The sequence below is a fragment of the Microcebus murinus genome, chromosome 28 (assembly GCF_040939455.1).
Source record: "Microcebus murinus isolate Inina chromosome 28, M.murinus_Inina_mat1.0, whole genome shotgun sequence".
Taxonomy (NCBI): domain Eukaryota; kingdom Metazoa; phylum Chordata; class Mammalia; order Primates; family Cheirogaleidae; genus Microcebus; species Microcebus murinus.
The window spans coordinates 4,772,860-4,916,448 of record NC_134131.1 but is presented as its reverse complement, the minus strand read 5'-3'; the positions used below and the strand labels follow the sequence as shown (position 1 = coordinate 4,916,448).

Here is a 143,589-nt window from a genome sequence, read left to right as displayed (position 1 = left end):
GCCACCTCGAGGGAGGCTAGATGTGAGCAGGGCCTCCCCAACACCGGAAGCAGGTTAAGCTTTTTTCCACATGCACAAGCCGTCTTTGGGGTGCTTGCTGTTTGGTGGAGACGTAACACATGCACAGCAAGGCATAAAATCCCGAGCACACAGCTCATGCATGTTTGCCTACGTGGACACCTCCCAGATTAGGCCACAGCCCAGCCCAGCGCCCTAGAAGGCTTTCTTGCACCCCCTCCTGGTCAATACCCCCTGCCCAAGGTAACCGTTTTGTGACTTTATCACCGTTGATTAGTTTCTGAACTTCATAGAAATGGAATCACACAGCGTGTAGTTTTCGATGTCTGGTTTTCTTCACCCGACATCGTGCCTCTAAGATTCATCCATGCCCTTGTGGGTAGCAGTTCAATTCCCCCCGCTGCTGGGTGGGGTTAAGCCACAATCTATGCCCCCATTCTGCTGTTGACGGACACTTGAGTTGCTCACAGACGCCATGGTGACAAGTTGTGCAAAGTACAGAAACTTCTGAAAATGACAGAGACAGACCCATAGGGGATGTGAACTGAAATCGACTCCCTGAAAGTGGCTATTTTTAAGCCAAAAGAATCGGAATGGTGTCCAATTGTCGAGTTTGCATTCTCTCCACCATCAGCAAGAACGGGGACTCTGGGGCGAAATGAGGCCACCGGTTGATGGAACATTTTTTTAAATGATATTTTTTTGCACATCTGAGCTGACGAGGAGTGTAAATTTTGGCACTGCCACAAGGGCAGTGAGCCAATGCGGCTTTCTAATAAGAAAAATGGTGCACAGAGCTGGCTTGGGGCTTCTTCGGGCAATAGACCGGTTGCTGTCAGACTGCAAACACACCAAACACTTGGAGGAGACACATTCGAGAGGTGGCACATCAAAAACAGGATGGGTTGCAGGGGGAAATAGCCAGATGGTGTGGAAAATCTGAGTGAACACCTTGCACCGGGCAGCTGAGCAGGGCCGGGAAGAGCCGGGGACCAGGTCTGAGTAGGCAGTGAGCTACCACCGGAGAAAACACCAGACTCATCCAGAAAGGTGCGCAATTAGTCACCCTCGGGGGTCGAGGGCTGCTCTAACTATTCTGACTAATTTCAGCTTGTTTATCTTAAGAGACATGGGAGCCCCCCTGCAGAGGTTCTCAATAATCTTGATGACTTAGAAGATGAAAAATGAGCCCAGGGTGAGAAAGTTAATAGCATTAGGGCTGCTTTTTTGCTTTAAGAGAAAACTCCACTGCCCTTAGAATGGGTGTTTTGGTCCAGGAAGAGAGGGATCACGTATTTTCACAGTAGTGTTGGGCATTGAGCTTTGGGCTGTGCCTGAATGTGCTTGGATGGATAAGACGAGGACAAAAATGACAGCTGTTTGTCCTCAGCTCCGTGGTATGTCGGCAAAAACTTCGGATTCTCTCCAGAGCCTTGTTCATCCCCGATGGGTTTCAGGTAGGGGCTGCTCCAGCAGCCTGAGTTCCAGAGGAGAGCAACTCTTCTCCAACCCTGATAGATGTGTATGTGAATGAGAAATCAACTCCTGTTGCTACAAGCCACTGAGATTCTGGGATTGTTTGTTACCGCAGCGTAACCTAGCCTGTCCTGAATGATTGGCTTTAAGCGACCCACCAGAACCTCTGAAAATGGGCCCTGAGCCTTTTTTTATGCCCCATTCTAGGCCAGGGTATGCACACCTCACTTCTGACCAAAGGCCAGCCTATACCGATTCGAAATACAGAGACAACTGGCACTCCGTGGGAGAAGCCTCGGGTCAGAGGTGCAGAAGAATAGTCAGGACCGAGCCATGTTGCGGCAAGGACAAAAAGCGCGCAAGGCAGACACCCACTGGGAGCGAGTGGCAAGTGGAGAGAGGGGGAGAGAAAAGGGAGGTCCCGCCCACCGCCACCAAATATCCCTGATTTTGACTTTCCTATTTTCCCTTCTAGAGCTGGTTGCACTTTGTTTCCTGTTTTTGGCTTCTGCGCAATCCCTGTAGACTAACACTAACCCCAAACACGTGCACCTTTCACCCGAGCTTGTCCCACGTCCCTCTGTACTTGCAACACGGGGACCTCAACAAGCACAGAATATTAGCAAGAGAGCAAGAAGTTAATAGCATCGCTAACGCTTGCCTAAGCGTGTGGCCAGTGTAGTAGCCCTACTATGTGCCCGGCACTGTTCTGCGCGCTCCGTGCGGATTAATGCATTTAATTCTCACAGCTACATTATGAGGTCCATACTTTTTTTGTTTTTTTTTTGAGACAGAGTCTCACTTTGTTGCCCAGGCTAGAGTGAGTGCCCTGGCGTCAGCCTAGCTCACAGCAACCTCAGACTCCTGGGCTCAAGCCATCCTCCTGCCTCAGCCTCCCGAGTAGCTGGGACTACAGGCATGCGCCACCATGCCCGGCTAATTTTTTCTATATATGTATTAGTTGGCCAATTCATTTCTTTCTATTTATAGTAGAGACAGGGTCTCGCTCTTGCTCAGGCTGGTCTTGAACTCCTGACCTCGAGCGATCCTCCCGCCTCGGCCTCCCAGAGTGCTGGGATTACAGGCGTGAGCCACCGCACCCGGCCGAGGTCTATACTTTTAAACATCCTGGCCTTAACAGAGAGGGAAACTGAGGTCAGAGGGCTGGAGTGCCTTTCCCACACCATGTCACTGCTAAGAGGTGACACCGTATTTCAAGAACAGATTGCCTGGCCTGAGAATCTATACTTCAAAGCACTACACCGTAATGGAGTCTAGAATGTCGTAGATGATGTGTCACTTAAGGAGTTTTTGGAATTCTGCTCATTGTGTATTTTAAATTAAAATTGTTATTTATTTTAGGTGTAATAATGATATTTTTAAATGAAGTACAGTTGACTCTTGAACAACACAGAGGTTAGGAGTACCAATGCCTGTGTTGTCAAAAATCTGAGTATGAATGGGTGCAGTGGCTCAAACCTGTCATCCTAGCACTTTTGGAGGCCAAGGCAGGAGGATCGTTTGAGCTCAGGAGTTCAAGACCAGCCTGAGCAAGAGCGAGACCCCGTCTCTACTAAAAAAATAGAAACTAGCTGGACAACTGAAAATACATAGAAAAAATTAGCCAGGCATGGTGGCGCATGCCTGTAGTCCCAGCTACTCAGGAGGCTGAGGCAGGAGGATCGCTTAAGCCCAGGAGTCTGAGGTTGCTGTGAGCGAGGCTGACGCCACGGCACTCACTCTAGCCTGGGCAACAGAGTGAGACACTGTCTCAAAAAAAAAAAAAAATCTGAGTATAACTTTTGACTCCCCCAAAACTTAACTACTAAGAGCCTACTGTTGACTGGAAGCCTTGCTGATACTATGAACAGTCAATTCACAGAATTTTGTACATTATGTGTATTATACACTGTATTCTTACAGCAAAGTAAGCCAGGGAAAAGAAAATGCTATTATAGAAATCATCAGGAAGAGAAAATGCATTTACTCTTCATTAAGTGGAAGTGGATCATCTTCATCCTCATCATCCTCACCTTGCGTAGGCCGAGAAAGAGGAGGCAGAGGAGGGGTTGGTCTAGCTGTCTTGGGGCGGCAGAGGCAGAAGAAAATCCATGTATGAGTGGACCTACAATACTTAAAACTGTGCTGTTTGGGGTCAACTATTACCTTTAAAAATGCCTAAGACAATATATATGGATAAATATCATAAATGGATAAATTCAGTATGGATAGGTTAAATACGGTTTATAGATAAATATTTTGAGATAAATATGGTGTCTAGATAAATATGATGATTTAATGAAGGGACATGGGTGAAGATTAGATCATGTCATTGGCCCTAGTTGATCATCGTTGAGTCTGGGTCATGGATCCATGGAAGGTTATGATATTATTCTTTCTGCTTTCTGATATTATTCGTATGCCTGAAATCTCCCATGTTAAAAAGTGACAGAGGCCGGGCGCGGTGGCTCACGCCTGTAATCCTAGCTCTCTGGGAGGCCGAGGCGGGAGGATTGCTCAAGGTCAGGAGTTCAAAACCAGCCTGAGCAAGAGCGAGACCCCGTCTCTACTATAAATAGAAAGAAACTAATTGGCCAACTAATATATATATAAAAAATTAGCCGGGCATGGTGGCGCATGCCTGTAGTCCCAGCTACTCGGGAGGCTGAGGCAGGAGGATTGCTTGAGCCCAGGAGTTTGAGGTTGCTGTGAGCGAGGCTGACGCCACAGCACTCACTCTAGCCTGGGCAGCAAAGCGAGACTCTGTCTTAAAAAAAAAAAAAAAAAGTGACAGAATTAAGATAAATAACAACAGAAGGCGTGGTGAGGCCAGAAATGGGTACAAAGTTGAAAAGGGACTTTTTATCTTCTCTGTGCTATTTTAATATTTTAGAGCAGGGTTTGGCAAACTAACCAGTGGGCCACCTCTGGCCGGCTGCCTGTTTTCTGCAGCCTACAAGTTGTGAATGTTTTTTACTAAGGGTTGAAAAAGTGCACATTCCATGAAATTCAAATTTTAGCATCAATAGATAAGCTTTGCTGGAAGCCGGCCGCACCCATTTGTTTATGTATTCTCTCTGGCTGCTTCCCCGCAAGGGCAGGGTTGAGTGACTGTAACAGGGACCATCCGGCCCACCAAGCCCGAAATATTTACTGTCTGGCCCTGTATGGAAAAAGTTTGCTGCCCCCTCTTTTATTTTTTGTTTATTTATTTAGTTTTTGAGACAGAGTCTCACTCTGTTGCCCGGGCTAGAGTGCCGTGGCATCAGCCTCGCTCACAGCAACCTCACACTCCTGGGCTCAAGCGATCCTCCTGCCTCAGCCTCCCGAGTAGCTGGGACTACAGGCATGTGCCACCATGCCCGGCTGATTTTTTCTATATGTATATATGTATATATATTTTTTTCTTTTTTTAGTTGTCCAGCTAACTTCTTTCTATTTTTTCAGTAGAGACGAGGTCTTGCTCTTGTTCAGGCTGGCCTAGAACTCTTGAGCTCAAACGATCCTCCCACCTGGGCCTCCCAGAGTGCTGGGATTACAGGCGTGAGCCACCGCGCCCGGCCTGACCCATCTTTTAGAAGGAAATGTATTCGTGCATGGCTTTCTTTTTAAAACCAATAAAAAGGAAAACTGTAGTGTTTGCTTTTTCAATCAGGAAAGCTACACGAGACTGTTGTAGACAGTGCAGAACATGTCAAAGAGGATAAAAAAGAGAGTGATTTTTATCCACGGGCTACCCACTTCTAGAACTTTCCATGCTATCCCTTATCGTCCAAATGTTGACAAATGCAACTTTCTCCAGCGTATGGTAAAAGTGAGGATTGCCTTTCGAGAGGCCGATTAGAGGAGAGGCGCAAGCAAACACCGGCCCCGACAGGCCACGGCACGGTGGGTTTGAGAGGGGCCTACTCAGGAACGACTGCGCAGTTCTGTGAGCTCAGCGGGCACGAGGTCAAGGTTGGAGTCTGCGGCTTAACATGGGGAAGCCCGGGAACTTCCTCTGGGGTTGGGCTGCTGTCGTTTATGGCATCGTAAATTCCAACTTATACCTTGGTCGTAAATTGGGGTGGGAAAGATCTTTCCAGATGATGGTGAAGTGCAGCCACCGGCCACTCTTGGTCTGAATCTCTTGCTAGACTGGTTTCCAGCCAGTGCATTCTAGGACGGCAGGACATGCTGGGCAGGACATGCAGTGTCCATTCTAATCATCCTAATGCACCCAGTGATTATTAAGATTGGTCAGTGTCTAGCTGGGCCAGTCGTTAAATGCTTTAAAAAATCACCCTGGCTGGGAATCCCCTTTCAATCATTGTTTGTTGGAAACCTCCAGTGTCAGAGAGATTCCACTCTAGGGCCAAATTTTCTGTAACTTTGCTTTAATTTTTTTTCTTATTTTAATTTTTTTTTAAGAGACAGGGTCTCACTCTGTCCCCCAGGCTGGGGAACAGTGGCAGAATCATAGTACCCTACATGCTAGTGAACTGTCTCAGCCTATCTTAGCCTCCTGAGTAGCTGAACCTATAGGCCCACACCCCCACACCCTGCTAATTTTTTTTAAAACAAATTTTTTTTTTTGTAGAGACAAGTACTCCCTATATTGCCCAGGCTGGTCTCGAACTCTTGGCCTCAAGCGGTCTCCTGCCTCAGCCTCCCAAAGGGCTGGGATTATAGGTGTGAGCAGCCATTTAACCAACACTTGATTCCTATATATTTGGGGTCTTTGAAATGTGCTTTGCATTGGATTTTGTTTAAAGTGCCAAAAGGATGTGAGCACTAAGAATGGAGAATAATCAGGGCCATGAAAATAGTAAAATCTACTATTGACCAAATTTCTACTGTTTATTGGCCCCTTGATGTATGTTATTTCTAATCATCACATGAAGAGTTAGGTCTGTTTCTTATTTTATTTTATTTTATATATATTTTTTGAGACAGAGTCTCGCTTTGTTACCCAGGCTAGAGTGAGTGCCGTGGCATCAGCCTCGCTCATAGCAACCTCAAACTCCTGGGCTCAAGCGATCCTCCTGCCTCAGCCTCCAGAGTAGCTGGGACTACAGGCATGCGCCACCATGCCCGGCTAATTTTTTCTATATATATTAGTTGGCCAATTAATTTCTTTCTATTTTTAGTAGAGACAGGGCCTCACTCTTGCTCAGGCTGGTTCTGAACTCCTGACCTCGAGCGATCCTCCCGCCTCGGCCTCCCAGAGTGCTGGGATGACAGGCGTGAGCCACCGCGCCCGGCCTAGGTCTGTTTCTTATTTTGTTCGTGAGGGCAGCCAAGCCTTGGAAAAGCAAAGTGACTTGCAAAAGGTCGCGTAGCTAATGAGTGGCGAATGTGACATCCAAACGCAGCACGCCATGTCCCTCTCACGTTTGGGAAGCCTGGGTCCGGGCCTAGCTGATGTGGCCGGCCTTTGTGGTTGTCACCCCTCAGCACCCATTCCAGTGGCCTTCCTTCTGCTCACAGCACCCTGAGTTCTCTCTGGAGAACCATCTTCACCCCAACTCTTGTCCCAAGTGGTTTGCGGGGGTCACATGACTCAAGCCTGGCCAATCAGTGCCTGGTATTTCCCTGGCCTCGGTGATTCATCCATTCATTCATTCATTCATTCATTCATTCATTCAGAAGTATGTATTGGGAAGAGTGGGGCCGCACAGACAGGCGGGGTGCTGCTCTGGGCAGGCTTACTCTGCAGTGGGGACAGACGGCAGGAAGCAAGTGACAGATACTCAGCGTAATGTCAATTGGCAATGAGCGTTCTAAAGAAAATAACTTGGGGGAAGGGAAGTCAGAGTCAGGGGGCAGGAGGTCAGAGCCGATGGGACGCAGTGACACTGTCCTGGGGCTCTTCGCATTTCCACTGGACTTGACCTTGGGCGTTCCTAGAGCCTGGGAAGGAAGCCAGCGTAGGGAGAGAGGGGAGGAGGGAGAGAGACACAAACAGGATCCTGACCATGTCATTGAGCTCCAGATCACGCCGCACTTGAAATTGGACTTGGTCCTAAGTTTTTGTATAAGAAAAGCCTATATAATACTTTTCTTTATTTCTTTCCTTCCTCCCTTTCTTTCTCTTTCTTTCCCTTCCTCCCCTCCCCTCCCCTCCCCTCCCCTCTCTTCCCTTCCCTCCCCTCCCCCTACCCTCCCTTCCTTCCCTCTCTCCCCTCCCCTCCCCTCCCCTCCCCTCTCTTCCCTTCCCTCCCCTCCCCCTACCCTCCCTTCCTTCCCACTCTCCCCTCCCCTCCCCTCCCCTCCCCTCTCTTCCCTTCCCTCCCCTCCCCCTACCCTCCCTTCCTTCCCTCTCTCCCCTCCCCTTCCCTCCCCTCCCCTCCCCTCCCCTCTCTTCCCTTCCCTTCCCTTTCTTCCCACTCTCCCCTCCCCTCCCCTCCCCTCCCCTCTCTCCCCTCCCCTCCCCTCCCCTCTCTTCCCTTCCCTCCCCTCCCCCTCCCCTCCCTTCCTCTTTCTTTCTTTCTTTCTTTCTTTCTTTCTTTCTTTCTTTCTTTCTTTCTTTCTCTTTCTCTCTTTCTTTCTTTCTTTTTGGTTAGGGGGAAAGAGTCTCACTCTGTTGCCCAGGCCAGAGTGCCGTGGCGTCAGCCTAGCTCACAGCAACCTCGAACTCCTGGGCTCAGGCGATCCTCCTGTCTCAGCCTCCCGAGTAGCTGGGACTACAGGCATGCACCACCATGCCCGGCTAATTTTTCTATTTTTAGTAGAGATGGGGTCCTGCTCTTGCTCAGGCTGGTCTTGAACTCCTGACCTCAAGTGATCCTCCCGCCTCGGCCTCCCAGAGTGCTAAGATCACAGGCATGAGCCACCCACCATGCCTGGCCTCATTTTTTTTTTTTTTTTTCTTTTCTTAAGATGGCCTGAGTCACATTTTGTGTTTCCTGCACCAGGAAGAATCCCGTCTTGTAGGGCTGAGTGTTTAGTCTAAGCACTGCCGGCACAAGTGCCCCCTTCACCGCTGGCAGCTATGCGTTCATTTTAGATGGTTAAGCAGAAGACTGAACAGGTGGATGATAGCTAGCCTGGTAGGCTGATTGACACGGAACAGATAAAAGTTAGTGCTTGCCCATGCCTGGAGAAGAGCGTTGGAAAGACAGGCACCCAACTCTGATCGCAATTAAGGAACGAGATTTTGCTTTCTAATTATCAGCTTCAGTAATGCTTGCATTTAAAAATAAACATAAATCACTTTTAATATTTTAATAAATGACAAAACTGGAAGGGTGTGCATACAGAGGCCTGTGGGGCGATCACAAACTGTGTCCCCAGCAATATCCTAACGACACACACAGAGGACTGCTACTCACAGCTGCCAAGAAAATGGCATCAAGGGGGAAGGCTTCCTTGCTCTCTTTCCTGCAGAACTTCCCCAATTTTTTTCATGTAAGAACAGCTGGAAGATGGTCATGTCTGTACGGGTTGCTGGGGTAAAAAAGCAACGTCACAGAAAATTGGGACTCTTTTCCTGGGCACTTAGCATCAGCTTTCCCCAGGGCCCAGCGATCGCCCTCTTTATAAGGATCCCACCCACCAAATCACAGCAGAGGCTCTTTCTGCTGAAAAGCCAGGACTCCTAAGTGTCATTCTGCCACTCCTTCGTGCCATGGGGATTGTATCCGTCTCAAAGTTTAGAAACTGGACAAGCATTATTGCTGGGTTTTATTTTGATTTTAAAGTGTCCAAGGAACTCACAATTACATTTTTTTTTTTTTTTTGAGACAGAGTCTCGCTTTCTTGCCTAGGCTAGAGTGAGTGCCATGGCGTCAGCCTAGCTCACAGCAACCTCCAACTCCTGGGCTCAAGCGATCCTCCTGCCTCAGCCTCCCGAGTAGCTGGGACTACAGGCATGCGCCACCATGCCCGGCTAATTTTTTTATATATATATATATTAGTTGGCCAATTAATTTCTTTCTATTTTTACAGTAGAGACGGGGGGTCTCGCTCAGGCTGGTTTTGAACTCCTGACCTTGAGCAATCCGCCCGCCTCGGCCTCCCAGAGTACTAGGATTACAGGCGTGAGCCACCGCGCCCGGCCTACACTTTTATTGTGGCATTTGCTTGTGCTTTTTATTTAGAAGTTTCAGTTTTATTTTTTTGAGACAGAGTCTCACTCTGTTTCCCGGGCTAGAGTGCTGTGGCGTCGTCAGCCTAGCTCACAGCAACCTCCAACTCCTGGGCTCAAGCGATCCTCCTGCCTCAGCCTCCCAAGTAGCTGGGACTACAGGCATGCGCCACCATGCCCGGGTAATTTTTTCTATATATTTTTAGTTGGCCAATTTTTCTATATATTTTTAGTTGGCCAATTAATTTCTATTTTTTTAGTAGAGACGGGGTCTCGCTCTTGCTGAGGCTGGTCTCGAACCCCTGACCTCGAGCAATCCTCCCTCCTCGGCCTCCCAGAGTGCTAGGATGACAGGCGTAGAAGTTTCAGTTTTAGAGGACAACTTAGGCAATCATTTTGGGATCTCCTTTTCCTTGGGTCATTCTGTTAGATCACAGATTGTTCGTGAGTCATAATCCTAAAGGAATGCAGTTTACTAGAATCACATCGAGTCCCACATAAACTCCGGCTCTGCTGTGGTTTAAAGCGAGGGACAAAGTTTTATGGTGATCTTGTCTGAAAACCCTTAAAGATTCTACGATAGAATCAGTTTCTGTCTCTGTTCCTTTCAACTTAGGAAGAAAAAAATAATTCCTTCTGTGCAGAAGCTTCCATTCGGACCCCAATAAATTGGATATTGAAACCTTTTAAAACTGTAGCTACTGAAATGTTTTTCTTGCAATTTGGCTTTATTTATTTATTTTTTAAAATTTAATTACTTTGCCCAAAGAAAACGAAAAGCAAATTACAACCCAGGGAAGGTTGAATAATCACAAATTCCAATTTTAAGGAATCTGAATTAATGAGATTTCTTGAAATTTTTGCAGCCAGGAAAAAGCCACCACCCTCCTCCCACGGGACCGTGATGCTTATAGCTTTACTTACAGGCGTAGAATATCATTCCCTAGAGAAGGAATTACGGTCAGGCTTTAATTTGGATCAAGAGACAAAATCAGAAAATCTCATGAGGGAAATGCCGTTCGTTATTTACAAATGCACATAATTAAAGGAAGAAGGTACATACAGAAGGAAAACCATAGTGTCTGCAGAGCAAGCGCTGACATCTAAGCAGAATTCCCTGGGATCTCGCCAGGCGTGTGGCCCAAACGCATATTTTAAAGTCTACAGCTTGGAAAATAATAGCTTGAGGGATCGACGTCCAACTATTATTTATGCTTTTCTCTGTGGATTGGGAAGAGAAGTGGTATTGAGGGATGAGCTTAATTTGCTGTAAAAGACTGCTGTGATGTTTGACCGCTTCAATAACGAGCACAGAGGACGTTGGCTGGGCGTTTTGGCCACCTGGCACCTGGAACACCTCTCTGATACTCGTGGGGTCTCACGTGTTATGGGTCTGAACGTGTTTAAGCCAGAAACTCACTTTATGGGCCTCTGTTAAACCTAGATGTATTCCTCAGGCTCTTCCAGAGAAACAGAGCCAGTAGGGTGTGTATGTTCAGAAAGAGAGGAGATCAGGAAACAGGCCACACTGCAGGTCAAGTCCAAAGCAGTCTGCTGGCACAACCCCCTCTTCCTGGAGGAAGCCATCTTTGTTCCAGTATGGCGGCCATCTTGCTACCACGAGGGGACGAGGGGGACGAGAAAGCCAGCTTGCTGAGGGTTACGGCAAGGGAAGAGGCAGGATCCCCGATGACACCACAGAAACCTAGATTGCACCACAGGAACATTCTAGAAACAGCCCAAACCCCTGGGTCCTTATTGAATGGTCTTTGTCATTTAAGCCACATTTGGTTGGGGGCTTTCTTTCTTGCAGCCAAAAATCACCTCAGTATTATGCCTTGGACTTGTTTCCAGGAAGTTTCCTTTATGGAATCTAGTTTTGTCTGTAAAGTTTTTCTTTAATTTTGATTTGTATTTTTTATTTCTGGAAGTTCTACTTGACTCTTTTTCTTTTTTTTTTTTCTCTTTTTTTAAAGTTTTTTTTTTCTTTTTCTTTTTTTTCTTTTTTACTACTTGACTCTTTTTCAAGCCTACTGGGTGGCTTTTGATAGTTTCCTGTTTCGTGTAGCTATCCCTGACCTTGTCTTTTAATTTCCGTAAACATATTAACCATGGTTAGTTTCTAATCTATGCCTGATAATTCCAGTATCTAAAGTCTTAGCAGAACTATTTCTGGTGCCTGCTGGGTTTTTTTGCTTATTCTTATTCATGCTTGTTCATGGTGACTCATTCCTTTTTTTTTAACATTTAAAAGAATTTTTTTTAGCGATTGGGTCTTGCTCTGTTGCCCAGGCTGGAGTACAGGGGTGTGATCACAGTTTACTGCAACCTCAAACTCCTGGGTTCAAGCAATCCTCCAGCCTCAGTCTCTCAAGTAGCTGGGACTGCAGACATGCACCACCAACACGGCTAACTTTTAAATTTTTATAGAGATTGGGTCTCACTTTCTTGCCCAGTCTAGTCTCGAACTCTTGGACTCAAGCAATCTTCTTGCCTCAGCCTCTCAAAGTGCTAGGTTTACAGGCATAAACCATTGTTCCCGGCCCTTATTTCCTTTCATCCCTGGTTTTCTCTGATAGTATGCTGCTCATTACACCTGAAAAATAATTTTTAGGCATAATTTGAGGCATAATTAGGGAAAAGGTAGCTTCCTCCAGAGGTGATTTATATCTGCATTTTCCAGGTGTCTGGGGGCCAGCTTAAACCACGTTCAAGGTCTGAGATTGCACCCAATGCTGACTCATGGCCACAAACCCACTATCCAGGGCCTAGTTTACTTCTTTTTTTTTTTAATTTGTTTTTCTTGAGATGGGGTCTCACTACATTGCCCAGTCTGGTCTTCAACTCCTGGGCTCAAACTCTGTTGCCTCAGCCTCCCAAGTAGCTGGAATTCCAGGTGCCTACTTTACTCTTGGTTCACTTTCTCCCTGGGTGTGTAGGGCGTTGAGGTCTCTGTTATTCTGGAGAGGGTCTTCAACTAGACTCTCCTTTTGATTTCTGCCGCCCTTACCCCACAAGGCCATCAAAACAAAAGTTCAAATTGCTGGAATCAGCCAATGCCCCTGGTTGAAAAGTGACTTCTGGGCTCTGCTTAGATCTTTGGGTTCCTGTTTTCATTTCCATTTTTGCCTGGTGCTACCTTACCATATAGTTCAATCTTCAGTGCTTTTAAGATATTCAGCCTGCCTAGCATGTTTAGTTGTTTCGAGAAGGAGGATTGGTCTAAACAGCCTGACTCATCATTAGGAGAAGCAGCAATTTTTCTTCGTTCCATCTCCAAGATCTCAGCTACTGCCTACACCGGGTCTCTGGGGTCCCCGAGCTGGCTGTTTACTCTCTGTGGGTCCCCAGCTACCTCCCTGTGTCTCCGGACACCCTCGTCCTATTCTCGATTTTGCTGCCCTTCTAATTTTTAGCCGCCAGCCTCATTTCTATTCGCCCTGACCAGGGGCACCTGCTAATCTGTGACTTCCACTGGGCCACCTGTGCTGACATGGGCATGACAGGGTTCCAGCCTGTCACCCAGCCCTTGACTCCATGGTTGAGCCTCAACCCACGACCTTGGGTATTTGCCAACGCTGTCCCCTCCTCTGCCTCTTCTCTTTGTCATCCTCCTGGCTGCCCTTCTGGTCTTGACTTTTCTGATCAACTCTCCTTCCTCCTCCACGGGCTACCCTGGCATCACCTGCCCGGTTCATGGCACCGTCTTGGGCCGCCCTTGATCAAATGTTTTAAGTAGATGGGTTTGAGTCTACTTAATTAGCTTTTTCCAATACGAGATCGCACTGTGGGGACCTCAAGAATCTTTTATAATAGTGAGCCACCGTTAGTTTTTAGTCACTCTTTGAAATGTAGAGGATGACCCAAAGTTTATGATTAAAAAAAAGGAATTGAAAATGGCAATAAAATCAGACCTACTCTTAAGACTTTTATTTGAGTTTTGAAAAACTATTTGGCCACCTGTAAGACATACATAGTTTGGGCTGGACGCGGTGGCTCACGCCTGTCATCCTAGCACGCTGGGAGGGCGAGGCAGGAGGATCACTCAAGGTCAGGAGTTTGAAACCAGCCTGAGCAAGAGTGAGACCCTGTCTCTTCTAAAAATAGAAAGAAATTAATTGGTCAACTAAAAATATATAGAAAAAATGAGCTGGGCGTGGTGGCGCATGCCTGTAGTCCCAGCTACTTTGAAGGCTGATGCAGGAGGATCGCTTGAGCCCAGGATTTTGAGGTTGCTGTGAGCTAGGCTGACACCACGGCACTCTAGCCCTGGCAAAAGAGTGAGACTCTGACTAAAAAAAGAAAGGAATTGAAAATCACAATAAAATCGGACCTACTCTTAAGACGCTTGAGTTTTGAGAAACTATTTGGCCACCTGTAAGAAATACGCAGTTTAATATAGCAGTAGAAGGCCCAGTCTTATAAATTCAGCGGACCCGGGTTTCATCCTATTTCTGCCCTTTATTAGCTACGTGAACTTGTACAACTCATGCTACTCATCTTAACCTTTATTTTCTCATTCGCAAAATGGTGCTAATACTACCTTCTTCACGAGGTTGTGACGGGGAGATTGAGATAAGATGCAATGCCTGCAAACCACAAGAACTCAATTAAAGACATTATCATTATTAATAGTAGTAATGTCTGCCTTCTCTCCAAATAGTTCATCAGCTGGGCTGGTTCACCAAATGGTTGCCAACTGTTCATGCTCCATCCTATCCCCAGATCTCTGCCATCTGAAGCTTGACTTCAAACGTATTTCTTTTTTTTTAAAAAAAGTATATGCATCAGACAAGAGGGGGGGGCTGGGGGCGGTGACCAGAATAGAGCCACTGTTCCAAACTGCGCGGGACACCTCGGCTGCTTTGTTGTTTGCTTGTTTGCTGAGCTAGTGCAGAAACAAATAGGGGGCAAAAGGAGAGAGGAAAGGAAGGAGGAGGGAGGGAGGGAGGGAGGCAGGAAGGAAGGAGGGAGGGAGGGAGGGAGGCAGGAAGGAAGGAAGGAGGGAGGGAAGGATGGAGGGAGGGAGGGTGGAGGCTGCTTGACCATCTGAGTCTCACGCGGTGACTAAACGAGAAGACAGCTTTCCGCAGGGCAGGGAAGAGGACAGAGAGGAGGGGCCCGTGGGGACTAATTGTCCCAGGAGCCAGGGGCTCCGATGGGAAGTCCCTTCAACCTCCCAATTCCGCCGAGGGCCAACCCGGCTCGTCAACTTTTTATGTTATTTTCTTTTTTTTAAATCACCGTGGAGGCCCTCTCGGTCTTTGTTCAGCTGTGATCGTTCTTAATTAGATAATTGAAATAATCATCCAATTAAGCTGGTTCCCACCGCCCCCTCCCCGCGAGCTCGCCGAACCCAGCTGGCCTGTCGTTTCCGCTGACTCGTTCTCTGCCTCACGCCGGGCCGAAACAGGTTCCAAGCTGTTTTCTTTCCTCTTTCAGTTTGCCGTTGCCGCTCCTAGGAGCTGCAGCTCCATTTCAGCTCTGGCTGATGTCAAAACAGACTCGGTAGGCAACCGAGAGCCAAACGTTGTGGCTGGCACGAGCACGGCAGTGAAGAGTTTCGGGCTAGAGTGAGTGCCGTGGCATCAGCCTCGCTCACAGCAACCTCAAACTCCTGGCCTCAAGCGATCCTCCTGCCTCAGCCTCCCGAGTAGCTGGGACCACAGGCATGCGCCACCATGCCCGGCTAATTTTTTCTCTATATTTTTAGTTGGCCAATTAATTTCTTTCTATTTTTAGTAGAGACGAGGTCTCGCTCTTGCTCAGGCTGGTTTTGAACTCCTGACCTTGAGCGATCCTCCTGCCTCGGCCTCCCAGAGTGCTAGGATGACAGGCGTGAGCCACCACACCCGGCCTTTCATTCTTAAGCAATGCCATGGACACCTGCAAACTCAGCTTCATGCTTTTATTTCAGAAGAGTCAGGCATTGGAAAAGAATGACAGCAACTCTGTGCAGAGTGGTTTTTTTTTAAATGCTTTTTAATCTTTTAAAAATTACATAAACCATAAATCACTTTTAAATGAGAAAAATGCCTATAAGTAAAAAGAAAAAAATAAATTTAAAAAATTGTTTTTTAATGGTATTTTTTTTTGGAGTATACTTTTAAAAAGTGGTAATCATACATTCTCAGGTAAAGCACCGATGTGCTTTCTATAGAGCACGCTTCTCATGCTAGCAAAAGCAAACTGTTTCTTCACACTTTGCTCTAGGGTTTTGCCATAGAAAAGGGATTTTGCAAATATTCATTTTTTTTTTTTTTTTTTGAGACAGAGTCTCACTCTGTTGTCCAGGCTAGAGTGAATGCCGTGGCGTCAGCCTAGCTCACAGCAACCTCAAACTCCTGGCCTCAAGCGATCCTCCTGCCTCAGCCTCCAAGTAGCTGAGACTACAGGCATGCACCACCATGCCCGGCTAATTTTTTCTATATAGTTTTAGTTGTCTGACTAATTTCTTTCTATTTTTAGTAGAGACGGGGTCTCGCTCTTGCTCAAGCTGGTCTCGAACTCCTGAGTTCAAAGGATCTGCCTGCCTCAGCCTCCCAGAGTGCTAGGATTACAGGAGTGAGCCACCGGGCCCGCCCCACAAATATTCATTTCTTTAAATGTGCTCAGTGGATCACTACTGTCCAATATTGGATGGCGGGACTTAGGCTAGAGAGGATAGCGTGGGGTTGAGCATAGAGGGAATGTTCTAGACAGATGGCTCAATCACTGGATTTCTGAGCGTGTACTCCCTATTCCTGCTTCTGTGCCTGAGTGGGCATTCAGTGGAAAAGCCAGCCCCTATGGTGGACCCCAACCATCCCCGCCTCTAGGAATTCACACATTTGCACAGGGCTCACATGTAATACATAGGCTGTCACAGAAATGATGGAGCATGACTTCCAAGGGTACATCGCAGAAGTCATTGAGGCTTCCACCTGCTCTCTCTTGGATCACTTGCTCTGGGTGGGGCCAGCCGCCATGTTGGGAGGAAGCTCAACCAGCCCTGGGAGGCAGCCCGGGGAGGCAGCCCGTGTGCTAACGAGCTCCTGTCGCCCACCGTGTCTTTGAGCCATCTCGGAGGTGGATCTAAACCCAGACAAGCCTTCCGCTGAGCACCGCTCCCGCCACCGAAGTGACCACAGCCCCCTGAGAGACCTGGAACCAGAACCACCCAGCCAAGCCACTTCCGAATTCCTGATCCATAGAAACTGGGGGAAGTAATATTTATTTCTGTTTTGAGCTGCTAGATTTTGTAGTAACTTGGCGAATGCCGCAATAGGTGATTAATACATACACCCTCCTGCCTAAAAAGCTTATTCTTTTTCTCTCCAAATCGACTGTCCCTCGAAGCTCTGGTCAAATGCCTCCTCCTGCTTGGACTGCCCAGCCCAGAGGGTCCCATTTTTCTCCGGGCTTCCTCACCAGGCCTGTCCTTCTTTGGCACTAGCCAGGGCCAGAAGGAAGGGCAGCTCAGGCAGACGTGTGGCATCTGTTGTCTCTTTATTAATAGGTGACCACATAATTTATGATCCACACTGAGATATTTTTGAGAGTGAGAGGAAAGTAATATTAATAACGGTCCTGAAAATCAGCAAAACACAGGACAGTTCCAGGACAAAGGACAACACTCGGTGGCCCTAGCTGCGAGAGGTGCCAACAGCTCCTCGGAAATGTACCAGGTGGGAGAAGATTATTTAGCAGGGTTGTGGCTTTATTTGCCCAATGCTTGGATGTGCAAAAAAAAAAAAGTAGTGTCTTTATTTTCTTATGATAGATCTTTTTCTAGGTGCATCTCCACCCAGCTAGATAGTGAAGGGGGAAGTGATGCTTGTCGCCAGCCAGATCATTTAAACAGCCTGTGAGACCGTTCAGTCGTTCAGTCCTCACCCCTGCCCTCCCCCTCTGTCCCCTTCATGTGGCACCTGGTCGTGGGGGAAGGGAGGGGAAGACTGGGCCGTGGAAGGGAAACAGGATCCTCGAAGTCCCAGCGAGTGGCTGCTCTGAGCCTCTCCCCGGCCCTGGAGCCCCTGGGGGACTTGTTTGTCCACTGAGTTTTTCCTAGTGATGTCCTGGAGCTAAGGTCATCTCCAACAGATGTGGGGGTCGTGCCCTGCACAGGGGTCTCCTCCGGGGGGCTGACGTCCAGCCAGTGGCTTGCTAGCCCAGCCACGCGCCCGTGGGGCTGTGAGTCACAGGAGTGAGCCTTTTGCTAATTTGCACACAGCATCCCATCCGCCAGGGCAGGGCCCGGCCAGCAACCGGATTCCAGGTTATTTGCTTTTGGTCTTGCATTCCCTGCCTGCGGCAGCCTGCTGTCCTGATCATGGGCCAGAGCTCTTTGGGCACCTCCCTGGCCCCACACCAGGCCCACGGGGGATTCTCTGTCCCCTGAAGCCCATGCACAGGCCACGGGAGGTCGGGGCATCTTTCTCATGCCCCCCGACCCACATTCTTACTGCCACCTGCATCCCATTGCCCTGGGCCCCGGGAGACAGGGCACCTGGCCAGACCCGAGGTCCCCAGGCACCGGGGGACTTCCTCCTGCAGTGCTACGGGTCGCCGGGACGCGATCCACTTACCCTCATGTTCTCGAATTTCCCCCATCATTTCTGGGATGATCCTTGATCTCCTCCCTCCCTAGAGACATCTGACCTTCTGAGTGGTTTGGGGGCTTTTCTTCTCCCTTCTACCACCCTCCCAGGGTAGCAGGGGCAGGTCCGGGGCATTTTGCAAATGGCAAAGCTCAGCCATCTAGATGGGAACTTGGACGCCTTGTTCGTGGAGTAGCGTGCACAGAAAATAAGAAGTTCAGGACGCGCTGGGCGGGCAGGAGGGGGTCTGGGACCTCACAGGAGGCTACCGGGGAAGACTAATGGGGACCCCCCAGCTGCCCAGGGCCTGCCAGGCTGCTCCAAGGCAGAGGGGTCAAGTCTCGCAGGAGGGAGGTTGAGTCACCCTCATTGGAAAGATCTCCCTAGCCCTCTCCGCCTGCCTTCGCTGGAAGGGAACTGGGTAGCTGAGAAATACCTTTTCTCCTCCACAGGGCCTTGCTATCACGGCCATTGTCCTTCTGCTCGGTCAAATGTCAGCCTGGAGACTCTAATGCTGATCAATGGCTTCTTTATTCTCTGCTCTTTCTCCTTGCCTGGGGCAGTCAGCCTCCGGGCTCAGCCCTAGAGCTGGAAAGTGGCAAAGAAGTGCTGTGTTGCTGAGTGGTGCTCGTAGATGTGGGGCCAGCCAGGGGCTGTGGGTGAGAAGGGGGGATGGCACTGGCACTCCCTCCCAGCCCCCCAGGATGTCCCCCTGGTGCCCCTTCCTGGTCAATACTGACCATCATGAATTAATCTTGCTCGTGCTGACGTTGATATAAATACAATAACACACGGGCAGGCGTGGTGGCTCAAGCCCGTCATCCCAACACTTTGGGAGGCTGAGGAGGGAGGATCGCTTGAAGCTGGACGTTCGAGACCAGCCTGGGCAACATAGTGAGACCCCATCTCTCCAAAAATTAAAAAAAAAAAAAATTAGCCAGGCACAGTGGCACGCACCTGTAGTCCCAGCTACACAGGAGGCTGAGGCAGCAGGATCACTTGAGCCCAGGAGTTCGGGGCTGCAGGGAGCTACCATCGCACCATTGTACTCTAGCCTAGGTGACAAAGGAAGACCCTGTCTCTAAAAAATAAATAACAAAAAAATAATAATTATTAAAAATAAAATTAAAAGACACAATGATGCAGCGTGTACTCCTGTGCTCAATATTATGCTTCCTTTAAATCTCAGCAGTGCACATGCGACACGCATCCACGTTGCTGTGGGTAGCAGCAGCGTGTTCGCTCTCATGGCCAGGTGTCATCCTGTCGCAGCAAAATACCTTCAATTTACTCGGCCCTCCTACACTCCATTTGGATCATTCCCATTTCGGTCATCACACGCACTCAAAGCTGCGGGGAGCGTTCTTCTTCGTGCTTTATTTCGGGGACCACTTGCTTCTCTTGTGATGTGGTTTTTTTTTTCTTTTTTTTTTTTAACATTCATGCTAAAATAATTATTGTTTGTTCCCGATAAAAGCGATTCATTTGGAAAATGAAACATCCACAAGTGTACATTCCCAACAAGCCGTCATGAAGGAATGTGCATTCCATTCGGTGCTTGGGTTTTTTTTTCACTGCAGTGATCCTGAGCATTATGTCACCGTAGCCCATACGGAGGGAGTCTTCTCCTCTTTTTAATTCCGTCTGGCCCTGTTCCTCGCATAGGCTGTCAGCGGATATTTGCCGTGATTCTGAAGTTTTACCCAGGAGAGACCCGGAGACAGCTGGCCACCTTCCCTGCCCACCGCCGCCCCCCCAGACAGACGCAGGCTGTCTGGCGTGAGAATGTGTGGGGTCACGGGGGGTCGCAGGGTCGTGAGGTCGCAGGGCAGATACCTCCCTTCCGTCGCAGCCTGAACTGTCACCAATGGACCTAACGAGCTGGAAGGACAGGCTGCAGATTGAGAAGAGAATGAGAGGTGCGGCAGGGAAATTGGAAGAGTTTGCAAAACAGTGTCACCAAAGCCACTAAAACAGTGTCGCCCTGCATGTGAACTATTGCGGTGTGTCAGTTCAGTAGGATCCACGGATGAAGGCTGTTCGAAAACAGAAAATCGCAAGAGAGAGACAGAGCTAATGGTTTCTCTTTTCCTCCTACTCTTAGTGCATTTCTCTTTTTTTTTATTTTTATTTATTTAATTCTTTTTTCTTTTTTTTTTTACTTAGACGGACTAAGTCACAAGCAATAGTCTTAGTGCATTGCAAATCGTGGCAAACTCTTCTCAATCTCTTGTTACACTCCTGTTTGCTGATTGCGTTTGGCCCTAAGTCTAAGTATCCTGAAGTAGCTCTTTGTCCTCATCTGGAAAATGGGTGAATAGTAATCCCTATCTCTGAGAGCAGGATTTCTTGACCCGGGCACTCCTGACAGCTGGGGCTGGGTGAGTCTTCGCTGCGGGGCTGTGCTGAGCTTTTCAAGATGTTTAGCAGCAGCCCTGGCCTCTACCCACTGGATGCTCGTAGCATTCCCTCTCGTTGTGACAAACTAAAATGTCTCTAGACACTGCCCGATGTCTCCTGGGGAGGGGGCAAAATAACCCCCAACGGAGACTCACAGGTCTGGAGTTCCCAGAGTTATCACGCGACATGACTCGTGTCAGGTGCTTGCAAGAGTCCCTGACGCCCGACAAATGCTCAGCAGACCTTGGCCACGATGTGCACGAGAAGGTCGCAGAACCGGACCTTGGCCTGGGCCACTTCACATGCCTATCTGTTCATTCCGTCATCATTATTTTTTGCATCTGAGGTTCTCCATTCTTGAAGTGCCATGGTTTAAAGAGCTTTTTTTTTTTTTTTTAATGAGAGATGCCTTTCTTTGTGGGGACAAGTGTCAGAAATAAAGCTCAGAAGCACTGGCATTTGCAAGTGGCTTTTGAAACTGGAGAATGTCAAAGAAATGTAAATCATATTCTTTCAAGAGCACCAGAGACTCTCTCTCTGAAAGCTTTTACAGCCGTTAACTCATTGGTCACCAAAGCGTTCCTGGCGGGCCCAAACGGAGCTGTCGCTTTGTTGAGTTTCGCTGGCTGGCGGTGGAGGGTTGGGCTGGCCAGAGCAGGGTGGTACGGCACACGCGTGTGGCTCGTGAGTGGCTCGTGGAAGCAAGGAGACTGTTCTGAGAACAGTGAGGCCCGAGGGCGACAGATGAGGGTGGGGTGGGGCGAGATGTCCCGGGTCCCTTCAAGCAGGCAGGGGGATTTGACTGATGGGGTGGGGACGGTCAGGGTCCTGCAGCCCATGAGCAGGGGGTGGGGGAGGGCGCCTCATGTCCCGTCCCTCTGCCGCAGCACTGTCACCTTGGGCTCCCTGAGCCCAGGTGTTGTCCTGCAGGTGGAAGGCGTCTAGGAGGTTTCAGGTCACCCTGTTGCCACCAGCAGCGACAGAAAACACAAGGTGTGTGTATGACAGGGACCTCCTCCCCGATCTTTTCCTGGTCGTGGTCCACAGCCAAGTAGGTACAACCTGTTGCTGCCTTTGACTCAGTTTCCCCCCGATGCTACCTGAAGCTCAACCTGTGCCAAGGGACCAGGAGCAAAACTCTTTGCGTTCTGCCTCGTGGCCACTGAGAGGAGGCCAGTCTGTGGCTCCTCCTTGAGTTACGGTCACCTGGGGTGGGGGTGGGGATGATGGCCACACCCAGCCACGCCCACCTACCCCTAGCCATGCCTATCCAGCTCCTAGCCACGTCCACCCGTCCCTAGCCCCGCCCACCCAGGGCCACAGGACATGGCCAATCTGTCCATGGCTGCAGCCACCCCACCACGGACGTTCAGCCAAGTGGCTGCCACCGCGTTCCTGAGAAGGGACTCACGGGAGACTGCTAGCTCTGGGGGAAACCTCGTGCTCGCTTTGGATGTCGCTAGAACCAACCCAACGATGAGAGGCCAACAGAGTGGTTCCTGGACTCCAGAACTTTCACAACTCCACATTCAAAATGCTGCGTGTTTAGAGGGGCTGTCTCCAAGGAGACGCAGCCTGCACGGCCTGGCACCATCTGTACCCCGCATGGCACTTGGAAGGGCACCCGGAAGACCGTCGACCTCCAAATGCATCGGAGCAGCCAACAAAACTTGACTTCCCATTCTGTCCCTCGGTCCCTGCAAGCCTCCACCACAGCCGTTGGCCTGGAGCCGGTTTAGCCCTGTGAGCATCGCCGCGCCCCTCGGAAGCCCTCAGGGTCCCCGTGGACTGGGTGGCCAGCGCCCCCCTCCAGGACGTGAGCTCTCTGAGGACGAGGCACATGTCCGCTGCACCCTTGCTTACAAGATGAAAATTATTAGCCCGCAAATGTTCACATTTCTCTTCTCAGGCCAGCAGGCAACCTTGGTTGATTTGTATAATAAAGACGGGGGGCAAGGAGGGGACAGGCAGGTGTATAGACGAGTGATCTTTATACACTCCATGTGCATCAGAGCCACGGGGATCTCACTGAGACGCAGATTTCTATTCCATAGGTCTGAGACTCTGCTCTTCTAAAAACCTCTCAAGTGACCCACATGCTGCTGATCCTTAGACTGCATTTTGCACAGCAAGGGTATAAAAGACTGGATTTTTTTGGTTTTTTTTGACACAGAATCTCGCTCTGTTGCCCAGGCTAGAGTGAGTGCCGTGGCGTCAGCCTCGCTCACAGCAACCTCAAACTCCTGGGCTCAAGCAATCCTTCTGCCTCAGCCTCCCGAGTAGCTGGGACTACAGGCACGCGCCACCATGCCCGGCTCATTTTTTTCTGATTTTAGTAGATGGGGTCTGTCTTGCTCTTGCTCAGGCTGGCCTCGACTCCTGGGCTCAAGCAATCCTCCTGCCTTGGTCTCCCAGAGTGCTGGGATCCCAGGCGTGAGCCACCACGGTACCTGGCCTGAAAGACTGGATGTTGGGAAGGTTTGCACCCAACTGTAGAGACCCATTTTGTGGAGCAGGTTCAGCATGTGAGAGAAATGAATGGATAGAAGAGAAAAGGTGAGTTTTTAAAAGTGTTGTCAAGGCCTCAGTGTTTGGCTCTCTTCATTCTCAAGAAAGGAAAGGACCTTACGTGCTTGTCATCTGCCCATGCTGGGCTATCTTCTCCCACGGTCCCAGCTCTCCACGGTGTCTGGGGGGATGGTTAGCCAGGTTAGCCCCCCTGCCCCCTCCCCCCTGCTCCCCCCACCCCCTGTCCCCGGCATGTGACTACCAGCAAGGCCAACAAGGGCTCCCTCCGTGAAATCCCAACCATGGACTTATGCCAAGAAAGAACACTTGGAGTGTTCTCATTCCAGCCACGGCAGCTGGGTGAGATCGCTGAGCATTTTGTGCTGCCAAGAACCTTCTGGAGATGCTGGGTGCCTGGTGGCTCCCAGCCTGACTGTGTAGCCTTCCCTTTGCTCTAGTGCTCTCTCTAGTACCCTTCCAAGAAATTCCCTTTCTGCCTGGGTCAGCCAGAGTCAGCTTCTGTTGCTTGCAATCAAAGTACCCTAACGGATACAGCCAGTGTGACATTTTGAGCTGTTTTGAAATAACGTTTCGCTTCCAGACTCTTTCTGTGTGTGTGTGTGTTTTAACTATGACACCATGTCACCACTTAGAGACTGAGCCCGTGGGTGTGCTGGCTATTTATACAGATTAAATTTGGGGTCCGTGCCCAGCACTGTGCCTGAGAAATACACAGCAGGTGCTCAGTCATTGGCCACAGAAAGAATGAGTCTCACTGTACAGCATCTACCTGGCACCTGCTACCTGCCTGTGTTACCCAGGGACACTGTAGATGTCCGTGGACCACTAAAATAGCAATGGCTTACAGAAAAGCAGGAGCAAGGCCTGTAGTAGCACTGGCTAATACAGCGCCTAATACACTTGTGACCTTTTCCTCCAGTTTCCTTTCTCCTTACACTCTTTAAAAGCAAAATGTTGCAGAAGGTCAGAGCGGAGCACGATCTTTGTTTCACGAGCATATTGTGGTTTAACTGCAATATTCCCAGTTGCATGAGAAGCGGGCCAGCATTTCCACTGTGACATGCCCAGCAGAGGCACTTAGTGCTAAGGAGTGGCAAACTATACCTGCAATAAACGGTTAATAGCCCAGCCCACGAGAGCAAAGAGATCTTAATTCAAGTCCACGCCGGCTGCTCTATGGACTAGCTGTCCTTGGGCATGCACTTAACTTCACAGAGCCTCAGTTTCCTCATCTGTAAAATGGGCATGGTGTTAATAAGATTTTTCGGCACTCAGCAGGTGCAAGCTATTGAAACTCATGTTCTACTAAAGCCAGAGTCTGCAATTCCTCCCGCCCATTCTCAAAAAGAAGATTTTTTAAGAGCATTTGATCTAATAATGATAAAAATACATATACATGGGGAAAAGACAGAAAGAAAACATACTATAATCCTTCATGTTGGTCTGCGGGTGCGACGTTGCGTATAATAATTCTCTTCTTTCAGCTCTCTTTGTGTTCCAGATTCTTTTGCAATGACCATGTCTATTACTTTATGACCACAAGATAAGCCCTGAAAAATGCTGTCTTTAAAAGAGAAGAAGAATATTGAGGCAAACTGCAACATGATTTTGTAGAAACTGGGTAAAAAAAAAAAATCCCAGTTAGATGGAGAATGAGATGTTTTCTGGTCAAGAGCGTATTGGGAGGGAAGTGACATCAATTTGGGTCCACGTCAGTTCGAGTGACAAATCATAATGCAAAATGAAAGTACACTGGGGTGGGGGATGGGGGGTTGAACCCACGCTGGGATTTTGCCATGTGAATCATCCAGCTAGAAATGACCTCAGGCGGGCATGCGACCCTGCCCCCGCCCCTCACCTTGGGACGGTTGCCCTGCGACTTTTCAGGACAGATGAGCAATGGTCCTATTTATAAGCCCTCTAGGAACTAAATCTACACGCACTTCCTTCCTCCCAAGCTTCAGGCAGGCTGGATTTAGCTTGGCAGGTGCCCTAGACGAGCATCCAACAACCTAGTTCTCCTGCCTGCAAGGGGCCGGGGAGTCGTCCCAGATCTTCCCCACCTACCCCCAGAGGACCCTGGGTCCCTGAACAAAACCCGGTTCCCCTGGAAGTCGGTTTTGTCCACTGTAAAATAGGGCTGGGGAGGATTTGAAGAGAGAATGCTGAGCTGGGAACCATGCAGTGTCAGAGCCCACGTGCTTACCCATGTCTATACCACCGAGGACAGGGTCCTCAGAAAAGTAGAGGCAGCTCAGGACAAGAGTGACTGGCAAGGACGTGCGCAGAGTAAGAGAAACCCCAGTTGTAGCAAAATGCCAGGGAATTCAAGGACCAGCATGCTACACTGTTTGAATTCATCTGCAGCGTGGGACTGCAACACCCCTCCAGTACTCACAAAACTTTTCAGCAACCAGACTCGTGCTCGCGATGCTATCCCTGGGCCACTTCACATCCTCTGTGTCCCCAAGCATCAAACTGATGTGAACCCAAATTGATGTCATTTCCCTCCCGACACGCTCTTGACCAGAAAACATCTCATTCTCCATCTAACCGGGATTTTTTTTTTAATCCAGTTTCTACAAAATCATGTTGCAGTTTGCATCAATTTTCTTCTTCTCCTCTTTTAAAGATGGCCTTTGTCAGGGCTTATCTTGTGGTCATAAAGTAATAGACATGCTCATTGCAAAAGAATCTGGAACACAAGGAGAGCTGAAAGAAGAGAATTATTATGCGTAATGTCGCACCCACGGACGAACACGAGTGAGACACCTTGGTAGCACATTCCCCAGCCCCACACCTTCAGAGGACTGGGGACCCAGGTGGCCTCAGCAGGTGCAACTCCAAGCCCCAGCCACCCAGTTAAGCCACTATTTCCTGAGCCCTAGAAACCATGCGATCGAACAAAAGTCAATGGGCACGTCAGGCTATTTAATTGGGGGGGTAACCTGTTAGGAAGCAATAGGTCACCCAGACTCCAGCTCTGCAGCCACCTAGGAAGGTTTGGGGACCGGCGTGGCTTTGGGAGGAGCGATTCATTCCCAGCGGATTTGATTTCCTCTCGGGATGAAGTGGCCCCACGTTTGTGGATCAGGGCGCGGTGACTGTGTCTCCCGCCCCCGAGGGCTTTTCATTTGATGCCACACGCCACTCACTCCCGCCAACCTGCAGGGAAGCAGGGGCTGGGCGTGGCTCGCTGACTTGGCACTGGGGGGAGGGTGGATGGGGAGCTGGTCCAGAGGCTGGGGGAGGGGAAGGATTATGGAGACTGCTAGGGTCTGAATGTGTCCCCCAAGACTCACGTGTTGGGAGGTTAATCCTCAGTATAGCAGTGTTGGGGGGCCCCACCCCCATGAACGGATTACAGCTGCTATAAAGTGGCTCAATGGAGGGAGTTTGGTCCCTTCGTGCCTTTCCTTCTGCCCTTCTGCAACGTGAGGTCACAGCATTCAGGGGGACACGTTGGAAGCAGAGCCACGGCCTTCCCCAGATGCCAGAACTGTGAGAAACAAATGTCGGTTATTTCTAAAATACTCAGTTTGTCACAGCAGCACAAACAGACGAAGACAGACACCAGTACAACACCCCATCAAGACTGATCGGCACGCTCTTCGCTGACACTCATCTTAACACTGCTGAGACTCGTCACTCCCTCTTGGGGAGCCCCGAGGTTTTCAGGATTCAGTAACCCCCTTTTCTTGAGTAAACAAGGAAAATGGCTTCAGCTTCTCACTGCAGCACTTTGACTCGTCTCCTTCGAGAACCCCACAGATTTCTAGAAAGATGCACCTTCTCCTCGTCAGTGGGGGCTGCAGCCTTGGTCACCCTGTCACCTGGCCCTTGGCCACCCCTCTCTGCTCTTGTGGCTGCCGTCCCCTCTCTCTAGGGCCACTTGAGTGCCCCGGTGACACGGCAGCTGGCTTCCCCCAGAATGAGTGACTCAAGAGAGAGAGAGAGAGAGAGAGAAAGCAGAGTTGCGATGGATTTGATGACTCAGCCTGAGAAGTCCCACATGATCATTTCTGCAATGTCCCATGGGTCACCCAGGCCAGCCCTAGTCACTGTGGGAAGGGACCATCCACCGGCGTGAATACCCGAGGGCGGGGACCAGTTGGGGCTGTCCGAGGATGGCCGCCTCCTCCAGGTACCAAACCCAACCTGGCCATGCTACAATCCTCAGAACCAGGGCTACAATCAGAACCATGCTACAATCCTCAGAACCTCAGAATCCCCAGAACTTTCTACATGAGTGCAAAATTGGCCCATTTTCAGTGACATGAATAATTATAATGGTAATCCAAACGGACACGTGTGCACCAATTTCATCTCCCGGGACTGACGACTGCCCCATGCTGCAGATGAGAAAATGAAGGCTCAGAGAGGTCAAGTGACTTGCCCAATGTCCCAAAGCTAGAAAGTTCTGCAGGGCCAGGAACTGAACCTGTGTGTCGTGGTTCCCAGTCCGGGGACTTCTCCATCATACGACACGGCTGCTACCAACCCTCAACGACACCCCCTGCCTCGTTATCTCCCAGGGCAAAAGTGAATTCTAAAGCAGCTGTCGTGTAGCAAGAGAGATCTCATTTTTTTTTTATCTGTAAATTTTTTTATTATACAGGTGACCCATACTCATTAAGGAAAAGCTACAAAATAGAAATAATTAAAGACTAAAAAAAAAAAAGGAAGCAAGAAAAGACATCTCCCCTATAATTCTACCACCCAGACCTACCGCTGTTAATATCTTAGTGTGTATTCCCCTAAGAACAAAGGAAATGGTTTTAAAATACATTACATTAACAACGTCTCCAGGGCAAGCTCTGGAGGAAGCCCCTGCACTCAGCTTTGCCTGCAGGGAGAAAGGATGTGAAACAAGAGCTGGTGGAGGCAGTCGGCTGTGTGTGTGTGTGCTCGCGTGCACGTGCGAGTGTGCACACGTGTGCACACACGCCTGGTGCTTCTCCGTCCAAAGGGAGAGCCAGCCATCAGCCAAGCTGGCAGGGAATTTATTACAACCTCGGGAGAGAGCGTTTCTTCAAATGAGAGGCAGGGCAGCTTTGGCTCCAGGGGGCAGAAATGGCTCGCCCTCTGGTTCGGTTCAAGTTCAAGTTCCTCTAGGCAGGCGAAGGTTGATTAAGTTTAATTCAATCCATTTGGCCTTTTAAGCTGCCTGCTGAGGTTGGCTCCCCGAGCGCTCCCAGGGCCCTCCAAGGCCCCCTTTCACTCTATTCCTTGCGATTGAAATGTCTTGTTGGCGACTGTCTCCCCTGTCCCTCCCCCAACCAGAAGGTCGGGCCCCAGACAGGGGCCCCATCTACCTTGCTCACCTGTATCTGCCTCTCGGCACCTGCCCCAGTGTCTGGCGGATTGCTGCATTTCTCAAAACACGTTTGACTGCGGCCAGGTGCAGTGGCTCACGCCTGTGATCCCAGCGCCTGGGGAGGCCAAGGTGGGAAGACCGCTTGAAACCAGGAGTTCGAGACCACCCCGAGCAACACAATGAGCCCTCGCCTCTATAAAAATTAGTGAGGTGTGGTGGTGTGCACCTGTCGTCCCAGCTAATCGGGAGGCTGAGGCAGGAGGATGGCTTGAGCCCCGGAGTTTGAGGTTGCAGTGAGCTATGATGATGCCACTGCACTCTAGCTCAGGCAAGAGAGTGAGACTTTGTCTCTTAAAAAAAAAACCAAAACCAAAAAAAAACTATGTTTGATTGAATTGGCTGCAGGGTTTAGGGAGGTATCCACATGATTGTTGCCAAGGGCACCCACAATCGGCATCTAGAAAGAACCAGACCCACTCAAGGGGCCGAGTCCGACTCCAAGGCACCTTCTCCATGTCATCTGTTTGTGACTCAGGACTCCCAAGTTCAGGTTGCCGCCACGACCTGGAGATAGAAGTGCCAGGTCCACAGGACCGGAAGGACTATTCCAGTGTGTTCCAGGGGTCCTCAAACTTTTTAAACAGGGGCCCAGCTCACTGTCCCCCAGGCCGTTGGAGAGTGCGGTGCACATTCCACACATGCGCACTGTGGGCCCGGGACCAGTCGGCTGCTCAGCAGGACAGGCAGCGGCGGCAAAAACACCCGGCGGGCCGGATAAATGTCCTTGGCGGGCGGCATGTGGCCCAAGAACTGTAGTTTGATGACGCCTGTGCTAGGCACTTGTTTTGTCCTGAAACTAGTGAGATGGCACAAAATCCACTCTATTTCATCCGTCTCATTCGATTTCAGCTTCTAAGGATTCTTCCCAAGTGCAGCGTCTGGGACCAGTGAGGTGGCGTGACGAGCCTCGGAGTGAGAGGCAGATGAGCTGGGAATCCAATGCCAGGTCGTCCACACTCCAGCCGTGCAAGCTGGGCGAGTTTTGTCGCTCTCTCTGAGCCTCAGTTTCCTCATCTGTCAAATGGAAATAACAGCACCAGGTTTGCAGCGCCGTGGCGCTTAAATGAGTTAAAGGTAAGAGTTGCTAGTGCAGTGACACGTTGTGCCTAACAAGACGTGTTTTTCCCCCTGGGAATTTCTCCCTTAATCGTGACAGTCTGAAAGCGGTGCCAGCCACGTGACTCTCCGGGCTTTTGCCCAAGAACAGCCTCCTCCTGAATGGCCTCTATGGTCATCGGTATGAACCATACCCCATGGGATTGGGAGGTCGGGGGGCCCAACCCCAGGCCGCGGGGGCCCCCCTGGGAAGTCCCAGGAGCACACTCCCAGCACCACTCGGGGCTGGCAAGGATCCCTGCAGGGGACCAGGTGGGCAGGGGACCGTGTGGGCAGGGGACCGTGTGGGCAGGGGACCGTGTGGGCAGGGGACCGTGTGGGCAAGGGACTGTGTGGGCAGGGGACCGTGTGGGCAAGGGACTGTGTGGGCAGGGGACTGTGTGGGCAGGGGACTGTGTGGGCAGGGGACCGTGTGGGCAGGGGACCGTGTGGGCATGGGACCACGTGAGCAGGGGACCGTGTGGGCAAGGGACTGTGTGGGCAGGGGGCAGCTCTAGACTCTACCCTTGGGGGTCTCCATTTCCCTTCTGCTTGGGTTGGGGCAGGGGGTCCTTCCCTAGAAGGAGTCCAGGTTTGGGGGGCTGAAGCTGGGTCATCACAGGAAGACCAAAGACTCAGACGTCACGACGTGGGTTAAGTTTGTCCCCGTTGGCTCCCTCGCCAATCCCCCGCTGGCCTTCCTTCCTCCTCCCTGTTGGCGTCTTTCTCGCCAAAGGTGCTCTTGGGGCTTCGGGCTCTTTTATTGGGGAAACTTCCTTCCCCGTCAAAATGTATCCACTAGCACTTCGAGAGTGTCCGACTCTCTTGAAAACTATTTGCTTTGACAACCAGGTCCACGTGAAGGAGTTATTGGGTGGCAGATTGCAATAGATGACAACCCACAATTAACTAGATACTGGAGATACCGCCTGCATTTTCTGGGCTGTAGGGCTGGGAATCGGCCCCGTCCTGCCTCCGGGATCTTCTGTCTTCCCACAGCACCTGGGAGGGCAGTGACAAAGATGAGGCACCTGACATCTCTCATCTAGACCAATCTCCCAGCCCCATTTCGAGGATGAGAAATCTAAGGTTCTGCGAGGTGAAGTGACTTCTCCATAGTAAGTCTGAGGCAGAATCCGTGGGGGGTGGGGACCAGACAGACCTCCTGAGCTCTTTCCTACTGCCTGTTCCTAATTCCAGAACTTTCCGACTCCAGATGTGATCTGTAGACCAGCAGCATTGATGTCTCTTGGGAGCTTGTTCGAAATGCTGAAGCTCAAATCCAACCCCCGCCCTACTGGAACAGAATCTGCATTTTAACAAGGCCCCTAGCTGATGCACACTGCGGCATTTTTACCCCTGGTTTTTTTTCTTATCATTACTTCAACCCCAAGGGTCTACAAACCTCCCAGGCTGAATTTAGGCCAATCTCAACATATAACGTTCAAGGAGTCTTGGTGTCATTAAGCCCAGAGCAGTTTTCTGGGAGAAAAGATTTCTGCTCTGTTTTTTTGACATTTTTTTTCCTCCCTTTTCCTTATTTAAAATTCTAAAATGAAAAGTCTCATTAATGGAGTCCATTTTCAGAATGGGCAGGAGAATCCAGTGCCTTGAACTTCTCGCAGAAAAGGTATGCTAGCTCATTTCTCACTTTTATGGCGAAAAAAAAAAATAAAGAAAAAAAAAAAAGAAAAGGTATGCTAGAAACTTAATAAATAATCGTAACTGGGCTGTGAAACCTATGTGAGGGCACTCAGTAAATTCCAAAGCAGTGCACAAATGTTACTTATTATAATTCCTAAGCTGTAGGATCACAGAATGATAGCCTTCGTGAACCCATCCCAGGTGAAAATGTTTCTCAGGAATACGATGTGAAACTTAAAGTTTTCTAATTATTCTCATTTTATTAGACATCCGAGGAGCCAGAAGAGTGGTTATCAACAGTGACTATGTGCTGTTGATTTAAAAATATATGAGCCTGGGCTCTGGCCCTAGATTTTATTTCTTAAGGTCCTGGAGGTCAGGGTTGGTCAAGGGTATATTTCTGAACACTCCCGGGTGATTCTAATACAGAGCGAGATTGGAGAACCACTGAGCCGGAAAGTTGTTATTTTCCTGGTTTATAGTAAATATATGTGGGTGAGAAGTTTATCCATATTTATGACATGTGTTGAGTCTAGATTTTTCTAATTTTTGAATCTCAACAATCATCAAGCCACTAGGAGGTATCACCTGAATTGAAACTAGTGGCTGCCGGTTCCAAATAGTATTGACTCGGCAATAACAATTTTGTTAATTGTTCGTTCTTTCAGAATTTAACATTGCCCAGCTAGCGCTCGTGAGATCCAAGGCTGACCCACGTACATCCTGACAGTACAGTTGTGTTCAGGCCTGTACCCTGGTGTCAACAATTAAATTCTCAAATTCTGTAAGATATTTACTCTACTGATTAGAACTTTAGATTTGAAACCTGTGATGCGATTAGAAACCTGTGACAGCACAGGTTTGAAAGGATCTCCATGAGGATTTTTTTTTTTTTTTTTGAGACAGAGTCTCGCTTAATTGCCCAGGCTAGAGTGAGTGCCGTGGCGTCAGCCTCGCTCACAGCAACCTCAAACTCTTGGGCTCAAGCGATCCTCCTGCCTCAGCCTCCCCAGTAGCTGGGACTACAGGCATGCGCCACCATGCCCGGCTCATTTTTTCTATATATATCAGATGGCCAATTAATTTCTTTCTATTTATAGTAGAGATGGGGTCTCGCTCTTGCTCAGGCTGGTTTCGAACTCCTGACCTCGAGCGATCCGCCAGCCTCGGCCTCCCAGAGTGCTGGGATTACAGGCGTGAGCCACTTCGCCCGGCCCTCCATGAGGATTTAAGAGCCCTAAATTCTAGGCAATGGCTCTTTCCCTGAGTTGGCTGATTTTGGGTCAGTTTCCTGCTCTGAACAATGAGGATGTTTGACCAGTGATTCGAAAATCTCCTGACTATCAGATTCGCCTGGAGAGATTTTTCAAAGAAGCAGATTTCAATGTGCCCGACTTTGAGGGGAAGGGGAAAGTGTTGGAAATCTGGATTTTAAAAAAAGAATCCGGCCGGGCGCGGTGGCTCACGCCTGTCATCCTAGCACTCTGGGAGGCCGAGGTGGGCGGATTGCTCGAGGTCAGGAGTTCGAAACCAGCCTGAGCAAGAGCCAGACCCCGTCTCTACTATAAATAGAAAGAAATTAATTGGCCAAATAATATATATAGAAAAAAATTAGCCGGGCATGGTGGCGCATGCCTGTAGTCCCAGCCACTTGGGAGGCTGAGGCAGGAGGATTGCTTGAGCCCAGGAGTTGGAGGTTGCTGTGAGCTAGGCTGACGCCACGGCACTCATTCTAGCCTAGGCAACAAAGTGAGACTCTGTCTCAAAAAAAAAAAAAAGAATCCTAGGAGGATCAGCTGTGTACAGGAGCCACTGGACAAGATGAACTCCCAAGTCCTTTTCTGCTCCAAGAATCTACGACATTAGACCTACTTAGTTAAATTCTTCTAGCAGCAGCAGCAGGTCTGGAACAGGGCCTGGCCAGAGGGCAGGGCCCGCAGAAAGATAAGAGGGAAAACAGAAAAACAGAAGAAAAGAAAACAAAACAGTGAAAGGCATCACCTTAGACTCCCTCCTTTGTGCAGTGCCTGAGGTTTTGTGTTTACGTGGCTCCTGTTCAGGTCTTTCATCACAGTTGCATTGCTAAATATTGACTTGTCATTTTATCACATGACCTTTTAAAAAGATTGGGAATAATGTTCTTGGAGGGAATAATTACTTTTCCTGCTGGCCACCTCACTTCACTTCCACTCCAAGTCTGAGCTTCCTTAGGTAAATGACTCTTTCTGGAAAGATTATTTAAAATACAGATTGCTGGGTCTTCCCACTGATTCTAATTTAGGAGATTTGGGTTGGTCAAGAGACCTGCATATTAAAAAACAATATATATATATATATATATCCCAGATGGAGTGCAGTGGTGGGATCCTAACTCATTGCAGTCTCAGACTCCTGAGGTCAAATGATCCTCCTGCCTTAGCCTCCTGAGTTGCTGGGACTGCAGGCATGTGCCACTGTGCCCAGCCTTGAGATATGCATTTTTACAAGCATTCTAGGTATCCAACCTGCTTTTAATCTCTCTGTAGAATTTAGCTTGCAGCTTTCCCAAACTTCCCTTATGGTAAGAATCCCTTGGATCGATCAACAAATGAATGGATGATAAAACATGATAGCATCTATACAATGGAATATTATTCCTAAAAAGGATCGAAGTATTGGTAGACACTACAGTGTGGGTGAACTTTGAAAACATTATGAGAAGTGAAAGAAGCCAGACACAAAAGGCCGCATATTGTATGATGGTATTTATAGGAAATGTCCTGAAGAGGCAAATTCATGGCGACAGAAAGCAGAGCAGGGCTCTGCTCTGCGAAGGGCTTGGAGCAGGAGAGGAATGGGAGGGAGAGCTAACAGGACTGGGGATGGAGTGATGAACCGTCCTCATACAATAGTGGTGGATGCACAACTTTGTGAATATACTAATCATATACTTTCAAAGGGTGAATTTTTTTTTAATTTGAGACAGAGTCTCGCTCTGTTGCCTGGGTTAGAGTGCGTTGGCATCAGCCTAGCTCACAGCAACCTCAAACTCCCGGGCTCAAGTGATCACCTTGTGCCTCTTGAGTAGCTGGGACTACAGGTGCACGCTACCACGCCTAGCTGATTATTGCACTTTTAGTACATATGGGGTCTCACTCTTGCTCAGGCTGGTCTTGAAGTCTTGAGCTCAAGTGATCCTCCTGCCTCAGCCTCCCAGAGTGCTAGGATTACAGGTGTAAGCCACTGTGCCCAGCCCAAAGGGTGAATTTTATAGTGTGTATTATTTCTTAATTTTTAAAAAGGCAAAAACATAAAAAAGACAGAATTCCCTGGGTGATTGGTTTTTGTTGTTGTTGTTCTTGTTTTTTGAGACAGAGTCTGACTCTGTTGCTCAGGCTAGAGTGCCATGGTGTCAGCCTAGCTCACAGCAACCTCCAACTCCTGGGCTCAAGCGATCCTCCTGCCTGAGCCTCCCGAGTAGCTGGGACTACAGGCATGTGCCACCATGTGCAGCTAATTTTTTCTATATATTTTAGTTGGCCAATTAATTTTCTTTCTATTTTTAGTAGAGACAGGGTTCTTGCTCTTGCTCAGGCTGGTCTCGAACTCCTGACCTTGAGCAATCTGCCCGCCTCGGCCTCCCAGAGTGCTGGGATTACAGGCGTGAGCCACCTTGCCTGGACTTGGTGATTGTTTAGACAAACAGATTCCCAGGCCACATGCAAGACCCATTGATTTAGCACTTCCAGAGGAAGTGCTAAAGAATCTGGTTTTTAATAAACCTACCAAGGGATTCTCATCAAAATAGAAGTTTAGGAAAACTTATCAAAAGGAAAGTTCGGCACATTGAAGGCCTGAGGCATCTTCTGCATGAACCCTTCAGTCCCAACTGTGGTTGGCAGACTCTAGAAGACCCCTGAAGATGCCTGCCTATGAGTATTCTGCTTCCCTTCAGTTTGTTCTAGACTCACTTCTAATGAGTAGAACACAGCAGAAGTAATGGGGTATTGCCCCAATATTAGGTTTTTATAAGATTGTGGCTTCCATCCCCAAAAGATATACAAATGGCCAGCAAACATATGAAAAGATACTTCCTATTACTATTCATTAGAGAAATGAAATCAAAATCACAGTGAGATACCCCTCACACCTATTGGGAGGGCACTATAAAAAAATTAAAACCAAAAAATAACTAAGTGTTGGTGAGGATGTAGAGAACATTTGTGCATTCTTGGCGGGAATATAAAATAATGCAGTCACTGTGGAAAATACTGTGGCGGTTCCTCAAAAAATTAAACATGGAATTACTACATGATCCAGAAATTCCACTTCTAGCTATACACCCGAAAGAACTGAAAGCAGGGACTGGAACAGATATTTGTACACCCATGTTCATAGCATTATTCATAACAACAGAAAGGCAGAAGCAACCCGGTGTCCATTGATGGATGAATGGATTTAAAAAAGTGTGAGCTATACGGATGTCTTAGTCCATTTTGTGCTGCTATAACAGAATACCACAGCTTGGATATCTATAAAGAAATGTATTTTTCACAGTTCTGAAGGCCAGGAAGTCCATGATCAAGGTGCTGGCAGGTATGATGTTTGTAAAGGCCTGATCTCTGCTTCCAAGATGGTACCTTGGAGGTGCCATGGTACCCTGGTACTCTGGGGAGGAATGCTGATGCCCACATGTCATAAGAGTGGAAGAGCAAAGAGAACCCACTCCCCAACGTCCTTTTTAAAAGACATTAAACCTAATTATCTCTTAAGGGTCTAATTATCTCTTTAGGGTCCTACCTCTTAATACTGTTACAATGGCAACTAAATTTCAACATGAGTTTTGGAGGGGACAAACATTCAAGCCATAGCAACTTACAATGGACTATTCTTCGCTCTTAAAGAAGGAAGGAAATTCGTACACAAGCTACAGTGTGAATGAAGGTTGAGGACATTGTGCTAATGGAAATAGGCCAGTCACAAAAAGACAAATACTCCATGGTTCCACTTACAAGAGGCATCTAGAGTAGTAAAGCTCATAGATTCAGAAAGCAGACTGGTGGTTGCCAGGGGCTAGGAGGAGGGGAAATGAAAGTTGTTTAACGAGTATAAAGTTTCAGTTTTTCAAGATGAAAAGCTCTGGAGGCCAGCTGCACGACAATATGAATATATTTAACACTACTAAACTGTACACTTAAAAATGGTACAGATGGGCCGGGCGCGGGGGCTCACGCCTGTCATGCTAGCACTCTGGGAGGCCGAGGCGGGCGGATTGCTCAAGGTCAGGAGTTCGAAACCAGCCTGAGCAAGAGCGAGACCCCGTCTCTACTATAAATAGAAATAAATTAATTGGCCAACTAATATATATAGAAAAAATTAGCCGGGCATGGTGGCGCATGCCTGTAGTCCCAGCTACTCGGGAGGCTGAGGCAGCAGGATCGCTTGAGCCCAGGAGTGTGAGGTTGCTGTGAGCTAGGCTGACGCTATGACACTCACTCTAGCCTGGGCAACAAAGCGAGACTCTGTCTCAAAAAAAAAAAATGGTACAGATGGTTTAAAAAAAAAAATCGTGGCCTCCATCTCAAGCTCTCTCTCCTCCTCTCTGGGTGTGCTTTCTCCCTGTTGCTCACTGGTTCTGTCTCTCTTTCCGATCAGCAGGTGCCACGTGGAGACGACAGCCCGTGGAGGAACCCCACGTGGTGACGAGGAGAGGTCTGCCGACAACCGGGTTGCTGGCTTTGGATGTTTATCTTCGAGGCCTGCCAAGATGCGAACAGCTTGGGAGTAGATCTTTGACCCCGGAGTTGAGCCTTCGGAACTGCAGCCCTGGAGATGAACTTGACTCTAAACCTCATTAGAGACCCGGGGGTACAGGCAGCCAGCTGAACCCCACCAGATGTCCAGCACAGCGAAGTTGTACAATCATGAAGATTTACTGTTTTAAGCCACTAAGTTTTGGAGTCATTCGTTACGCAGCAGATAACGAATACACCATCAAATGCGTTTTGCTCCGTCGGATTGCAATGTAGACCCTACCGGGGCTCCAGCTGCAACCCTGACTTTCAGGATATGAAAATATTTAGACCGTGGTAGGCCAAATAACGCCCCCCTCCCCAGAAAAGACAGGTCCACATTTCTAATTCTTGGAATCTGAGAATCTGTTATATCACAAGGCAAAAGGGATTTTGCAGATGTAATTAAGGTTACAAACTTTAAAATTGATTATCCTAGATGATCTGAGTGGGCCCGGTCTAATTACAGGAGCTCTTAAAAACAGAACTGGGCCGGGCGCTGTGGCTCACGCCTGTAATCCTAGCTCTTGGGAGGCCGAGGTGGGCGGATTGCTCAAGGTCAGGAGTTCAAAACCAGCCTGAGCAAGAGCGAGACCCTGTCTCTACTATAAATAGAAAGAAATTAATTGGCCAACTGATATATATATAAAAAAATTAGCCGGGCATGGTGGCGCATGCCTGTAGTCCCAGCTACTCGGGAGGCTGAGGCAGAAGGATCACTGGAGCCCAGGAGATTGAGGTTGCTGTGAGCTAGGCTGACGCCACGGCACTCACTCTAGCCTGGACAACGAAGCGAGACTCTGTCTCAAAAAAAAAAAAAAAAAAAAAAACAGAACTGGAGGCAAGAGAAATTCAGCAGGGGGGGGAAGTTGGAGAGATGCGAAGTGTGAGAGGACTTTGCCATTGTCGGAGGGGCCACACGGAAAGTACCAGAACGAACATGGGCGGGCCGTGGGGGCAAAGACCAGCCCCTCGGCCAGCAAGGAAATGGGGACCTGCACCCTAAAACCACGAGAAACCGAATTCAGCCAACAACCCGAAAGAGCTCGGAAGCGATGCATCTCCATTTCCAAAGTCCCCAGAACGGAACGGAGTCCTGCTGGCCCCTTGACATTGGCCTCGTGAGACCCAGAGCAGAAAAGTCCGTCGAGCCAACTGGGCCTTCAGACCTACAGAGGTGCAAGCTGAATAAATCTGTGTTGTTCTCAGCCACCGAGTTTGGGGTAATTTGTTATGGCAGCGATAGAAAACCTATCTATAGGAGATATTTATTGGCTTTTCAGTACTTTCCTACCAAGTATCATTGCTACGCAGATGTCGCAGGATGCTATTTGTCATTTTCCACTTACGCTGCCGAAGCAATCCTTCGCTCTCTCAGCGCGTCTCTGCAGTGCAGACTTGAGTGTTCCACGCATTGTTTTCAAGGCTCTCTGGGAAAGACACTCCTTCTTGGGGGGGGTTGGCGTCTGGCTGGAGAAAGACTAGATTAGCCTGCTGCTTGTTTTTGAGGCTACTAATCAATACTCGCCATTAGCACGACAGCTCCATGCATCACTAAACTTTGACCTCCGTGCCCCAGAGCAGTCCCAAGGTGCCAATTGATGTATGGGCAATATACATATTCCACGAATCCAATATCCCTTTCATAGACTTCCCTGATTACGTTTTGGAGGCTTTGGCAATGGCAAAATAATGTTGCTAATGTACCAGCAAGCCCAAGATATTCAGAAACAGTATTTGAATTAAAGTGATCGTGTTTATGGTTTTTAAAAGGGTCTTTTGGCTGGACACTGCGCGTGGAAGGTTGACCAGATTTCCCGTCTTCTGCACAACTGGGTGGTGCTGGTATAAAGTGTCCCTTAAGCCAGAACATGAAAATAAGCACATGCTTACAGGCTCAAGACCTGAAAGCAAGCAGATTGGCCCCTCTAGAAATCAGAAAGGAGGCCCCAAATAATTTTAATCTCGCTTCTCTTTTATCTGCAACTTTTGGACCTTTATTTCCCTAGAAGTATGCAGTTTTCAGGGGACTCTTCATATTGGTTTTTCATCACATAGCATTGTGGTGTTCCCAGCAAAAGGTGATGATCCTCCGGTTTTCCTTGATCTGTCCAAATGGGATCAATTGCCAAACAGCTGTCTGGACTCAAACCAAACGGTTAATCTAATCGGGCTTTCAAGAGGCAGTTATTTTGACTAAAGGGATCATATATGAATGGCCTTGGGCAGCTTTTGACATCCAATGAGTGAGGCCCACACACTCAGCCCTTGTGTGGAACCAGGGCTCATTGTTGGCTCAAGCAAAAAGAAGTTTATCAGAAGATGCATAAAACCCCACTGAAGAAAAAGCATAGCCGAGCTTTATGGGAACTGAAAAGCCATTAGGAACCAAAGGAGGTTATTCTCTCCTTCTCTTTCTCTTGTCTCTCTCTGTGGCTACTTAGCCTCTCACCATTGCTCTCCCCTGGAATTCTCTGCTTACTAACTAGCACGCCCAAGGCCTGCAAATTCCATCAGCCTTAAGCTTATGTCACTTCCAGCTCTTCGGAACGGAACCCGCAGACTTTATTCTGATTCTGAATTCAAATTCATTCAAGTTAAAATTCCCAGGAGAGAATTTGATTGGTTTGCTGTGGTCAGGTGTCTGGCTCTGGTCCAATCAGCTGTACCCAGGATGGGTCAGGGGTCACCTGACATGCTGGGCTGGCTCTTCCAGGCGGCCCATGGGGCAGGGAGTGCTGGACACTTCCAGAATATTTCCTGAGCTGGTAACAGCAGATGCCTCTTTGCTGCTTCTTTTCTTATCGATTTTCAAATCCTTTATAGGGAAAGGACTTTTTTTTTTTTTCATTTTTATCTTCACCACCATACTTAGCTTAGTACCTCGCACCTAGAAGATACCCAGTAAATAAAAAAGATGTAAGGTAGGTCATGCCCACTTCCGATCACACACACCTCTAGTGGCGCTGACCATAACCCATCCGGGTGTTGAGGCAAAAAAAAAAAAAAAAGACTGATCACTTCTGAGTGCTTCCTTTCAGCACTGCTTGGGTGAATAACGGCTGTTGTTTATTGTCCGTTTTCCATTGTGCAAGCATAAGTAAAGTTCTTCATGCATTACCATCCCCGTTGTGCAGCACAATAATCCTCTGGGGGAAACTGGAGCTCACAGAAGTGAAGTGACTGGCCAGGGACACACAGCTCCAAAATAGCGCGGCCAACCCTAACCCTAAATCACAGCCCGGCCCCTAGGCACTGCGCCGTCCTTCCTCTAGCCCTGGGAAGAGTTGTGATTGAGGCTCAGAGATGAGTGTGAGGGAGGCGTTGGCTGGGTCAGTGCCTATTTTGTGGAACTAAACAAGATTGCTCCGCGCCTACGGTTTTTGAAAGCGTTTCGAACACGGCCTTGGGCCTTTCATGGTTCTGAGGTTTCCCTGCAACTCCTCTTAATTGAGCCCTTCCAGGCTGAGCTGCAGGATTTTACGCAATTCAACAACAACAAAGTTCTCAGAATTTTCCCTTTTAGTTGAGTCAGAATGTCTCCCCCAGCTTTCTGCTTTTGACGACTGGAGAACATTCTGGAAATCTGAGTCAAGATCTGGGTCAGGGCTGCCATATTTTATTCTGCCTTGCACGGCGAGGGCTGCAGTCCAGCCTGGCCCCCCCACCTGCCATGTGGTGAACGGTGGCACAAGGCTGTACGCCAGGGACGGGGGTGCCGGATTCTAAGTCACATCCTAAGGCGCCGTACGGTGCCCTGCGGGCCAGGGGCAGCCTTGGATGGATATATAGCGTTGCTGCAAGTTTCCCCAGCTTTCCGTTTTTTTATTTTTTTTCTTTTGATACAGGATCTTTCTCTGTCCCTCAGGCTAGCGTGCAATGGTGTTATCATAGCTCAATGCAGCCTCCAACTCCTGGGCTCAAGCCATCCTCCTGCCTCAGCCTCCAAAGTAGCTGGGACTACAGGTACATGCCACCACACCTGGCTAATTTTTCTTTTTTTTCTTTCTTTCTTTGTGTCCTTATTTATTCTGTAAACTTTTCCCTACTTTTAAAGTTTTTATTGTTCTATTCACTTTTCTTTTTATTTATTTTTATTTGTTGAGACAGAGTCTCACTTTGTCGCCCCAGCTAGAGTGAGTGCCGTGGCGTCAGCCTAGCTCACAGCAACCTCAAACTCCTGGGCTCAAGCCATCCTCCTGCCTCAGCCTCCCGAGTAGCTGGGACTACAGGCATGTGCCACCATGCCCGGCTAATTTTTTTTTCTATATATATTAGTTGGCCAATTAATTTCTTTCTATTTATAGTAGAGACGGGGTCTCGCTCTTGCCAGGGCTGGTTTTGAACTCCTGACCTCAAGCAATCCGCCCACCTCGGCCTCCCAGAGAGCTAGAATTACAGGCTTGAGCCACCACGCCCGGCCTGCTTTTTCTATTCTTTGTAGAGACAGGAGTCTCGCTCTTGCTCAGGCTGGGCTCGAACTCCTGCCCTCAAGCGATCCTTCCACCTCGGCCTCCCAAGGTGCTAGGATTACAGGCGAGAACCACCGCCCCTGGCCTGCTTTAGGTTTTGATTATGACTTGTGATAATTCTATTTCTGGATAATGCCTCTAATCTCTAATTTGGCAAGAGGAACCAAAATTCTGTAAGTCACTCTCAGGGGAGAGAGGGGTGGAGATGGGTGCATAGAACTGGGTTTTCCACTTGTTGGTGGAGGATTTTCTCTTTGCACCTCCAGCTTGTCTCCCACTGCTCTGCCCAGACGCCCCCAGCCCCACCCACAGAGGGCAGTCTTAGCAATCTTGGGAATAGTAGGGAAACCACTGGAACTTGTTTTAATAAAACAACATGGTGAGCCGGGCGCGGTGGCTCACGCCTGTAATCCTAGCACTCTGGGAGGCTGAGGCGGGCGGATTGCTCGAGGTCAGGAGTTCGAAACCAGCCTGAGCAAGAGCGAGACCCCGTCTCTACTATAAATAGAAAGAAATTAATTGGCCAACTAATATATATATAAAATTAGCCGGGCATGGTGGCGCATGCCTGTAGTCCCAGCTACTCGGGAGGCTGAGGCAGGAGGATCGCTCGAGCCCAGGAGTCTGAGGTTGCTGTGAGCGAGGCTGACGCCACGGCACTCACTCTAGCCTGGGCAACAAAGCGAGACTCTGTCTCAAAAAAAAAAAAAAAAAAAAACATGGTGAAGGCACAACGTATAGCCTTGGGTCGAGCAGTGTTCATGGCCTCTTTACTTTTGCTTTTAGGGACTGTCCACATGCCTTTCCAAATGCTGGAATTATGTGTATGTGTTCATCCTGAAATATACACACTCTAGAATATATTTGGATCAGAATTAGGATTCCAAAGAGACAGAAAGATTGTGAGTTTCAAGATCTCCTTCCTCCTGCCCCAGGGGTTCATTCAATACCTGGAGGTATTTACGTCTGGCAGTACCTAGAGAGTACCGCCTAGCCAGGTGTCCCCAAACTACAGCCAGTGGGCCACATGCGGGTGTTTTTGCCTGTTTCTTTTTTAACTTCAAAATAAGATATGTGCAGCGTGCATAGGAATTTGTTCATAGTTTTTTTTTTTAAACTATAGTCCAGCCCTCCAGCGGTCTGAGGGACAGTGAACTGTGGCCCCCTGTTTAAAAAGTTTGAGGACCCCTGGCCTAGACAGTAAAGTCTAGTTAAAAATGGTCAGTCTGGAGGGAGAAATCTGGGTGAGTTTGAATCTCATGTCTGCTGCTCGCTAGCTGTGTCGCCGTAAGCAGATTGCTTCAACACTCCAAGCCTCATTTTCCCCATCTGGAAAATGGAGATAATAAAAGTTTCTTCTTCAAAACCTCACTGTGAGGTTCGGTGAGCTGATGCATAGAGTGCTCAGCATGGAGCTGGGAGCAGAGTTGGGAATGTCACCTAGAAATGTCAGCTCCCCTGCTCAGGTCTCCAGACGTGACCCTAAATTCCAGCTGGGAACTGGTTGGGCACCCAAGGCGGTTTTTGTTGGAAGCCCCCTCTTTCCTCAATGTGAAGCCCCCCAGAATTTGTCCATTGCCCCCCAAATCCAGCCAGCGAGGGATTCTGGTTACCGTGGCGTGCACGCATTTTTCCAGCGAGCATGCTTAAGTGTCGCGTTCCCCGGGTCCCAGGAGTGCAGTGCAAGACCGGCGACCTTGTCAACGAGGGTGCACAGCTGGTAGGAACGGGCCGCCTGTCGGATTTGCTTTCGTTGCAAAGCTGGGTGGAAAAAAGAAATGGCTGAAAACTCAGGACAGTGATAGAACGCTCATGGCAGCAAATTTTCTATTCTTATAGACGGTTGCTTCTACCCGTAGGGGAAAACACAACTTTCCAGTGACTTCTCTTTATTTAAGGAGGTGGTAGAATGTAGTCAGTGCAGACATGGGCTGGATGCTACTAGCTGAGATGCTGTGGGCAAGGTATTGCTCTAAGCCTCATTTTCCCCGTCTGGAAAATGGAGATAATAAAAGTTTCTTCTTCAAAACCTCACTGTGAGGTTCAGTGAGCTGATGCAGGTAGAGTGCTCAGCATGGAGCTGGGAGCAGAGTTGGGAATGTCACCTAGAAATGTCAGCTCCTCTGCTCGGATCTCCAGACGTGACCCTAAATTCCAGCTGGGAACTGGTTGGGAACCTCTAGAAACCTCAGTTTTCTCATCTATAACGGAAATAGTAACATCATCTCAGTCGTGTTTTGAGGATTGATTGGGACAATGAATGTAAAGGGCCCGGCACATAGTAAGCAAGCATAATTGTCACCAGCACTACTGTCATCATTGTCACCTACCTCTTGGGATCACCGAGAGTATAGCATGGAAGATCTGCAAAGCAATCTGCCTACCGCCCAAAGGTGGTAAGCAATGAACGGTGGGTGTTATGATGTTTCTGTTGTCAATATCAACGACAGAAGCTTGTTATTCTTTCCAAAGCTCTCCTCATTCTGTACGGCCCGTGGTCTGTCCCCTACGGCTTGTCCTCACCTTATAAAAGGACAGTTTCCTGTGGCAGACACTGGTTGGGCCACCCCCAACTGCCAGTTCCTCTTCTTCCCTGTGAATAGAAGACCAATGTTGCTCAGGCCGCCATATGCCTAGCCCCAGGGTAGGAATCATGATTAATGCAATTAATCAGCCTCATTTGCCTTTCCTTTAATTGGCCTGGGGGAGGGCACGTGAGCCGATTCTGGCCAATGAGACGTAAGGGAAAGTGTCATAATACCCGGAGAGAGGTGCATGAGATGAGCCTCGTTTGGGCCCCTCCCCTCTTCCTTCCTGCTTTAGGATGCAATGCTCGGAGCTGCAGCTGCTGTTTTGTGACCGTGAGGATAAAAGCCAACGCTTTCGAGATGACAGAGCAGAAAAACAGAAAGCAGTCCAAATTCTTAATGACACTGGCAATAAGCTGCCAAATCAACTCGGAGGCTGCTTGTCCTAGACTTCATTTCTGGTTTACAATAACTGCTCTTATGATTTGGGCTATTGTTAATCTGGTTTTCTGCTACTTAATTGGTACACTCCTTTTCTGTTTGCCAAGCCTGGAAAATGACTGCTATTCAAATGCCGCCTAGATACAAAGACATTTTGTTCTCATTTTCTTCCTCTACATTTGGGTAATCAAGTGTCTTTAGATAAATTCCACCCTCACCATTATAGCCAAACTGTTCTCGAGAGGGTCATGGGTGACCTGCTGATTGACACGTCCCACAGTCCCATCTAATTCTGCATCCCGCTTAGCCGTCCGCTCCACTGGACGGCGGGACCCCGCGCTCAGTCCCTGCCTCTACCCGATCCACGTTTCTGTGGGCAGCACGTGCCCACTGGATGTCCCCACGGGACCGCCAACCCCGTGTTTCCTAAACAGAACCATGTCCCTCTGTGAATCGCGTCTCTACGGCACACCCGCCACTCCTGCTAGCCCAACAGTTGGGACCCTCAGAGTCATCCCAAGCCACTCGCTGTCACCCAACATCCAGCGAATCACCAAGCATGAAAATGCCTCTGTTCCCTGGAGTCTGTCGCAGCCTCCCGCCCCTCTGCGTGGCCTCCATTTATCACTTCCATAAAGCACGAGCCTCCACCTGCCTCATCCTCTGCATTGCGGATAGAGTGGATTCGATAAAACCAAATCGAATCCTCTCACTGGCTTTGAAAATACCCAAGGGGGTAGACGTGTGTGTCGGGGGTTAGGGGTGGAGACTTTTATCAGCCGTCACGTCCTGAAAGTCCGTGTTTCATGGCGCGGCAGCCCCGCCGCCGGTCTCTCTGAGCACAGAGTGACTCTTGCATTCCGTCTCCTACACCCTCCCCTTCCCCATCCCGGCAACCTGAGCGCAGAGCTCCTCTGTCTTCCCATGATGAGATGCTGGGCGTCACGGCCCGGCATTCTGAACCCCGAGCCTCCACCCGTCCTCCAGTCAAACTGTACAGCCTTCTAGAACATTCTCTGGCCCTGGAACTAGATCTGAGTTTCTCACCCTCGGCACTACTGGTCTCTAGGGCTGGATAATTCTTTGTCGTTGGGGGTCTGACCTGCGCCTTTTTAGATGCTTAGCGGATGTTCGTCTCTCCTCATTAGACGCAGTAGCGCCCGCCCAAGTCTTGGTGACAACCGAAAACGTCTCCAGACATTGCCAGATGTCCCCTGGGGAGCAGAACTGGCCCCCGGTCGAGCACCACTAAGGAGACCAAGTCCCCTTCTCGTTACCCATAGCCTCCCAGTCTTCCCTGATCTCAGCACCCACGACACAACTTTGGAAGTGGCTTGTCTGACCGTGTCAACTGCTTTAACAGACTTGCCTCCAAGAGTGAGTAACCCGGGGCCTGCCAGGCGGTGGGCGCGCAGTGTGGCTCCACAGAGAGTGGGCACCACGCTGGAGCAGGCTTGCCTGTCATCCTCTCTCTCATGTCCCCAGTGCCCAGCACGGCGCTGCCACATACTAGGTGCTCAATAAATGTTTGTCGAATGAAGGAATGACGGAATGCTCCCGTTCAAACACTTCTCTGTGAATCTTTTATTAAGTATCCTAAGTCAAGATCTTGAGTCTTGTCTTCTCTTTCCCCCATGATATTTTACTCGTGGGGGTAAATAAATAAGTCCCCTAGCCCAGGTGTCCTCAAATTACGGCCCTCGGGCCACATGCGGGCCGGACGAGGACATGTATCCGGCCCGCCAGGTGTTTTTGCAGCCGCTGCCTGTCCTGCTGAGCAGCCAACTGGTCCCGGGCCCGCAGTGCACACTCTCCAACGGCCCGAGGGACAGAGAACTGGCCTCTTGTTTAAAAAGTTTAAGGACCCCTGCCCTAGCACATTGGATAACAGTGCAATGAAGATGCTACATGAATGCATGTTTGTGGACTAAAGTGAGGGCTGTTTCCAGAAACATGAAAACCAGGTCCAGTCCTGTGCCTGGGAACCTCATGGTCTAACTTGTCCTTCTACTGCCACACCCGTCCTGCCCCTGGCAGCCCTCGGTCACACCCGCCACACGCACACACACACTCCAAGGGAGGGGTCACCCAGAGCTGCCCAGAATTGAAAACCTACTTCTATTTCAAGCTGCCACTGTGCCTTGCTGTCCCCTGCCTGGGCCCCCGCCCCCGCCCTGCACTCCAGGGCAGGTGTGAACACCTGGTTTGTCTTGGAGCCTTGCCCGCCCGGGCAGGAACTGCCACCATGGCAGCAGCATGTCCACCGCCTGATGGCCTGAAATGAAGAGGCCACCAAGGCACCATGCCAATCAACAAACACCCAGGATGGTTGGAACTCTGCCTGCCAGGGGAAAGAATTCAATGCTCACAGCAGCAGAGTTGGGTGGCTTTTTTTTTTATGCACGGCGGATGGTTCCTATGCATTCTTCAGTCGCAAAGGCCTGAGGGGAGAAGATGCCGAAGTTAAAATTTCTATCTGGCGTGCAACCCTCCGCATAAACAACAGCTTGCAGGGCCAGTGTTTGTTTTGAGGCCGGCTGCACTTAAACAGCTCGGCCAGGTGCTGACACTCCGGACCTTTGAACTCCGAGTGTTGCAATCCAGATGTTTGGCAAAGGTGATGAACACGGGTCACCGGCAGCGGGAGAGTGCGAGCTGCTCTCTTCTAGCATCTTCCTCGGGGAGCCCCGGACCGTAGACCTGGCCCCGAGCCCGTTTTCCTCGCCAGAGTCAAAACCCAGTAGCAGCTGCAGTGGCTAGGGATGAAGGATCATCCGCTTGGGAGTTGAGACAGTCAGGAGGGGGGCGGGCCGCAGGAAGGAGGTCGTGACATTGACCGTGCTTAACCGCCGGCCACGTTTGGATGACTCCGAGACGGCCCGCAATGGGGAAAGCATTAGGCCTTTAATGACAGCCCTGACAAACACAGTCCGCACAACCAAATCAATCTCAAAAGCAACCGCGATCATTTATTCAAGGAGGATTTGCCAAGTTGCACGGATTCTTCTAGAATTTTCCGAAGTCCCACACTTAGCCTCGAACACGTACACCTCGTACACCTCGTAAGGGGTTTGAACTTTTGGAGTTTCATGCAAAGCACATATGTCGTTGGGGCTTGGGTCTGTTTTGTTTGTTTTTATTTTTGCAAAATATGTTATATAAGAAAGAACCGTACAGCAATGAAACGGTAATGAAAACACAAGCCCTCCGGAAGGATGCGACATCTTCCCAACGAAAGGAGACAACCACCTTCGCTTTATCCACACAAACAATAAAAAAAAAAAAATGATGCAAAGGGTCCATTTTCACTCCCCGGATTGTGGAATCCTACTGTTTACTGCTCTCCAAGTGAGTATTTTTGAGGCATGACTTCAATGGGGATTTTCAAAACCCAAGCAGCTCCTGGCAGAGTGAAAAGAACACGGAGTTGGCAGCCGGTGCCGGCCTGGTCGCTGGCCCCTGCTTCCTGGCGTCCCGCCCCCGAGCTCCGCTCAAAGTGCTCTTGTCACGGGTGCGAGTGACCTCCCAATGGCTAAATGCAAGGGGCACCTTCCAGCCCTCTTCTGACCTGACCTCTCTCCGGGCGGATGACATAATTGCCCACGCTTCCCTCCTCGGAGTTTTCTGGCCCTGTGGCTTCAGCGACAACACCCTGCCCTGTTCATTCCCCAGTTTTCTCCTAAGATCCTGCCGTAGGCTGTTCCCTCTGCCTTCGGCAGTGGTGGGGCAGCCCCGGTGGCTGGAAGCTGTGCCCACCCTGGGGGTGGGGCTCATCGGTTCCGTCTTACAGATAAGGAAACTGAGGCTCTGAGGGTGAAGGGGTCCTCGCCCGAGGTCACCTAAGCTAAGAAGTGGCAGGACTAGAATCCCAACCTAGGTCTGTTTGAATCCAGATTCGAATTCTCAGCCGTGGCCGGGCGCGGTGGCTCACGCCTGTTAATCCCAGCACTCAGGGAGGCCGAGGAGGGAGGATCGCTGCTCAAGGTCAGGAGTTCAAAACCAGCCTGAGCAAGAGTGAGACCCCGTCTCTACTAAAAAATAGAAAGAAATTAATTGGCCAACTAAAAATATATAGAAAAAAAAATTAGCCGGGCGTGGTGGCGCATGCCTGTAGTCCCAGCAACTCGGGAGGCTGAGGCAGGAGGATCGCTTGAGCCCAGGAGTTGGAGGTTGCTGTGAGCTAGGCTGACGCCACGGCACTCACTCTAGCCTGGGCGACAGAGTGAGACTCTGTCTCAAAAAAAAAAAACAAAAAAAAAAAACAAAAAAATTTTCAGCTGTTAAACTATAATTTCCCTTCCTCAGGTAGCCCCTCTGTTAAACACAGGTGTTCTTCAGAGTCCAGTGTTGGGCTCGTTCTTGTCCTCTCTGTCCCCGTCTCTGCAGGGGCTCATGCACCGTCCGGCCCCCGGTGAACTTCTCTACGGTATCTTCAGCCCAAATCTGTCCTCTGATCCTTGTTCCCACCCGCTTGCAAGAAATCTCCATTTGCAGGTGACACCATCACCTTGTAGGGGCGGGGATGGTGGCCCCCCAACCTTCAGTCTGCTCCTGACGCCTGGCTAAAGCCGGTGATTGTGGGGGTGGCGAGCACACGACCCAGTTCTACCACTGAGACGCGAAGGGGGAGACTGCTGGGAAAAGGTTTTTTTCTCCCCGCTAAAAAGACACATGAAGAAACGGTCCCTTTTCCTCCTTTAGATGTTGTGCCTTGCAATGTCGCAATGAGACAACTACGTGCAGCCATGAGCAGGGCCAATCAACCAACAAGAGAAGGATGGAATCAGGGCACTTAATAACAAGCTGATTGAACCTTATCTGAGACTCGCCTTCCAACTGTATTAAATAATATATTTCCTCACTGTTTGCACAGGTTTTTGTTGTTGTTGTTGTTACTTGCAGCCAAAAGCATTCTCAATGACACATGCAAATGACTCCTATCTGCAAGTCCGTGTCTCTCCCTCCAAACAGCCTCTCCTCCTGTGACTCTATCTCTGTTAATCCCACCACGACCCACTCATTCACCCAAGTCGGAAACCTGGGTATTATTCTCAACGCCTCCCTCTGCCTCACCTGCAAACGCCACTCACGAATTAAGTCTAGGAGATTTTCCTGGACTTGAACATCTGTCATTCGTTCCCATTCTTTCCCTGTCCCTTTTGGCTCTGGCATTTTTACTGGCCTTCCATGCCCTTTCTTGCGGTAGCACAAGCCACTACCGTCTACACCGCTCCCAGAGAGATTTTTAAAATTCAGTGTGAATCTTGCAACTTTCCTGATGATAGACCGTGAATAGCCCACCCTTGTCTTCGAGATGAAACCCAACCGATCGGCACGAGCTGTAGGGTGCTTCAAGCAGGGCTGGCCTCTCCGGACTCTCAGCTCTGCACTCCCCCGGCAGGCCGGGGCCCAGCGCACCGCTTGCCTGCCGTCCCCAAGCACCTAGCGTCCCCCGTGTCCTGGCAGGGCTGTCTCCTGACCTGGGACGCCTGCCGGACGGGTCTCCCTGGACAGCACCGGCCACTGCCTTCTCACGCACCTTGGCTTCCTTCTCTTGCACCGTAGTGGCGCGAATCTTGGGCATGTCAGAAATATCTTTCCTTTTTGTCGTCTCTCTCCCCTTGATTTTAATTTTGAACTTGCATTCTGTCTCAGTTTCAGGGAGATGTTTCCCTGGTCTCGGGGCATCTGTCTATCGTAGGTTGCCATTGGTGACATCTTTGATTTTCTCTTTGTGGTCCCTTGGAGTCCAGGAGTGACTGTGGCAGTCCCCATTCTGGGGGTCCCTGTGGTCTCTGCCAGGCGCCCTTTGGCCTTTTCTGCTTAGACATGACCCCGCCGCTCCTGCCCTGGGGTGGTGCTGCCTTCTTGGGGCCCTGTTTGTGGGCAGCCCCCCCCCCAGTTTTCTGGCCCCCACCCCTCTCTGCCTTATGAACCCCTTTTCCTCTCTTCTTCCCCCAGCACCCGGAAAAAACACTCCCCTTTGCTTCCTGCATCTGAACACCTGTCTACCCTTCTCCTCCTCTCAGTTTCCCGACGGGAGCTTTGAGAGTTGACAATTACAAAACAGGGAACGTGAACGACAGGGGTTGACGGGCCTTTTGGCTTTTACTTCGTCACGTTTCTTGCTCAAGACAGACAGCACGTGCCCAACAACCTGCTGGGGAAAGGGGGAGCCAGCAGGAGACAAAAGACCACAGAGTGACGGTGACGGGTCACCGGGCCACCATCCTGTTGTCGCCATCTACCTGCTCTCGGGCCTCCTTCTCCCAGACGGCGAGGCCTGCAGCATCCTGGGCCCCAGTATTGTCAGCACCTGCTACCTGGCTCATCGTAGGGATGTCATAAACAGCTGTCAAAACTAAAAATGAAAGTAAGAAGAGAATGGACTTGGAGGGAAGAAATCTGAGTGAATCCTGCCAACTGCCTTCCTAATTGCGTGACCTTGGGCAAGATACTTGAACTCTTTCCTAGGGGCAGAAGCAGCGGTCAAAAAAGGATCTGCAGAGGAGTGGAGGCACATGGAGCTCTTCAAAGCTCTATGGTTTGTACGTCCCCCTTGCTAAGCTTCCCAGATTCCGGCTCAGCTTGACCACCTCCCTTCGTCCTTCCCGTGGCCCAAACTCCGATGTCAGACGCCGCTCCTCCTTGCAAACCTATTTTGCCCACACATAGATTTTTGCTTTTACTCTTCCGGCGGGTTAAACTTCCCCTGGTTAAAACTCTCAGGATTCTCGAGTCCCAGGGATTGGGTTTGTGATGAAGTGCAAAGGACTTGAAGTTCTGGTTCCGCCGCACCCTGGCCCTGGGACGTTGGACAAGTCTGTTCCGTCTGTCTCAGTTTCCTCATCTAGGACAGCGGTCCCCAACCTGTTTGGCACCAGGGACCCGTTTCCTGGAGGACAATTTTTCCATAGACTGGAGTTCGGGTTGGGGGGGGGATGGTTTCGGGATGATTCTAGCACGTTGCATTCATTGCGCAGTCCGACCTCTCTGCTAATGACGATCTGTGTTCGCAGCTGCTCCCCGGCGCTGGCATCACCGCCCCAGCTCCACGCCGATCATCAGGCACGGGATTCTCATAAGGAGGGCGCGCCCTAGGTCCTGCACGCGCGCAGTTTGCGGTCGGGTTTGGGCTCTCGTGAGAGTCGCTTGCCCGCCACTCACCTCCTGCTCTGCAGCCCGGTTCCTAACAGGCCACAGGCTGGTGCCGGTCCGCAGCCTGGGGCTTGGGGACTGCAGATCTAGAAGACAAGAAGGACAATATGATAACTCACTAGATCCTGCAGAGCCTGGACTCCAGAGCCCGAGCTGCCCGAGTTCGAATCTCAGCCCAGTCACTTTCCAAATGTGTGTGACTCAGGTCCAGCGACTTAACTTTTCTTTCCCATTAGTTTCCTTATTTATAAAAGGGGCACCATAAATAGAGTCTACCTCCTAGGGTTATTGTTGGGATTCATTGAGCCAAAACGCCCGAAGCGTTTAGCGCCTTGCAGGAGTAAACGCTCCACACACGTTGGTTATTATTATTCCACAGGGCAGCCTCTCTTTAGCTGCCCACAAGTTCATGGTGAGTGGAGTAGCTTGCAGGGACTGTCAAAATACCAAACACCGGGCAACTTAAACAACTGAAATTTATTTTCTCATAGTTCTAGAGCTGGAAGTCCAAGCGCAAGGCATCAGCAGGAGTGGTTTCTTGTAAGGCCTCTCTCCTTGGCTTGCAGACGGCCACCTTCTTGCTGTGGCCTCACCTGGCCATTCCTTTGTGTGTGCCCACGTCTGACATTTCTACCTGTGTCCAAATGGCCTCTTCTTATAGAGACTCCAGTCAGATTGGGCCCACCCTAATGGCCTCATTTTAACTTAATCACCTCTTTTTTTTTTTTTTTTTTGAGACACAGTCTCACTCTCTTGCCTGGGCTAGAGTGCTGTGACATCAGCCTAGCTCACAGCAACCTCCAACTCCTGGGCTCAAGCGATCCTCCTGCCTCAGCCTCCTAAGTAGCTGGGACTATAGGCATGTGCCACCATGCCCGGCTAATTTTTTTTTCTCTAATTTTAGTTGTTTGGCTAATTTCTTTCTATTTTTAGTAGAGACGGGCTCTCACTTTTGCTCAGGCTGGTCTGGAGCTTCTGAGCTCAAGCAATCCTGCTGCCTCGGCCTCCCAGAGTGCTAGGATTACAGGTGTGAACCACCGTGCCTGGCCCTTAATCACTTTTTTTTTTTTTTTTTTTTTTTTACAAGACCCTATCTTCTAATACAGTCTCATATGGAGGTAGCCAGGGTTAGGGCTTCAACACAGGGATCTTGGCGAGGGGTGGGGACATTTGGTTTTCCATATTAAAAAATATATAAATACAACTGTACACACCACCGAGGTTTGTATGAATACAAGTGCACTCTATGATGTTGTCACGACAAAAATGGCCTAACGATGCATTTCTCAGAATGCATTCCCATAGTTAAGCATCGCATGACTGCACTGAGTTCCTACTATGTGTGGGGCCATTTTCTACACCGTTCTAGACACCAGGAATACAGGGTTGGACAAAGGACAGTCACCGTCTGATAGAAATTAAATTCCACGGGAAGAGTCAGGCAAACCCCGCCTAACACGTCGTGCGGCTCCAGGTCATGACAAGGGTGCAGAGATGAAGCAGGTGGAGGTGGGCGGTGGCTGGGGGTTGTGCTACGTAAGACATCCTGGTCAGAAAGTCCCCCCCCCAAGAGGGGCATTTAGCAGATACCTGGGCAGTAAGAGCGACAGAGCCACCAGAATATCCCGGGAGGAACAAGGAGAAGGGCCGCAGGGAGGGGCCAGGCTTGGCGGGAAACAGCAAGGGGCTGGTGTGCCCAGAGCTGAGTTGAGGGTGAAGAAGCTGAAAGTAGATGCAGTTAGCAGGCCTTGAAGGCCACGGTCAAGATTCTGGATTTTTTTTTTTTTCTTTTTGAGACAGAGTCTCGCTTTGTTGCCCAGGCTAGAGTGAGTGCCGTGGCGTCAGCCTCGCTCACAGCAACCTCAAACTCCTGGGCTCAAGCGATCCTCCTGCCTCAGCCTCCCGAGTAGCTGGGACTACAGGCATGCGCCACCATGCCTGGCTAATTTTTTGTATATATATTAGTTGGCCAATTAATTTCTTTCTATTTATAGTAGAGATGGGGTCTCGCTCTTGCTCAGGCTGGTTTCGAACTCCTGACCTCGAGCAATCTGCCCGCCTCGGCCTCCCAGAGAGCTAGGATGACAGGCGTGAGCCACCGCGCCCGGCCAAGATTCTGGATTTTAATCCACATGTCGCAAAAGTCATTAGAGGACTCTGAGCAGGACAGTGACTTTGTCAGGACATCTTAAAAGCATCCCTCTGGCTTGGTTTTACTTCCTGCTTCCTGTGCACCTCCCAGGCACCTGGCGGCTCCTACTTCCTGTTGTTGTGTGGCCATGAGACTCTGCCCGGCGAGAAGCGAGCGCAGGTCACCTGTGTGACTTCCACGCCAGGCAGTCAATGCGAGTGCCTTTCCAGCCGCCCACAACGTTCAGAGTGAAGACAGCTCCGCCAGCCTGTGTCTCTCTGTTGCCGTCACAAAACATCCGAGACGTGGTACTCATTTTCAAAGAACAGGCCAGGTATGGTGGCTTGTGCTTGTGATCCCAGCGATTCCGGAGGCTGAGGAGGGAGAATCACTTGAGGCCAGGAGTTCGAGACCCACCTGGGCAACGTAGTGAGACCCTGTCTCTACAAATATATAAAATTAAATTTAAAGAAGAGCGGAAATTTATTGTCTTGCAGTCCTAAAGGCTGGGAGGTGCAAGATCAAGGTGCTGGCATTTACTGAGAGTTGCTCTCTGTTTCCAAGATGGTACCTTGAACACTGTCCTTACATGACAGAAGACAGAAGGGCAAAGAGGGGGGTGCCACGCCCTTTGACAGCAGTGTCAATCCATTCGTGAGGGAGGAGCCCTTAAGACCTGAACACCTCCCAAAAGGCCCTACTTCCCAACACCGTTGCAGTGGAGATTAAGTTTCCAAATATCATAGCAGCCCAGATTCCACAGTGAGGGGCGGAGCTGCAGCTGAACGTGTCGCGAAATCAGCCTTTTTTGGGACAAATCACGAAGATTTGGGAATGTGTCCCGTAGCGTAACCCAGCATACCCTGGACAGGTGCAGGACGCAAGAGGGCAAGTAAGGGCGCCAGGCAGGAGGCTGGAGGGTGGGTGGTCTTAGCTCCGATTGGAGTGACAGCAACAGAGATCATGGGAAGTGGTCACATTCAGGATATACAAGAAGGTCAACTGCAAAGGATGTACTGCGGACTGGTGTCGGGCACACAAGAAAGAGAGGAGTCAGAGAGAACTCCGAGGACTATGGTGTGAATAACAGGGTGGATTCCTGAAAAGAAGGATACTCAGGGAAGCGCAGGATAATTCGCAGTGCCAGGCACACAGCAAAACTACAAATGCCAGCTCTTGCGGTCATGACTTAAAGAGAAGTAGTAATATGCAATGTGGATGCTTGGGGAATTTCAATCCAGAATGACTAAAACTCAGATTTACTGAGATGCAATTTATATACAGTAAAATGTATTCTCTAGTGTGTAGGTCTGAGTTTTGACAAATGCACTTTGTCCTGTAAGCACCTCCCCAATTAAGATAAAGACTGCTTCCATCCTCCACCCACCATCCTCCTTTGCTGCGCCTCCCTTTGTAGTCAGCTCCTCCCTCTAACCCTAGTCCCCGACAACCACTGCTCCGTTCTCTAGCCCTAGAATTTTGCCTTTTCCAGAAAGTTGCATAGATGGAATCCTACAGCATGTGATCTTTGAATACTGGCTTCTTTCACTCAGGATAATGTATTTTGAGATTTCTCTGTGTTGCATGGGCCAGTGGTTCGTTCCTCTTAATTGATGAGTAGTATTCCACGGCATGGATGTACCACAGTTTGTTTATCATATCGCCAGCTGAAAGGCATTTGGGTTGTTTCCAAATCTTGGTGATGATGAATAAAGCTGCTATAAATATCGCAGCACAGGTTTACGCCTGAACATATGTCCTCGTTTCTCTTGGTAAATCCCTAAGAGTGGGATTGTTGGCTCATGTGGTAAGTGTATGTTTAACTCTATAAGAAACTGCCAAACTGTTTTTGCAGAGGAACTGCACCATATTGCACTTCCACTGGCAATGTGTGAGGGTCGTTCTACATCCCCCCGGCACTAGCGATTGTCAGTTTTTTCGATTTAAGCCATTCTACTGTGCAGTGGTGTCTCATTGTGCTTTCAATCTGCATTTGCTTCATGAGTAATGATTTCGAGCATCTTTTCACATGCTTATTAGGTAGGTATTCATATACCTTTTGGTGAAACGTCCATGCACATCTTTTGGTCATGTTTTCATTGGGTTGCTTGTCTTCTTGTTGTACAGTAAACGTTCTTTATATACTCTGGATACAGGCCCTTTATCAGATACGTGTTTCGCAAATATTTTCTCCCAGTCTTTGATTTGTTCTTTCTTGTTCCTAACAGTGTCTTTCAAAGAGCCCAAGTGGTTTTGTTTTTGTTTTTGAGACAGAGTCTCAATCTGTTGCCTGGGCTAGAGTGCCGTGGCGTCAGCCTAGCTCACAGCAACCTCAAACTCCTGGACTCAAGCGATCCTCTTGCCTCAGCCTCCCAGGTAGCTGGGACTACAGGCATGCGCCACCATGCCCTGCTAATTTTTTCTATTTTTAGTTGTTTTGGCTAATTTATTTCTATTTATGGTAGAGATGGGGGTCTCGCTCTTGCTCAGGCTGGTCTCAAACTCCTGAGCTCAAGCAATCCTCCTGCCTTGGCTTCCCAGAGTGCTAGGATTATAGGTGTGAGCCACTGTGCCTGGCCCGAGCTGAAGTTTTTAATTTTGATGAAGTTGAAACTATCAACTTTTTCTTTTATGCATCACTTTTTTTTTGTTTCATATCTAGGAAATCTTTGCCTACCCACTAAAATTTTCTTCTGGAAGTTTTATAGGCTTAGGTTTTCCATTTAGGTCTCTGACCTCATGTGAGTTAATTTTTGCAAATGGTGTGAGGTATAACCCAGGACAAATGTGAGCTGTGATATTTCCTACTGTGGAAGAGGCATATCAATAAATCTTCACATCTCTGATAAGCACGTGCACAGGTGACATCGTAACTGGTTGCAAAATCGGGTTGAAGTTCAACACAGATGGTCAGGGAAGCTCCACCTCTCTCTGCCCCCAGGGTTGCTTCCTTAGAAGCTGGAAGTTCATCCTATCTTCGGCAACACTCTGCAGATGTCCCGGGTGATACCAAGCCCTGAGCCTTTAAGAGAACGAGCTAGGTTTTCCCCTGGTCCTAAGACATTCCACCTCCAGGGAGTTAGTTGCTCTAAGAAGGAATTTTCCCTTTTAAACCACTGAAGGAAGATTCTGTGCAAAGTAGGGCACTGATTCTTAGCAATTAGGACCGAAATCTTAACCTTCCTAGCTTCAGTCCTTGGGTGGAATTTCTCAGTCACCTTGTGATACCGTTTTCTCTCTCCTCTTCCTCTCACTCACACTAGTGAAGTCCTTTAAATCTTGGCCCCCTTAAAACTTCAAGCATAAAAATCAGTGAGGGGAGAGGGCTGGGAAACCAACAGAGGTTTGTCAAATTGTGATTTGGCCAGTTGAGGACATTTTTCAGAAAGGCAAGTACAAAATACTACTGCCATCGCTCCATTAAAGAAGGGTCATGTAAATTACCCAATCCTCTAAGACAAAAAAAAAAAAAAAAAAAAAAAAAGGGAAGGGATGCAAGCTCTGCAGAAAAAATAGTCTTTTTCAAGAATCAATCATTGGTAATTTACATGGACATGGGAAAGTACTCATACTTTTACCCTTATTTTTCTCATTTCGCTGCAGAGTGATGAAAACCTCGCCCCAGACCGCAGTGGGACTCAGACCAGAAGAAGGCGTACCATGGGTGGGGCAGGGGTAAGCCCTGAAGTATTCGGAGAAAGACTTTTTTCCCTCCCTTGTTTATAATACCTTTGCTGAATATTCCTAAAGTTCAAAGTCCCAGGCTTAGTGAGTATTCGGGTTTCCCTCTGGGGACTAGCACTTGCAGATTTCAGGGCAGGAGCCAGCTGAGTTGATAACTTTCCAGACTTTCCCACTGGCTTTCTAGAGAAAGGAGGGAGCCCCCTGAAGCCCACCCTGCCTGCTCGGAATCCCAGGCCTTTATTTAAAGGTCCTTCCACTACCTCCCCTCCCCCAAGGGACCTGTGTCTCTCAGCATTTCATTCATTAAGGCAGACTCCCAGGTGGGCAAATGTCCTTGGTGAACCTATCAATGGCTTCCATGGCATTCAAGATAAAGACCTCACTCCCAACTCAGCCTACCCTGCCACGTGGGGTCTATCTGGTTTCTGCTCTCTAGCCTCATGTTGCCCCCCCCAATCTCTCTCTTTCTCTCTCTGAACTCCACCCACAGTTGCTTGCTTTCAGATCCTCCAAAGTGCCAGAGCCCTGACCACTTTTTCCCAGGGAAACCTTCTCCCCACCAGCTGCAGCAGCACCCTGACTCCCTTGGCATCTCTCACCTTGCATCCCGTATTGAGTCTTTGCAAGCAATTGTCACAATTGTAATTGATTACACTTGTATAAGGTCTGGCTCCTGAGCTGGAAGGTGAACTCCAAAAGACCAGGAGTCCACTTTATCTCGATCTGATCTTCCATTCTCTGGCATGGGCATGTCACCTAGTTGCTGCTCTATATATTATCGTTAAACGAAAGAAATTCTCTTTAATACGTGTATACCAGGAACTGTTCTAGGCAATTGAGATATAATAGTGGGGGTGGGATGGGGTTGGGGAACACAACAGAAAAAAAAAAATCTATGCCACTGTGGAGCTTACATTCTACTGGGGCAGGATCTGCTAAATAAGATAAATGAACCACTGGCAATGTTAGACAGTGGTAAATACTCAGGAGAAAACAGTAAAGCAGGAAAGGGGGACACGGGACATCCTGTTGTGGGCTGCTGCATGAAATTTTTAGATTGGGTGACCAGAGAAAACCTCACCCAGAAAGTGACTTTTGAGTAAAGACCTGAAGGAAGTGAGACAGTGTCTGGGGGAAGAGCATTCCAGGCAGAGGGCTCCACCCTCCCAAGTGCAAAGGCCCTGAGGCCCTGAAAGCTGTAAACGGTTCTAGGAACAGCAAGAAGCCAGCGTGAGGGAAGTAAGCCAGGGGAAAGGAATCAAAATGTGGTCTTTTAATCTGCCCTATGTTTCTGTAGAATCGTTTCTACCAGGCATTTCTTGGAAAGTGCTTTTCACCAGCATCTACACTAAAATCATGGCTTTCTAATAACTTTGAAGGCAGCGGCACCCTTCCTTCAAATGAAACACGAAACGGAAGTTCAAGGTGGGAAACAGGAGCAGGGAGGGGCTGGTCACTCTCACCTGGACCCTCACCCACACTGGCCCAAGGCAACACTTTGGAGGAAGATTTGCCCCCCACCCAGCTCAGGTTGAAAGCCACCACTCTAGAACCACAGTACACTCTGCCTAGAGCCATGTTGTTCTAGAGCACACTGTCTGGAAGTAGTCCCGTTTGGCTCCTGCAAATACAAGGAGACTTTCAATAGATACTCACCTCCAACATCTCAACAAAATTAGAGCCTCTCAAGTTATAACCTCATGGTGATGCGTGGGTACGATGAGTCCCTAGAAATGACCTTTCTATTCTGGAACCTCTTTCTTCTTAAAAACGCCCTTCAAACTTTTTCGAAAAGGTAACACAGGACAAAGATATAGTAAAAGATATAGTAAAAGAGGTCAAGCTCTTATGATAAAATGAATTACAGTGTATTTGCAATATAACTCTACACACTTAAGCAAACAAAAATGGCCCATCGGTGCAGGCAACAGCATGGATGACTCTCACAAACATGCTGAGCAAAAGGTGCCCGCCAGATACAGAGCACATATCGTGTGAGCCATGTATGTGCATGTGATGTTCATGCAGAGGCAAAACTAATCTCTGGTAACAGAAGTGGGCATAGTGGTTGGCCTATGGCAGGGGCAACTCTCTGGGAGGACAGAAATATTCTGTCAATTGATCTGGATGTAGATACAAGGGTGTAGATACATGCACTGAACTGCAAAGCGAAGATTTGTGTGTTCTGCTCCATGTAAGTGATAATGATGATAATGATAGAGTTAGTCTCCTTTCCATTACCCAGGGCTCCCAGCCACCTAAGTTTCCCTCCTCAGAGGCCACTCCTCCAGCTGGGGTTTCTTAATGTCCCTTTTCTTTCGGTGCCTTTGCACCAGGGGCAGAATCCTGGGTGCATGCCAGGCGCACACCAGAGGCCAAGGCTGAGCGTGGCATGCCTGCACCGGGCAGTGGCTCTTGCCTGTGCCTTGGCTTTCTCAGGCCCCTAGGGCCCCACGCCCCTCCTCCTCCTCTTCCTCCTTACTTCCCTCCCCTGCGTGGCATTGAGGCCTGGGAGGTCGCTGACCCTTGCTAAACAGTGTTGCTCCTCCTGGCCTTCCTGGGTGTGCCTGGCTCGAGAGGACACTGCGTGCTGATCAAGCTTATCGTTGACACATTCCTTCTCTTTTATTCTCTCCCTGGACTGGTCCCAGGTCTTCCTGCTCCCTGGGTGCTCAGTTTCAGGGCGCTTCCCTCGCAAGGGGCAATCCTGCTGACAACTTGCTTTGTGTCTGCCCACGATCAGGGCCTAGGGTCTGCTTATCCGCCCTCCACGCCCCATCCCCACCCCCGACTCCCAGCAGCATTCATTCTACGACCCTGTCCCCTGCCTTTTATCTTATCATCTGGGGTCCTCCTCCTACCTTGCCTCCCCAGTGCCTGGAGGCAGAGAGGGTACCGGGTCACTCACGCTCAAGCGTTCTTGGAGCTGGGCAGAAAGTGAAGGGCACTACCTGTTCCTCGCCTTCTGGCGCAGGGGAAATGGTGCATAACTCGGCCCGGCTATCACAGCTCCCCATACCCAGCACCGTGCGTCGGTGCTCCGCAAGCGCCGGGCCCAGGTCTGCGCGCTCCCCGTGCATTTCGCCTCTGAATGCCCAGACGCCCCTAGGGGGGCGGGGGCCGGCCGCATGTTGCAGAGGGCGCGAGCGGGGCGCAGGGCTAGCACGCTGGCACGTGGTCGCCAGGGCCCGACCCGCAACTTCCCTGGGGACACGCTCCGGGGGCGGGGGCCGGCGGGGAGGGGCCCGCAAGCCGGGCTTAGGGTCCGGCCTCGGGGACACCGAGTCTCGCCACACCCTTCCTGCAGTCCCCTCCCGCGTCCGGGGCCTGCCGGGGAGGGGCTGGGGCCGGCGTCCCGGCTGCAGGCTGGGACTTGGAGAGCGGCCCGGGGAGCGGAGGGGCGCGGGGGGCGCGGCCCGCGGAGGCCCCGCGGCTCCTCCGGGCTCGGCACGCCTCGAGGCGCGGCGGGCGGCGCGGCTGTTGCGGCCCCGCGGCGCGCGGGCTGCGCGGGCTGCTCCCCCGGGGCGGCCCCGGCGCGGGGGGCCCGCCGACGGCCCCGCGGGGGGCGGCCGCGCGGGGCCCGCAGCCCGTTGCCAGCCCCCGGGCGCGGCCACGTGCGCCCCGCCGGGCCCGCACGCTCCGCCGCGCCGGGCCGCGGGGCCCCCGGCAGGCACGCGCCCGCCCCCCGCGCGCGCACACGCCCGGGCACGCACGCCGCCGGCCCGGCCCACGCCCGCCGCGCCCCGCCCCCCGCGCCCCGCCCCGCCCCCGCGGCGCCGGCCGCCGGCCGCCCATTGGCCGCGCGGCGCGTGACGCGCGGCGCCCGGCCCCGCCCCTCGTCAGTCACTCGGCGGCGGCAGCGCTGGCGGGGACTAGTCTCGGCCGGAGACTGGCGGCGGCGGCGGCGGCGGCCGGAGCTCGGGCCCCAGCGGCGGACGGCGGGCGCGCGCGCGGGGGCGGGCGGGGGGCCGGGCCGCGGCGGCTCCGCGGACGGCGTTTCTCCTCCGGGCGGCGCGGGCTTCGGCGGGGCGGGGGACGGCCCCTCCATGACCATGGGCGACAAGAAGAGCCCGACCAGGTACCTGCTCGCGCGGCGGCGGGCGGGGCGGCGGGCCGCGGCTAGGCCGGGCGGCGGGGGCGGCGCTGCTAAGATGGAGACCGGGCGGGGGCGGCGGCGGAGGCGGTGTCGCTCCCGCCCGGCCGGGCCGTGCGCGCCGCAGCCATGGCGGCTCCTCGCCCGCCGCCGCCGCTCCTCGCAGACAAAGGGAGATTTGCCCAGGTGGGGCGGCGGCGGCGCGCGGCCCGGGCGGGCGGGCGGGCGGGCGGCGGCGGGCGGGCGGGGGCCGGGCCGCTCCCCGCCGCCGCCCCGCGCCCCGCGCCCCCCGGGCCCGCCCGCGGCCCCCGCCCGCGCTCGAGTCCACAGTCCGCGCTTCCTGCGCCCGCCGCGGCCTGCCCGCCGCCGCCGCCCGGCGTGCGAGCCTCCGCCGGCCGGCCCCGCCAAGGGGCGGGTGGTCGCCCGGGAAGTTTCCGGCGCCGGGTTCCTGTGAGACCGCGGCGGCTCACCGGCGCCTGTGTTCTCTCTCCCTCCTGCGCTGCCGCTCCCTTCCTCCGCGCCCCTTCCTTCCCGCGCCCCTTCCCTGCCCCTTCCCTTCCCCTTCCCTTCCCCTTCCTCTTCTCCTCTCTCTGCTCCCCTTCCCTTCCCCTTCCTCTTCTCCTCTCTCTGCTCCTCTTCCCTTCCTCTTCTCTCTCTGCTCCCCTTCCCCTTCCTCTTCCCGCTCCCCTTCCCTTCCTCTTCTCCTCTCTCTGCTCCCCTTCCCCTTCCTCTTCCCCTCTCTCTGCTCCCCTTTCCCTTCTTCTTCCCCTTCCCCGCTCCCCTTCCCTTTCCCTTCCCCATTCCCCTTCCTCTTCCCCACTCCCCTTCCCTGTCCCTTTCCCCACTACTCTTTTCCTGCTCCCCTTCCCTGCTCTCCTTCCCTTCCCTGTCCCTTTCCCCTTCCTCTTCCCCTCTCCCCTTCCTCTTCCTTTCCCCTTCCCTGCTCCCCTTCCTGTCCCTTCTCCTTCCCCACTCCCCTTCCCTTCCCCGTCCCTTCCCCTTCCCTTCCCTGTCCCTTCCCCTTCCCTTTCCCTGTCCCTTCCCTGTCCCTGTCCCTTCCCCTTCCTCTTCCCCACTCCCCTTCCCTTCCCCGTCCCTTCCCCTTCCCTTCCCTGTCCCTTCCCCTTCCCTTCCCTTCCCTGTCCCTTCCCCTTCCCTTTCCTTGTCCCTTCCCTGTCCCTGTCCCTTCCCCTTCCTCTTCCCCACTCCCCTTCCCTTCCCTGTCCCTTCCCCTTCCCGCTCCCCTTTCTTGTCCCTTCCCTGTCCCTTCCCCTCCCTGTCCCTGTCCCTCTCCTTCCCTGTCCCTCTCCTTCCCTGTCCCTGTCCATTCCCCTTCCCTGTCCCTTCCCCTCCCTGTCCCTTCCCCTCCCTGTCCCTTCCCCTTCCCCGTCCCTTCCCCTTCCCATCCCTTCCCCTTTCTGCTCCCTGCCCCTTCCACTTCCCTGTCCCTTCCCCTTCCCCTTCCCATCCCCTTCCCCTTCCTGCTCCCTGTCCCTTCCCTGCCCCTTCCCATCCCCTTCCTGCTCCCTGTCCCTTCCCCTTCCACTTCCCGCTCCCCTTCCCCTTCCTGCTCCCTGTCCCTTCCCCTTCCACTTCCCGCTCCCCTTCCCCTTCCCATCCCCTTCCCCTTCCCGCTCCCTGTCCCTTCCCCTTCCACTTCCCGCTCCCCTTCCCCTTCCCGCTCCCCAAGGCCGAAGAGACAAGCGAAGCCCGCGGCGGACGAAGGCTTCTGGGACTGCAGCGTGTGCACCTTCCGAAACAGCGCGGAAGCCTTCAAGTGCAGCATCTGCGACGTGAGGAAGGGCACCTCCACCAGGTACGCCCGCCTCGCCCGCCTCGCCTTTTGTTCCGAGCCGCCTCCTTTCCGAGGTGGGGAGAGGGCGAGGAGCCGCACTCCTGCCCTCTGCAGCCTGTTGATTGGGGTGGCCCTGCGTTTGGGCTGGCTCTGCGTTTGGGGTGGCCCTGCGTTTGGGCTGGCTCTGCGTTTGGGGTGGCCCTGCGTTTGGGGTGGCTCTGCGTTTGGGCTGGCTCTGCGTTTGGGGTGGCTCTGCGTTTGGGGTGGCTCTGCGTTTGGGGTGGCTCTGCGTTTGGGGTGGCTCTGCGTTTGGGGTGGCCCTGCGTTTGGGGTGGCCCTGCGTTTGGGCTGGCCCTGCGTTTGGGGTGGCCCTGCGTTTGGGCTGGCCCTGCGTTTGGGGTGGCCCTGCGTTTGGGGTGGCTCTGCGTTTGGGCTGGCCCTGCGTTTGGGGTGGCCCTGCGTTTGGGGTGGCCCTGCGTTTGGGGTGGCTCTGCGTTTGGGGTGGCCCTGCGTTTGGGGTGGCTCTGCGTTTGGGGTGGCTCTGCGTTTGGGGCTGTGTGTTTCGTGTTGGGTGCAAAGCCTCGCGTTCACTGAATGCTTTATGGGAGGGAGTTTTTCCAGGTTTTCTCGGCTTGTTTCAAACACTCCGGGTTGATCTGACACTTGTCGGTTGGCTCACTGGTATTGGCTTAGAGAGAGGGGCAGCAGTGCTATTACTGTGGATCCCAGGACGGACCCTTTTATTTTTGCCATTTACAGAGTGGTTTTAATTTGCCTGTCCTGAGTTATTTCTCCCCTCTCTGAGAAATTTAGTGGTGGTGGTGTTACAGTAAGGCTGGTTATGCCTTTCCTGTCTTAAGCTGCAAATGTCTGTTATTTTCTTGCACTCGAAGAAAGTAAATGTTGGGGGTTTGATAAAGAAAGTGCATTTTTTTGGCAGGCTGAGCTGTCAGTTTTTTTTTTTATTAGCTTATGCAGAGTGATGATGGAGGACCATTTTGCAAAATGGTGAAATGAATAGAGTGACTATGTTGAAGTTTGTGTTTAAAGAGAATGTGGAAAGAATTCCTCCTCGTTTAGACGAAGGTAGTAAACTGCATGTGGTATCAAAACGAGTTGACCTACTTTGGATTTAACATTTAGACATACTTGGATAAAATACAAAGACTGATTTTGTAGTCGTTGGGTCATCTTTTAACTTTTGTCTGGAATTGGTTTCAGTGGTGTTAGGGTTTGACGGTAAACTGTTCTTGGTGTCATTTAATGAGCAGGCATTGGCACGTGTGAAAGTGAGGCAGAATAAGTGAGTTTTTGGTGGATCCTTTAGAACTTAAAAGTTGACTGCCAAAAGTCTCGTTTCTTCAGGTACTTGTTTTTGAGTTGGTGGCGTTCCAGTATGACTGTGTAGTAGTCATATTCCACTCGGATACTGTTCTTTGATTAAATGAATGTGTCCTGTTGGGTTTTCATTGGTTTATTTACATGTGGTATTGAATAGGATATTGGGCAACCTAAAAGAATATAACTCTGGGATTAATTGGCCCAATTACTGGTTTTGCAAATTCCATTAACTCTTTAAATAATGAGACCTTTGAATAAAAATATTCAGCAACTAAAAATATTTCCCCATAAGTTGTTTAATAAGAATTCATTATCATAGATTTAGTTAAAGTAAAAAACACGCGTCGGTGGTTTTATAGGTTTTGTTTTGCTGTCTAAAATAGGGAATTCCATCAAATGGCTTAAAAGTTTAGAAGTGTATTTGTTACTTAAAGCAATAGTGATTGTATATTATTTATGAGTAATGTTTTTTACATGTAGAATCCCTCAGAGGCCAAACCTCTTTATTGTGGTTTTGCTTTGAGAGTTACCGTAGATGATGTTCAAGTACGTGACTAGGAAACTCCTAAGAACTTGAGAACCTTACTGGTGAAGAGAAACTTAAACCAAATTCAAAAGTTTAGGTTTGATTTATTGCTGGGAATAATTATCTCATAATGAAGTGCATTTCAGTTTTTGCATGTATTTTTAAAAATCTAACTCATCAGTGTTTTTGGAAGCATGCAGGTTTTGACTTTCAAAACAAAGTATATGAAGTTTTTTTTCAGAGCTACAAATGATGTCAGTGAAATTCAGTTTTTAAAAAGATAGTAAGTTATTAGTAATTAAAATATGTTAGAGTCTCTGTAGGGATAGGAAACTCACCTACCTTGTTTTAGGGTCTTCTGTAATTTTTTGATGAATGTCATTGAGTAGGATTTTCTTCTTTTTTCTGTTCTTTTCCTTCTAAAAGCTGTCACTATATTTGCACATTGATTAGGAATTGAACACAGATTTCACAGGTCTGAAGACTTAAACTCTATCACTTCATGATGCTCTTAGCTGGCTGAAATTTATTTTGGTTATTATCAATGTTTTGGTCTTTTAGATCTATTCAGAAGTCACCATTAATTAGAATGCCAATAATATTTTGGCTTTCCTATGTTATGAACAGATCGCATGTGGAGAAGTGATTTTGACAGGTTTCCATCCTGTTCTGTCCTGTGTATTAACAGTTGGTTTATTTTTCTGTGATACTGGTTACTGCTATGATTTTTTCTTGGGCCTTTTTCTTGTGATTTTTTTGTACCTCAAGGGTTTGATATGAACTTGACCTTTTCTGTCTTGTATAGTATTAATCACACTTGGTGTGGTAGTAGAAAACATGTTGGGTTTGGATGCTGGGTAATCAGCAAAAAATTGTGATTTTTATAATAATTTTTTGCCTGGCACAGAAATGGACTTTTATTGCTTTGAGCTGTTTTGTATTTTAACAGGCTTAGCTAGCCATTGGTTATTTTGGAGTTTTCCATCATTCTTATCCCCATCATGTGCTAGTCAACCAAGGAAATCGGCTTCGTGTTAGTGGTAGTCGAGTAGGATAGAGAACTGTATTTGCCTTTTGAGGATAGACTTGATACTCCCCAGCTTGATTGGGAAGATACTGCTAGTCATCTAAACAACAGTTATTAAATTCCTAGGATGTGACAGACACTGCCCAAGGTATTGGGGAGAGGGGAGGGAGGGAGGAAGGAGGGTTACGGAGTGACCTTTAACCCAAGTGGTAAAGGGTCCACGAGCACTGTAAATAAAGTGCCATGGGAGGCAGAGCACAGACCTGGGGAGTCAGTTAGACGGACGCCTGCCCCCATTTGTTGTGGACAAGGAGAAGTGATTCCTGCAAAACCACCTGTCAGCCTTTCACTCCTGTTGCCAGATGCATCACATATTTCTACTTCTGCAGGTGGGATTGTGGAGGTGATGAAGAATAAAGCTCTTTTTTTCTTTGTGGAGCAGCACAGAGCAGAATGAAAGGAAGAGCGTATGTCCTGAGGAATATATTAAGGGAAGGAGGAGGAGGCACTTCATGGGCTATTTGGAGGTTCAGGGCCAGCAGAGATCTGTCTTTTAGGTGTATTATCCACTCTGTGTTGGGTCTCTTCGCTTCTTTGATACATTTCTTTTCCTAACTATACTGTCCTGCTCTTTACACCTTGCTGGCTCTTTTTCTTAAAGTTTTATTGAGGTGTAATTTGCATATTATTCCATAATTCCCCTGTCGGAAGTGTGCAATTCAACGATTTTTAAGGAGTTGTGCAACCATTGCTACAACCCAGTTTTAGAGCATTTTCCATCACGCCAAATGGTTTGGTCTTGAACGTGGTGTGGAATACTTTTAAGTCCTCGGTGGCAGAGCGTGGCAGTCATGGGCAGCTGGGAAGGCTGCTTCCTCCGCGTGCTGCTGATGGCCCTGAGGCTTTCAAGGTGGAACCTAAGAGTGTGTGTGTAAGGTGGCAGGTGGGTGGGGAAGAAACACCGTCCCTTTCTTTAGCCATAGCTAAAGTAGGGTTTCCCATCCCGCTTTGCCAGGCTCAGGAAGGGAGGGAGGGTACCAGCTTTGAAAAGAAGGAAAAACAATCTACCAATGCGCGAATTTACCTGTTTTTGTTAAGTTGAAGTTCTCAAGTGTTGGGCAGAGGAACTTCTTATAAACTTGGTGATAAGTTTTATTCTGTGGTCTTACTTCTCTGAACAAAGTGTTATTGTAAAATCAAAGTTGTCAGGACACTGCGGCGTGTTCTTGTTGATGAGTTTCTTTGCTAGCATTGCCGTATTGTTGCCTTCAGCTGCTGCTTAAATCACACTCGCTTGAAAAATTGGAAAATGTTTGCTCTCCTTCATTACCATAAATTTAGAACTTTTCTGGTCTTTAGTGCCAGGATTTATCACTGTGTTGAATCGAAGTTGTGTTTCATTTTGTCCCTGTTTATTTGAATACTGCCCCCTGAAAAATGTACTGGTTTTAAGAGCTTTTATAGACAAGTTGAAGCGAGGAAATTACTTTAGATGTATAATAAGATTGTGTAGAAATAACTAGTTCTTAAAAAAGTTGATATTCGGCATATCTACTTGGAAGGGTTGAAGCAGCAGCTGCCTATGTGTGAAATGTCCCTTGTTTGGGAACTCTCCAATTCATTGTGGTTGTGACTTTGACCCCCACCACGGCCCCTTAAATTGTGAGGCCCTGACAACGCAAAATCTCTTGAATAGTCATGAAGTACTTTTAAAGTTTTATGGGAAAACGCAGCATAGTTATGATTTTTGCTGGAATCTTCAAAAGGGTATCATTCTTTGATGCTTTTTAAGTAGGAAAACTTCTAGAAAGAAGAGAAGGTACCTGCAGTGGGGCAGAGCCAGGTGTCTTATCCGCATTTGCTGGTAATCCACAGGTTTGGCTTTTTAGGTTGTATTGGCTTTGTTGTAGCGTTTGTCTTTCATAAAATTCTCCTTAAAATACATCCAAAAGGCTGGGTATGGTGGCTCACACCTGTAATCCTAGCACTTTGGGAGACCCCAGGCAGGAAGCTTGCTTGAGGCCAGGAGTTTGAGACCAGCCTGGACAACATAGCAAGACCCCATCTCTACAAAAAAATTTTAAAAAATTACCAGATATGGCTGCGTGTGCACCATGTAGTCCTAACTACTTGGGAGGCTGAGGCAGGAGGATTGCTTGAGCCTGGGAGTTCAAGGGTGCAGTGAGCAATGGTGAACACCACTGTACTCCAGCCTGGGCAACAGAGCAAGACCCTGTCTCCAAAAAGAAAAATAATACATAAAAAATTTGTCTTTGTTTTCCAAATCATCAAACTTCATCAGATCTTTCAACCTCAAAGCTGGTACAAAAGCTGGTACAGTTTTAAAGATCACTGTTATCCAGGATGAAGTAATAAATTATTTTATATTTGCTATTGCATTGGAATTACTGATTTATTGGTACTGACTTGATCTTATGTGTACTTGGTGACCTTAAAGTAAATTAACTGGGTGGTTGTGGTCATTTGACAAGTTTTTATTGAGCACACAGCCTTCTGGGCTCTGGGTGTACAGTGGTATAAAAGACAGACAAGGTTCTTGTTCTTACTTAGTGAGCTTAAAATACTATGGAGAGGAAGAGAATATAAAGAAGTAAATAGGAAAATAAGGTAATTTCAGGTAGTGTCAAGTGCTACAAAGAAATTACAGCAGCATAAAGAACGTGATAAGAACTGGGTGGAGTGACTGCTTTATAGACAATGTTTAGGAAACAGTAATGCTGCTTTCTTTGGAGCCAGGGTATAGTTCTTATCGCAGATTTACAGAAAAATGCCATCTAGCTCATTTGATGGGGGATAGTTTTTAGGGTTGGAGCTTTTGTGCAAGGTTACTAAACTTTTCTTAGTTGTATGTTGTAGACTAAACGAAGGCCAGCTAACTTACCAGTATAGTCTGTTAGTCATTAGGGTGGGAGGCTATGAATGGATTCACTTACGTATGATTTATTCACATGGCATACATTTATTGTGTACTTAGGTAGGTGCTGAAGAAATTCCAAGACTCAGAAAAATTTCCTTACGAAGCTGTAGTTTACCAAAATAGTCATCAGAACTAATTGAGTTCATTAGTACTTTAATAGTAGGTCTCTAATGTCTTTCCAGCTCCCGTTTTCTCTTTTGGCCCATCGCTAGTGCTTTTCCTCTTTGTGGCATCTTCCTTTATACTCCCTGTAGTGCTTGCATCCTCCTTTTTCGCCTGTTGATTTAAACTTGAACTGTAGCATGCATACATAGAAGTGTGCAAAATCGTAAGTGAGGAACTTCTGCAAAGTGAGCACACCTTTGTAACCAGCACCTGATTCTTTTTTATTTTTTTTAATTTTTATTTTTTTTATTTCAGCATATTATGGGGGTACAGATTTTAAGGTTTCAAAAAAATGCCCTTTCCCCCCTCGCCCCACAAGTCTGAGTCTCCATCATGACCATCCCCCAGATGGTGCACATCTCACTCATTATGTATGTATATACCCGCCCTCCTCCCCCCTCCCACCTGCCCAATACCCTATTACTGTAGCACCTATGTGTCCACTGAGGTGCTGCTCAGTTAATACCAGTTTGCTGGTGAGTATATGTGATGCTTGTTTTTCCATTCTTGGGATACTTCACTTAGTAGTATGGGTTCCAGCTTTAACCAGGAAAATATAAGATGTGCTATATCACCGTTGTTTCTTAGAGCTGAATAGTACTCCATGGTATACATAGACCACATTTTATTAATCCATTCTTTTTATTTTTTTTTTTTTTTTTGAGACAGAGTCTCGCTTTGTTGCCCAGGCTAGAGTGAGTGCCGTGGCGTCAGCCTAGCTCACAACAACCTCAAACTCCTGGGCTCGAGTGATCCTTCTGCCTCAGCCTCCCGGGTAGCTGGGACTACAGGCATGCGCCACCATGCCCGGCTAATTTTTTATATATATATCAGTTGGCCAATTAATTTCTTTCTATTTATAGTAGAGACGGGGTCTCGCTCTTGCTCAGGCTGGTTTCGAACTCCTGACCTTGAGCAATCCGCCCGCCTCGGCCTCCCAAGAGCTAGGATTACAGGCGTGAGCCACAGCGCCCGGCCTATTAATCCATTCTTGGGTTGATGGGCTGTTTCCACAGCTTTGCAATTATGAATTGTGCTGCTATAAACATTCGAGTGCAGGTGTCTTTTTTGTAGAGTGTCCTTGGATCTTTTGGGTAGATGCCCAGCAATGGGATCAGCACCTGATTCTTAATCAGACTCTTTTTTGTAAGATTTTTTTATTTCTTACAGTCAGGGTCTTGCTTGCCGTCCAGGCTGGAATTCAGTGGCTTGATAATCACACTCTACTGCCACATCAAACTCCTGGACTCAAGTGATACTCCTGTCTCAGCCTCCGAAAGTGCTGGGATTGCAGGTGTGAGCCACTGCACCTGGCTTAATCAGATTCTTAAAGATACTACCAGAAGCTCCTTGTACACACCCCCAGCCCCATCCTGCCGTCCAACACTAGAGATTAGGTTGCTTGTTTTTGAACTTCATACGAGTGAATACAGAATGTACGCTTCTGGGTCTACCTTCTTTCACTTACTGTTACATTTGCAAGGTTCATCCATGTTGTGTGCAGTTCTTGTTTATTTTGCCCGTGCCGTTTTGTCCTAAGAATATCTTATAGCTTAACTCTGCATGCAGACCCTTCCTTACACGCTCTAGAGGACTTCACTGTGTAATCACTACCTAGGGGGCCTCAAACTTTTTAAACGGGGCCAGCTCTCTGTCCCTCAGACGGTTGGAGAGTGCGCACTGTGGGCCCGGGACGGGTCGGCTGCTAAGCAGGACAGGCAGCGGGGGCAAACACACCTGCTGGGCCGGATACATGTCCTCGGCGGGTGGCATGTAGTTTGAGGACCCCTGAACAAGCTCTGTCTTCCCAGCAGCAGCGTAATCCACACATTATATGAAAGAAATGAGACCTGGGGTGTGACACTTCTTAGAGGCTGTACAAGGAGCCAGCTTTTGCCTTTCGTCAGTAGTGTTGTTCGTCAGCATTGGTTGAATAAATGGAAAATTCCTGCTTTCGAGGAAGTTTACAAACTTGCTGAAATGAGCGTAAGAAGATAGCAGTGAGGGAAAGCGGCAGCGATAGGAGCGTCGTGGCAGGTGTGGGGTGAGTGGCAGTGCGTGGTAGAGACCCCGCCTTCATTTTATAGGGGCGTAGGGCCAGCCATGCTTCATCAGAGAGGGACTCGCTGAACCTGGGACGTAGACTCTGGGCCTTTATGAGTCTCGCATGTGGGAGTTGTTGTACTGGTTGATACAGGTTATTATTTCATTAGGTCTTGGTCCCCTCCTCCCCTCTTTTTAACTAACTGTTCACTCTCTTAAGATGGTGTCACCACACCTTTCATTTCTCCCCAGAGGCTGGTGGTTCTCAGATTGTATTAACCCCCTGTCGCTCCCCGCTGCGTGCCGACGCAGGACGGACAGAGCCGGCAGCTTCCTGGGCATCTCCGCTTGTGGGCATCTTAAAGGCCGTTCAAGTCTTACAGGCTGAAAAGCCGAATTCGTGCATCAGAGTGTTTTCCAAAGTGCCACACAGATCATGTCCCATTCCTGCTTAGAATTATCTCCCGGTTCTCCCTGCTTTTTAGGATAAAATCCATATCCTGAGTTTCCCAAGGAGCTTGCCATGTGGTCCTTTACTGTGTCTCTAGAGTTTCCTGCCGCAGCATGTGTGTGTCTTGTGCCCAACTGCTTGGTGTTTTCCGAGGGACCGTGATGTCTCATGTCAGACCTTCACATGCGTTCCCCGTGTTTTCTCCTAAAATGCTTTTCCTCCTTTTGTGTCCAGCCTGTTTGTCCTTCTAGATGTCTCAGGAAGCCTGCCCACCCCACTCCAGATCATTTGTAGCTCTGCCGTGGCACTTAAACTGTATTTTTGTTTGATTTTTAATCTGCCTTTATTATGGTGTCGCCTTTTTTAAGGGCAACACCTTTTGCTGTTCCGTAGCTTTGCTTTCCTGTGTCTCTTACAGTGTGTGGCACGAGGTAGCGGTTCAGTAAAAATATATAGAATAAAGGAGAAGGACTTCTGGTTAAGAGAGCTAATAAATGTTCTTTATATCTTGTGTTTTAATGTTATTGGATTAGGGGGAAGTCGTCTTTTGTTTTTTTGGGAGACAGTCTCACTCTGTTGCCCAGGCTAGAGTGCCGTGGCGTCAGCCTAGCTCACAGCAACCTCCAACTCCTGGGCTCAAGCGATCCTCCTGCCTCAGCCTCCCGAGTAGCTGGGCTTACAGGCATGCGCCACCATGCCCACCTAATTTTTTCTATATATTTGTAGTTATCCAGCTAATTTCTGTCTATTTTTGGTAGAGATGGGGTCTTACTCTTGCTCAAACTCCTGACCTTGAGCGATCCTCCCACCTCGGCCTCCCAGAGTGTTAGGATTACAGGTGTGAGCCACCATTCCCGGCCAAGGGAAGTTGTCTTTATGAAGTGTGCCCTTAAAAGTATTACTGATTTTTTTTTTTTCTGGAGTTTTCTTTCCCGGACAAGTGCTAGAAGTTAAACACAGAACTCTGCGGCCTTGGAGGCTGTAGGCAATGAATGCGCTCTTCTGGAGTGACTTTGTTCTCCAGAGCTCTGGCACCCTTACCTAAATAACCACGACAAGTCTCTATCCTTTTCGGTTGCCCATTTGGTGAGTTCAGTAGCCAGAAGTCATATCGGGAAGTCTGGTCATAAAGCAGGACGTCGAGCATGTGGAACAAAACCCATCTGTTTTGAGGAATCAAAAATAAGGTGCAAAAAGGAACTAGATTTGTGTGTTTGCAAAATGGTTACAAAAGATTTTGAGTGTTGGAAATGTGCAGTCCATTGTTCTGCCATGGTAACAGACGTGATAGCTACACCTTGTGTACTTGATAGTACATCGAGTACACTATACTGCTGAGTCATTTGGGTTAATTACTTCTGTTAAGTTGCAGTCCTGACTCATTCACTTCATTCATTTATTTAACTGTATTTTCAGTTCCATGCAGTGATTGACACAGACTTTGGTGCCAAAAAACGAACTCTCAGTAAAGGCAATGCAAATAGACTACTGTGTTACTCATAAATCATGAATAGTTGAAGTCGCAAGGTAAACAGGTGAAAATTTTATTTTTAAGTAGGATTACATATTATTCTCTCCTTTTGTCCCTCTGCCAATTTAGAAAATCTGTTTAAACTATCCCACAGTTGTAAAAAGAAACCAGGGGAAGGGATATGTTTTTAAAAAAAAAAGCATCGTATTTAAAACTTGTTCACAATATTTTTTTCCTGCAATTTAAGATTGTGGATGAATTTAAGATGAAACTTTGATAGCTTTTGGGAGGGACAAGAAGTTGATGACGTAGGGTGCCAGTTTCATCAGCGTATTAGGTCGTAACACGGGCAGTGTGGGTGGTTAGTCATAGGGAGAAAGCTAACCTGGCAGCTGCTTTCTAAGAACAGATCAAATTTCATGTGTAGCTTATGAGGTTTATTAATTGTTCTCTTAGTTCTTTTACAAAACTCAGTGCTGCTTCATATCATAAGTGCTACAAGATAGTCAAGGTTGCAAAGTATTGGACTGCGACACAAGCTACTACCTTAAGCCAAAAAGCAAAACAAAATTTACTGGCGAATGTAGCCAGTAATGAGAGAAGAATGCCATTTGAACTAAGGGAATCAAAGGAAGAAGGAGTACCCCTGTCACTCGGCCAAACCCTAGATCATTCTTTGTCGTCTAGAGGTTGGGATACTGTGATCGGCCCAGCCTAACTCATCTGTTAGGGTCTATTACTTGAAAAGGGAGATGGGACAGAAAAAGGACACGTGGATAAAAAATAGATAACCGTAGTTTAGTATGCCTACTTTGTCGCTGTGTTAATACTCGTGATCCGGTCAGTTCTGATTTTGAAGTGCAAGACTTTCCTTTAAGTTGGGAGCTATATTTAATTTATCTTTTATCACCTCAGCACTTTGTAAATTATTTATAATTTTTGTGTATGGGTAAAGGAAAGAAAATATTAGCGAAGATTAGTAAAATGTAAAGATACTGATGTTTGGTAGGTTTTCTTTTATGGTTGCATTTGGTCACTGATTCTTTGTTCTTTAGTTATGAAGATAATGCATACTTACTAAAGTTTGGGGACAAAACAAAAACATAAACAAGGGCTATCCATAATCCTGCCATCTAAAATTATTGTTATTTATTAAGCAATTTATTCATTGGACCGCAAATATTTGAGTAACTGCAGTTTTCCAGGTACTATGCTTTAATAATGCTATTTCATTGAATTTTCAAAATGATGTAGGTGGTGGTTCCATGTGGGAGTAGGAAAATTGGGCTATGTGTGATTTGAAACAAATTGAGTCTAATTTCCAAGGCATGTGTTTTGGCTTATTGGTTGATATGATTCATTTTGGATTCTTCTTTTAAGGGAGAAGGTTTAGAACATTTCACGGTTTTAGGGTTCCTATTTGTAGAAAATAAAGCTGAAATCTGGTTTTCCTGCATGATTGTTTTCATTTTGAGAAGAACCAAAATATTGAATTCTTAATATCTATAGCATAAATAACTCTGTACAACTCCTCTCTCTGTTAAAGAACAATTATATATACAAGGGGACCCAGATTTAATGTTTTTATTCTAAATGTGTTTAGTGTGATGGTTCCCAAACTTTAGCATGCATCAGAATCACCTGGAAGGTTTGTTTATGGTTGTTATGAGAAATTTGCATTTGTGACGAGTTTCCAGGTATTGTTGATGCTGCTAGTCTGGGTTGCACACTTTGAGAACTACTGGTTTGGATAACCTTAAATTCTAAAGAGAAGCCAGCCAGGCTTCCTAGTGAAGTTGAAGATTTTTAACATCATGGAAAAATTAGTTAGCGTTTCAAAGTGAACTTAAGAGAACTAAACGATCAGCGTTCTAGGCACCAGTCTTTTAGTCTAGATTTGGCCTCATCTAATGAATATTTTTTGCAAAGTACAGGAATATTTATAAATAGGGGACTATGTCAACTAAACTGGTATCTTTTTTATGTTCTAAATTCAGCTATTACCTTTGCATTACCAACATTTGGATTGCATTTCAGATATAGTTGTTTTTTTAAAGTCTTATTTCTTTGTACCATATGTTAGACAGAACCAGGTCTTATAATGAGTAAACCAATATCCAATAAAAAGCTTGCAAAGAAACACAAATAATTCATAAAAGAACTACAAACTAAGTCAGGAAACATGAGAAATGTATAACCTTTCCATTATTCCAAGAAATACAAAATAAGATGAAATTTTTTGGCAAATCAAATTTTAAAGTTTAAAAAAATGATAGTTTTAGTGAAACTAGGACAATGAGCATTCTCATACACCCTTGGTGAGTATTTAAATTTTCTTCATGTCAGTGTGGCAGTTGGTATCAAATGTCTTTAAAATATTTGTACTCTGTGGCTCAACAATATAACTTCTAGGAATTTGTGTGACCTGCTCATAATTCCTGTATTAAGTATACTAATTATGTCATCACTGTAACAAAAAATTGAAAATTACCAAAATAGGGATCAGCTAAAAGTTATCTAGTAGCCACCATGGAATATTACACAGCTATTAAAAATGTTTTGAGATCTGCCACCGATTGTGGGTGAGAATGTAAAATGGTACATTCCGCTCTGGAAAACAGTTTGGCAGTTTCTTATAAAACTAAACATATACTTACCATGTGACCTAGCGATAGCACTCCTGGGCATTTATCCCAGAGAAACAAAAACTTATGTTCACAAAAAACCTGCTCACAGCTTTATTTGCAATAGCTAAAAACTAGAAACAACCTGCATGCCCGTTAGCAGGTGAATGGCACATCCCTACTGTGGAATTCAGCAATTGAAAGGAACAAACTATGGATAACAGGGCATTATGCTGAGTAAAAAAAGCCAATCTTAAAATGTCTCATACATTTTTGAAATGACAGAATTACAGAGATGGCAACAGATTAGGGGTTGGGACTGGTGGGGAGATGGGTATGACTATACAGGATAGCAAGAGGGACGTCTTTGTGGTGACGAAGTAGATGTGTATCTTGAGTGTGGTGGCAATTACGTGAATCTGCACCTGTAGAAACGCACAGCCCTGTGTACACACGCACGCACCCAGCGTGTGCCCATGTCACCGTCCTGGTTTGACATGCTGCTGTGATCAGGGAGATGCAGATTGGGGGAAACTGAGTGAAGATTACAAGGGACCTCTGGACTGTTTTTGCAACTTCCTGCGAATCTCATTGTCTTAAAATAAGTTAGAATGTTTAGAAAGAATGTATGTGAGAATTAAAGGAGAATGTTCATAATAAATTGATCAGAAAGAAACAAGTTACAAAATGGTAAGCTGCCCAAGAACCTCCCGTAGTGTTTCATGCGGTTCAGTCTGATGTTCATCTTTGGAAGGAAAAACCGATCAGAACGTTCACGCCGATTGAGATGATAGAGTCTCGTGCTTTTCTCTGGTGTCTGTAGTGTGTGTTTGGGTGAGTGCGCTGTATCACTTCTGTAGTTGGGAAAATGCAATTTTTCATAATAGAATTCATAGAAAATTATCAAATTTGGAATATTAAAATTTAAAGAAGTGAAACTTTTTACATTAAGGAATTTAAAAATTTTGTTTTTAGTGGTTTCACTGACTTAGTATTAAAAGCATCTATTAAGATTGGAAAGTATCTGAATGTATTCTCTAAAGCACATTGTATTTGTAAATTTAAAATTTTGTGCTAGTTGTATTTTAAGATAATTCCGTATGATGTTCTAAATCAGTGTTGTCCAAAAATAAATATATTGCAAGCCACATGTAATTTTAAATTTTCTAGTAGCCACAGGAAGAAAGTAAAATAAGTAGATGAAATTAATTTCGATTTTAATAACGTTTTACCCAGTTATATTCAACACATGACCCGTATAAAATTACAGCGGGATATTTTACATAATTTTTTCATACTAAATCTTCAGAACCTGGTGTACATTTCAGAATCACAGCAACGCTCAGTCCAGACGAGTCCCGTTTCCAGTTGTCAGTAGCCGTGTGTGGCTAGTGGCCGCCACGTTGGAGAGGAGGGGGATTGTCGAGGGCCAGCGCTCTGGTGTCAGAGTCGAGTAGCACCAGCTCTGCCGTCTGCTAGCCTGTGACCTTGGACGTGTGACTTGAACCCGTGCTTTAGTTTTCAATGCGTAAGATGGATAGTGACTTCTCCATGGGATAGTGTAAGGATTAGATGAGCAAGTGCGGGCAGCATAGTCAGCACAGGACTCGGCACAGAACACATTACGTTAAATAAACAGTGTTATATCATGTGGTGGATTGAATGACTAGTCATAATAAAAGTGTGACTGATTTCTTAATGTTAGTAGTGAATAAATATATATGCAGTATGTGAAATAATCCACATTTTCCAGAATTAAAGTTTGGGGCCCTAACTTTTAAATATATGACTGACTGAATGGACAAATATTTGAGCACTCATGTGCAAAATATCACACCAGGCACTTGAACATTTGGACTTAAGTCTTAAGATGATATCCTCAAATATTATATATTTGCATAGTACTTTACATTTTTGCATGGCAGTTTTATGTCTTTTTTCTCAATATGATACTCAAAACAATCCTGAGAGGTAGTTGTTATTCCACCTTTGGTCGAAGAAGCTGAGACTCACAAAAGTAGCTTACTTGATGGCATACAGTCAGTAAAACAGAAGAAAGGTGATTTAATTAAATGGACAAATTAATATGCTGCTAAAGTGTGTTTTAACTCCATTCTTTTGATTCTTTCCCTTCCACCTTTGCCATCTCAGAGGAGAGCACGTCACTCTTTTCCAGGACCATCTATAGAGGAGGACAGAAATACACTGCCAGCTGAGTGGTTACCTTGCTCAGAATTGCCCTGAGATTATTAGCCTATTCAGATCACCTGTAATATAAAAGTTAACATAAACCTTAGGTGATTTATTTTGTTTATTGTGTTTCTTTTTGTGAAGTTGAGTGTTTCTCATCCCATCTCTTGGATAAATATACTTATAAAAATGAGCTGAGAATACACAATATACGCTGACTGCCTTAAAATCAGATTCTTTGAAGTTCTGTTCGTCGCCTGACTTGTTCAGAAAATCACACAGTTCTTGGACAGAACGTTGCATGCCACCATTAAGATTGCTGATGAGAGGCAGTGAGTTTGTGGGTGACAGACGCCCAAGGCAGTGGTGCAGCGGAAGACACTTGTCACCTGGGTAGTCACATGGAGCATTTATCATTAGATGTTCAGACTCTGTTTTAATATGCAGACTTTGCTTTCACTGCATGCATTGCTGGCTTTATTTCTGGTTCCTTCCCCGGTTATAATACTGAGGAAATCACAGGACATCCGGTTTGTTCTTGGGTACTGCGGGACCGAATGTGTCGCGGTAAACTGTCGGCTCGTCCTGGCGAGTACTTTTGGTGTGCACCACCGAAACGTATTTGTAAGAAGGGAACTATATATTGGTGTTCGGGATGGGAGTGCTGATTGGCAGGGAGGTGGGTAGAGTGTGCTTTGCCCCTTGGTTTTCTTTTCAGATTGTTTTTCCTTTGGGTTACTTTGAGGACTTATAAAATCTTATACAAAGAACCCATCCAAATCCTATGTGATCAGTTGTGATCTTGTTAAATCTTAGCAACATGAAATTCTGCATTAGTTTTTTTGTTTTAAAATTGTGGTGGTGGTGGTGTGCAAATTCTGGAATATGGCTGTCCTGTTACACTTTTGGGGTGAAATCTGCAATGTAATCATATTTCAAAAGATTTCTATTTTGGAAGGGGGAATCTCAATTTCTTAAAAGTTTCACTGTATACAATCTTTGCTTCTGAAATGATACTGTGAATAAGCTTTAATTATAAGATGTAACTTTATATATATACAGATATGTATGCTGGGTTGGGATTTAAAACTGAATTGCAGTTAAAATTTAAAATGCCCTGAAATTCATAGAACTAGGTGATTTCTGTATCTCTTCTAGTTCTAAAATATTAGGATATTTTTGGAAATTCATAATGTAAGAAGACTCTTAAAAACCACAATGCCAAATTACTTGTCTAAACCATATGCAGAGAAAATAATTTGTGATGTACTCTACCCTATGATGTATAAAGAGATACTCATACATTTCGGGATCTCTGAACAGGAAAGCTTTATATGCTAAAATTTTTTGGTAGTGTTGAGTTTGTATGTAGCTGAACAGTTCTCCTATTTAACTTGCAGTTAATGTTTTTATTTTGAAATCCTTTACTTACGGGTTAATACATCCTTGCCCCCGATTTTCCCATTCTAAGAAATTAAACTCAGCTGGGCGCAGTGGCTCACGCCTGTAATCCTAACACTCTGGGAGGCTGAGGTGGGAGGGTTGCTTGAGCTCAAGAGTTTGAGACCAGCCTGAGTGAGAGTGAGACCCTGTCTCTACTAATAGAAAAAGTAGAAAATTAAATGGGTGTTGTGGCGCATGCACCTGTAGTCCCAGCTACTTGGGAGGCTGAGGCAGGAGGATGGCTTGAGCTGGGAATTTGAGGTTGCTGTGAGCGAGGCTGACGCCACCGCACTCAACCCAGGGCAACAGTGAGACTCTCTCTCAAAGAAAAAAAGGAAAGAAATTAAACTCAATACAGGCTGACGGAAAACTAGATTCAGTCACTTTCCTTTTCAGATTCAGTCACTTTCCTTTAGGGCTTCAGGACAGAACACCTGGTGTGAAAGACTAGTTTTTGTTTTTTTTAAGTGTAAACAGGTGCACTATAGCCGTAGGGCTATTCTTACTTAGACCTTTGTTGTATTATTTAATTAAAAGAATGACACTGATAACATCTTTTTTTTAAAAAAAGTATTTTTATTACTGAAACGGTGAATACTGAATCATGCCTCAAGGCAGAGCGTGGTTCTCATAGAACCAGGTGTACATTGGACGTTTTTCTGCTTAGCATTTATTGAACATCAGCAGTTGATTGAGTGTCCTAGGAATTGTGTGACGCAGACCCTGAAGCGGAGGAGCTTGGATCCTTAGGGAGCAGGAAGACCCGCGGGACACGGCTTATCACAGGCTTCACCGGTGATCTTGCACCCTGCCCAGCCATAATGCCGATAGGGGCGACATTGAAAGGGCATTTCGCAGACAGCAGGCACCGTGGTGAGCCCATTTCACGCATTGCCTCATTTCATCCTTACAAGGCTATGACGTACATAAAGGCATATCTTCATTTTACAAATAAGAAAATGAGGTTTGGAGTTCACAGTCCTAACCCAAGCTTGGAGTAGCAGAGTTGCATGTGACTTGATGTTTGCCAACTTCTCAGAATTGCCTGTCCTGTTTAGTCTTTTTCTCTGATGATGGCCTGACCATCTAAGAGGGGTCCTTAAACTTTTTTAAACAGGGGGCCAGGTCACTGTCCCTCAGACCGTTGGAGAGTGCACACTGTGGGCCTGGGACGAGTCGGCTGCTAAGCAGGACAGGCAGCGGGGGCAAAGACACCCGGCGGGCTGGATAAATGTCGTTGACGGGCCGCAGTTTGAGGACCCGACACAGCCGTGCAGTCTATAGACATTAATTGAGACGCTCATCCCTAGCATTCAGTGAGATAGCAATTTCCTGATTTTATTCCTCCAGTGTTCCTGAGGTCCTTCTTCATTATTCCATTCTTTATTTCAGTAGGAACTTAATTACGCAGCCTCTGTCTCTCAGACCTATACCATTGCAGTAGCCTTGAAGCTGGTCTGTGAAGTCCAGTCTCTGGTGCTGCTTAGAGATCTCTAGAAGACACACAGATCATGTAGCTTCTGTTGAACGCTGTGACTGCCACACTAGAAAAATCTTTTTTTTTCTTTGGGGCCATGATGTTTTAATACAAAATAGAATACAACTTTGAAAACAAAACAGTCCTTTCTAATTTAATGAAAAATTTATTTTTATTTTCTGCGTGTGAATTATATGCAGTTTGAAAAATAGTTCTTGCAGGTCCCAAGGTTAAGAGACGTGTGAGTTACATATGCTTGGTGAGGCCCTGGGCTCAAAACCAGTGTGAGTGAAATACAACTCACATGGCAATTAATGTGTTAAAAACCTTGGGTGCTGCCTCATTGCCCAAAGTGATTTTGCCCTTCTTAGCATGTGCCTTCTGGTCCAACTGTTTAGTGTTCCCTGAACATGTTCTTCTAGGCCACTGTGCTGCCTGCCACATGTACTTCTAGAACTGCCTGAAGAGACTTATCTCTGCTGCTACCTTGTAAACACCAGCTTTTGCTTCAAGACCCAGCTCATGTTCACTTTTTCGGGAAGCCTACCTTGATGCTGTTCTTCTGTGGTCTTTGAAGCACTTGGTGCTATATTTCTATCGTAGCACGCAATCATTTTGTACTGAGATTTTTCTTTATATTTGTTGCCCCTAATTTACATTTGACCCCCCAGGGGCAGAGACTTTGACCTGTTGTTGAGTCTAGGGACACAGCCGGCAGGGTTTTACTGAGCTACTCTTGTGTTCCCCAAATGTACCTTTTAGAGTGCAATCCATTCTTCTGATCTCTTCCTTAAAATGTTTTCTTTTTAAAATAATTGTGTTATATATTGGTTAACCCTCTCTGCAAATGGGTTTTTTTATTTAAGAAGAAGAAAAACACTTGGTAAATGCCTCGGAAATACTGCCAGTAGTTTCCTTCCTCACTCTGGTTTCTAATTTTACTCTGCATAGTCTCTGTTGTTGCTCTTAAGATGGTTGCCTTGATTATCTGTGTCTCTGTCAAGTTCGTACCTGCCTTGCTGCGCACCGCTGTACAACAATTGGTTGCAGAATGGGATTCTTTTGAAGCAGAGTCTGTTTAAAAAAGCAAGAAAAAGTGATCCCTCCCAGGAAGGCTCCTAAAGAGTGCCCTCCTGAAGTCCTGCTCTGTGCTTGCTGGCTGAAGGTTTAGACACTGAGCAACTAGAGTGGTCCAGATTCCGAATGCGGGGCAAGGAGGCGGAGGTGGATTAAAGTTGACAAGATCACAGAGTCTTTATTCTTCTGATTTTGCAGCTGGGTAGGGCTCAGAATGGTTCTGACTCTCTTGTTAAAGGGTTCCGAAGAGGCGGGCAGAGCGTGTTTTTGAACTGATTAATAACTTGGGTATTGGCATTTTCTCTCCTCTTTTTTCAGAAATGAAGTCCTAGATCTTTACCTTGTAGCAGATACTGTTTTACAAATGGAGCCTCTGAATTGTTTATTAGTGTATTCAGAACTCTTTGACCTCATAGTAAGATTCATGAAAGAAGACATTTCTCCTGATGAATTGGAATGTTCTGATAAAAAGAGGGCTTGTTACATTTTAAATTAATTAGATATTGATCACTTAATTTTTGGAGCACAGACTTTCACAGTAAATAATCAGTGAAAGCAGAGACTGACGCTGCGCTGTTGAGAAGGCCGGTTTCGCACTCTGTGTTACATAGACACTTCTGTCATCTCAATGCCTATTTTTAAAAAATATTTACAAAGAGGGTATGTCCTATACAGGAGTGGGCAAATTCAGTTCACAGTGGCCAGATTGATACCTGGATGGGGGAAATTTTTGCTATTGATAGTTTAACATTAGACTTAATCCCAGTAGTTAAATCATCTAATGGTAACTGCATGAATCATTTTGATCCTCCTGTGGTTTTGAAAGATGTATTTTCAGAATTAATTTTATTACCCTCATAACATTCTCAGAGAACACAAGTATAAAGATAATGCTTTGTTTTTCTTGGTGACCAATATAATCTTTCAAACGGTACTTTTTAGTTTAGGTTATCACTGGAAGTTTGTTTTTGTTCTGGATAAATGATCTTGTCAAGTAGGTAGGTCCTAATTATTCCTATTCTCTATTGTTTATCCAGGCCATATAGTTTATATGAAATAGTGCTTTAGGAATGAGGTTTTTATTTGTAATTCTTGTTCAAGTGTCTTGTCTATAAGTTGAAATTCAAATTTACAGTGATTTTTATACTCTAACTTCTTAGTTGTAGTTTGTATAGTGGAAAAACTGTGCAAACATAATGATAAATATATTTTGGTTTCGTTCTCTTATTATTTTAAATTTTCTAATCCTGGTGTTAATGAATCAGACTCAAGAGATAAGAGCCAAACTTCTCTTATAACTTTTAGTATAAAAAGTGGTGTCTGCTACTCAGTTTTCCATTTTAACACTCTTTTAACACCATATAATTGAGTAAATCTATCTGGGTTGTAGATTTCATTTTTAAGAAAGAAAGACATAGTATGTGGTATTCTTGCATTATTTATATATTTTTTCCTTTAAAGAATAGGCTTTTGGACTGATGGGTTGTTCTTTAGAGTCAGAATATCTATAGTGTATAGGTAAATCAAAATTTTTCTATACTTCTGTGTTTGAGGATATAATTTGAATTTCAGGTTAGCAGAATACTTGCATTAAATTGCAGAATACTTTTTATTGTGCATGAGTGAATACATTTGTAATTCTTGTCGCGTGCCGTATTTAGCATCAGAAAGCAAGTCTTGTTGGACGTTCTGTTTTACAGAAAGCACCGTAAGGGTGTCGATGTAGAACAGTTACCAGCCAATTTCCAGTAGTCACAAATGATTGGAATTTCGACATCTAAGCTCAAAATTCAATTTAATCGTTAGCTTTAACCTTTTCTTCATCATTCCTTCCCCTTAGCTTCCACCCAAACCCTAGAATTAAAAACAAGGCTTCTGGCAAAGAAAGTTGGTTTCTTTCCTTCCCTCTGGCCTTTCAAGACTCAGAAGCCTCAAAAGCTGTGAAAAATCACACCTCACCCTGAATCCTGCCCACAGAAACTTTCAAGTGACATGAAACAAGAAAGAACTAACTGGTGGCACATGCCTGTAATCCCAGCAGTTTGGGAGGATGAGGTGGGAGGAACGTTTGAGGTCAGGAATTCGAGGTCAGCCTGGGCAACATAGTGAGACCCCATCTCTACAAAGAATAAAAAAGAAAGCTGGACATGGCGGTGGCTTGCGTCTGTAGTCCTAGTTATTTGGGAGGCTGACGTGGGAGGACTGCTGGAACTCAGGAGTTTGAGGCTGCAGTGAGCTACGATTGCACCCCCGCACCCAGCCTGCGTGAAAGAACCAGTCCTTATTTCTGGGAGGGGGAAAGAACTAACTAGATAGCTGGCTTTCGAGTAGACTCAGGCTGTCTGTGTTTCTTTTCTTTCACACCTTTTCTTACGCCAGGTGGAAAAGCTTTTGGACCAGACACTGGTGTGACGATAAGAAGAGTAGGAACACTCTGGTGTTGGGATTATGGGAAATGGCAGGGTGACCCCAGAGAACCCGAAGCTGCACTCCAGTGCAGACAGGCTGGGCGGGTGATGCCTTCAGTCACCACAAAACCCGCTTCATGCCTTGGTGAACTGTGGCGGTGTGGATTGTTTTTGAAGAAATGCTTGTTATAATTTATGGGGTGTGTTTTGTGTGTGTGGGATGGTAATGATAGTGATACAAAATTTATAGCTAAAATGTTCAAACCTATTGCTAATTAAAATTATTCAGAAATGAAGATAGAGCATGGAGCATTTTGAAAATACTTAGGCTCTAGTGGGAAAATACTTTGATGTACAAAAATATGATTTTTTTTAGCATTTCAAATATATCATCAAATAGCACTAAATAACTAGATTTTATCTCCTGTTTTTTTTTTTTTTTTCTTTTGAGATAGAGTCTCACTCTGTTGCCCCGGGCTAGAGTGTCCTGTTGTCAGCCTAGCTCACAGCCAGCTCAACCTCCTGGGCTGAAGCGATCCTCCTGCCTCAGCCTCCCAAGTAGCAGGGACTACAGGCATGCACCTTCATGCCTGGCTAATCTTTTCTATATATTTTTAGTTAGCCAATTAATTTCTATTTTTTTGGTAGAGATAGGGTCTCGCTCTTGCTCAGGCTGGTCTTGAACTCCTGAACTCAAACTATCCGCCTGCCTCGGCCTCCCAGAGTTCTAGGATTACAGGCGTGAGCCACCGTGCCCGGCCTATCTCCTGGTTTTAAAAGATAATAAATAGTAGAACTTGTCTAAAGTACATTTTCTGGACTAATGTATAATTTATAAAGTACCTAGTCTTTGTATTATTTAAGAAAAACCAAAAAGTATAATATTATATTGCAGTCAGAAAAAGCACAGGATTTTCCATCTTTGTTTAATTTTTTTCAGTTTTATTAGAATATAATTGGCATATAAGAAACTTCACATTTAAAAAATAACCCAGGAAACCACCACAATGAAGACATTGATCACATCTGTTACCCCTAATAGTTTTCTCCTGTCCCTGGGTAATTCCTCCTTCCTGCCCTTTTCGTCCCCAGGCTGCCACTAATCTCTCTGTCACTGTAAGTTAGTTTACATTTTCTTGAGTTTTATATAAGTATACTCATACAGTATGCATTCTTTTTTTGGTCTGGCTCCTTTCAATCAGCATGCTTATTTTGAAATTCATCTGTGCTTATTCCTTATTATTGCTGGATAATATTCCATTGCATGAATAATCTGCAATTTGTCTATCCATTCAGCTGTTGAGGGACATTTGAGTTGTTTCCAGTTTCTGGTTCTTTCACATAAAGCTGCTGTGTACATTCCTGCACAAGTCTTTGCGTGGACATATGCTTTCACTTCTCTGGAGTAAATACCTAACAGTGGAATTGCTGGGCATTTTAACTTTTTAGGAATCGGCCAAGCTGTTTCTCAAAGTGGTTGTATCATGTTAAATTCCCACCAGCACTGGATGAGAGTTCCAGATTCTTCCTTGATATCGTCAGTCTTTTTAGTTTTAGGCTACTACTGGGTATCTGGTGATATCTCACTATGTCTCCCTAATAACTAATAATGTTGGGCATGTTTTCATGTGCTTGTTTGCCATCTGAATATTTTTTCAAGTGTCTGTTAATATGGTTTACTCATTTTTAAATTTGGTTGTTTGACATTACTGAATTGTGATAGTTCTTTATCCAAGTGTCAGCCGGGCATGGTGTTGCAGCTGCTAGAAAGGCTAAGGTGGGAGGATTGCTTGAGCCTACAAGTTCGAGACCAGCCTGGGCAACACAGTGAGACCCTGTTTCAAAAAAAGTGTCTTGGCCAGGCGAGGTGGCTCATACCTGTAATCCTACCACTTTGGGAGGCTGAGTTGGGAGGATTGCTTGAGGTTAGGAGCTCGAGACCAGCCTGGATAATACAGTGAGACCCCGTCTCTACAAAAAATAGAAAAATTAGCCAGGTGCGATGGCGCATGCCTGTAGTCCCAGCTATTCAGGAGCCCGATGCAGGAGGATCGCTTGAGCCCAGGTTGCAGTGAACTATGATGTTGCCACTGCACTCCAGCCCAGGCGACAGGGTGAGACCCTGTCTCAAAAAAAAAAAAAAGTATCTTTTGAGGAGCAGACTTACTAATTTTGATGTTAAATTTATTATTTTTTATAGCTTTTTCTTGTGTGTGTCATATTTAAAGAATTTTTGCCAAACTTGACAGTGAGATTTCTGCAGCTTTGCTTTTAGAAGTTTTATGGTTTTAGTTCTCAGGACTTTGATCCATTTCGAGGTAATATTTGATTACAAATTTGTAAGAGTCAGGTAAGTTCTTCTTTTTTTATTTTAACATATGGCTGCCCACTTGTTTCGGTGCCATTTATTGAAAAGATTATCCTTTCCTGATTGAATTCCTTGGTATCTTGGTATCTTTAATGAAAATCAATAGATTGTGTATGCGTAGGTCTATTCTGGACTGCCTGTTGTGTTCCCTTTATCTTTTTGTCTGTCTTTACACCAGTTCTGTGGTGTTAATCAATGTAGTTTCATAATAAGTGTTGAACTCAGGGAGTGTTAAGATTTCCAGCTTTGTTCTTTTTAAAAGTTATTTTGGGCCGGGCCCCGTGGCTCACGCCTGCAATCCCAGCACTTTGGGAGGCCAAGGTGGAAGGATTGCTTGAGGCCAGGAGTTCGAGACCAGCCTAGGCAACATAGCAAGCCCTTGTCTCTACAAAAAAATGAAACATTAGCAGCATGCGGTGGCACACACCTGTAGTCCTAACGACTTGGGAGGCTGAGCCAGGAGGATTGCTTGGACCTGGGAGTTGGAGGTTGTAGTGAGCTGTGGTTCTGTCCCTGTACTCCATTGTGGGTGACAGAGCAAGACCCTGTATTTAAAAAAAAAGTTATTTTGGCTATTCTATGTCCTTTCCATCTCCATAAAAATTTTAGAATCAGCTCGTAAATTTCTACATAAAAGTCATGTTGGGATTTTTATTGTAATGCATTCATTTAATCTATAGATAATTTGGGGGGGAGGGACTGACAATTCAAAACACGGGATTTCAGGCTCCCAGTCCATAAACATGAATAGCTCTGTATTTATTTCGGCTTTCTCCCAGCAGTGTCTTGTGGTTTTCAGTTTACAGGCCTTGCATATCATTATTTGTCAGATTTATCACTAAGTATTTCATGTTATTGATGCTATGTGAATGTTAGTTACTGTTAAATTTCAATTTTCGGTTTGTGGCTAATTTATAGAAATTAATTTTTTAAAATATATCTTGTATGCTATAGCTCTGCTAAACTTACCTATTAGTTCTAGTAGGTTATTTTTATAGATTGCACAGAATTTTCTCCATAGATTATCTGTGAATTAAGACAGTTTACTTCTTTCCAGTTTGGATGCCTTGTATTTCTTTCACTTGCCTATTATGCTGGCCAAAACCTCCCTCACAGTGTTGAATGGAAGTTATGAGAGCGAACATCCTTGTATTGGTCCTGATTTTAGAGATATAAAGAATTAAGTCTTCTGCTATTAAGTATGATGTTAGCTGTAACTAAACCTTTAAATAGGTTTAGGGAGTTCCTGTTTTAGTTTGCTGAGAGTTTTTTATTAACGAATAGAAGTTGGACTTTTTATTTATTTTGGAGACAGGGTCTTGCCCTGTCACTCAGGTTGGAGTGCAGTGGTTTGATCGTAGCTCACTGCAGCCTTGAACTCCTGGGCTCGAGTGATCCTCCCACCCCAACCTCCTGACTGGCTAGGACTGTAGGCATGTACCACCAAACCCAGCTAAATTAAAAAAAAAAGATTTTGTTTTTTAGTAGAGACTTCTACTAAAAGACTTCTACACCTGGCCAGAAGTTGGATTTTGTCAAGTGGCTTTTAAGGCAGTCACACAGTTTTCCCTGTAATGCTGGATTACATTAGTTGATTTTTGGAATTTTAAGCCAGTTCGGCCTTCCTGGAATGCATCCTACTTTGTCATGATGTATTCTCACGGTGCTGATAATCCATATTGAATTATTAAGAATGTTTGAGCTGGGCGCAGTGGCTCATGCCTGTAATGCTAGCACTCTGGGAGGTCGAGATGGGAGGATCGCTTGAGGTCACGAGTTTGAGACCATCCTGAGCAAGCGTGAGACCCTGTCTCCACTAAAAATAGAAAAACTTAGCTGAGCAACTAAAAATAGGAACAAAAAATGAGCCAGGTGTAGTGGTGTGTGCCTGTGGTCCCAGCTACTCGGGAGGCTGAGGCAGGAGGATCACTTGAGCTGAGGAGTGTGAGGTTGCTGTGAGCTAGGCTGACGCCACGGCACTCACTCTAGCCCCACCAACAGAGTGAGACTGTCTCAGAAGAAAAAAAAAAAGAATATTTGCACCTTTGTTCATGAAGGAGTTTTTCTGTGTGTGTTTTTTTTTTTTTACTTTGTAAAATATTTACGTGGTTTTGTATTCAGGGTAACATGGCTATTATGGAATGAGTTGGAAAATGTTTCCCCCTCTTTGATCTTCCGGAAGAGTTTGTGTAGAATTGGTATTATTTCTTCCTTAAATATTTGGTAAAGTTCACTAGTGGAGTCATCTGGGACTCATTTCTTTATAAGCAGGTTTTACTACACATTCAATTTCTTTTAAAATATGTAAGGATATTTAGGTTATTTGTTTTTGAGTGAGCTTTGGAAATTTATACCTTTCAAGGATTTTAGGAATTTGTCCTCCAGTGAAATAAATAGTTTGTAATATTTTCTTATGTTTTTAACACCTGTAGAATCTATAGAGATGTCACCTTATTTTTCATTGTTAATGTGTGTCTTCTCTCTCTTTCTTGGTGAGTCTGACTTGTCTCAAGATCTAAATGATCTCAAGAAACTTGTGATTTCATTGCCTTTCTTTTTGTTTCTATTTTGTATTTCATTGATTTCTGGGCTGATCTTTATTTCCTTTCTTTTATTTTGACTTTCATTTGCTCTTCTTAGTTTCTTAAAGTGTAAACTGTGCTCGATTTGAGACCTTTCTCTTTTTCAAGTATAGGTGTTCAGTGCTGTCTATACATTTTCCTCTCAAACACTAGTTTAGTTGCAGCCCACAAATTCTTCTATTTTTGTTTGCATTTCATTTGGTTCAAAATACCTTCAAATTTTCCTGTTTATTTTTTTGTCTGATGTGTTATATAAATTTATGTAGTTTAAAAATATGTCAGGATTTTCTAGATACCCTCCTGTTTCTGCTTTCTCAAATATGCTTAGCTTTGTTGTTAGGTGGCTAAACATTTAGAGTTGTTGTGTCTTCCTGATGAATTGATCCCTTTATCATTATCATTATCTTCTTTATGCCTGGTAATATTATTTGCTCTGACGTGTGCTTTGTGCAGTATTGATATTGCTACTCCAGCTTCCTTTTGACTAGTGTTAGCATGGCAGACTTTTACTATGCTATTTGTGTCTTTATTTTTGAAATGGGTTTCTTATAGGCAGTGTGTAGTGTGTAGTTGGATTTTGCTTTTCTAATAATATATCACAGTCTCTGTCTTTTAATTGTAATGTTTAGACGGTTTACATGTAATGTGATTATTGATGTGATTATTTTTAAATCTAGTCTTGCTGATTTTCTGTTTTTCCTGCCTATTCTTTGTTCCCAAGTTTCTTCTGCCTTTTTTGACTTATTTTTTTTTTTTAAATCTACTCCAGGTCCCTTATTAACTTATTAGCTGTAACTGTGGTTATTTTAGTTGTTGCTTTAGCATACGATTTAACTTATCACAGTTTACCTTCAAGGGATATCGTGCTTCTTCACATACAGTATATCGTAGTACAACCCTCCTTTCTTCCTTCTAGCTTCGTGCTGTTTTTGTCTTATGTTTATTTATATGTATGTTGTAACCCCCTACAATATGTTGTTACAATTTTAAGTAGTCACTTGTCTTTTAAATAGGTTTTAAAAATAAAAGAAGTTTTCTCCCATATTTACCATTTTCAGTGTTCTCAATCTTTTGTGTAGATCCACATTTCCATATGGCGACACTTTCTTTCTGCCTGAGGGACTTCCTTTAGTATTTCTTACGGTGCAGATCTGCTGGTGGTTAATCTTTTTTGATATCTCAAGTTTTTATTTTGCCCTTTTTTTGGTAAGAGCTTTATTAAGATATAATTCTTATGCATAGTTCGTCCACTTAATGTGTGGGATTCAGTGGTGGTCAGTATATTCACAGAGTTGTTAACCATTGCCACATTTTATTGACCCCACGAGAAATCTTGTATCTTTTTGTCATCACCCTCTGGTGGCCCCTAACCCCCAGCCCTGCAGAGTCTCTAAAAGACTTCATGTCTGTAAAGATTTGCCTAATCTGGGTATGAGTAGAATCGTAACAATGTGTGATCTTTTGTGACTGGCTTCTTCCACTAGCATAATGTTTCTGAGGATCATTTATTTATGTTGTAGCATGTGTATTTTACTTTATTCCTATACATGGCCGAATACTATTCCGTTGTATAGATGGTGTACTGCATTCTGTTTATCTGTTCATCAGTAAATGGACATTTGCATTGTTCTACCTTATGAATAATGCTTCTATGAACATTTGTGTATACTTTTTTTGTCTTGATATATGTTTTCTTTTCTCTTGAGTATTATACCTAGGAGTGGAATTGCTGTGTCAGGTAATCATTGTGTAACTTTTTAAGGAACTTCCAAAGTGGCAGCACCATTTTACATTCCCACCAACAGTGATAGGAGACTTCAAGTTTCTTGCCCTTGTTTCTTTCTTTCTTTTTGAAATTACAAAAGAAAAGCTTTTATTGGGCTGGGGGTGGGGGAGTGAGGGGAGAGGTGGAGCATGGTTGGTAAGGCCAAGGAGCAGACAGAAGGCGCTGTGGGGGGGGGGCTTGTCTTGGTGCTGTGGGAAAACGGTGTGGACCAGACCCAGGCAAAGCCAGGGGCTCCTTGGCGTCCAGGCCTGGCCTCTACTGCTTTCCCTCCCCTTTCTTGGCTTTGGTCTTGGGGGTGCCGGGCTCCCAAGTGCACTCCACGCATTCCCTGGGCCGCCCTTCTTCACCGTTTCTTTCTATTTGGCCACCATGGGAGGTGAGCAGGGGAGCACCAGTTGGGGGGGAAGCCTGGATGCTGTGCTTCCTCTTGCTCGGTGCCTGTGCTGCTTTGCTCTCCCCCGCTGGCCCGTTCCTTGTTTCGAAAGGTATTTTCCATGGGTGTAAGATTTCTGGGTTCAGTTTTTTCTTTTCTTTTTATTTATTTATTTTTAAAGAGATGAGATCTTGCTCTGTTACCCAGGCTAGCAAGCAGTGCCCTGCAGCCTAGAACTCCTAGGGTCAGGCGATCCTCCTGCCTCAGCCTCCCCAGTAGCTGGGACTACAGGCATGCACCACCGCATCCAGCTCAGGTTTATTTTAGTCTTCTGGATTATATCATTTCTGATGAGCTGTCTGCTGTCATTCTTATCTTTGTTTTTTCTACAAAATGTGTCTTTTGTCTTCTCTGACTACCGTAAAGATTTCTCTTTATTACTGGTTTTTTAGAGGTTTGATTATGATGGGCCTTGTTGTAGTTTTCTTCATGTTCCTCATGCTTAGGGTTTGTTGAGCAATATTTTGCATTTTTGCTTAAAGCTTACATCATATTGGGAAATAAAAATACAGGATTTTATAAAATGAGAATGTTAGATCCTCATTCATAGTAGAAAATATGCCATAGCTTCTCTGGTCAAGAAGAGCTAGAATCCTTTAAGTTGCCCTAGTATCTTTCTCCTTAGAAAAGTTTCTTTGAAACAGGCCTTAGAGATAATTTTATCCAACCATTATGTGCAAGAAAACTAAAATTCAGTGAGATTAAGTTACTGGTCCAAAGTTATAGTTATAGAACAGGCTAACAGTAGTAGAGCTTAGAGTTCTGATCCAGCCTTGGCCCCTTCCAGTCAACGTGTACCACCTCTGACAAAGCCGGGCGCAGGAAGACGCCGCGGGGTGTGAGCCCCGGACTCCATGCAGTGTGACTGCCTCTGTGCTCTATGTCTTAGGGTTCCTTTACTTCTGAGCTAGAGAAAGAAAGGTGTGCCTTGCTCCTCTTCCTTTCCCCATCTTTCCCCTGTCTCTCCGAGCTGTGGCAGACACACGTGTATTTCATAATGCAGGAAGATCTGTCTCTTGTCAATTTTCAGCTTTCTCAATTCTCCACACAAGCGCGTCCATGAAAAATTCCCTGGACAGTCCATGAGCAGCGACAGCTATTTCAGACTTCAGTCCCGTTATCTTAGGAAGTCTGTGATTTAGTTAGGCTTGCTGTTCTTAAACAGCAGTTAGCTTGACAGGTAAACTTTTTATTTGGCATCAGGGTGTGAACTTGCTTTCTCTTAACATACGTTTCTGTTCTTCTGCCCACCTGATTTCCCCCAAGTGAGAAATATTATATATGAGTGTGGGTTGGTGATTTTTTTTTTTTTTTAAGCGAACCATCTCTGTCACATCCATAGCACTCACTTCCTTCCCTTTTAAGATTTCCTTTGTTTTTAGAATCCTTTCATATTGGTTGTTCTTCTTGATGACTTTCTTTGTAGATAATTGTGGAGCACCTGGAGCATTTGGCAGGGGTGGAATGCTTGGCTCTTTCTTGGTGTTTTTTTTTGGAAGCTTATGTGATTGGTTGTGCATTCCCATGCAGTAGAAATAGATTGGTAATACGGAACATCCAGACACCTTATTTTGCAGAGTTCAGGCTTGATGAAGCTGGTTTTATGAGGCTCTCAGAAGGCCAGTGCATAATGAAAATAGTTTTCTAATAGAAAACTAAAATGTTGTGATACTTTACAGAAAATGTTTAGAAATTTGTGTTTTTTTAAAAGTCAGGTTTATTGAGGTATAGTAAGATTGAACCCTTTTTTGATGTACGAGTCTGAATTTTGATGAATTTAAGTCTAGTAACAATCAAGAACAAAATTATTTTCATCATCAAGAAGGCTAAACATGGGGTTTTTAAAAAAATTACACACTGTACATATTTTCAGGGCACATCATAATTTAACGCATTCATAGTAAACATGTTTTTGTATGTAAGCTATTTGAAATCCTCCTGAATTTTTTAACTGTGTTGCTGTAATGCTGACAGGTTTTAATCTTCTGGGGTACACTTTCTTGAGTTATAATTTGGATTTTGGCATTCCTTTCTTTTGGTCCATTATAGTCTCCTTGTGTTTTTCATCCTCTGTTTTTGTTTTTTATTGTTGTTGTTTTTGGTTAGACAGGGTTTTGCTGTCACCCAGGCTTGGAGGGCAGTGGCGTGATCATGGCTCACTGCAGCCTCAGACTCTTGGGCTGGGGCAGTCCTCCTACCTCTGCCTCCCAAGTAGCTAGAACTACAGGCTGGTACCACCACGCCCTGCTGATTTTATTTTTTGTAGAGACAGGTTCTGGCTCCGTAGCCCAGGCTGGTCTGAAACTCCTGGCCTTAAGCTATCCTCTGGCCTTCGCCTCCCAGACTGGTGGGATTACAGGAATGAGCCTAGTTATCTGTTCAGTTCAGGGGGTAAAAGCTGTGTGTACTCACCTTGTTACAACCATCAGGTAATATTACTGTTTTCCCCAGTGGCTCCTTTATAGCTGCTCCTTTTGTAGAAATGGAAAGGAGGACTTCCTCATTCCGGTCCCCACCCCCAGTCCTCCCTTCCCTTGCAGCTGTCCATTCCATTTGAAGACCAGCTGGGTGCCATCATTAGGTCACTGAATTCAAGGAACTGAGCTTTGGAACCTATTTGTGGGGGTAATAGACAAAGAGGAAATCAGGCTCTGAACAGAGTAATGTACAATCAGAATGGCAGTTTATTGTGATAATTCTTTCTGCCAGTCAGAATGCTCAGATTATCTTACAAGATCCTCTGTTAGATGTCAGGCTCCTAAGCAGCCAGGTTAGTGGTTTGAACTGGAATTCAGAATGAAAGATATGTATATTGTGTGTTTTATGCTTTTGAAGGCATGGCTCCATCTATACCACATTCTAGAAAATACCTTCTGATTAATGAGATTGTTCTTGTCCTGTGTGAAAATTTTAAATCCACTTCCAGAGATTTTTGCATCTTGTAATGAAAATTATAAGTGCTGAATTTCTTTCCCACTTTTTTCCTCTGGTTTTTAGGAATCAGCAGTTTAATGATTGATTTTGATCACAGCATTTCTTAGGTCTACTCTACAAGGAAAAGGTTTCTGCCTCATAAGAAAGTATAATGTATTGCAGGACTTAAACATAATTCAGCCTCAGAATATGTGAGGTATTGGTATTCTATAGAAGTAGTAGTGCAAATACAGTGCATTGATTTATCTTCTTAACCGTATCGAGATAATTGTAGATGTTACATGCAGTTGTAAGATAAACTACATGACTGTAGCACAGTATCACATCCAGGAAATTGACATGGTGCAATCCACAGCCTTTATTCAGATTCTCCCCTCCCCCCTTTACCTGTACTCTATGCCTGTGTGCATGTTTAGTTATCACATATGTAGTTTGTTGTGACCAGCAGCCATCACAGCCAAGATACAGAATGGTCCCATCAAAGGAATCCTTCATACTACTATTTGGTAGCCAGCCACTGTGCGTACATTGATTTTTTTTTTTTTAACCTTACTGATAAGACTGAAATATGTATGTTATGTTAGAAATCTGTAGTCTCAGATAGGAAATTGCTACTCTCTTGAATTTCTTTTAATCCTGCATATAATTTATGCTTGAAAACATAACCTATTGTCTATTGCACAAGTATAAAATGTGAGAGTATTTTGAAAATTAAAATAGCCTCTTAAAACTTTCAGAAGATGGAGGTTGTTAAGGTTTTCATTTCAAAAGCTTCACTGCAGTGTAATTTACATAGCTTACGAATCACCCCTAGAACACGTGAGTGGCTCGGTGAACTTACATGGCTGTGCAGCCGTCACTGCTGTCCAGTTTCAGAGCACTTAACACTACCCCCACAGTCCAGGTGCCTGTTTGGTGGTGATCCTGCCTTCTTACTCATCTGCTTTTAGTCTCTGGAAGTCTCGTGTCAGTGCGGTCATTCAGTGTGTATAGTCTTTTGCGTTTGGCTTTGTCCGCCTCGCATAATGTTTTTGAGTTTTGGCCGCCTTGTTGCATTGTCAGCAGTTCGTTCTTTTTTTATTGCTGTGTAGGGTTCTGTTGCGCTAATAAACCACATTTTCTGTACCCACTAGTTGATGGACGTTAAGACTATTTCCAGTTTGTTGCTGTTACGAATAATGCTGCTATAAACATGCAGGTAGAAGTATTTGTGCATTTGTTTTTCAAAAGAGGAACACTTTTCACAATGGATATTTCGGAGCACATTGCTGAGTTCTGTAGTGACTGGATGCTTAACTTGTTAAGAAACTGCCAACTGGTTTTCTCAAGTCATGCCATTTTATGTTACCACCAGCATATGAGGGCTCCAGTTTTACACGTCTTCACCAACACTTGGTTTTGTCTTTTTTGTTATAGCCTTTTGAGATGGTGTGTTGTGAGTCCTCATCTGGTATTAATTTGCATCTCTTAAGTGACTAATGATGTTTAGCGTCTTGTGCATTTGTAGATCTTTAGTCAAGTGTCTATTCATATATTTCACCTGTTTAAAAAATTAGGTTGTCCTTTTATTGAGTTGTAAGGAGTTCTTATATTCTGGATATATGTCCTTTAACAGATGAATGTGCCTTTTCATTTTCTTACTGGTATCTTTTGAAGAGCAAAGTTTTTAATTTTGATGGAATCTGTTCATAGATGACCAAGTCTGAGGTATTTTGTTGTAACAGCCAGAATGGACAGAGTCCAATTTATATTTTATATTTTTAAAGAAGGCAGTTTTTTTTTTTATCAGTGAAAGAATAATGTATACATCATGAGCCTTTGTAAGTTAGTTTCTAAAACCATGTTGGGAGTATTGCCTTGCCTTGACTCTTGGTTTTTAGTTTTCGTATACAACAATGAAAAAAACAATTTATAGTATCTATATTTCTGTTCCAAGAACCTTCTGGATATACAGTAGTCTTCCCTTACCTGTGGGTGATACGGTCTAGGCCTGTAGTGGATGCCTGAAACCATGGACAGTACCAAACCGTACATGCACTGTGTGTTTTCCTGTCCATATGTCCCTATGATAAAGTTCAGTTTATGCATTAGGCACAGTAAGAGATCAACAACAATAACTAATAATAAAGCAATTATAACCATATACCGGCAGCACTACTCTTGGGGCCTTAGGGCTATTCTGAAATACAATAAGGGTTACTTGGACGCAGCGCTGCAGCAGCAGGTGTGAGGACTGAGCCGCTGTGGAAGTGGCCGTGGCAGGTAGCGCAGATGCGGCGTGGATAGACGGTGGACAGGGCGACCCGCGCTCCCGGCGGGACGGAGAGGGACAGTGCAAGATTTCAGCACGCTGCTCAGAACGGTGTGCAGTTTAAAACTTACGAGTTGTTTACTTCCGGAAATTTTGATTTAATACTGACCAGAGATAACTGGAACTATGGAAAGCAAAAGCGGGCATAAAGAGGGGCTACTGTATTATAAATCTTGTGTGAAAAGTTTGCTTTTCAGTATGTGACTTCATAGTGGAAAGCAATAAATATTACCAGGCCTACGCAGCTCGCTCAGGACATTTTCTTGAAGAGCAAGTCATTAAGCTTGGTCGAGACGCACAGTGTCTGTGCGGCAGCTAACTCGGGTGCCGTCCGATGTTGGAAGTGCGAGCCAGTGAGGAGCCGCTGTCTCTGAAGTCGCTTGTCTGGCCTCATTCTGTACAGAACTAATAGAAGAACACTTTTAAAGCTCCTTAATTTCTTCTTTTGCTTGCTTTCTTTTCTTTCGAGACAGAGTCTAGTTCTGTCGCCCTGAGTAGAGTGTAGTGGCCTCATCATAGTGAGGGTCTCGCTCTTGCTCAGGCTGGTTTCAAACTCCTGAGCTCAGGCAGTCCTCCCACCCGGGCCTCCCAGAGTGCTAGAGCCCAGCCTCCTTTTGCAACTTTTTGACATAGACTTTATTGTTGAAATTTGAGCTTTTTAAAAATCGCCATCTGGAAATCAAGTAGAGCAATGTAATTCTGGTTTGAGAGCTGACAAATGTTTTGTCATTTTCCCCCCTCCCTTTGTACGTACACCTCAGTTTGGTCTTTAGTTGCCATAGCTCACTAGTCGTAAATTATCCAAGTGCAAGGTAGATCTTGAATACATGCTATTAAAAAAGGGGAGAAAATGTGTTAAAGGAAGGAGTGCACACTTAATTATGCACACTTAACTATATCATTAGAGTTGAGTTTCGTGCCTACTTTCATGTTCACATGCAGAAGGCAGCACAGTGATAGCACTTGAAAGTGAGCCTTTCAGGTGGGTTTCAAGCCGGGTTCAAGTTAAAGGGGCTGAGTGCTTTCTCTGTGTCCTGAGCACGTCTGTGCTTCAGCCGTCTTTCATGAATCTCCCCTTTGGTCAGTGTGTAAACATACACGGACCACATGTCCTGTAAGTGACTTTGGTGATGAAAAGCACAAGTTGCAGGGGCCTGAGATCACCTCTCAGCTGGGGCATGATAGTGGATTATGGACTAAGGAGCTACCTGAGTTCATGCTGCTGTAACAAAATACCTGAGACTGGGTGATTTGTAAAAGACAGAAGTTTATTCCTCACAGCTTGAGAGTGTGGGAAGTCCAAGATCAAGGTGCCAGCGGATTGTGTCTGAAACGTGCTCTCTCCCTGCAGCCTTGTTATGTCCCTGCGTGGTGGAAGGGCAAAAGCACTTTGCTAGTTCCCTCCAGCTCTTTAAAACACTGATCCCATCCGCACCTTGAGTGGCCTAATCGCCTTTTAAAAGCCCCACCTCTTACTTACTACTGTTGCAGTGGGCATTAAGTTTCAGCATGAATTTTGGAGGCGATGCATTCAGCCCATAGCAGGCGCACGCACGCATTTCCTAATTCCTGTGCATGCGGTCCATACCTGTGGTCCGTGCATGTTTATATGCTGACGAAAGCCAGGATGGTTCTGCAAAAGCTACACATTTATTTATTTATTTTTTTATTTTAGTGTATTATGGGGGTATAAGTGTTAAGGTTACACATATTGCCCATGCCCCCCTCTCCCCTCGAGTAAGAGCTTCAAGCGTGTCCATCCCCTAAACGTTGCACATCTTGCTCATTGTAGTTGTATATACCCGTCCCCTCCTCCCTCCTCCCACCCTTGCGACACCCGATAAATGTTGCTCCTCTATGTCCACTTAGGTGTTGATCCGTTAATACCAATTTGCTGGTGAGTACATACACATTTTTCTTGATAAGAAGTAAAATGACTTACCTAAACTTGGTGGTGAGATGGGGGGAAGTTAATAGAAACTTTCATTACTGCTTCATGGAGAAGCTCCGTAAATGAGGGAATGTAGTGTGAGGAAGAAAATATGTGTGGCATTTGGAGTGTTAGTGGAGCAACGTGTTAAGAGTAAACCCTTGTAGGAGATGATTCTCATCAGAGAACTAGCTGTGCCTTTTTGGAAGGTGTCTCTTTTGTTTTGCGTTTTCCATAGTCCTGTGGATTCGTCTTATAGATAGATACTGCTTTTTGCAAACATTTCACTTACACAAGTTTTTCCAACATAGTTTATGTACAGAAGTGTTAATATGGAAGGTGTTAATAAGCGTGTCATAACCTAATCTTTTAAACATCTATCTTGAAATTTGCTTGAAATTGGTTCTGCACAAGTGTTTTTGAGTCTTCTATGGTGCTGGGTCTTGCTGAGTTAACGGTAGCTTTTGGTTAGGCTACAGGCTACAGTTAGCAAAGCTGCGTGTAGCTGTGTAGGTCACCTGGTCTTGTCCTCTTCCCAACCATAGTACATGTAAGAAACTGAATGGATCAGTCTCCAACCCCATGTTGATTTGTATGCTTCCCCTCGGTTACAAACCAGGAAGTGTGTTTTGTAGACTGGTGAAGAAATGTGGATAGCAGGTGACTGAACTTACCTCCTTTAGTTTTTCCCCATGCATGATAGGTTTTGCCCTTGTTAGCTACGTTTTTTACTGTATGGTTTAATTAGATTTTCTTTCGGTATTTAGCACTAATGATGCATTGTATTTTTCTTTCTTTCTTTTTTTTTTTTTTTCCAAAAGACTCTCACTTTGTTGCCCAGGCTGGAGTGCAGTGGCGTGATCATAGCTAATGCAGCCACAAAATCCTGGGCTCGAGAGTAGCTGGGACTACAGGCACACACTACCAAACCCAGCTAACTTTTTTTTTCCCTTTTTTTTAGAAATGGGGTCTTGCCCTGTTGCTCAGGCTGGTCTCAAATTCCCATCCTCAAATGATCCTCCTTCCTTGGCCTCCCAAAGTGCTGGGATCACAGGCTTGAGCCACCATGCCCTACCTGTTTTTCTGTTTTTGAATGATTTCTCTGATACACTTGTTTGTCATTGTCTTTGGGAGTGGAAAGGGAAGGGAGGGTTGGACGTTTGGGAAGAAAATGCTGATATGACCAGGAAACGTACGCAGCTACCATGCTTCTAGGCTGCTCTATTTCATGTAAGCATGATTTGCATAGAAAGGCAGATCTGCTAACAAATAATGGAATCCTATTTGATACCGTATAGAAAACAATTATATTATCTATTGTTTCTAATTCTTACTGTTAGTCTAGCTGCATGAGGATTGATTGGAAACTCTGAATCTTTTTGACTTACTAAGACTGAACTGGCCTCACTTTTGCCTCGCTGCATGTCTGAGCCTTTGACGCTTCAGACGTGCATCCACAGCCCTCACCACTTACGAGATCGTTTCTTGGATGTGGGAGATCCTTTTTTACATTAGTTTCCAGGGATGAATGTGGAGATGGCTTCTCATCACAGATTTATGAATTGGCTGTATCATCCTTAATCTTCGCTATTTTTTGGTTTAGAATTTGTCCTCTGGGTTAAAGGTGATTGCTTATTCTCTTTATATGTAAAATGTCCTTAGGTTTGTGTCCTGACATGTCTGTATGGTTTAGAATATTCTTTAAATTTCTAAATAGTTCATGGCAAAAGATAAGTAAAAACCTCTATTAAAACCTGTAGCAAGCCGGGCGCGGTGGCTCACGCCTGCAATCCCAGCACTCTGGGAGGCTGAGGCGGGCGGATTGCTCGAGCTCAGGAGTTTGAAACCAGCCTGAGCAAAGTGAGACCCCGTCTCTACTATAAATAGAAAGAAATTAATTGGCCAACTAATATATATATAAAATTAGCCGGGCATGGTGGCGCATGCCTGTAGTCCCAGCTACTCGGGAGGCTGAGGCAGGAGGATTGCTTGAGCCCAGGAGATTGAGGTTGCTGTGAGTGAGGCTGACGCCACGGCACTCACTCTAGCCTGGGCAACAAAGCGAGACTCTGTCTAAAAAAAAAAAAAAACCTGTAGCAGCCTGGTGTGGTGGCTCATGCCTGTAATCCTAGCACTTTGGGAGGCCGAGTTCAGGGGATGGGGGAATGCTTGAAGACTAAGAATTCAAGACCAGCCTGAGCAAGAGACCACTCTGTCTCTACAAAAAATAGAAAAAAAGCCGGGCATGGTGGCGCGTGCCTGTAGTCCCAGCTACTCAGGAGGCTGAGGCAGGAGGATCGCTTGAGCCCAGGAGTTTGAGGTTGCTGTGAGCTATGATTGCTCCATTGCTTTCTAGCCTGGCTGACAGAGCAAGACCCTGTCTCAAAAAAGAAAAGGAAAACCCTGTAGCATAGTGAAGACAAAGTAACTTTGTTTGTTTCAGCCAAGGAGATTCAAGCTTTGCTTATTCCCTGTGGTAAAGCAAAGGTGTAAGGGAAACATAAGGTGTTATGAAAATTGAAATTGTAAAATATCTTCTTAGAGAAGATAGTTTTATTTTTATTTTTCAATAAATTACTGTGAAATTGGATATCAATAAATTAGATGTTCTTAGTACAGAGAATATTGCTCCTGATAGTAACTGGAGTTTGTCGTCATACAGCAAACAATTTTAGAGTACAATATTTTCATACTTTAAAAAGTTGACACTGAAATACAACCAGATAAGCTGTTGTTATAACACTGTGTGTTGAAGTGAATATAAATGCTGACTTTAGGAAGAATTGTACAGCAATGCCTTCCTTCCTCATCATTGCTAATGCTAATTACTACCCAAGGAAGACATCCATTTTCTCTATTTTTTGAAGTTGGGTGTTGTAGATTGCAGAGAGGACAGGCAGTTTCCGAAAGGCAGTGCCCAGGAAACTTTGGGCTCCAGGTGGCCTCTGCCCTCTGCTCTGAGGCCACGTGTGACCTGGGGCAAGTCACCTCAACTTTTTCTGGCTTTTGTTTTCCGATCTCTAAAATGAAAGGCTCAAACTTATTAGCACTCAGCGGTGCTTCCCAGCCCTAAATCCTCTAATTTGTGCATTGTGGTCTAAACAAAAGCTTTGCTTTAAATAAGTACCTAATCTGATAGGCTTAGCAATTAAGTTATTTGCAAATATTTTTACAGATCCTGGAAAATAGCATACCTTATTGCTTCCCCCCCTCCCATACTTATGACAGAACAATGTGACAACAGTGAAAGTTTCTTACCATTTATTAGCTTTCAGATAAGAGCGCAACGGCAGGTCAGAGTTTTACTGCTGCAAAGACAGAGTGCTTAAACCTGGCAGCCTTTTTAAATGAATTTTGAGAGAATTAAGCTCTGCTACTCCGAAACTTCCATTGTAGGAAGTCAGCTACTTTTCCCCTCCACATTCAGAATGGTGCTAGTTATATAGATCCTCGGGGAAATTGAGCAGATAGTCGTCGCTCTGATCATTTTTGGGGTGTTCTAGAGTTCTGACTGAGAAAGGCTGTGGACCTAGATTACACTGTGATATAGTCATTTTCACGCAGATTTACAAATGCAAAACAAAGCTGGCTGCTGAGCTGTTCTTTGTGCTTGAGACATTGCCACCTGGCATGTGCTTTTAGTTTTCTAGTAACCCAGAGACTTAGTTAATACCTGCAGTCCTTTCTGGCCATAATGTGCTCAGAGTTCCCTGCACTTGTTTATTTCTCCCCTTACATTGATACTCCCCTCTGTTTGGGATGTTCTCTCTGTTCACCTAGTTCACTGAACTTCGAGCCTCCCATGTCATTTCCTTTATGAGCCCCTTTGTCATCTGCCAGCATAGGGTTGGTGTTCCCTGTTTTGTGCCACAGCACCGGGACTTGTCACCATTATCTTTCACATTAAAAAAAAAAATTTTACAGAATCGTCTCGACACTCCTATCCCTGTCCACCCCTAGAGGGCGGGGCCTGTTAGGTTTGTCAGCACCTACCTAAGGTGTCTTAGTTGAATGTCGAATGGTTTATCTATGTACTTTTGCTGTGTAATGTAGGCATTTACAGTAAGGTGTGGCCGTCGTGGCAGTGGCTGTATATGTGAGCAGCTGCAGCAGAACACCTTGATCTGCATGGGGCTAGAAATGCAACCATAGCCGCACTAGCAGGCGCCGCCCGCACTCAAGCCAGGGGAACCCATCACCACTCTGGTGCAGAGCACGAAGACATTAAAGCATGTTCTGAGTGATGTACAGCTATATAAATACTTGAGATGCAGGTATGTAATTAATTGCACAGAATGAGCCAGCATGGTATTTTAAAATAAATAAATAGACCTTCAAAGGAGCTATGTACCCAGAAGGTGTGGACGAGATTGCCCGCATTGTCACTAGTGAATGTCTTAAAAAGTCGCCATCATCGCTGGACCTCTTATATCATTTCTCATTTGTGAGGTGGTGGTTTTGAGGACATTTCTGGAAAATACATAAGCAAGTGTGTTGGAAGCGAGAAAGCAGCAACATAGACCTGTGAAGTGTAGTGAAACCTAACAAATTTTAACTTCGAATTGTTGAGAGGTACCTAGCTGTCACTCCTCTTGTCAGTCAGAGAGGCTAATAATTAAGGCTTGGCATATAGTGGATATTCGGTAAATATTTGCTGAGTCAAGGAAAGAAGTGAGCCTTCAAGATACAGTTAACAAGAATGGCCCTGTCGGTTGGATGGGAGTCCAGGTAGAGCAGTGCAGGCAGGGGCGCCCTGGAGAAAGTCTGGGAACGGATTGTGAAGACAAGACCTCAGACCTGGCCCGTGGTCTGTTTGAGGAAGGGCCTGGTGTAATCCGTGACAGCGCAAGAATGAACTGTGACACTCTTTGTGATGACCTAAGTTCAGGTGAGCCGTACTTCGATCTGCCGCGGGAGGTGGGGCAATAACCGTTGACTGAGTGATCATTATAGCCAGGCCCAGTACAGGGCATTTTATGGATGATTTTTACCTATAAAAGTTTTACAGCCACCATGAAGACACCTCTTGTTACTCCCATTTGAAAGATGAGGATAAAAATAACCCGTCCAGAAAATACATTGTACAGTGACTTGGGTTGCGTGGAAGAGGAAAGTGGGGAGGGGGCCGTTGCGTGGTTTTGAAGAGTGGCCCTTCACGCTGGATTGCTCAGACTTTGCTTTACAAATTTGGGGGGTAAGAAAGGTGAGGCTGGTTTTGCCTCCTTGGGGAAGCCAGTTACTTGCTTGTGTTCTGATTATATACTCAAGGAGTAAGTCAGACCTTTAAGTTTGTTCTCTCGCGTTGAGCTTCGGTTGTATTGTGAGGAAGGACCACACTTTGATGATGCATATTAGGCATTTTAAGATCATCTGATGAATGGTGGTAATGTATTGTGAAAACTCAGAATTTGGGGAGAAAAATAACAATTACCTACTTTTGAAAGTAGAGCTAAGAACTCTACCCAGCAGTTTAACTTCGCACGCCAGTGAGTTACTTAGCCATATTAACCACCCAATGAAGAAATGAAAATACAGTTTTCATCATGCAGGTATTTGGCTGCACGCATCACGTCTGTTGTTTACACTTGAAAGCCGCCTTTCTTGAACACAACGCTTTCCTCGTGCCTCTTTTCCTTCTGGAGGGCAGGCAGAGCAAGCCACTTCATTTAAGTTTGCAGTTCCCGCGTGCAGTCCTTCTTTCTCATCGTGTCTATTTCTGAAATGCCTTACAGCGTCTTGCAGTTTCCTTCCCTCGCTCCCAGACATTAGAATTAAGTAGATCCTTACGATATCGGGAAGTTTTAGGCCCGGTAGGAAGTCCTGATGTATTGCAACACGCTGCTGTAACTCCTTTGCCTCTCCATTCCCCGTGAGTCCGCTGAAGGCTCTATTAAATATTTAGTGTGCATCTTGGTCCGTTTTGTGTCGCAATAACAGAATGCCTACAGCAGCACCCAGGACAAGGTAATATACAAAGAAAGGAAGAAGTTTCTTTGGCGCATGGTTCTGGAGGTTGCGATCAGGCAGCCCACCTGGCGAGGGGCCCGTGCTCGTCAGCGCGTGCAGAATGCGGGGAGAAGGGAGTGGGTGCATGCACGCAAGGAGGGGGAACAACTCACTCTCCTTGCAGCAGCAGTAACTAATCCAGTGCCGAGAGAGCAAGACCTCACTCCCGAAAAGATGGCATGGATATATCGGGAGGATCTGCCCCGGGAGCCACCTCCCTCTAGACCCCAGCCCCAGCGCTGCCGCACCAGGGCTCAGTTTCAGTGTGAGTTTTGCAGAGACACAGACCATAGCAGTGCGCATCAAGTATTTTGGTTTTTGACCTCGTGTGCTCTGAATATGTTGTGTTTCTAGGTTTAAATCGTAATCTCCAAAAGGGGAATTGTAGTGTCTTTTAACTTTTTTTGTCACTGAACTTAGCCCAGTGTAAAACAGGCTCATTACTTTAAAACATGTTTAGTGAGAAGTGGTAGCTTAGTGTTTTAAGCTGTATCAATCGAATGAAACACTAAAAGTAAAGGAAATGATTTTCGAAGTATTAAGTTGCTCAGTTTATAGAAGTAACTACGAGTACCACATCAAGAGAAATTGAAGGAGATGCCCGATGTGTGATAAATTAATTTTGCATTATTTCTGTCCGCTCTAAGAGGTGCAAGTTGATTCTTGCATATGAAGACATAACTAGTGCCTTAATGGTGATTGGCGCACAGAACGCATTTCCAAGAATTCAGCTGGTAAAAGAGGATTTTCTATTTGAAGACATTTTTAAGCCAACCCTTTTTTCCCCAAAATCGTAACTGTGTTTGGGAAGGAAATAAAAATATGAATGAAATGTGTTTTAAATTATGTCTTCAAAAGGGGAATGGAATGTTCTTGTTCACAGATTTAAAGAAACAACAACATTTCATATGTGTTCGAACTTTCAGAGGCTGAGGCACATGCCAGGCAGGCATTGTTTCTCCTTCATTCATTCATTCATTCAAGACTCCGTTTGACACCTGTGTCCGGCTGACAGCTCCACATGTGTTACATAGTTTAGGCACAGTGCCAGGTGTTCAGCCTTCAGCCAACAGGAGGTAAAATCATTAAGAAGCCCAGTAATCCATTCTCACATCAGTCTCATATAGAGACTCATCAGTGGAGACTACACGTGTAGCTGCAGAGGGGCATTAAGTGGATGGGTACTGAAAGGCGCTGCTGGCATTGGGGTGAGACTCTTTTAAGTGGAAAGTGACTTCAAATAATAGTGCCAGGATGATGGGATTTACAGTTGGCCCAGGTTCATCTTAGAATGGAAAGTTCTTAGAACTAATTGAAATTTTCTCATTGTGGCACCTGTAATGGTTCTTAGAATGGCTTTAGCTTTAAAAATAGAGAAGGTGAAAATTGCATTGCATCTTTTACTTCTGAAATACATTTTGGTAAGCAAGTCTTGATTTTTTTTATATGCAAAACTGCCTACTTAACGTTAAAATTCCCTTGTGCTTTAATTTAAACATTTGTTATCAAGGGTGTTCAGCAACCTGATAGCAAACAGATGCATAGATAAGCCCAAGCAGCCAGTGAAATCTAAAATTATCCATAAGGTGTGTTTAGTTTTAAGTTATTCTAAATGTTATCCATGTACATAGCCAATATTAGGGGTAGTGTGCTATTTTTCACAGATAACGTTGCCTAGTAACTTTCTTACGTAACAAAGCATAAACTTTAGCCAAGGGGTCTCTATTTATAGTCAGGCAATTTTAATAGCTTAAGAATTGACCTGTATTTGACATGTATTTGAGTTCTTTTTTTTTTTTTTTTTTTTTTGAGACAGAGTCTCGCTTTGTTGCCCAGGCTAGAGTGAGTGCCGTGGCGTCAGCCTAGCTCACAGCAACCTCAAACTCCTGGGCTCCAGCGATCCTGCTGCCTCAGCCTCCCGGGTAGCTGGGACTACAGGCATGCGCCACCATGCCCGGCTAATTTTTTCTATATATATTAGTTGGCCAATTAATTTCTTTCTATTTATAGTAGAGACGGGGTCTCGCTCTTGCTCAGGCTGGTTTTGAACTCCTGACCTTGAGCAATCCGCCCGCCTCGGCCTCCCAAGAGCTAGGATTACAGGCGTGAGCCACAGCGCCCGGCCTGTATTTGAGTTCTTAAAACCATAATTTGCCAGGAACTTCAGGAGCAGTTTTGAATGCACTCCCTCCCATCTTCCAGTTTCTTGGGACTCAGCGTCTGTCCTTGTGTGTCAGATTCTCAAAAGCTTTTTAACTGGGACACAGCAAGCAAACATGAATCCAGTGGTTTCCTTTCCCTGTTTTTCCTTTTTTGATGGGGGTGGGGAGAAGCTTCTCTTTTGGACAAAAGCCACCCATCTCATTTTATCTGGAACTTTATGGATTTTTACTCCTCTGCTCTCAAACTAGATTTTCAACTAGAGTACTCAAAAGTCTGAATTGCTTCATTTGAAGGTAGCTTTATTATTCCAACCCAACACTGCACCCCCCAACTTCATTTTTGATAAAAAGCTTGCTTGTTTGAAAAGTATGAAAAGAATGAATTTCGTTTCTGAGATTTTGCTGTTCAGATGTGTTTGGGGACCCAGGATTTGAGTTAAATCTCTGAGGCTTCAGGTATGGGAACGTCTAGTGTTTTATGGAAGGGTTGTGAGAAAACTGAAGGCTGCTTCTGAGAAGTTTGTTAGGAGAGCTATTCCTAAGACAAGTGGTTCTCTCAGTTCTGCGCTAGAGTCTTCTGGGGAGCTATGCACAACACCTTTGCCTAGGGGCGCCCCATCGCCCGCCTGTTAAGTGGCAGTCTGCGTTGCTAGGGCCAGAGCGCCCTCGCTCATTGCGGCTTTTCCAGCTCATCTCCTGCGCAGTCGGGTTTTCAAACCACAGACCCGAGGGCAACAAGCGTGATTGAGAGTCACAGGCGCGATCTGGTGGGTTTGCCTACCAGCCTGCGTATTTCTTCAGCAGTTTATTGTAGCAAATTTTACTGACATAATAAGGTACATAGGATTTCTCTAGGTTGATTTTTAGGAGTTGGGGATAATCCAAACCTTTTAAAGTTCTAAATTGATAGGCAAACCACTTGTTCATTAATTGTTTGCTTATTAATAGCACACGAGGCTTAAGACAAATTACTAATACTTTAGGAATGTATTTTCACATATATATCAACGTTACTTCTAATATAGTTAATATGAATTTTATAAGGAAGGCAGTGCTGTGGAGTTTAAAGAGCAAGATCACTGTACCCAGGAGATAGAAGGCACTGAGTAGCAGTAAAACTTTGGCAGATCACTTAGTATTTGCGTTGCATTTTTGTCACCTGTAAAATACAGTAGTCCCTGCTTATTTGAGGTTTTGCTTTCTGCTGTGTCAGTTAACTGTGGCAACTTCTGTCTAAAACTGGATGAGTACAGTACAAGACATCTTGAGAGAGAAACCATAGTCACATAATTTTTATTACAGTGTATGTTACAGTTGTTCTATTTTATTATTACTGTTAATTTCTTACTGTGCCTGATTTATGAATTGAACTTTATCGTAAGTGTGTGTGTATACGAAAAAGCGCAGTACATGTAGACTTGGGAACTGTCCAAGCTTCACACACCAACTGGCCACTGGGGGTCTTGGGACATAAGGTGGTACTGCCTTAGAAGAAATTAAACTAAATGTATTCTAAGTGGGAAGAGCCAAGAGACAGATTGCCTGCTGTTCTTTTTTGTCTGGACTTACCCACAGTTTAAAAGAAGATAAATCTTAATACAAGGAAAAAACGATAACCATGGTTGGTGCTTTTTTTCTTCATTAATTGCTCCTGTTGTTAATTGTCCCAGGAATCAGATGCATGGAGATTTATCAGTGTTGTCGGCTAATGACTAGCTTTGCAGGAAGCCTGCGCCTACTTAGCGGTTAAGCTCACCGGAAGGCACTGTCAAAGCTGGGGTGTCCATGGCAATGTCTTGAAGACTTCTCTGGGGTACTGATGGGCACCTACTCTGAAAATTTTCCATGTGAAGGTTGCATGAAATGGCCTGTGGTCTAGAGAGCTTTGGGGAGTCAGTTTAGAACCTGTACAGGTGCCAGGTGAGCTCTCCAAATCACAAAGAATGAAGCTTCGCCTGCGCTGCCCCTGCTGTTGGTTCACCCTGCAGTGAGGGGGGATGGCCTGACCTGGTTTTTGTCACCAGAGACCCTATCTTTCCGTACCCTCAGGAACTCTGTTGCTTTGCTGGCAACCCCTCTTTCCATCCCTCTCCATATCTCTCTCTTACTATCTTCTTTTCCATCAGAGCTACCTGGAATCTCAGGCTTTGGAGTTCAACCAGCCTAGTCACAACTTTTCTGCTTTTGTTTTGCAAAGTCCCAAATAAGCTCAGTTAAATATTGATTTCATTCCCGCTCTTTACTTTGAAACACTCGGCCGTGCTCTCCCCCTCCTCAGAGCACATTAAAGGAATATGTACAAATAGACTTATCAGCGGGGAGTCGCTTAGCCATGGTGCATTGCCAAATTTACTTTAAAACATTTAAGAAAATGTAAGTTTTCTTAAAACATTGGTTTTTCCTAAACTACTTAATATTTTTTCAGTTTTTAAAGAATTTTACTTTCATATGAACGCTGTGTTCAGTACATTCGCAACTTTATGCTAAGTGTGCCTAAAATGCTAAAGACTAAGCAGTTTCTCGTACGTGCTGTGCTTGGATTCAAGCTGGATCCTTACCTGTGTTCAGATGCCAAGCACAGGGAGGGGACCGCTCCCAGCCCTCAGCAGCAGCCTGTGGGGCCAGCGACGCGGGACTTGCTGTAGAATTTCCCCGCAGGCCCCGGCTTGCCGGCTGTGGCACATGTAGCTCGATCCTGTTATTTTTCCTGTGGGGGTATTCCAGGTCACCCATTGGCCCACCAAACTGATTCCAAGTGCTTTCAGTGATGTATTCGCTTGAGAAGGGAAGCTTTTATTGTGGGAAAAACAATTCCACTGGGAAGATTAATGGATCTATAATTTTAGAGACAGAGACAAAACACTGTCTCAAGACAAATTAAACAAGGGGACTGCCATTCCCTTTAGAAAACATTTCATTGACTTATTGGATAGAAAAATTTTCTTAATGTGAAAACCTAAGCAAACGGAGTATTTTCCAGACCTTGATTTCTTTCCAGTTTCTTGCCTCTTTTTAGTATAAGAACACCTGCTCCCCGCCTAGGATCTGCGAAGCAGACAAAATTGAATTATTCTAGGCTTCTTGATATTTGTTTTATATATATTAGAGAGTCGTGGATTCTTCTCATTCAGAGCATTCAGATATTATACATTGTAGCTCCGTCATGAGGAATCTGAATCCCAGAGAAAACGAGTGACTGGGCAAGGGTCATCCAGCTAGTTGAGGAATGGAAGGGCTGGATGTTGGAGACCTGACCACTCTATAGTTGCCAGAGCCAGTTTAATCTGATTTGATCTCATTCCAGGGCTCCACTGGTCAAAATAAGTTGCGTTTACAGTTTTATTTGTGTGCGCTTGCTCTCGCACTCTCTCTGTATGTATGTATGTGCGTGCGTGTGTGTGTGTGTGTGTGTACACACACTGTGACTTGAGGAGTTTTTAAGTCGTAGAATGTAGTAATGGTAATAGTTTAAGGTAAATTGAATAACTGCTTGCTACATTGAATAACCAATATGTCAGGCCTGCCACTCAAACCCCCTATTTTCTTGAGGATAGATTTATTTGCTGAAATTACAACCCCTGCCTTCGCCTGTTCAGGCTGCTGTAATGAAACGCCATAGACTGGGTAGCTTATAAACAACAGGAATGTATTTCTCACAGCTCTGGAGGCTGGGAAGTTCAAGGTCAAGGCTCTGGCAGGTTGACTCAGTGTCTGGTCCTGGCCCCTTCTTGCTGACCTTACACGTTGGAAGGGGTGAGGGGTTTCTCTCTCAGGCCTCTTCTCTACCGGCACTAGGCTCTGATTTAATCACCTGCCAAAGGCCCCACCCCCTAATGCCATCCCCCTGGGGTTAGGATCTCAACATACTAGTTTTGGGGAGGGGAACATAAACATTCAGACCACAGCAACTCCCGTGCCTGTTCTAAGACAAATTTACATTTCTTCCAGTTTAACAGGATCGTGCATCTTTGTTTTTAGGGCTCGGTTCAGCATATAAAAAATATTAGTAACTTTGTAATGGCAAACCTTGCTCTCTTGAAAAAGCAACTATTCTAGTTACAGGTTTTGTTGTTGTTTTCTTAAGATTTACATACTTTGCAGCCTTTTGGGAATTCCTTTGAAATACAGACACTGAAAGTTTTGAATTTGCTGTAATTTGAGAGACCACATACCTTTTGTAGTCTAGACTCTAGTTGGCAAACTACTATGGCCTACCACCTGTATTATTGGGGCCTGGGAGGTCAGGATGGTTTTTGTATTTTTATTTATTTTAATTTATTATTATTATTATTTTTTTTAGAGACAGTCTTGCTCTGTCACCCTGGCTGTGGTATATAGTAGCCTGACCATAGCTCACTGTAACCTTGAATTTCTGGGTTCAAGCATTCCTCCTGCCTCAACCTCCCGAGTAGTTGGGACTACAAGTGCACGCCTCCATGCCCAGCTAATATATTTTTGCAAATTTTGGGTAGAGACAGGGTTTTGCTGTGTTGCCCAGCAGATCTGGAACTCCTGACCTCAAATGATCCTTCTACCTCTCAAAGTGGTGGGATTATGGGTGTCAGCCACCGCACTGGGCTGGGTTTTTACATTTTCACATGGTTGTTATGTAAGTGTCTATCTAACATTCTTGATTTTGCCTCGGGGCCTACAAAGCCTAAAAGAGTTAACCTCTGACCCTTTGCTGGTCTAAAGGAATACAATAAGTACTGTTGACAAAATATTATTGGCAAAATGAGTTGACTGAGGTCAGAGCTGGGTTACTTATCTTAATTAAGATTAACTTCTGGCTTCCTTAAATTAGCCATTATTCCCTCTAGAGTATAGCCGATCAGAATGTATAACTTTAAAGATTTTGGAGAAAACGGCATCCTCTGTTTTGGGCATTTTTACTTTGTAAAAACAAAAATTAAATATTAGGGGTACAGGATATATGTGTCTATTTTATGTATTAGTTGTCTATTGCCACATAACAAATTGCCCTGAAACTAGCAACTTAAAAATTATCTCACGGTTTGAGAGAGTCAGAAATCTCAGGAGTGGCTTAGTCGCATGGTTCAGGCCGCAGCCCTCTGACGACTTGGCCGGGGCTGGAGGGTCTGTCCGCTTTCCAAGATGACTCACACGACTGTGCTGAAGACCCCCGTTCCTCGCTGGCTCTCGATAGGCGGGTCTTAGTTGCTCGCTGTGCGAACCTCCCCGCAAGGCTGTCAGTCCTCCTGGTGTGATTGCTGGCCTCTTCCAGTGGCCCAAGGGACAGCCAGGGGGGAGCCAGCATTCCTTGTATATCTCACAAGTCGCTTACCTCATGTTGTCTGTTAGATGCGAGTCAGTAAGTCTAGCACACAGTCAAGGAGACGAGAACTAGGCTCCCTAATTTTTTTTTTTGAAGGGAGGAGTGTCAAAGTATTTATGGGCAGATTTTAGATCTACCACAATCTGTTCAGTGGTGCTGGTGGCAGTGGGTTGGAGTATATGCATTGGAAGGTATGGATGGATTGTATTTTTAGGGGGTATGATTAGGTTGCATGTAGCATATTAGGTGTTGTTGGCTTTTCTAGGTAAGCAGCAGAAAGGCATGTGGGCATGTGTATTTTGGGTGCACTTAGGTTGGATGGTATGTTTGTGTGTATTGGTTTCTTGGTGTGTGTTTGAAGGGCATGTGTGTTTGAGGGGTGTATGCTTGCATGGGTAGATTTGGGGGATTGCTTGAGAAGCATGGACAGGTGTGTGTGTGTGTGTGTGTGTGTGTCTCTCTCTCTGTTTGAAGGAGTGTTTGCTGGTGTGTCTTGAGATGAGGTTGGGGTAGGGAACACTGGGATCGTATTTTATCTGAAAGGAAGCTTGGTTGGTGGGAAAAGGTAGACGCCCCATCAGCAGGTGGGTTTAATTTCATTAGGAAGCCCTGGGAGAAGCCACAACCCTACTTTGGGTGCCTTTGCCCTGAACTGGGATTATTTCATTACACACACACACACACACACACACACACACACACACACACACACACGTGAATTTCGTATGGATGCTTTTGCTGCACAAGCCTGTGGAATGAATCTCATCCAAGCCACTCCATTTTAGTCTACCTCCATCAACTTAAGGATCTGCTTGAGGTATCTCCAAATTCTCTTAATTTTCACATTTTCAAATTGGGCCCAGTGGATCCGGCTATGAAGGAGATTGATTAATGTACCAAAGACTTACTCCCTCCTGTTGGAACATATTCCAGAGCATCTCTGTTCTGAAAAGACTTTAAAGTGTGGGTTTTTAATTCAGGACTTATTGGTTAAGATGTCACATGAGGAAAGAAACACAGCAGTTCTTGATCATGTAGTACCAAATGTTGATAATTTTCCTTTTCAAGAACTATTTTATAGAGGCTCAAGTTTTAAAAGAAAATGTGAAAACAGTTCTTGATCACAAAGTACTTCAAATTTAATTAAGGAAATTAAATATATAAGCAAAAACTTAATTTAAGAATATATAAACAAGTTTATCTCTATGTTAAATTCTCTGTAATAAAAATCATTCCTAGGGTCAGGGGCAGAGAGAGGGAGAGTTTTTGATGTGGATATTAAATTGTTCCATAATTGTGGCAATGTGCAGGTGAAGGTATTTGCAAGAAAGAGGTAGGATGGCATTTGTGTGTGGCCATTGTCAGTCATTTTAATTTAGCTAAGTTTTTTGAACACTGTTCAAGGCATAATCCAACTTAAATGCTATGCTTTGTCGTTCTCATATTTGATAAATTAAGAAAAAATCAGAGAGCTTGAACATAACATCCTGAGAATCTGCAGGTCCCAGATGGAGTCTTAACCAGTCCACCTCTGTTGTTTTTGTTTGTTTTTATAAACGGGTGTCTGCTGGACCAGACATTCATAACCTGGGATCCACAAATCCCTGGAAATTGCATGCAGACTGATATGTGCACTTTTTTCGGAGTAGGTTAATAGTGTTCATCATACAGTTGGCCCTTTGTATCCACGGGTTCCAATGCTTGCATTCAGCCAACCACAGACTGAAAGCATTCAAGGGGGGAGAAACAAAAATAACAGCACAACAATTAAAAATAATACAAATAGAAAACAGTACAGTGTATAAACTTATTTGCATAGCATTTACATTGTATTAGGTATCATAAGTAATCTAGAGATGATTTAAAGTATATAGGAGGATTTACATAGGTTATATGGAATATGCCATTTTATGTAAGGGATTTGAGCATCCATGGATTTTGGTATGGGGGGGTTATCCTGGAACCAGTTCTTGGATACTGAAGGACAACTGTATTTCCAGAAGCTTCCAAGAGAGACCCCACCAACCCACCCAGGTTAAGAACTACTAAAGATTTGATTTGAAAGCCAGATTGTGTTCATCTCTGTTCTCTCAGTGCTTAGCACGGTGAATACTATGTACCAGGGACAGAAGTCTGGTATTTCTCTGGCAAAATTACTTACTTTAGATATCCCATAATTAATTCCCTTCGCTAATTCATGTTCTTGCTTCCTGTTTCAACTGGGCCCCAAACAGCAGGTAAAATGCAAAGCATTTTAATAGGAGCATACTTTTCCTGGATCATTTTTTTAAAAATTTATTTTATAAGTAATAATAACCATTTTTTAAAGCCGTTGATAGACTTGGTAATGTAGCCACCTCCCTGAAGCTGTAGGTTATAAATGTTAACTATTTTGAACTCTTTGTGGGAGGAAATTCCAGTGTGACTTAAAGTGAATATTAGAGTATTGTAAAATTAATTCCGTTTATGTTTAAGCAGTGTATCTTTTCATTGCAGTGGTATGTGTTAAATGATCCATAGGTGTAAATCAAATCATACCCGGTTTTGCCTGTTCTGATACGTCAGTTTTCCACATTTCACCTTTCTGAAATTTCTGAATTGTTTATTACAACTGTTGACATCTCGGTTGGTATTAGAAAGTGGAAGTGTGAAGTAGTTGGTTAAAAACTTCCCTTTGGCAATTGTTAAGAAAACATGACATCAGTTGGGGCTTATAGTAGATGAACCAAGAGTTTTGGTTATCTTGTGACTCCTCCGTTAGGAACTTGCGTTAGGAGTCTTGGTCAGACACCAGTTTGTTACTAGTGTGGCAGCGAGTTAAAATCCAGATTCTTCAGAAAATTACTGGTTCTAAGTCTGTTTAGTAATCTGTGAAGTAGAAGATTTTCATTATTATGAAATAACAAGCACTTGAAACAAAGCAGCAGAGGGAAGGGGGTCCGGCGTACCCCAGCTGCCTCTGCACGCACCCTCCTACCTCGGTAGTAGCGTCCCTCAATGGCACCAATCTTGCAACAGGTCATTGTGCTGGGAGTTGCAACGCGTAACATGTGTAAATGTATAACCCTGTTGGTTACTGATTCAAACTTTTATCACGGGCGTTTAGTGCTTTCGGAGTTCACTTTCATTACTAGAAAAAGGGAAAACACTGAACCACAACTTCTTTTAGGGTGATGGAGAGGATACCGTCACCACCCAGAAAGCACCAGCTCTCATACGTTCTTCAATTTGATAGTGACATAGATGGGACACAGAAAGAAGACCCTATGAATGTTAGAATTTCAGTAAATACAAGTAGGGAAAACAAGCAAAGCTAGAGAAGGTTCCAGTGAGACAGGGTTTTATTCTGTCATCTAGGCTAGAGTGCAGTGGCCACCGTCACAGCTTACTGCAACCTTGAACTCCTGAGCTCAAGCTAGGACTACAGGCACACAGCAATATGCCTGGCTGAATTTTTTATTTTTTGTAGAGACAAGCGAGGTCTCACTATGTTGTTGCCCAGCCTGATCTTGAACTCCTGGCCTCAAGTGATCCTCCTGTCTCCTCCCCCTCCCAAAGTGCTGGCATTACAGGCAGGGAGCCACTGTGCCCAGTTGTTTTCTCAGATTTCTTCAGGGGACATGTATACTTGCACCTTGTCAAATACTACTTCGGAGCTGCTAGATACCTGTAAAGTCATGTTGTGACTACACATCTAAGCTAAGTCTTCAAAAGTTTGGACATCCTGTCTATTCCTCACAATCTACTTGAAACTTCCTCCTCCTTAAAGATACTTTTCATCACTCCAAAGGGATGCATTTTCCCCTTTGCATGAAATGCTGATACACTTCCTACTTTCTTGATGTTCATCTCACTGAACCTCATATTATGGCCCTTGACTTACCTTCAGTTTTCTTGCAACATCTAGTACGGGGCCACTTGTGCATCGAGTAGACCCTCCAGTATATATGAACTGTGAACTCCCCGTGTTCCCTGGAGAGGAACAGAAGTGAGAGACGAGCTTTCTAAGTAGGAGATTTTCCTCTCTGGGCAGGGCCGCCGTTCACAGGCAGAATCAGGGTCAAGAGATGGGCTCTTCCGGAGCGGGTTGCACAAGAAGAGTTTGGCTGTCAGCGCCGGAGTCAAATGTAGTTGCACAGCTTGTAGATCTGAGTGTGGATTGCTCCTCAAAAACCTCAGCGGGGGAATGGCCATACCATAACCAAGCACTTGCTCTCCTTGGCACTTGTATTTTAAACATGTTGATATTTTTCTTAACTCAAAACCTTATCAGCAAGGGGTTTATCATATTCTTCAGTAGTTGAGAAGGTTGAATAAAAGTAAATTCTAGTGTTATGCAAACAAATCGGTTCAACTGATAATATTGTTTTCTGTATGAAGTTTTTGAGTTTTGTACTTTTGGAAAAATTAGGAATTGAATTTGCTGATTTTTTTTTAGAAGAAGATAGGTCCTTTGTTGGGTAAGCAACACCTCCTTTGTGACTAAGATTTCAGTGGGTAGTCATGATATGTTCTCACCCAGTCCCTACCCATCAGAAGTGTATTTCGTAGCTGTCATTTGAAGGGAATGGTTTGGGCCCCAGCTGGCTGTTTGTTCCCGTGAGATAATACTTCATACTTATAGATGAATATGACTATTGATGTGTTTGCATCTTTTTGGAGTTTTTCCTACTAGATTTTAAGTTTGGGATGTGGATGCATACTGAAATAACATGGTCGTGGTTTGTTAAGAATGGTTAAGTATAGCAGGAAGTTTTAAATGTACTTTTTTATAACTGATGGGTTTGATGAAATACTACCTTATTTAAGAAGATAAGTACCTTTAAAAGACATGTGGAGAAGATGCTGAATTGGTGGTCAGAAATGCAACTCAGAGTTGTGTTCTCAGTGTTGTTGTAAATGCATGCATTCCAGTCCCACGAGGGCTGGGTGGTAGCGTGGAAGACTTACAGTAACAGCAGGAACCACGGCAGCTGCTAGTGTAACAGAGGTGGCACAACTACCGTGTTTCCCTGAAAATAAGACAGGGCCTTATATTTATTTTTCCTCAAGAAGACACTCTAGGGCTTATTTTCAGGGGATGTGTTATTTTTTTTTAAGTACGGTACAGCCACCTACATTTATTCAGATATAGTGAAGTTGTCTTCTTCTGGAACATCATCCTAACTCTCTAAACCCCAAATTCCATCCTGAATTTCTTGCGACTCTATTTCCTTTAGAACCATCGGCCTCAGTCTCTCCTGTCGAGCCGTAGAGCTGTCATGGGGCAGATGAGAAGGGCTGCTCATCTTCACTGCTCCGCAACGACACGCATGGGTTGTGCGGACGTGTTACATAGCCACGCCTGTCACTAGGGCTGATTTTCGGGGTAGGGTTTCTATTGTGCAAATGCTTAGACATCCTGCTAGGGCTCATTTTACGGGTAGGGCTTATTTTCGGGGAAACATGGTATAGGACACTATATCACTGCTGTGGACCATGAAACAGCAGCGGGGCCTGTACAGGTGTGGAAGCTCTGGATGCTTCTCCAGGGAATCCCACGGTAACCGCAGGCTTGCGTAATCAGAAAAAGGGCCAATTATTTTTCATGTAGTGTTTAATAAAACAGAGAATACGGAAAACAATTTTTAAAAGCTAGAATCACTGGTGCCCAATAAATGTAGTGTTAAGGCTCTTTTTTTCCTACTGGAATATTTCTTATGTGGTATTAACCCTCTGAGGTATATGTTTGTCTGAAACTTGGGGAAATAGTCTTCTGGTGTTACTAAAACCAAAATGTTTTAAACTTGAATCTGCTTTGTTAATATGTATACACAAGTGTGTGTGAGGATCAAATTAGCATTTCTAAACTTTTTCTTCCAGGTATTTATTTTATTGATTCTAGCCTTTTTCCCCTCAACCAGGTTGAAAGGACTGTATGACAGGTGTTTTCTCATTTTTTTACAGTTGAGAAAACTGAGGCTTATGTTGTTATAAACCATCTGCAAATTGATAAAAGAGCCATGGCTAAAATTCCATTCTCTTAACGTCTATTACTCTTTTCACTAGAACAGTTATATTCAGATTAAGAAATAAGCAAGCAGATTATCTCCTCAATATTGCTCTTGTGTGAAATCTTACTGTCTGACCTCAAATCTCTTATTCCAGTTCGCTGAACCCCTTCAGATTTTGACTGTCTCATCCAGAGTGCCGGATAGCGATGCCCTCCATGGCCCTTTCCAGTCTTGCCACCTGTCTGCGGCCCCACACCCGGGCCCCTGAGTTTGCAAGCTTTACGCAGAGCGCACTCACTCAGCTGGGTCGTTCTTAAGAGTTGGTTGATAGTAGGTTGTTGTGAATCCGTTTAACTCAGAGTCAAAGTGCTTTTATTCTGTTACTCTGTGCCTGTGTTAGACAAGTGGCTGAGCTGTCATTTCACTTTCATTTCTTTCTGAGTCCTTCTACCTCAGTTAAGACACTAAGATATTTGCTGGGCATACAACTCAGCAGGCTCCTGGTTTGTTTATTTTTAACTTTTTAAATGGATATCATGGAAACTAACTTAGAGTAGAAATAAATAACAATCTCCACGCTCATCTCCCAGCTTCGACAGATAACCATGTTGACAAACTCCTTGATCTTCATAAATACTGTACAGGTTTATCGTTTCTGTTAAGCCATCAGCTGCACTTTATAAAAGTGCATTCTAGGCAAAAAAAAAAAAAAAAAAAAAGCTCAATATCATTAGTCATCAGGGAATTGCTAATTAAAACCACATTGAGCTGCTCCTATATGCCCACTTGATTGGCTACAATTAAAAAGACTGAGAGAGTACCAAGTGTTGCTGAGCGTGTGGAGGGACTGGACCGCTCTTGCTTTGCCCGAGGGGATGGAAGGTGGTGTGATCACTTTGAGAAAAGAGTTTGGTGGTTTCTGTATAAAGTTGAGTATACGCTTGCCATAGGCATGTTAGCCAAGAGAAACGAAAACACGTGTCCACGCAAGGCTGGACTGATGAACGTTCATCTCAGATTTGTGATAGCTGAAAACGGGGAAAGCCAAAATAACCATCAGTGGGAGACTGGATAAGCAAAACCCACAACGTGGATGATTCTCAGAAATACTATGCATAGTGAAAGTAGCCACGCACAAAACGAAGTGCATGTGCTGTGTTAAGTCCATGTATTTGAAACTCAAAGACAGATCTAATCCATAGTGACGGGAGACAGGTCCGTGGCCCCTGCAGCTGGGAAGGGGCATTAGGGAGGGTCGAGGGTGGCGACCACACCGCTCCGTACATTCGCCACAACTTCATTCAGCACGTGCTTAAAACTATGTGCATCTTACTCTGTGTAGATTGTACCTCACTAAAACTTATACTAGGGGGAGAAAATGGACCAAGTCATCAAACTACAACACCCCATATTCTTCTTTTCTGTTTTTATTTTTGTCTTTTTGTTTAGATGGCAGGTGATCGTGCAGCTTTGAGCAGGCAGGGAGTGGTGCTGGGGCACCAGTCTCTAGTTCAGTTTGAGCCGTGGGGAGGGCTGGGTAAAATCAGGAGTGGATTCTTTGTTGTTTCCTCCATTACAGGCTATCCGGTCTTCTTTGGAACGTGAACTTAGCCCTGGCTCTTGTACCCTTATTCCTGGACAAAACAGCTCCAGTGTGTTTCGGAGTCTGAAATCTTTTCCCCTCTCCCTGCCCAGAATTCCAGAAAAAACGTGTTTTATGTTTTAGAGAACGCTTTGTCTAACTAGCGAATCTATCATCAGTTCTGGCATTTGTACTTTTGGCCACAAATTGTTTGGTGATGACCCATGTCTTTAGAACACAGCAATTTTTCATTAGTAAAGGTGTTAGATTAGTGATATAAATAAGTTTAAAACTCTTGAGAAAATGTGTTCATAATGATATCCAGAACCCCCACACCCAACTTTTGGTAATGCTTGTGCTGTTGGGAATAGAAGGCTAACTGGGATGGGGTGTAGTAATGCCTTGTCAGTTTGCACCACTCACCTGCTAGAATATTGTATTCCTTCTCTACATTGTCTGTAATGGTTTTCTTTGAGTACATGTTTAGTAATATAAAATAATCCAAGGAACATTTGGTCCTAAGAAACTTTGAGACTCTTAAGGGCTCAAGAAAGGATGATGGCTTGTCAAAATAAAACAGGAGTCAGTCTGATCATGATCACCAAAGCTGGAACAGTTTGAGCAAAAAAATAATGACAGTATTGGATTTTAACCCATAGGATAAATAAATGTGCATGAATTCATATTGATACAAATAATTGAATAGATAAATATATGGGCGAGAGGAGACAGCTTTTAAAGAAGGACTCCAATTAATAAATGTAGAAGAAAAGAGAGAACTAGAAAATCACCATTAGGACCCTATGCCCCCCCCCGCCCCCACCCAAAAAAAACACCCAGTAGTAATTTGTGTAGAATCCATGTTCGAGTACTAAAATTCACGCCTGAAAGTTTGAGGAGAAACAGCATATTTGTATAGTCTAAAAGTTCCTCTGCCACGATTTTTATTTGAGAGGTATTAATGGGAACTCCAGGGTGGAGAGAGAAGACGGCAATAGCGACAGGCGAGCCCCTGGACGCATGCGCCGAGGAGGGGGCCAGCGCGAGCCCCTGGACGCATGCGCCGAGGAGGGGTGCCAGCACGAGCCCCTGGACGCATGCGCCGAGGAGGGGAACAGCACGAGCCCCTGGACGCATGCGCCGAGGAGGGGGACAGCGCGAGCCCCTGGACGCATGCGCCGAGGAGGGGGCCAGCGCGAGCCCCTGGACGCATGCGCCGAGGAGGGGGACAGCGCCACTGCAGTGCGGCGTCCAGATGCAGGCCTCGTTCTGAGCGTGAGGAAATGTCAGACCCACATTGGCGGCGTTGCTACAGAGTAACTGACCAGTCCTCCTCAAAAGTACCGAAGTCACGAAAGACAGAAATTGTCCTATAAAGGAGGAGTCTAAAAAATGAGAAATAACAGCAGTTAACATTAGGAGAAACTGAGTGAGGGGCATATGGGGAATCTGTCCTATTTTTGCAACTTGTCTGTGCCTAAAATTAGTTAAAAAGTAGAACATTTAAAATTTCTACTTGTAAAAAGGTATTTGAAAAATCTTTTATCTTTGCAAACTAGTGAATCAAATTTTCAGCAAATCTTTGCAGAAAGTGCACTTGGAGCAGTTGAGTTTGGGGGCCTGGGAGCCCTTTTCAGACAAAGGCATCTCGGAGTCATTTATGGGACATACAGGATCCTGGCCTTATTGGAAACGTTACAAAGAATGAGAATTGAGTTACTTTGATGCCAGGGCAGACATTTACAGTGGAAAGTCGTTGTATTGGAATGATTGTCCCCATGCAGATACTTCGCGTTCATGTTCGCAGTATACAGCCATCCCAGTCTATCCAAATACCGTAAGCTAAGTTTTAGATAAATCTGTGTGATTGGAGATCTTACTGATGGTTTGGGAATCCCACTGGATGCCGTGGTGCCTACTTTTGTCATTATGTGGTCTCTCTGAGGTTAGGTGGGCAGGCTTATTAATTATGTCATGCTTTAGGGGCTCTGTTTTTACTACCCATACATATATATTTTTTTTTTACTTTGATAAAAGAAACAGAAAAGACCACAAGCATTCCTGAAGGACTTAGACTCAACTTCCTAAGAATTTTGTCCTAGTTCCCCGTAGATATTTAAAAATAACAGGCACTGTAGAACAAGTTGTAAAAGTCTGCTCTTTTCATACCAGTATTGTGTGAGTATAGGTGGGACACATTTAGGTAGTTGGAATAGTTGAGGTAGGAGGAAAGGTGAAGGGTTGAGGGGTATGTATGTAATCTAGTGAAGGAATTCAAAATGAAACCCTTTGATTGGAAGGACACTCCTGATGGCCAGTTTCAAAGGCCTGTCCTCGATATTTATTTGCTGCAGCTTTTAGTATTAATGACCATTATTTCCTGAAAACTTTATCTGTTTTTAAAATGGTATCCCATTTTCCTTTGTTTTCCTCTTTCACTGGCTGCTTTTCATCTCCCTCCCTCCTTCTCAAGGTCAGGTTCATTGGGTGGGCAGGGTGGTTTAGTGGAAAGAGTATAAACTTGGGCTGCATCTCATCGGCGCTAGCCTTGTATTTACTGTTGGGCCTTTGGCCTTTGGTTCCTTTAATAACTTGAGTTGTGAGGATTCTGAGAGATGATGTATGTAGAATGCTCAGCACAGCACTTCATAGGAAACACTCATTACCTGTTTGGGTTTTTTTTTTTTTTTTTGCTTCTTCTCTTTTAAACTGAGAGCTGCTCTGTGTCTGGGGTAGCTATTTGTATTCACTGAGAACCTACTGTGCCCCGGGCTTTTTGCTGGGGAAGGGCAGTGTGAAAGATGACTCAGAGCATGGGAGCCTAAAGCGCTCAGTTCCGAGGCCCAGAGAGACTGCCCAGCGCAGTATTTCACGTAACCCAGTGTTACGCTACATGCCGGTCACAGCGTCCGCTGTCTGCGCCACATACAGGGGACATTCTTGCAGCCAGCATTAACTGAGCTACTCGCAGGAAACAATTATTTTGAAGCAAGCGTGGGGAGTATGGCGTAACATTGAAAAGGTCGGCGCTGCCTTGGAGATGTTCAGAATCTAATAGGGAGAGACAGACAAATAGGGTGATAAATTGTAATGTAGAACCTTGAGTGCTAGAGGTATGTCAGGGTGTTTGGGGAACCCTGAAAACCTGGCCACAAATTTACTTGGCAGGAGAGATGGGGGGAGAAGTGGCATTTGAGCTGGGCTTAAAAGTAGGTTTGGGCTTTGCCAGTGAAGCGTGGAGGAAGGGCATTTCAGAAGCTGAGGCATAGCAGGTGAGCAAATACAGCAGGTGGTACAAGGAAAAGAAAAGGTAAAGTCCAGTGTGCTTGAGCTAGTTGCGTGAACAAGCCTGGGGTAGTGAGTGGGAAGGGAAGGCGGACTGGGGAGAAATGTCGGCGGACTTGCAGAAGAGCCCTGTGTGTGTCAAGCTAGGTAGGGAGTGCAGATTTCGTTCTGCTAGCAACAGGCTGTGGCAGAGGTTTTAAGCAGACAAATAGGCAATTATCTTTTCTTTTTTAGGACCTTTGGTGCTCTAGCATCAGGCATGATAGCTAGAGGGAAGAGGAAAAAAGATCAGATAGGACCTTCTGGAGGAAGGTATTCAGCATTTAGTCCTGAACTAGGAAGTAGTTGGACACTGCAGATGAGAAGTGGGGTAGGATAGATTTGAGAATCCTTTCTGAGGTCCTCTTGGCATGTGAAGAATGAGGAAGAGGAGGGAGAGAGTTTGCATACCGGAGTATACTCCCAGCAGTGTGTTCTGAATATAATAGCGGTAAGTGTTTGCTGAAAACATTGGATAACATATATTCTGATATGTTCAGTCGGCATCATTTCACCACACTTACTTGCTAGGAAAGTTCTTGGAGGGTTTCGCTCAGGCGAGGAAAGCACTCATGGTGGGGCGCTGTGCAGACTTAACTGTTTATATACAAATATTAGTATTTGTTAATGTCATATCTCCAACACAGCTCCCTTGGGTCCTTCAAAAGGAAAAGGATAAATTCTGGGAAGAATGGGCTAGTAAGATTTATATGACCCAGCAGCTCACACCTGTAAAATCCCAAGCACTTTGAGAGTCTGAGGTTGAGGATTGCTTGAGGCTAGGAGTTTGAGACACTGTCTCTACTAAAAAATTTTTTTAAATTAGCCAGTTGTGGTGCACACCTGTAGGCCCAGCTCTACTCAGGAGGCTGAGGCAGGGGGGTTGCTTGAGCCCAGGAATTTGAGGTTGCTGTGAGCCCTAACAAAGCCACTATACTCTATAGAGCCCCGGTGACAGAGCAAGACCCTGTCTCCAAAAAAAAAAAAAAAAAAAAGTTTTTCTGACAAATGTTTTCTTTCTTTAGCTAGAGTAGATTTTGATACTTGCATGATTAATTTCTCAGGTACTAAGATATTGTGTGTGCTTTGCATGTTAGGCTGTAATGCGTGACTGTTGACAGTGCGTCTCAAAACTGCATCTACTCAAGTTTCTATTATTATGTAAATAATTCTAATTATTTTCTGGTTATTTCTTCTGAGAAAATTTTCATCCTTGTATGAAAATATACCCAGCATTTAGTTCAAAGATTGCTGTTGAAATTGGCGTATAAATTGCCGTCTTCTACTTGGGCCACGCTGCCCCCTCCCACCCCTGGCAGAGCAAAACCGCATTGATTGAGTTTGTGGAATCCTCAAACTCAGTGGTGGTGTCTTGTCTAGTGTATACTGGTAATTTTAGAGTCTTCACCTTCATTCCCATCTCATTTTTCAACCATTTGAAAGATGTAAATAAAGATACCTTCAAGTTTTCCTTCCCTTACTCAAAAGCCATTTCTTTCCCTTGCTGGAAATAAAGACCGTGATTTGATGGTGTTATTAATCATTGTCAAGAGTTGGCTGGGTGCGGTGGCCCAGACCTGTAATCCCAATGCTTTGGGAGGCCAAGGCTGGAGGATTTCTTGAGGCCAGGAGACCAGCCTGGGCAACATTGTGAGACACTGTCTCTGCAAAAAGAGAAAGTGAAGTAGCCGGGCGTGGTGGCATGCCTGTATTCCCAGCTACTCAGGAGCTTGAGGTGGGAGGACCACTGGAGTCCAGGAGTTCACGGTACAGCCTGGGCTGCAGAACACGGCTCTGTCTCTTTAAAAAACAATAACAACAAAAAAAAAAAAAAAAAAAAAAACAATAACAACAAAACCAAGTCAGAGCTGTCTTGATAATTGTAGAGAGATGATCAAATAGCCTTCCTTCGAGGGTCTGTCTGGCCATAAAAGAGCGATCACACAATTTAATACAAAGATAACACAGTCTCAGTGTATTCGTTGCTCTTAGAATTCTTATGTCCTGCTCACTTATAACCCCACCAATTAGAAAGATTGACACATCGCAGATGTTTGGGGCAGGTGTCTTTTGATAAAACTTTGGTGGCGGGAGGAGTTCTGCTTGTTCTGTGCTGCCTTCCCATATTTGCAAAGATTCCCATCCCTTACGCTTCGGTCATGAGTCAGCTTGTCAGAACTTTTATTTTCTATTACTGAGGTTTTGTTTTAAAGAGCAGATGTGAGGGAAACCTTGGCTTACCTTAGTCTACCCTCATTTAACACATGAGGAAACCTACACCTGAGGGAGGGCCACGGGTTAAGTATTTGGTAGACCGAATTATCTGATAGCTTTTTTGTCTATGAAGAATTACTAACTCTTTTGTGCTTTGCAAGTACCCACTTTGGTGACGTGTACTATAATTTCAAAATGGTTAAATGCATTTTAAATGGGATCTTTGACAGCCGTACAGTGATTTGCAGTGCAGATTGGGCTGCTCCAGTGTGGTTTCTGGAGAATGACTTGATTTATCAAGTTTATTTGCATCTCAGAATATGGTTCACGTAGAGACTTGTAGTTTCTGGGATTTATCTTAATCACTGACATGATTTGTGAGGTACTTTATGTATCTTTGGGGGGAGAGGGACAAGTCATGTCTAAGTCGCTAAACCAACAGTATGTAGTTCATAGAATGTTTGTAAAAATGTGATGTTTATTTCTGACTTTTAAAAACAGGTTAAGTGAGTTACTAAGAGCATAAACTGCAAACTTACCTGCACCTCAAGAACAAATACTTTTTTTAGTTGTCTTTATTCGATATTGAATACAAATGTCTGAGCTATAGGGAACCTTAGAGACCACTTACTCTAATCTTTTTATCTGTGAGGAAATCGAAGTTTGCAGTGACTACAGAACTGACCCAGAGTCACAGAGTTAGGGTTCTAAGGTAATACAGAAAGCAAGGAGCGGAGCGTTTAGGCATCTCAGCTGTTAAAGACCTGTGTCTCAGCTTGTGGGACAGGGCGGACCCCGTATAAGGCAGGCGGCCCTCACCAGAGGTCTGGGCCATTGGAATCTGTCGTGTTATCTTGATCTGGAATTGGCCCCTCGGAAAATGAGCAGATACCCACAACCTCTGGGATGCACAGCACCCTGGCGCTGCATGGAGGAGACACTGGGAGAAGTTTGCTTATAATAAGTCGAAATGCTAAAGATGCAACTGAGATGCAGAAAAGGATGGTACAAAGGAGCAGGAGAGGAACTGGGGTAAGCCCAGATGCCGAAGGTGAAGCTGAGACAGAGAGGAGGCGCAGTGTTGGTCTCTGCCCCTCAACCCGCCCGGATTTGAGAAGCAGGGGCTGCTGCTCCGGGGGGGGGGGGGGGATGCACATGAGGTCTGTGGGAAAGTAGCCGGCCTTTGTTAGTCATACGAGGACACCTTGCGAGACAGAGACACCCTGTAACCTGCAGCCAAGCAGCGTGGCGCGGGCTGCGCGTGCGTGCACGGTGGTGCGGCGCTGTGCTAGTCAGCGGGGCGCCACGTGCTGCTGAGCGAGTGAGCGTGCGTGCCGTGTCCGTTGCATTCAAGATTGAGCACGCGGGGCAACGGATATGCATCAGGTTTTGCATTGAGCTCGAAGGCTCCTCCACGGAAACTGTTTGGCTACTTCAGAAGGCTTTGGGGATGATGAAGTCAGCACAGTGCCCAAAATAAAGGACAGATGCTTCAAGGGGGTTGAGGCTTTGTGGAGACGAGCCTCGTTCTGGAAGGCCTGCCACAAGCAGAGCACCTGAGAATGTTGGGTGCCCAGGGGAAGAGACAGAGTCTTTTACTGTAGGAAAGTTTATGTTGAAAAGATGGAATGGAGGCATCAAAAACAATTTAGCCATCTTCAAACAATGGGCCATTTTCGCAACAATTTAGGAAGTGTTTTTCTTTGCACGGCACATTTAACTAACACATTCTTTGCCAGTGGGCTTGCTTTTTGGAGAAGGGCTGTGGGAGAGCTAAGGGCATATTTAGCATGGGACATTTGCTTAGAAATATTTGAATGACCGATATAAAATTCTGTTGTTTTAGGCACCACAGGGCGGAGGAAATGGCAGGAAGCCAGATTTATATTCTATGGTTGAAATATTTAGTGAGCCCACTTTAGAAAGTTGTAGTGTAATTTTAATAAGTTTAAGATTTTTTTTTTATTTTCAAGAAAACAAAAGTGAAAAGGCAAGTGATGTTTTAAAGTTATTATGGAAATAACCCAAATGCCCGTCAATACATGAGTGGATTAATAAAATGTGGTCTATGTATACCATGGAGTACTACTCAACTCTAAGAAACAATGGTGATCTAGCAACCTTTTGTATTTTCCTGGATGGAGCTGGAACCCATGCTACTAAGTAAAGTATCTCAAGAATAGAAAAACCGGCACCACATGTGCTCACCAGCAAATTGGTGTTAATGGATCAACACCTAAGTGGACATAGAGGAGTAACATTTATGGGTGTCGGGCAGGTGGGGATGGGTATATACAAACACAATGAGTGAGATGTGCAACATTTGGGGGATGGGCATGCTGGAAGCTCTGACTCAAGGGGGGGCATGGGCAATATATGTAACCTTAACATTTGTGCCCCCATAATATGCTGAAATAAAAAATTAAAAAAAGAAAAGAAAATGATTATGGAAGTAGTTTTGACCTCGTAGACCCTCCTGAAAGATCTGGGGTCCCAGGAGTCTCTGGACCAACACTCTTGAGAACCATGGGACTGACATGTCTGTCTGCCGCTGCCAGGTTGGTTTTATAAAATAGGCCTTTTGTTTCCAAGAATCTAAACCACTTGTAGTTCTTTTTATTTATTGAATATATATGTTCCTGAGTTGTAGAGAAGTTGTAGTGCTTTCACTTACTGGGGCTCAAGTAGTTGTTAAGTGTGTTTTCTGAGCGTAAGAGACAACTGAATATTCAAAAGGAAAATCTAGTGGAGAGTAGGCTGTTTCACACTCTGCTGTTTATTAAGGTAAGGACGCTTGTTAGCTGCATGGGGCGGCAGTTTGTGTGATTCCTTGTGCATATAATGTGCAACTGAGGTATGGTGGCCACCCCTGAAGGCATCCTCTTTGAAAAAGGATGTGTGCAAAACAGAATTCTCTCTTCAATATGCAGAGAAATTGGCAGCTATGTTGATGAGCTCCTTAGAGCTGCTGTTGCTGTCAGACGGCATAACTGACTGTGGGGCGCGAACACATGCGAAGGGCCCAGGTCTCTGGAGCCGTTTCCCAGGGCAGGTCACCAGCGAAGGGCCCACGTGTCCAGGGCCGTTTCCCAGGGCAGGTCACCAGCGAAGGGCCCACGCCTCCAGGGCCGTTTCCCAGGGCAGGTCACCAGCGAAGGGCCCACGCCTCCAAAGCCGTTTCCCAGGGCAGGTCACCAGCGAAGGGTCCACGCCTCCAGAGCCGTTTCCCAGGGCAGGTCACCAGCAAAGGGCCCACGTGTCCAGGGCCGTTTCCCAGGACAGGTCACCAGCGAAGGGCCCACGCCTCCAAAGCCGTTTCCCAGGGCAGGTCACCAGCGAAGGGTCCACGCCTCCAGAGCCGTTTCCCAGGGCAGGTCACCAGCAAAGGGTCCACGTGTCCAGGGCCGTTTCCCAGGACAGGTCACCAGCGAAGGGTCCACGTGTCCAGGGCCGTTTCCCAGGGCAGGTCACCAGCGAAGGGTCCACGCCTCCAAAGCCGTTTCCCAGGGCAGGTCACCAGCGAAGGGCCCACGCCTCCAGGGCCGTTTCCCAGGGCAGGTCACCAGCGAAGGGTCCACGTCTCCAGGGCCGTTTCCCAGGGCAGGTCACCAGCGAAGGGTCCACGTGTCCAGGGCCGTTTCCCAGGACAGGTCACCAGCGAAGGGCCCACGCCTCCAAAGCCGTTTCCCAGGGCAGGTCACCAGCGAAGGGTCCACGTGTCCAGGGCCGTTTCCCAGGGCAGGTCACCAGCGAAGGGTCCACGTGTCCAGGGCCGTTTCCCAGGGCAGGTCACCAGCGAAGGGTCCACGTGTCCAGGGCCGTTTCCCAGGGCAGGTCACCAGCGAAGGGTCCACGTGTCCAGGGCCGTTTCCCGGGGCAGGTCACCAGCTCCTTCGCCTGTGAGTCTCCCCACTCGCCTCCCGGTATCTGAGGAAGGGTGTCGGACACGTCTGCAGCTGGAAGAGCAGCGCTTTGCAATGTGTGTGTGGTTTCCACGGGGGATTATTTTGTTGAACGTCTCATGTGCTACAGGAAGAGCTAAGTGAGCAGCACCTCGTTCCACCCTGACTTCAGCCCCGCAGAGTTAGATGTGGCTCCGTTCCCATTTCGGGCAGTTTAAGCCCAGTGGGTCTGGATAAAATCCACAGGCCACCTGAACCCCAGAGTCCGTACTCTCCCTTTATACTATACTGTTTCCCCACTACCCGGGGAGCTAGCAGAAGGAAAGATGTGTGAGAGGAAGGGGATGACTTGGGTTTTGAAAATTTGGTAGTCGGAGTCAGATTTGGGGGGAAATTTTTAGTTTTCCAATACAGAAGAGAGGGATTCTCCTGCGTCAAGAATGTATGTGGAAGGGAATAACAGAAATGGGACTGAGACCACTTGGAGTCGTCACCCAGTGGTTCCTTCTAGGTGGGCCGAAGGATTTGAGAAGGTGAAGACAGGTGTTTACGTGAGAGAGGAAAGTGCTATTTAGGAGACAGAGGAACTGTTAAACGAGATCTGTTTGGGAAGCAGAGGGGAATCAATAGTACCCTACAAGGTGTGATCCTAGTAAGTCAAGGGACAGTTGAGTTCTTAATTATCTGTGTTACAATGGTGGTTGGCTTCAATGAAGTCACGAGGTCATATAGGTTCCTTGGTATTTAAAAAGTATACTGGAACAGGAGTGGGTGGGTTAAATGAACAGAAAACAAGTTGTACTACTTATCAAAGCCAGGGGCCATTAGTGTTTAGTGGATAGAAAACTCTTGCTTTAACACTTACGTGGCCTTAAAAGTAAATGTGTACATTGCCCCATTTAAAAATGGATTGTATTCCACAATTAAATCTGCAGTTTGGTTGTTTGCACCTTGGAACACAGTATCTTTTACAGACTAGTCCAAAGAAAGATCAAATGTATTTAGCCTCAGTGTGAATTTAACATACTTTTGCAAAGAAAAAGAATTGTGTGCAGTTTACAAAGCAGTTTCACACGTTTGGCCTACCCAGTTCCCTGAGGTTAGATTTGGTACCATTCTCATTTTGTTTTTAAAACTGTAGTGGGGAGGAAACTTCGGTAGGTTCCCAGCTGGGGTGTCTGCACTTTGAGACATCGGTAATAATAAATTCAGTCGTCGTTGGTTGGGATCAGGTCCACCCTAGCTGACCCGGTGTATGTATTACATGTATGCACGGCGTATTACGTGTATGCACGGCGTATTACGTGTATGCACGGTGTACTATGTGTATGCACGGCATATTACATGTATGCACGGTGTACGTGTATATGGTGACCTTTTAAGTGTAGAGGCAGGAAACCAGGTCATGCGAGGCCTCCTTCAATTACAGTACCATAATGGGGTCGTGCATAGAGAATCCTGATAAAGGTGCCCTCGGTGGGAAGACCTGCTCAGAGTTGTTAGGTTCTTAAGGTTTCTGATTCTGCAACTCACAAATTGTCAAGGCAAGGAAGGGTTTGGGGGGAACATACAAGCAGTGCATGAAGAAGTGAAGGGGCAACGTATTAAGCTGCTTTGGTGAGGACATTTGTAAGTTGTAAGGAACTGTTAATACATGAATTGTACGTTACCTTTCGTTTGAGATTGGTGCGTTGATTGATTCCAGAGCCTTTGAGATAACTTTGTTTGAAAGGTGAAACACCAGGTGAAATTGCAAAAGTGGGCAAAGCACACACACAGTTGCTTATAAAAGGCTAGACACAATCAAGGAAAGTTACAATTTGTTAGAAATTCTTCTGGCTTTTTGTTGCCTGAACCACAAGAAGGTGGCTTTGTCTTCTTGTCACTTGTTGTGATAGCTGAGATACAGAGAAGTACTTGAGAAGTGAGCAGTAAGATCTCAGGTTCCCCCGAGTCTACAACAGGAAAAGGAAAAGAAGGGTATATGGGGAAAATGCCTCTTTAAAAAATACTATTTGCCGGTGTTCCCTAAAAGTGGCATGAGTACGCATCAAAGCAATCCAGAAAGGTTTCTGTTTTCTGTTCTCATTTGTGTTACAAGTGCGTTTGAATACTCTGAATTTTTCCTTTGTAAAAATTAAGAATGTCCCCAGATGAAGATTTGCTTCACTTTTTATGGAATGGGCCTTTTAAAATGTTAGCTGCTTAAATGCAGACAAATAGAACTGTTTTTCCTGATGTTTATTGTTGAAGTTTCATAGCAAGCACATTTTCATTTATAAACTATTGAAATAGCAACAATAAACCTATAAAATATTTTAAGAAGACAATTTTTTTTTTATAAGGAAAATACAGTCTTAAAGAAGATACAAAAAAATTGGTGCCAAACTTGTGCGGGGAAATTGGGCTCTCTGTTTACTATATTGTGTCTAAAGTCAAGCAGTTTTTTGTTTGGGAGGGTTTTGTGGTTGCAGTGGTCGATTGGTTTTAATTTGAGGCTTAGACACCAAAAACTGTAGGCCGTGTGCTTTGATCTAATGTTTTCCACTGTTATTATGAAGGCTGTTAACTGCTTATTTAAGGTTTGTTACTTGGGAAACTCGGATAATCCTAGAGACTCGGACTGTCAGCCCTGTGTTGGAGGTTCGACTCTCCACAGGACGATGGAAGTTCTGCCCGTTAAATGAGGGCTGTTTACAGCGTGTCGCATGGCACGTAGAGTACTTCATTAGTGGCAGAAATTGGTGGGAAGTCACTGTTTCTCGCCAGTCGGCCGTGTTAACCATCGTGGTGCAGGTTCATTCCTTACAGGAAGTGTGTGAAGCCGGTGGAGACAGGGCAGACCTTCCTGCCAGCTCCCGCCCTTCTCCTTTCCCTTAAGGACAACCACGTAGCGGGTGACCCTGCCAGCGTGGGCGTGGCGAAGCTGAGGGCAGTAGGGTTCTCGGCCGGATGTCTAGCTAGCCTGTAAGCTGGGTGACCTGGTTTCGTCCCTAGTACCCGTTCCCAAGTCTCATCACGTGCCCACTGCCCCCCACACGGCTGGCCCTTCAAACACAGGGAGACTGGCGTGAGGGCCCCTTCACGAGAGGAGGCTAGAGAGTCCAGAGGGAGCGGAACCCCGCGTGAGTTTCTCCGTCTTTCTGCTCCCCAGTCGCCTCAGTTTGTGCAGTGGAGATGACAGTCCCTCCTGGAGGACAGGTGCTAAGCCAGGTCTCAACGTCTCCGTCCTGCGGTGGCCGGAGATGGCTCTCCTGCGCCTGCCCCCCCTGCCATTACAGCGTCCGATGGAGACCCTGGCTTGGCCTCCCGTTGCGGAGGGCGGCAGGGAGGGTGGGAGTGGGGGTGGCAGTGGGCCTGGCCCTGTCGGGAGACCAGCCGTCCCGCCTCCACGTGCAGTGCGGAGCGTAGCCGCGCGGGCCTTGCTTAGCGCCACGGTGTCAAAGGAGATTACGTGCTGTCCCCTGGCACCTCCCACGTAGCCTGCTGAATGCCAGCAGCAGCCTCTTGATCCCCCAAAGCTTGGGCCTGGTCTGTGGTGTCCCTAGTGAGGGCGTGTGCAGTGTTTTGTCGTGATCATTGTCTTCTTTGTTAGCGTGGCTGCTGCCGCCATTGGTCCTGAGACTTGAAAGAGGAAAGTGTCCCGTGTGTTTGTGGGCTGCTGGAGTGAGCGCAGTCCCCTTCCCTGGGGACATTTTCACACCTGCCTTTGAATCCCTTGCTCAGTGACTGTTGAGACCACTTGTGATCCAGGCCGTGGGGTACTTGCCAAGTTTCGTGGGGCGGCATTCCACCATCAAAGGCCAATAGGAAACTTGCCCGGAGCTTGCACCTTTGTTAGGTGTGTTTTCTTGCAAAGAAACAGCCACCGAGCCAGTTCTCAGCGCCGAAACACTTAGAGCGCCGCTCAGGCTAACCTGGCCGCTGCGGTGGAGTGGCGTCTGTGTCCCCCTCGCCCACAGCCCTGCGGCCGGCGCCCGTCCGCGGGCCAGAGGCGCCCCCGTAGCCCGAGAGCTTAACTCGGGAGTCAGCACGCCACGCACACCATGACTCTTCTTGTTTGCTTTCTGGTACAGAATAGCAAAATCGCGTAAGAAGGTAGTAGCTTTGTTTTGTTTTATTTTTCTTTGATTTGTTTTTGCTTTTTTCCAGCCCTCCCCAGCTGACTCTCCTGTGGACGAGTCAGGCCTAGTCTGTGCGTCTCTTCCCCGTCAGCCTCCATCCTGGGGCGCAGAGGGGCCTGTCTGAAGCTGCCCTTCCATTCTGGCAGCCAGCTGCTTTACCCCCTTAATGACTGACGTGTGTACTTGTTTCCCATCTTGAAATTGGACAGCGTATTAGATCCTGTCTATCCAGATGGGAATGTCTTCGAAAATTAATATTATACAGAAGTAATGCTTAGGCATTGCTTTCTCCCCTTCTCATTTGGTCTGCGAATGTTCATGCATTGTGAAAAGTGTTTGGCACCACTTAGAATTTGTGAACAATAGTGCTAAGATCCAGTGTCAGTTGGAGACTGGCGGGGCCAGAATGGTTGATGGCACAATGAATGTATCACTTGACTAAGATTTTTTTATGGTGACTTTCAGTCTTCACTCCCTTGGGAGCTCACAGTGAGCCACAGTTACCTTTTATTGCTCTATATGTGTTGTCTGCGCCGATCACAGAGCCGTAGGGGAGCGGGACCAGTTGGGATAATTAGATCGAGGCGTGCATGTCACACTTCCAATACCATTCTCTTTTCGGGGGATTACCAGTGTCCATTTAATAAAATGAGATTAACCCTCTGCCGCAGAAGTATTTGAAAGCTGTCAGTCAGTGTAATCTTGACAGCCCTAAAAAGACGTGTTCTCAGCTCTCAGAAACGCTGTCTTGTTTTATTGGCTGAAACACTATTTTACTGCCCAGGGATGTGTGTGTCTATTAGCACATGAGAATACACCATTTCCTTTGTAAAAGGAAAATTTTTATGGACTCATCCATGCTGAGTCAAAATAATAATGTAGAGATAGCACCATATATACCATGAATTTAGTTTTGAGTTGCCGGATATCAATAATAAAATACCTAAGAAGTTGTGAAACCAAATAAAAATTTTAGAAAGCATGTTATGTATAGAGCAAATAATGACACATCTTTTCTCGAATGTTGTAGAAAACCTCGGATCAATTCTCAGCTGGTGGCCCAGCAAGTGGCTCAGCAGTACGCCACTCCTCCACCCCCTAAAAAGGAAAAGAAGGAGAAAGTTGAAAAGCAAGACAAAGAGAAACCTGAGAAGGATAAGGAAATTAGTCCTAGTGTTACCAAGAAAAATACCAACAAGAAAACAAAGTAAGTTTCTGGTTATAATAGTACGCGATATTATTTTGCAGGTGGATCCCAGATACCTTTTCAATGCCTCTCTTTTGTGTCTCCCTCTTTTAGACCAAAGTCTGACATTCTGAAAGATCCTCCTAGCGAAGCAAACAGTATACAGTCTGCAAATGCTACAACAAAGACCAGCGAAACGAATCACACCTCAAGGTACTCAATAACTAGAACGGAGTTGCTAAGATTTGCCGAATCACGGTCGAGAACCAGGGTGGGTTTGGAATCGACTTCAGCGCCGTGGCCACGGCGGGGGAGCTAGCGATTTGCGTGGTCTCAGGCTTTGCTGGCTGGCGCTTGCTTGTGCCGGCACGCTGGCAGCTTTGGCGCGCGCGCGACGGTCGAGATCCGTGCAGTCTCTGTGCGCGTGGATGACATTCTGCCAGAAGCTGCTTTTAATCCGTAAGTCACTTAACTGGCTGTCCCCTCTGGTGTCCCTTTCAGGCCCCGGCTGAAAAACGTGGACAGGAGCACCGCACAGCAGTTGGCAGTGACTGTGGGCAACGTCACCGTCATTATCACAGACTTTAAGGAAAAGACTCGCTCCTCCTCGACCTCCTCCTCCACGGCGACCTCCAGTGCGGGCTCGGAGCAGCAGAACCAGAGCGGCTCGGGCTCGGAGAGCACGGACAAGGGCTCCTCGCGCTCCTCCACGCCCAAGGGCGACATGTCGGCAGCGAACGACGAATCTTTCTGAAATTGCACATGGGATTGCGAAAACTATGAATCAGGGTATGAAATTCAGATCCTCCGCCTGCCCGTGCCGCCTGCAGCCCTGGAGAATCTTCTGTGGACATCGGCCCCTCAGCGACGCGCCAGGCTGGTTTCTGCTCGCCTGGGCGCCTGGCCACCAAGGAATTTCGCACCCTGACGATTACTCTTGACACTTTTATGTATTCCATTGTTTTATATGATTTTCCTAACAATCATTTATAATTGGATGTGCTCCTGAATCTACTTTTTATAAAAAAAAAAAAAAAATCTGCTGTGCACAATTTTCCATGTACATTACAACTGGTTTTTTGTTTTTGTTTTGTTGGGGGGAGGGCCGGGAGGGGGAGGGAACTTTTATTTATTGTGTTCACAAACCCCATCCTTTCAGCATATCCTTTTAAGTTTAGTTCTTTCTTCCAGTTATACTATGTACTATCAGTTTTGATATAACTATATATATATAAATATAAAATTATATATAAAGGGTTATTTGAAACCAATCCATGGCAACGCTGGTGCTTGATACACTGTGAAGTGAATACAACATTGAACAGTTACAGATCTGGGACAGTCCCTTCTATGAAAGTGCTGAAATTAACTTAAAATTAGTCTTACGTGAAGTGCGTTCCAACCGCCATGGGAACTTGACTCTCATCTGTCTAAAGAGTACTGGACGCTATAAAAATATATATTTTTTACACAATGTGATCTCAAATTTAAAGACTGCTCCAGATAGCCTGCATTTGCAATGGAATAACTGACAGATCACAAGTGGTTTCGTTGGGGAGGGCTTTGATCATTCAGAAGTAACTAAACTAGCTCCAGAATGCCAAGTATTAGTGTAAATTATGGTTACATGTTGACATTGCCGTCTTCTCACGTGAGCGCTCACGAAAACGTGGTATTCTGTCACTCGAATTCCATCCATCTTCCAGACCCCTCTCTACTCGTGTCTTGAGGTAAATGTAGAAATCGCCTCTTAGTTTCAGGATCCAAACAGCGTCCACTGTTGCTTTTGGTCCACGTGGGAAGCAAGCGCTTGTTTCGGCCGTCCGCGCGACATCTCGGTGGCGGTTCTTGTAATTGGAATCTGTCTGGTCGGCGGACCCTCGCCTGCCGGTTCAGTTGTGAGAGTCCTCTCTCAGAACCTGCCACGATTCACTTTACTGCACGGGAGTGGTCAGCCGCCCATCCCGCCCGGACATGGAGCTTTGCGGTGTTTGGAGCCATCTCCCGGGTCCCTGCCGCGGGGGGACCCGCGTGGCCAGAGTCGCAGGGAGGGGCAGCTCACGCTGGCGGCCGGCACAGATAGCCTGAGTAAACTGTTCTGTGCTTCTCACTGTTTTTACTGTCTTTACAAAAAATAAATCAAAGACCACTAAAATGATCCCACCCCTCCTCATTTAAAAAAAAAAAAAAATCATTCTTGTTTTGCTTTGCTTTTGTTTGGATTTGGGGTCTGTCTGCTGTGTCACTTTTACATTCGTACAGGCAGAGTTTGTAGTACTTGGAAGTCATTTCAAGCATGAGAATTTGACTTAGGGACTCACCGCAGGGCAGCCCAGCTTGTTTGTAAGCAAGCGCCGAATTCTGGTGTTTAAAAACCTGGTTTGCTTAATAGAAGTGATTTTTGTCTCTGGAGGCAACAAGTAAAAAAAGAAAAAAAAACTAACAGCTTGAATTGAGTAGCCAACAGGAAAGGTTCCTTTCACGTTTACATTAAAACTATTCTGTAGTCACTAGTGTTGCATAATTTAAATTCTGTAGCAGTGCCATTCGTTGCTGTGGTCCTGTCCTCAAATGCACGGACGATGTCCCCCTCTTTTTAAAAAAAACTCGTCTGGGATGCAAGCTATGCTTATCTTTTTAAATACATTTGTAAAGTATTTATTAATGAACCAAAGGAAATCAGATGCTTTCTGTAAGCATCAGAATATATAATACATAGTGATTTGACTATGAATTTTAAATCCACATTTTAATATTAGTGGGATATTGCAAAGACATTCCTTCTAAAAAGTTTTAATATTCCTTTTATTAAGGGTCTCAGGGAGGGTAAATTAGTCAGCCATATTTATTTTCCAGAGGTGTAAGGAATTGCTAAGTTTTTAAATTAAACTTTTTAAGAAAAAATTTAAATAACCACCAAACTCATGGGTTGCACTGCTTTTTAAAACCAGTAAGTGTTGGTATGCACTTTGTTCAGAAACACTGTGTACTTTTTCCGATAACTAGTTTCATGTAAAGTGATTGGACCCCCCTAGATTAGTGGAAAAAGCTGATTAACCAGCTACTCATAGGCTGCTAATTCATTCATTGCCAATGTCTTGGTTTTTCAGTTTTGCCTCCGTGATAAATTAAAAGAATGGGGAGGGGAGAGTTAAACTTCAGAACATGTGGCATGGAATTGCCGTCTTGGCAGGAACTGCAGCTAACGGTGGGAGTTGTTCCAATCAGGTGTCCCGGGGCCGGCCCTTCCGCTGCCGTTGTGTATTCTGTTGGGATAGGAAAGTGGTAGGTACCTTAGACTTCTAATTTCTGAGATTGATGACGTCCCTCAGGCATGTATTCTGGAAATGGAATTCCTGTAACTTCCAGCATTTGCCTACGATTAGTAGGCAGCGCATAAAAACACTAGTGTAGATTACAAAGATATATATTAAAAGAGGACCAGAAATACTTGGTATTCAGTGGCACAGAAAGCAGGTCAAAACAAAACAAAACAAAAAAAAAAGCACAGTGTTAACGCTTGCAAGGTTCCATTTGTTCTAATACCACAGGGTCTCTCGCACAGAGCTCACCCGACTTGCTCTTCTGCTGAGTCATTCAGTTAAAAAAAAAAAAACGAGAAAAGCAAAGACATCTTGACACCCACAAAATAGTTTAACCAAAACCTTTCAGTTTCAATCTGGATGTTTAAAAACATTGGCGGAAGCTTCTGTGAGTTTAGTTCCACTAAGATGTTTCACCTGCCTTATCAAGACCATTCTCAGTCTACTTTTTTAAGCTACAGTATCTTAAATTATTGAAAATTTATTAATTGCTGAGTATATAATAACCTTTGCTTGTATGTAACCGAAAATGGTTTAAGAGCCAACATTTAGAGTATGGCAATGGAGCTGGACAGTTTTTAACGCGCAAGCAGTTCTGTTCTTGTGTGTGACTTGTAACCTTAATTTACTGTGTAAAGGTGGTTACATTACTTCCTTAGCCTTGTTCGTTGGAGACAAATAGAGAATGCTTGTTAAGTATGTCAAAACATAATCTTATCTTGTGGATTTTTGTTAATGTATTATACGAGCTATATTTTTCATTTGCCCAGAAAGACAGCTTGTATAACGCTTCTGAAGGTTTCTGCTCTGTAAGGTCTTAGAGCTGACAGTCTGTTAGGTTATTATTATTATTATTTTTTTTTCTTCATGCTAAAGTGTCAGTTGGTGGTTTTGTGAACTGGTCAGAAATTCACAGGTCTTAAATGTTTTGGGGAAATTTATATTGGACACTGCTCTTTGTCTAGCAAATAAAAGATGTTAATATATTCCTGTTACTGGCATGTGCACGACTATGTTATTAGAAGCCACTTTATCATTTTCCTGCTTTAAATAGAAATGTCTATTTATGAATTCTGCTTGTAGTTTTTTCACAAATAAAATAGTAAAATTTACATTGGAGGTCTTTATTTTTGTGTGTATAGATTTTAGCCTTTAGAATAAGAAGTTACATTTGATACCTTGGTTTTTAACTTGTGGAATATTTCTAGTGTGAACAGGAAGTTCATTTCGTTTTTTACAACTTGAGTTGTTTATCAGAAGCTGAAGTTACTTTGGTGTCTTAGTACCTGCCTCAGAGATAGGTCGCAGTGATTTAAAGTAAAGGAAATGGAGACGATGCTAAAAATGGCTAATTCAGGACCGAAAACCCTCAAAAGACAACCCCTGTTTCTGGCCAGCTGCAGTTAGGTCCACGGTGGCTCAGAGACTTGAAGGAAGTGCAGCGTCAAGCCCAAAACCCACACGGGCAAAGCTCATCGAATGCCTCGTGCCGGGGGGACTGCTGAGCCACACGGCTGTGGCCTTCTGAAACGCTATGAAACCACCTAACCCTTCAGGACTCGTCCCTGATTGCTGTGTCTTGGGTCTGCACTTGAGCTAGCACTGACGGGAAGAAGAGTGTAAAATAGTGTAGGGCCCCGATTGGAAAATGGGTTTGTCCTGGTAAATAAAAGAAAACTTAGCAAATTCCATTCTCCTTTGTCTTCATTTTGCAGTACAGCATCGTGACCTGAGAGTGGCTCCTTAGAAGTCTTAGAAAGGGTCTGGAAGGGGGGAAGGGCAGGTTTGGGGTGGGGTCTGGGGTGCAGGTCATTTTGGATACAGGTGGGCAATCTGCTCACCTCGCCCTTTCCGCTTTCCTTTGTACCCGAGCAGTTCTTCCCGAGGGTCCCCTCCACGCCCTGGGGCCCCGTTGGGGAGGATGGGAGCCACCTCCCCTGCTAGGTGTGGCCCTGCAGCAAGTGTTCGGCCTTTGCAGTGGAAATAAGGATGTTTTTTAGGAAGAGTATAGTCTTTTTTCTTTTTCCAGTTGCATGGACAGGAAGGGAAACGAAAGGCGTCTCTCTCCTCCTCAGCCAAATCCCAGTCTTGACACCAGCTGTCCAGACCCCCTCTTGAGGAATCCCTTGGTCAGGGTGTGACAGCTTCATGGTAAGAGGCTCTTGAATTACTCTTGGCCAGGGGTAGAATGATGTCCAAAGCCCGAAAGTGCCCAGGCTGGAGCTGTCTGCTTTCATAGTCACGTGGCTAGCGTGGAAATGGAAACCAGCCAGCTCCTGCCTGGGACAGGGACGAGATCGTGAGGGGTGTCAGGAAGTCCCTGGGTCTGTCTCACCCCTCACTGCCCAGCAGTCCTGAAAAGCCACTCCTTAAAACCATAGCAGGGCAAAGACGGGAACCATCCTTATGTTAAGATCAAAACTCTGAGCAAGGTTCTGTCTGCTAACTGCTGAAAGAAGCCACAGCCTCTCATTGTCCTTGTCGCTGTTGTCAGGAAGGCACTATGCAAATGGACAGCTGGATGCTGCGGGAAAGGCTCAGATTTTTCTAGAAGGGATCATGGGACGTGTCTGGAAGCATAGGGAGTGAAAGTAGGTATGCAGATGTGATGTTCTTCCTGGCAATGCTCTCTTGAGCCATTAGCCACAAGACGGGGCGGGGCTCACTGAGGCATCCAGTCCTTAAGCATCAGCGTGTCTCCCCGAAAATCAGACAGGGCCTCATATTTACTTTTCCTCAAGAAGACACCCTAGGGCTTGTTTTCAGGGGATGTGTTATTCTTTTTAAGTACGGTACAACCATCTACATTTATTCAAATAGAGTGAAGTCGTCTTCTTCTGGAACATCATCCTCACTCTCCAAACCCCGAATTCCATCCGAATTTCTTGCGACTCTATTTCCTTTAGGACCATCAGCCCCCATCTCTCCTGTCGAGCACTAGAGCTCTCACGGGGCGGATGAGAAGGGCTGCTCGTGTTCTTTCCTGCTCCACGACGACACGCATGGGCTGTGCAGATGCGCTGCGCAGCCACGCCCATCACTAGGGCTTGTTTTCATAGCCACGCCCATCACTAGGGCTGATTTTCATAGCCACGCCCACCAGTAGGGCTTATTTTCATAGCCACGCCCATCACCAGGGCTTGTTTTCATAGCCACGCCCATCACTAGGGCTTGTTTTCATAGCCACGCCCATCACCAGGGCTTGTTTTCATAGCCACGCCCATCACTAGGGCTTGTTTTCATAGCCACGCCCATCACCAGGGCTTATTTTCATAGCCACGCCCACCACTAGGGCTTGTTTTCGTAGCCACGCCCATCACTAGGGCTGATTTTCGGGGTGGGGCTTCTATTGTGCACATGCTTAGACATCCTGCTAGGGCTTATTTTATGGGCAGGTCTTGTTTTCGGGGAAACCCGGTGTCTAGTCCCAAGGACGCAGCTGCCCTGGGCTGAGGTGAGCAGGGAGGGCTGTGGAGTTGGCCCTCTCCCCCGGGTCCCCCTGACCTCGGTCTGGCAAGTGACACTGACCCCAACTGTTCCCCTTCCCCCTCCGGCCCGTGCCAGACATCACCCATCAGTCACGAGCGCTCCTTTTCAGCTCGATCCAGACTCAGAATCCTCAAGACAGCCACCCCAGCCCGTGTTCTCCGGACATACAATCCGTCTGCCATTCCTTCCCTGGACTAAACCCACCCAAGACAACCGGGGAGCCCCACAGGACACTTTTTAATCATCTCTCCCATTGTGGAGCCGGAGGAGTCCGAGGAGAAGGCCGGCTGAGAGGCTCGGAGGAGTCAGGAAGGAACAAACCATTCCGACACCAAGCTCTTCCCGGAGCTCAGCTCCCTGATTGAACCTGGGCCAGACTGGAGGGTTCCTCGGAACCCAGCATTGAGCACCGTGGCCTTAAACGCAGCCCTGCACCCGGGACCCAAAGGCCTGCCGGGGCCGCTGTCCTGGCAGACGGGGACCCGCCCGGGCTGTCACACCGGTTCTGTCACCCTAGGGCTCTCAAATAACAGGGCAGGGCCCCAAGCGGATGTGGCCCTGGGTACAACAGGATGCCACTTTGGAGTCACAGCCGGCCGAGGCTCCCACGGCTGAGGGTCAGGGTGACCTTGGGCCGGGCCGGCCGGTGTCCCTCGCTTCTCAGACAGGCACCGGGCGGTCCTGCCCTGTCCTCTGCCCAGGGGGCTCACGGGCGGCCGGGCGGGTTTCACCACGGGCTTAATCGTGGGGAGCAAACTTTGTTTTCTGAGCTTCATTCTGCTGCTTCCCTGCCCACGCGGGAACGAGAAGGGTTGTTCCGGTGGTTCGACGGTGTTTTAAAACGCTTCATGCATTCGTGTTCCCGGCCCAGAGGAAGGAGCAGTCGGTTAAAGGCCTCGTGTAAATAAGGGAAACGTCCGGCGGTGTGTTTGACGGGCGCTGGGTGTCTCTGCATCTGCAAACAGTGTTACAACGGATATGGCTCTTCCTCACTAAAAGTCTGATTTTTTTAAAATGTTGTTTCCTGTCCTGTTATTATTAAAAAAGAGAAAGTTTAGGCCGGGCGCGGTGGCTCACACCTGTCATCCTAGCTCTCTGGGAGGCCGAGGCGGGAGGATTGCTCGAGGTCAGGAGTTCGAAACCAGCCTGAGCAAGAGCGAGACCCCATCTCTACTATAAATAGAAAGAAATTAATTGGCCAACTAATATATATATAGAAAAAATTAGCCGGGCATGGTGGTGCATGCCTGTAGTCCCAGCTACTCGGGAGGCTGAGGCAGGAGGATCGCTTGAGCCCAGGAGATTGAGGTTGCTGTGAGCTAGGCTGACGCCACGGCACTCACTCGAGCCTGGGCAACAGAGTGAGACTCTGTCTCAAAAAAAAAAAAAAAAAGAGAAAGTTTAGAGGCAGTGGGAGGCTTAGAGATCCACAGAGTACCAGCATGATCACGTAGTAGAAGCTTAATGCGTATTAGTCGCTGGGTTGCATTTATTTATTTATTTGTTTGGTTTTTTTGAGACAGAGTCTCACTCTAGAGTGCCATGGCATCAGCCCAGCTCACAGCAACCTCAAACTCCTGGGCTCAGGCAATCCTCCTGCCTCAGCCTCCCGAGTAGCTGGGACTACAGGCATGTGCCACCATGCCTGGCTAAGTTTTTCTCTATATATATTAGCTGGCCAATTAATTTCTTTCTGCTTTTAGTAGAGACGGGGTCTTGCTCTTGCTCAGGCTGGTCTCAAACTCCTAAGCTCAGACAATCCTCCCGCCTCGGCCTCCCAGAGTGCTGGGATTGCAGGCGTGAGCCACTGCGCCCCGGCCTAGCATTTAAACATACTTGTACACGTGCACGCATGTTCCTTCTTATTGGAGAATGGGATTTTTTTTCATTGATGCATAAAAGCCACAGGCTCCTTGCACAGAGAAGTTGGAGCTACAGACCACTAGATCAGCCACAAACACACCCAGGGAGAGCGAATTCTAGATGACAGTCGTTTTTCAGCCCGGGTCACTGAGCCATCACGAGCCACCCCAGAAGGAGCAGAGCTTGGTGTCTGGGCGAGGCAGAGTTATAAATCGTGTTCGCTGCCTCTTTGCTTTTAAAGAGTCTGAGCCCATTTGGAGAGGAGTGAGTTATCCCCCGGGCTGGAACTGTGACGATCCGGAATATGCATGAGAGAGAGGCGTTCCCAAGAGGCGAGACCC

The 143,589-nt window shown here is 46.2% G+C and overlaps 1 protein-coding gene across 1 annotated transcript; it reads left to right on the top strand.

Moving 5' to 3' along the window:
* Nucleotides 1-61,245: 61,245 nt before the first annotated feature.
* RYBP (RING1 and YY1 binding protein) lies at nt 61,246-135,636 on the top strand. The gene is made up of 5 exons (XM_075998403.1): nt 61,246-61,449; nt 63,155-63,280; nt 134,418-134,594; nt 134,688-134,786; nt 135,075-135,636. The coding sequence occupies exons 1-5, from the start codon at nt 61,418-61,420 to the stop codon at nt 135,325-135,327; spliced, it is 687 nt and encodes a 228-aa protein (XP_075854518.1). The 5' UTR covers nt 61,246-61,417; the 3' UTR covers nt 135,328-135,636.
* Nucleotides 135,637-143,589: the final 7,953 nt, after the last annotated feature.

Coding starts and splice junctions, on each gene's coding strand:
- RYBP (XM_075998403.1), top strand. CDS start 61,418: ATGACCATGGGCGACAAGAAGAGCCCGACCAG. Junction 61,450..63,154: donor GACAAGAAGAGCCCGACCAG/GTACCTGCTCGC, acceptor CCGCTCCCCAAG/GCCGAAGAGACAAGCGAAGC. Junction 63,281..134,417: donor AGGAAGGGCACCTCCACCAG/GTACGCCCGCCT, acceptor CGAATGTTGTAG/AAAACCTCGGATCAATTCTC.